The 140,837-nt window shown below is 46.8% G+C and overlaps 3 protein-coding genes across 8 annotated transcripts; 1 reads left to right on the top strand and 2 right to left on the bottom strand.

The window, feature by feature from the left end:
• Positions 1–23,168: 23,168 nt before the first annotated feature.
• On the bottom strand, positions 23,169–43,038 carry cdc26 (cell division cycle 26 homolog). Its single transcript, XM_072488171.1, has 2 exons — positions 42,857–43,038; positions 23,169–23,703 (listed from the first exon to the last, which is right to left on the bottom strand). Exons 1-2 carry the CDS (start codon positions 43,010–43,012, stop codon positions 23,530–23,532), a joined length of 330 nt encoding a protein of 109 aa, XP_072344272.1. The 5' UTR covers positions 43,013–43,038; the 3' UTR covers positions 23,169–23,529.
• A 36-nt stretch (positions 43,039–43,074) lies between these two features.
• Positions 43,075–108,992, top strand: prpf4 (pre-mRNA splicing tri-snRNP complex factor PRPF4). 6 transcript variants are annotated; one of them, XM_072488166.1, is made up of 15 exons: positions 43,187–43,205; positions 45,586–45,693; positions 47,363–47,547; positions 57,175–57,361; positions 60,097–60,181; positions 60,318–60,397; positions 62,925–63,018; positions 65,052–65,146; positions 78,887–78,945; positions 89,541–89,664; positions 94,587–94,676; positions 95,270–95,392; positions 100,297–100,404; positions 105,965–106,083; positions 108,144–108,992. In XM_072488166.1, the coding sequence occupies exons 3-15, from the start codon at positions 47,385–47,387 to the stop codon at positions 108,335–108,337; spliced, it is 1,521 nt and encodes a 506-aa protein (XP_072344267.1). In that variant the 5' UTR covers positions 43,187–43,205; positions 45,586–45,693; positions 47,363–47,384; the 3' UTR covers positions 108,338–108,992. The 6 variants fall into 6 exon arrangements, with proteins under 6 accessions (XP_072344269.1, XP_072344268.1, XP_072344267.1 ...); XM_072488165.1 differs by having other exon boundaries at positions 43,205–43,281; XM_072488164.1 differs by lacking the exon at positions 43,187–43,205 and adding an exon at positions 44,441–44,677.
• A 10,704-nt stretch (positions 108,993–119,696) lies between these two features.
• Positions 119,697–125,946, bottom strand: LOC140399067 (E3 ubiquitin-protein ligase RNF183-like). Its single transcript, XM_072488169.1, has one exon. It carries the CDS (start codon positions 125,547–125,549, stop codon positions 124,980–124,982), a length of 570 nt encoding a protein of 189 aa, XP_072344270.1. The 5' UTR covers positions 125,550–125,946; the 3' UTR covers positions 119,697–124,979.
• Between the last annotated feature and the right edge of the window lie 14,891 nt (positions 125,947–140,837).

Here is a 140,837-nt window from a genome sequence, read left to right as displayed (position 1 = left end):
CCAAGAGGTCAGCGAACCAGTCTGCAGCTGTGGGTGGTGCTGCCGATCGCCAGCCGAGCAGGATTCTCCGGCGTGCGATTAGGGAAGCGAAAACGAGGGCATTGGCCCCGTTCCCCATGTGTAACTCTGGCTGCTCCGATACCCTGAAGATTGCCACTATTGGGCATTTTTCACATCCACGTCCAGCAGTGAAATGGGTCTGTGTGATCCGCATTCTGTCAGGTCTTTATCTTTTTTGGGTATCAGTGAAATTGTGGCCTGCGCTAGCGTTGGGGGCAGGGTGCCCCTTGCCAGTGAGTCCGCAAACATGTCCCTGAGGTGTGGGGCCAGGACTAGTGCAAATTTTTTGTAGAAGTCCGCCGGGAACCCATCGGGTCCCGGTGCCTTCCCCGCCTGCATGGAGCTGATGCTCTCCATGATTTCTCCCAGGTCCAGCATGGTTTTTTGAAGGGAAAATCATGTTTAACTAATTTGCGAGAGTTCTTCAAAGATGTAACCAGCAAAGTGGATAATTGGGATCCTGTGGATGTAGTATATCTGGACTTCCGGAAGGCATTTGATAAGGTGGCGTACAGAAGGTTAATTAACATGGTTAGATCACATGGGATTTGGGGTAATTTATTAGCTTGGATAGAAGGCCGACTGACAGACAGTGTGTGGATAAATGGGTCTTTTTGGTGAGATGTAACTAGTGGGGGGCCACAGGGTTCAGTCCTTAGGGCCCCAGCTATTTACAATCTATATAAATGACTTGGATATAGGGATAGAAGGTTCTCTAGCCAAGTTTGCAGAAATACAAAAATAAGTGGGACAAAAAGAATCTTACAAAATGTGGCAGATGGAGTCTTTAAAAAAATATTTTTATTCTCCATTTTCACTTTCTTCAGAATTTACACCCCAACAAACAGTAAACGTTAACAAATACAATGTCAATCCCCCTACCAACAACAATGATCCCATCCTCCCATCCCCCAAACAACGACTCACCTGACAATATAAGCATCAAATAAGACGAAACCTCCCAAGTAGGAAAAAAAGGAATCAGGAATTGCCTCTGGTCACCATTGACATATATAGTCCACCCCCCTAATATTCAACGCCATCCAGTCCCCGAAAGAGTACCGTGAACGACCCATGAATTGTCAACCCCCCCGCCCCCCTCCCCTCCATGTCCTCTTGTAAATTCCTCCCCCCCCAGCCTCTGTACCTTCCCCCAACTTTTCACCCTGGCTAGACTAGACTCGCCAAAACCTGTTCTACCAGGCTCCGATGGCTGCAGCCCCTCCCCCCACATCACTCCCTTTCACTGGCCGGCTTAAACCGGCCACTGTGGAGGCTCCGGCCCAGGTCTCCTTCCCCCTTGCCCAGTCCCAGGAAAACCAAGAAATCCCCTTTAGCACCCAACCCCAACATACACACCCAAGCCCCAAAGAACCATCATTGCAAATAAAAGTCCCAACTCTTCCCTTGTCCAAATATACAGTGTCGACTCATTTAGTACATACACCAAGACGCAGTGAAAAAGTTACATGAGGCTACATCGGTACTGACCCGCTCTCAATCCCATTTCTCAATTCTGCCACAATCCTTCTGCCATCGCAAACTCTTCCGCTGTCCCAAAATAAAGGTCCTTGGATTGGTAGGTCACCCTCAACTTAGCTGGATATACTATGTTGCACTGCACCTTGCTGAAGGCAGCCCACCTCCTTGCCAGCTCCACCGTAAAGTCCTGGTACATGCATATACCAGCTCTAGCGGCTTTCATAGATCATAGAATTTACAGTGCAGAAGGAGGCCATTTGGCCCATCGAGTCTGCACTGGCTCTTGGAAAGAGCACCCTACCCAAGGCCAACACCTCCACCCTATCCCCATAACCCAGTAACCCCACCCAACACTAAGGGCAATTTTGGGTACTAAGGGCAATTTATCATGGCCAATCCACCTAACCTGCACATCTTTGGACTGTGGGAGGAAACCGGAGCACCCGGTGGAAACCCACGCACACACTGGGAGGACGTGCAGACTTCGCACAGACAGTGACCCAAGCCGGAATCGAACCTGGGACCCTGGAGCTGTGAAGCAATTGTGCTACCACAATGCTACCGTGCTGCCCCGCACAGGACCTTTTCCTTCACGCTATACCTACAGAAACACAGTAAGTACTCTTGGCAGCTCACGCGCCTTTGGTATAGGCCTCCACAACCGATGAGCCTGATCCAGTTTATATTGAGAGGGATTGTCCCCCTCCCCGAATAGCTTCGCCAACATAGTGGCAAAATACCCCATCGAGCAGACCCACGATCCTCAGATTCTGCCGCCTGGATCTGTTTTACAGGTTTTCCATTTTGGCTCGCAGACCCTTGTTGGTCTCTATCACCTTCCACAACTCCTTCCCCATCGAGGTGAGTTGATCACTGTGCTGCGATAATGCCTCTTCCACTTCCTTCAGTGTCTCAACCTGCTCCTGCACCTCTGCGCTTGATACTGCCGCCCTCACTGGGGCAATTGCCTCCTCCACTTTCAATACCGCCCCCATCTCCTTCTTCATCGCTTCCATGTGCTTTGAGAACTTTTTCAAGTTCCACAGCCATCACCTTGTCATTTCTTCTGCTGTGAGCAATGCGGCCTCCCCTGGTGCTCCAGCCTCTGCTTTCCTTACAGTTCCTGCACCTATTTTTCCACTCACCGGCAGACTTTCATTCCTCGTTCATGTGTCACAGAAAACTAGCATACAGGTACAGTGGATAATAAAGAAAATGAATGGAATGTTGGCATTTATAGATAAAGGAACAGAGTACAAAGGTAAGGAAGTGTTGCAACTATACAAGGCATTGGTGAGACCACACCTGGAGTTTTGTGCAGTTTTGGTCCCCTTAGTTGAGGAAAGATGTAGTTGCATTGGAGGCAGTTGAGAGGAGGTTCACTAGGTTGATTCCAGAGATGAGGGGTTTGTCGTATGAAGAGATTGAACAGTTCAGGCCAATACTCTGTAGAGTTTAGAATTGAGGGAAGATCACATTGAGGTATACAAGATCATAGAATTTACAGTGCAGAAGGAGGCCATTCGGCCCATTGAGTCTGCACCAATCCTTGGAAAGAACACAATACTTAAGCCCACGCCTCCACCCTACCCTGTAACCCCACCTAACCTTTTGGACACTAATGGGCAATTTAACATTGTCAATACACCTAACCAATGGGATGAAACCGGAGGAAACCCACGCAGACACGGGAGAAAGTGCGAACTCCACACAGACAGTCACCCGAGGCTGGAATTGAACCTGGGTCCCTGGAGCTGTGAGGCAGCAGTGCCACCCTGCCACCCACATGAAGATAAACGGTATGGATAAAGTAGACATGGAGCAGATGCTTCCTCTTGTGAGGCATTCTAGAACGAGAGGTCATAGTCTTAGGATAAGAGGTAGCAAATTTAAATTGGAGTTGAGGAGAAACTTTCTCCCAAAGGATTGTGAATCTGGAATTCACAACCCAGAGTGCAGTGGATGCTGGGGAAGTGAGTAATTTGAGGAGAGAGACAGATTTTTAATTGGTAATGGGTTAAAAGGTCATGGAGAACAGGCAGGATGGTGGAGTTAAGACCAGGATGAGATCAGTCATGATCGAATGGCAGAGCAGACTTGATGGGCCAAATGGCCTAATTCTGCTCCTATGTCTTATGAACTTATGAAAAATGGTACGGATTTCAATTGTGGGGTCAGGAGCTCCATCACGTGGTTCATAGTGGAACATCAATCTAAGTTAATACAGAAAATGCAGAATGATGGTTGGGACACACCTTACAGCTGAGGAACAGGACAGTTGGTGGATGGGTCTGTAGAAGGATAAGGAACAAAGAGGGGGGGGGGGGGGGGGGAAAGAGAGAATAATTATAACCAACCTATATTTAGACAAAGGAATGGCTGGTGGCTGCAGTTTGCAGCGACCCGGATGGGCATTTGGGGTAGGGCCACCACAATACGACGAAACACAATCACCAACCAACCACTCTTGGATTGGAGACTCTTGTGGCCATAACCCATAAATATTGGAAATTGAAGGGGAAATGGACAGACATTTAGCAAACCAAAAGAGTCAGAATAATCCGGATGGAACACGGATTTGCTGAGGAGTGGGAAAGTGAGGGGACCGTGTCACTTTACCTCGCCTGAAAGCATAGGAAATTGATCAATAAATGAAACCATTCAGGTGGCCAAACTGTAAATGAAATACAGGCTTGTGTCTCAAAGAAAATTCAGTCTGTGAAAAAGAATTTTTGCAAACTTTAAACCAAGGCCACTCAGAGCAAGTTGATAGGGAAAAGTACAGCTCCTTATGCGATTATGAAGGGAGAAGCTGCCCTCAGCATTCGATGTTATATTGGAAATGCTTAAATTAAAAATGTAACAAATGAATTTACTGTTACATTTTGAAATATGCTAGTAAAAGGTTTGTTATTGTCATGTTTAGTTCTAAAAAAATATTTGAAGTTAGTTTGGATGGAAACTAAACTTCATCTAATTTAAGGAATCTCTGTTAAATCCTTGTCTAATCCTCATGTCCTTTTTAACCCATCTTTCTGGCTGCTTTTTGTTGGCTGCTTTTTTAAAAATTACAAACTTTTGGTCTTGAACTGACCCCCCCCCCCCCCCCCCCCCCACCCCACCTCCCCTCACTGTAAAGCTGCTATTTGAACTGGCCTAGCTGGCTGGGCCCCGTGATGTTATGTTGATGGACTTGGCTAGCAGCCAATCTTCTCCTTTGAAATTCGAGGACATATCCTGCTTTCGACGGTGATTGGTGAAGCCATCGGTAGTTTCTGAAAGATTTTGAAAAAACCGAGGCAGACTCAATTTTGACTCTCAGTTCTGTGAAAACCTAGGAAGCAGTTGGAGCTGATTTAAACTCACTCCAGCCAGGCCTGTGAAGGTTTAACTCCTGATTAAATGCTGTAAACATTCTAACCAGGCAGGCCTACACAGGTTTAACTTGTGATCAAAAGGCTGCAAGCAGTTTGCAGTCATGTCTGTAAAAGCCATTGGAGTAAAAAAAAATGTTGAGATTCAGATAGGAGTTTCACAAAATATCTCTTGCACCTTTGGTTAAGTAGCAAACATTGGAAATTGAAGGGGGAACAAAAAGGAAATGAAATAGAAGCAAAGAGAGTAAAATAAGTGTTTTAGTTAGATTCTGTAGGAAAATTAACCATTTCAGCAGACAGTTGATTTGTCTGAAATCACCTGTGTGTCTATGTATTTGTCTCTTGACAAATACATGAATAGGATGGGAATAGAGGGATACGGATCCCAGAAGTGTAGAAGATTTTAGTTTAGACTGGCAGCATGGTCGGCGCAGGCTTGGAGGGCCTGTTCCTGTGCTGTACTTTTCTTTATTCTTTGTATATGTCTATGCTAATTTATATGTTTATTTGTGGATTTCTGGGAATTCAACAAGACCAGTTAAACGTGGAAATTTTAAGCATAGTCCAGAAGAATTTGGAATAAGTGTGAAAATTATATTATGTTTGTCACTTGCCCTTAGATAAGGAACAAGCATTTTTGCAGCTGGTAATTTATTTGGTCGAGCATGCGCTTGAGATTTTGAATCAACAAACGGCGATAAAATTAGGCATTGAAAATTTATCTAAAAAATGAGAAGTTCACCTAGCAGAGGAAGGAGAATTTGGAGGACCCTAGACCCAATTATGACAGGGATCGACTGCCTGGAAATGAGGCTGGAGGCTCATAGCCAGGCGATCCAGAAGGTGGAGGAGCAGCTCACCTCAATGATAGGGGTGATGCATGATAGCGGTGATGCACGATACTCAGGCTGCAGGAGAAGGTGGAGGATTTGGAGAACCGGTCCTGGAGGCAGAATCTGAGGATCATGAGCCTGTCGGAGGGGAGCGAGAGAGCGGATGCAGGCTCGTAAGTGGCTCGGATGTTTGAGACGTTGCTGGGAGAGGGGGCCTTTCGACGGCCCTTGGAAGTGGACCAGGTGCACAGGGTGCTGGTGAGGAAGCCACAGGGTAACGAACTGGGACGATGTAGAGTTCATGAAGCGGGTGTTGGGCCGATCCCGGATCTGGACTCGCACCGGTTGATAATGGGAGGGAATTTTAACACAGCTCTGGGGTCAAAGCTGGATTGGTCGAGTCCGAGGTCGGGGAGAGTATCAGTGGTGGCGAAGGAACTGAGGGGGTTTATGGAGCACATGGGGGGGGGGGGGTGGATCCGTGGTGATTTGGGAGGCCGAGGGCAAAGGAATTCTCGTTTTTTTCCCATGTGCACAGGGTCATATAGTTATAGATGTTTACAGCACGGAAACAGGCCCTTCGGCCCAGCTTGTCCATGCCACCCAGATTCTATCATTAAGCCAATCCCACTTGCCCACATTTGGTCCATATCCCTCTATACCCACCCTGCCCATGTAACTGTCTGTTTTCTAAAGGAAAAAATTGTACCCGCCTCTCCCACTGCCTCTGGCAGCTCGTTCCAGGTGCTCACCTCCTGTGTGTGAAACAATTTCCCCTCTGGTCTCTTTTGTATCTCTCCCCTCTTACCTTAAACCTATGCCCTCTAGTTCTAGGCTCCTCTACCTTTGGGAAAAGATGTTGGCTATCTACCTTATCTATGCTCCTCATTATTTTATAGACCCTGATAAGATCACCCCAAAGCCTCCTCCGCTCCAGGGAAAAAAGTCCCAGCCTATCCAGCCTCTCCTTATAACTCAGACCATCAAATCCTGGTAGCATTCTCGTAAATCTCTTCTGCACTCTTTCTGATTATAATAGGGTGACCAGAACTGAACACAGTATTCCATGTGTGGTCTTACCAATGTCTTGTACAACTTCAACAAGACGTCCCAACTCCTATTCAATATTCTGACCAATAAAACCTAGCATGCTGAATGCTTCTTCACCACGCTGTCCACCTGTGACTCCACCTTCATGGAGCTATGAACCTGTACCCCTAGATCTCTTTGATCTGTAACTCTCCTCAACTCCCTCCCATTAACTGAGTAGGTCCTGCCTGATTTGATCTACCAAAATGTATCAAGAACAAAGAACAAAGAAAATTACAGCACAGGAACAGGCCCTTCGGCCCTCCCAACCTGCGCCGATCCAGATCCTTTATCTAAACCTGTCACCTATTTTTCAAGGATCTACTTCCCTCTGTTCTCCGCCGTTCATATATCTGTCTAGATGCATCTTAAATGATTCTATTGTGCCCATCTCTACCACCTCCTCTGGCAAAGCGTTCTAGGCACCCACCACCCTCTGCGTAAAAAACTTTCAACGCACATCTCCCTTAAACTTTCCCCCTCTCACCTGGAAATCGTGACCCCTTGTAATTGACACCCCTACTCTTGGAAAAAGCTTGTTGCTATCCAACCTGTCCATACCTCTCAATTTTGTAGACCTCAATCAGGTCCCCCCTCAACCTCCGTCTTTCCAACAAAAACAATCCTAATCTACTCAACCTTTCTTCATAGCTGGCACCCTCCACACCAGGCAACATCCTAGTGAACCTCCTCTGCACCCTCTCTAAAGCATCCACAGCCTTCTGGTAATGTGGCGACCAGAACTGCAAATGTGTATTCCAAATGTGGCCTAACCAAAGTCTGTCACAACTGTAACATGACCTGCCGACTCTTGTACTCAATACACCTTCCGATGAAGGCAAGCATGCTGTATGCCTTCTTGACCACTCTATCGACCTGCGTTGCCACCTTCAGGGTACAATGGACCTGAACCCCCAGATCGCTCTGCACATCAATTTACCCCAGGACTCTTCCATTGACCGTATAGTCCGCTCTTGAATTAGATCTTCCAAAATGCATCACCTCGCATTTGCCTGGATTGAACTCCATCTGCCATTTCTCTGCCCAATTCTCCAATCTATTTATATTTTGCTGTATTCTCTGACAGTCCTCCTCGCTATCTGCAACTCCACCAATCTTAATATCATCTGCAAACTTGCTAATCAGGCCACCTATACCTTCGTCCAGATCATTTATGTATATCACAAACAACAGTGGTCCGAGCACGGATCCCTGTGGAACACCACTAGTCACCTTTCTCCATTTTGAGACACTCCCTTCCACCACTACTCTCTGTCTCCTGTTGCCCAGCCAGTTCTTTATCCATCTAGCTAGTACACCCTGAACCCCATACGACTTCACTTTTTCCATCAACCTGCCATGGGAAACTTTATTAAACGCGTTACTGACATCTCCAGCCCTTCCCTCATCAATTAACATTGTCACTTCCTCAAAGAATTCTATTAGGTTTGTAAGACATGACCTTCCCTGCACAAAACCATGCTGCCTATCACTGATAAGCCTATTTTCTTCCAAATGTGAATAGATCCTATCCCTCAGTATCTTCTCCAACAGTTTGCCTACCACTGACGTCAAGCTCACAGGTCTATAATTCCCTGGATTATCCCTGTTACCCTTCTTAAACAAAGGGACAACATTAGCAATTATCCAGTCCTCCGGGACCTCACCCGTGCTCAAGGATGCTGCAAAGATGTCTGTTAAGGCCCCAGCTATTTCTTCCCTCAGTAACCTGGGATAGATCCCATCCGGACCTGGGGACTTGTCCACCTTAATGCCTTTTAGAATACCCAAAACCTCCCCCTTCCTTATGCCGACTTGACCTAGAGTATTTAAACATCCATCCATAGCCTCAACATCCGTCATGTCCCTCTCCTTGGTGAATACCGTGCAAAGTACTCATTAAGAATCTCACCCATTTCCTCTGACTCCACGCATAAATTCCCTCTTTTGTCTTTGAGTGGGCCAATCCTTTCTCTAGTTACCCTCTTGCTCCTTATATACGAATAAAAGGCTTTGGGATTTTCCTTAACCCTGTTAGCCAAAGATATTTCATGACCCCTTTTAGCCCTCTTTATTGTGCGTTTGAGATTTGTCCAACTTTCCCGATATTCCTCCAAAGCTTCATCAGATTTAAGTCGCCTAGATCTTATGTATGCTTCCTTTTTCATCTTAGCTAGTCTCACAATTCCACCCGTCATCCATGGTTCCCTAATCTTGCCATTTCTATCCCTCATTTTCACAGGGACGTGTCTGTCCTGCACGCCAATCAGCCTTTCCTTAAAAGACTCCCACATTTCAAATGTGGATTTAACCTTAAAGAGCTGCTCCCAATCCACATTCCCTAGCTCCTGTCGAATTTTGTTATACTTAGCTTTTTCCCAATTTAGCACTCGTTCTTTAGGACCACTCTCGTCTTTGTCCATGAGTATTCTAAAACTTACGGAATTGTGATCGCTATTCCCAAAGTAATCACCGACTGAAACTTCAACCACCTGGCTGGGATCATTCCCCAATACCAGGTCCAGTATGGCCCCTTCCCGAGTTGGACTATTTACATACTGCTCTAAAAATCTCCTGGATGCTCCTTACAAATTCTGCTCCATCTACGCCTCCAACACTACATGAGTCCCATTCAATGCTGGAAGTTAAAATCTCCCATCACGACCACCCTATTGCTCCTACATTTTTCTATAATCTGTCTACATATTTGTACCTCTACTTCACGCTCGCTTTTTGGAGGCCTGTAGTAGAGTCCCAACCATGTTACTGCATCCTTCCTATTTCTTAGCTCTACCCATATTGCCTCAGTGCTCGAATCCTCCATCGTGCCCTCCTTAATCATAGCTGTGATATCATCTCTGACCAGTAATGCAACTCCTCCACCCCTTTTACCTCCCTCTCTATCCCTCCTGAAGCCTCACATTTAACCAAATTAAACTCCATCTGCCATTCATCGGCCCACTGGCCCAATTGGTCAAGATTCTGTTGCAATTTTATATAACCTTCTTCACTATCCACTATGCCACCAATCTTGGGTGTCATCTGCAAACTTACTAACCATGCCTCTGCCATGCTCACCCAAATCATTAATATATATATAACAAATAACAGTGGACCCAGCACCGATCCGAGGCACACCGAACAACCCTCCACAACCACCTTCGGAGGGTGTACTCCCGAATCGACTATTTTGTGTTGGATAGGACGTTGTTGGCGGGAGTGGTGGGTTCGGAGTACTCCTTTGCTGGATTCTGAATTTATCCCAGTCTTCAGGGCTATCACTGACTTTTTCTTCCTTCTACACTTTTTCTTTCAACTTATTACTCTCCTTAACTACCGTGGTTGGTTTATCCCTCTCTTCGGATCTTTCCCCTTGCTGGGATATATTGTTGCTGAGAGTCTTCAATTACCTCCTAAATGTCTGCCCTGATTGTTTACTGTCTTTCCTACTAATCTATCCAGCCAGTCCACTTTAGCTCCCTCTATTTTCATTTAATTGTAATTCCCTTTATTTAAGTTAAGTTTCTCACTCTCAAAACAAATATTAAATTCTATTATGTCATGATCACTACATCCGAGGGGAACTTTTATTCTAAGGTCACTTATTAAACCTCCCTCATTACCAGTCACAAGATAGCCTGTTCCCAGATTGGCTTCATGACATATTGTTCCAGGAAACTATCCCTAACACAGTCCTCTGAATTTGTTGTCATAGGTACCCTTTCCAACTTGACTAACGCAATCAACAAGAAGATTAAATTCACCCATAATTATTGCTCTATTCTTTTTACATGCTATTATTTTGTTGATTTATATCCTTTCCTAGTGGGGTTATTGTCTGGAGGTCTATACACTACTCTTTCCCTTGCTTTTTTTTAATCTCCACCCAATAGGATTCTACTTCATCAGAGTCTGTATCATCCCTCACAACTGTCCTCAGTTCATCTCTTATTAACAGTGCTACCCCACCACCTTTTCCTTCCCTCCTGTCTTTTCAAAAGGTCAAACATCCCTGAATATCAAGTTCCCAGTTTTGATCTCTTGTAACCATATTTCCGTAATGGCTATGAGATCATATCCATTTACCTCGATTTACGCCGTCAATTCATCTACCTTATTCCGAAGGCTTTGTGGATGAAGATAGAAAGCTTTGAGTTTTGCCTTTTTTAATCATCCTAACTTTTCTTTATACTGTGGTCATGTTTGCCTACCTTTTTTGTACTTTACTGTTCTTTCTTTTATTACGGCAGGGTGGCACAGTGGTCATCTCTGCTGCCTCACAGTGCCAGGAACCTGGGTTCGATTCTGGCCTTGGATGACTGTCTGTGTGGAGTTTGCATTTTCTCCCCGTGTCTGCATGGGTTTCCTCCCCCAGTCCAAAGGTGTGCAGGTTAGGTGGATTGGTCATGATCATCTCACAGGGTTGAGAGGATATGACGGGGGAGTGGGCCTAGATGGGGGGGGGGGGGGGGTCTTTTGGAGGATCAGTGCAGACTCGATGGGCCAAATGGCCTCCCTCTGCACTGTAGGGATTCTATGATACTGTCCTTGTTTCTCTTCCCCTGTCACCGTGTCTATGTTGCCACCCCCTGCCACTCTAGTTTAAACCCTTCCCAACCACAGAGAGCAAACACTTGCCCTCGAACATCAGTCCCAGTCCTGCCCAGTTTGTACCACTCCCACCTCCCCCAGAACTGATCCCAAAGTCCCAGGAATCTGAAACCCTCCCTCTTGCACCATCTTTCCAGCCACATATTCACCTGATATATCCTGCTGTTTCCACTCTGACTAGCACTTGGCACTGGTAGTAATCCTGAGATCAATACCTTTGAGGTCTTAGTTTTTCAACTTACTACCCAACTGCCTATATTCAGCCTTTAGGACTTTGTCCTTTTTTTAAAAAAAACAATGTTGTTTGTATCAATGTGTACCATGACCACTGGCTGTTCACCATCCCCCTCCACAATGTCCTGGAACTGCTCCGGGACATCCATGCCCTTAGCACCAGGGAGACAACATACCATCCTGGAGTCTTGTTTGTGGCCACAGAAACACCTATCTAGTCCCCTTACAATTGAATCCTCTACAACTATTGCATTCCCACTTTTATTCCTCTTTCTCCGCCCCCGCCCCCGGAGAGGCCATTCCCACCAACAGTATCCAAAGCGGTATATCTGTTTTGCAGGGAAATGGCCACAGGGGATTCCTGAACTGCCTGCTCAGTCCTCTTGCCTGGTGGTCACCCATTCCCTTCCTACTTGTGGAGATTGTGCCTGCAGTGTGACCATCTCTATATGTGTGTTACCCACAATACTCTCCACCTCATGGATGCTCCTATAGCCACCTGGGTTGGCCACTTCACGACTTAAAATGGAGAACCGCAAAGGCTGAAGGGAAATTTAGCCAACACAGGCAAAGACTAGCAAGTACAGAAATCATGTGTATTGAAACCTGCAAAAAACCAGACAGCACTGAAATCAGCAGCCACCTGCATAGTAATGAGCAATTCCAAGGCACAATTGCAACAGTTAAGGTGAATAAAGCCAAGCCTGACTCCCTGGCGCCAGCAGGAGTCAAGACAAAGGAAGGCCAACGGACATTTAGGGACCGCCCAGCGATCAGGGAACAACTCCAGTATTGGAGAAATCGATCCAAGTGATCGGAACGCAGTCCAATCACTTGAACCCCGGTACGGTGTCCGCCCCATAGGGCGGGAAGCCCCACGGGAGTATAAAGCAAAGCCCCCAAGTGCAAATCGTCCTTCTTGACAGGGGCACTCAGCAACGCGAAGCAACCCTTGACAGTGACCCTTACCAAGTACGCAAGTCTCCAGTCAACGCTCTCTACGAGATAGGTGCTGCTAGCTACAAGTCCATACCAGCTTTTGAATCCTGCAGACTCAGGACCTGAACAAAAGGCCATTTGTTCCCCTGACCTGGTGGGCCAATTCCGAAGCTAAGTATAGGCCTTTTAGTGATAGGAATAGTCTTTAAAGTAGAGTTTATGCATGAGTAGTGATTTACTGTGCATAATAAATGTGTTTTGATTTGAATCTTACTAATTGGTGTGTTGAGTTATTGATCATTACTTGAACTTGAACCTCGTGGTGGTATCATAAAGATACCTGGCGACTCTAGAGCAGAGGTTAAACAAACAGAGCAAATTACGAATTAAGAGCCAACCGAAAGTTAGCAACATATTACTGGCGTCATCCTGACGGGACCCGACTGAGAAGTGGCTTAACCACTCCGGGAGAACCCAAAATTTGAATTAGAAATCCAATTGGGAACAGAAAAAACCCACAAGTGTTCAAGCAGTTCTGATCAATCCTCATAATTCGGAAGAGTGTTAATGCATGCGTAACTAACAGGGCTATAAGGGAACACTGATAGATTTTTGTTGCAACAAACTGTCGGGAGTTTGTATTTCGGAAAATAGCGAAAGCCGTACCCGTAATTACAGCACCGCCTTAGTACCCCTCGTTCCAAATTTTAAGAGATATTTAGAGAGGAAAGATGGCAATGCAGGCAATGCAACGCCTCATGAACCCCAAAGAATTTGTGGTCGCAGCGACCAGCAGTAGAGTAGGTCAGTGTCCCGTTTGGGAAGAGGACATCAGAAAGTACCTCAAAGGGAAAGGATGGCCCCTTAATTCGCTCCAATGAGGAAACAGGACCCGGGAGTATAGGACATACTTGGTGGGAGAACCAGTCAGAAATTCATAAGAAAAGCTTGGGAAAAGCTCGCAATCCGATGGCAATCGTGTCATGTTTGGCACAATTGCGAGGCACAGAGGAGGTCGTTCGGACGCTCCGCAGAGAGATAGAGGAAGCACATCGAATGAGTAAGGTCGATGTGAGCGAGATAGAGAAAGAGAACGCATGGTTGAGAAGGAAGTTAGCAGCAAAGGACAGAGAGATGGATGATGCCAAGAGGGCACACCAGTCTTGTCTGGCGCATTTAAGCATCTTCCAGACACAGTACGAAAAGGCCTATCAGGACACGCAATGTGCAGTCCTGATAAGAGAGGAAACAGAGAAACAGGTAGAGGCATTGCAAGGCAGTGTAGCAACCTGAAAGCAGCATTACGAGCACTCCATGCTACCACCACGGAGCACAGACAGAGCTCACTAGATCATGCGAAGTGCAGGAAGCAGATTGCAGAACTGCACTCTTTACTTTCAGTTCAGAATGGATTCCAGAGCACCTTTGGATCCCAGTTAGATACAGAAGACGGCCCGGATTGGGAAGAATTAAATGAGACTGCGCATAGATAGGTTCAGGGAACATGTGCGCAAGGAAAGCCCCAGAAGAGAAAGCGCCCCAACCCCCCACAGAGCAGATAGTTCAGGCACCAATGAATCCAGTAACCACCCACCGCACAGTCACATCGGACGGAGATACAGAATTTCTTTATACCACCCCCTTAACCGTGACCCAATTACGGGACGAGTGCGAGAAAATCACACCGTTCCTCCCCACCTCAGACCCCCACCACTTCTTTGCCAGAGTAAAGCAGCAGGCGACCATATACGGCCTGGACGAGCATGAGCACGTGAAGCTCACAGTTTTGAGCTTAGACCCTTTGGTCGTAGCAGCCCTTCCCGACCCACAGAATGTAGGAGAAGGCACCCTTGCAGAAATGCACGCAGCGATCTTAGACGCGATCGGCTACAACAGAGGTGACCAAGTAGAAGGCCTGAATAAGTGCAGGCAGAAAAAGACGGACCACCCCACAGCGTTTGCTGGACGCATGTGGATACATTTCACAGCAGTTTTCGGTAATCTAGACTGCGCCCATTTGTCCCAAGGTATGGCCAAATGGACCCTTATCTCCCATGCCACCGAGACAAAAAGCCTGTACGAATTATGACCCCTCAGAGGAAGCCCACAATGAGAAATGGGTTTTTAAAAGATTGTCCCGCACCTGGGAGCAGTCTGTACAAAACAAACCCGCAGTTAGGAAACCCGAGGAATAGCAGGCAGAAGCAGACATCCACACAGTGAAAACGCACCAGAACCCTGCAAGGGTAAACAAAGGAACAGCCCCCCACAGAAGCCACAGGCGTGTTACAACTGTGGACATATGGGACACTTTGCACGAGAATGCAATGCCCCACAAAGGCCACAGACAGCCCAGCAGACAGACACTCTGAATAGAAACAGGACAAAGCCAGTCCATAGTGTAAGCACCAGTTCAGACCAAGCAGACCTGAACAGAACGGACTGACGGTGTTTGGGCTCCTCCAGTTGGGTCTGCGACACCCTTTGGGATAGGTCTGGCCGACCAGTAGTTGCAGCAAAGATACGGGGGCAGCCCATCGAATTTCTCTGGGACACAGGAGGGTCCCGCACCACAATCAATTCCTCCACCATATTCCAGAAAGACACGTGGCCCGCTACAGCCACCATCACCCTCAGCGGCTTCACAGGCCACTCACAGCAGGGACACATCACCGCCCCTGTACCCATTCAAATCGGCAACATCAACACCAAGCACACCATAGTCTTAGTCGATCTACCCCACACAGCAGAACATATTTTGGGAATTGACTTCATGAATTCCCACAACCTGTCCTTTGATCCAGTCAACCAATGTGTTTGGAGAATGGCAAAATCCGCAAGAGCCCCCACAACGCTCACAATAAGTGAATACGCAAACAATATTAGCACAGTCGGCGAATTTTGTTTTGACCCGGCCACAATTAGCAGACAAGCAGGTTAGGGTAGTTCTGCAGAAGCACAGGACAGCATTCGTGACCCACAAACACAACTGTGGCCAGATGACTGGTTCCGTTCAAATCACAGGACCTGACCCTAGACCCCAAAGCAATACGGATTTCCCCAAGAGGCAGAGGGAGAAATTGCAAAAGTTATCGACAGCTTATTAGAGCAGGGCGTACTCAGATCTGTAGCCTCCACTAATAAAGCCCCAATTTGGCCAGTGAGAAAGCCCGATGGATCATGGCGACTGACCATCGATTACCGGGAACTCAAGAAAGTCACCCCTGCAGCAGCACCCACGGTAGCCACAAGTCCCAAGACCATGCTCAAGCACGGACTCAACTCACAACACTTTAACGGTTTGGGACGTCAGTAATGGATTCTGGTCCATTCCATTGGCAAAAGCGTGCCAGTACAAATTTGCCTTCACTTTTAAAGGACAGCAGTACACGTGGACATGCCTTCCACAAGGATTCCACAACTCCCCCTCCATTTTCCACCGACAGCTGGCAAATGGATTATCAAAATTTTCTCGCCCCGAATGGCTGGTCCAGTATGTGGACGACCTATTACTGCAGACAGACACCAAGGCAGAGCACATCGAGCTTCAGGCCAAACTCCTGAAACTCCTACAGAAAATTGGTTGTAAAGTAAACCCCAAAAAGGCCCAGATTTTGGAAAACAAGGTGATGTATTTGGGTACAATTATCACACACAGTAAACGTGAGATCAAGCACAAAAGAATTGACTCAATTGCCAAATTGCCCCTTCCCCAGAATGTTTCAGCCCTCCGGTCGTTTTTAAGGACTGGTTGGCTACTGCCAAAACCACATTGAAGGTTTCGCCAGCAAGGCAGCACCCCTCTCGGAACTCCTAAAGAAAGGAGCCCCCTGGGAATGGCTTCCGTAGCATACGGATGCTGTGGATGCTTTGAAAAGAGCCCTCATTGCAGCCCCCGTACTACAGGTTCCAGACCCGCTTTCCCCCTACGCTATAGAGATAGCTAGCACCGATCGCACCCTTTCGACCGTGCTCCTCCAGGAACGGCACAAACAGCTAAGACCTGTGGCTTATGCCTCCAGACTTTTGGATCCTGTGGAGCAGGAATTTTCGGCCTGTGAAAGGAACCTGCTCGCAGTCTTCTGGGCAGTTCAGTATTTTTCCTACATAACCGGACTAAACCCCATCACAATCCTCACGGAACACACCCCCCCCCCCCCCCCCCCCCTCCCACCCACCCACCCAACTCCTACTGGACGGTCGACTCAAGGACAGTACAGCTAGCCAAATTAGAGCAGCTAGATGAACCCTTCTTTTGCAGGGACGGGACATCACTGTTAAAAGGACCAATACCCACACTTTCTTAGCCGATAACCTTCAGTACCCAAGCACCCCCCCACGAATGTGAAATCATCTCACCACACCACAACACAGGCCCCTTTATTGCAAAAACACCCCCCAGAAAGTTAGGTAGTTCACCAGAGAGCCCCCAGCACACAGACACATGCGAACTCTCAAGGATATATGTGGATATTCTTCCACAATATTAGACAGGAAGCGCATTACAGGATGCGGCATTTATGTTGAGGACGCACAGGGACGCGCCCTAGAAGAAATCTCCTTAAATCTACCAGGCCACTTAGGCGCACAGGCAGCAGAACTAGCAGCCGTTGCGTATATTATAGATCACCCAGATTCCTTCCCCAGCCCAGCAGACATATACTCGGACAGTCTCTATGTCTGCAATAGCCTGACAGAATTCCGACCCGTGCGGATTTGTTTCCGCAGACGGAAAACTCCTCCTTTCAGCCCCATTGCTCCGTCACATTTTAGAGAAGGCACAGAACAGGACCTTTGGTATTGTTAAAGTTGGCAGTCACCACCGTTCCTCCCCCCCCTGGAAATGTAAAGGCCGACGCACTGGCCAAAGCAGGTTCCAGGCATGGATACCTTTGGACACCCCCGAAAGCGCCCCAGTGAATGCAGTTCAGGTCTCGCAGACTAATATCGAGGATTTAGTGCAGGCCTAGAAGCAGGATAGCAATCTCCGGGAGATTTTAAAAGGACAATTTACAGCACCCCATGATAGATTTAAACATGCACTGACCACACATGATGGTGTGGTGTTAAAAGACACCCTTTATGTGGTTCCTGAACAGGACAGGAGTCAACTCATTTGTTTATTCCATGACAGTCATGGACATCAGGGAATTGATCCAACTACAGCCCACCTCAGGCTGCTCTGTTTGTGGCCAAGCTTAAAAGAAGACGTAACGCACTACGTTGAGAATTGCCTTATCTGTGCCCAGAACAATCCGGACAGACACGCAAAGAAGGCTCAGCTTAGTCACACCCACCCCGTTAACGGCCCCTGGACTAACCTCCAGATCGATTTTATAGGACAATTGCCCCCTTGCAGGAATGGTTACAAGTACGTATTAGTCGTCATAGACACTTTTACGAAATGGGTAGAGGCATTCCCATCCAGAACTAACACGGCAAAGACCACCGCAAAGATCTTAACCTACCACATCTTTATGAGATGGGGACTCCCCCGCAGCATTGAATCCGACCAGGGTTCCCATTTTACGGGATGTGTCATGAAGAACGTCCTCACGATATTTGGCATTACCCAAAAATTCCACATCGCATACCACCCCCAGTCAAGTGGTATCGTGGAGCGCATGAATCGGACCCTAAAATCAACCCTCCGAAAAATGGTCCAACAGAACAACACCACTTGGGATTCAGTCCTCCCTTTTGCGCTGATGTTTTTGAGAAATGCTATTTCAACATCCACAGGTTACACCCCACACACCCTCATGACCGGACGCCCCATGAAAGGCACAGAATTTTTATTAGGATTGGACTTGACCAGCCCCGAAGTGACGGCCCTCACACACGCAGTCAAACAGTTAGTTGAAAATGTGAAAACGGCTCAGCTAGCAGCCGCAGTAAGATTGGGCACAAGAAAGAAACAGAGCAAGGCCTGTTTTGACAAGACAGTGCATGCGACTGAGTTTGAGGGAGGACAGCAGGTCATGCTCTCAATTTACAACCCCAGCACATTCCTGTCACCGAAGTATTCGGGTCCATACTCCATTAACGGACAAAGCAAGCCACTCCATCTATAAAATTAAGTACCCCAACGTAAAGACTGCATGGTTCCATATTAACCAGCTTAAGGCATATGGCCCACAGTCCAACCACGCACACCACGTCATGCTCGACGCAGCAGACCACACCCCGCCCACACCCAACATATCCCTACCCTACCCCAACACGCCCACCACATCCACGGACTCTCCCTCGACTCCACCCCCGACCTCTAGACTCCGCCCCGGAACGCCCGCAGACAGCAGCAGCAGCGACAGCGACTATGACCCAGACTACTATCCCCATGCAACAGGACCCACACCCAGCGAATATGACCACGATTCGAGTGATCCCTTCCTCATCACATTCCTCAACAAACCCCACCGCCCTACGATGAAGATTCCGTCCCCACAGAACTAGACACCACCTTTTGGCACCGAGATAACTCATACAGGCTCGCCCGGAACAACGAGATGGACCCCAAATCGCACCATGCAGCCCTTATACATTTGAGAGTATGGCATCCGGGAGAAGATGACGACTTTGAGTCTGACTCACAACGCGAGAACCCCTTTGCGACCCTGTTCACAACTGATAACTGAGGTGTCCAGATGATGTTTTAAAAAAGGACCCGCTTGGGAGAAACAGTGTCCTTTCTGATGGAACCTGCAGCATGTTGTTCAATGTTGTTTGTTACTGTTATTGTTATGTGTTGTACGTAAGATCGGAAAAAACATTTCCACAGCCCCACGCCTTATTTGTCTGCCGAAACCTATGAGAACTTGCCAGCACGCTCATCGGCAGAAACCGCTGAGAGCTTGCCAGCCCCCGTTCATAACTGCTCTTCTGGTTCAAAGGTAGAACCAATACGGCAACCCCCAACGATGACCACATTTCTTGCCCGTTCTTGCCGGTAGCTCAGACAGTGGTGAAACGACATTGGTCTCCGCCCTGCCTGAGGACCCCCCCCCTCTGGTCAACTACGCTCGGGTAGAGCACACACGGCATTGGTCGCAGTCCTACCCGGGGATTCCATCCAATTCTTACCCGTCGCGGCCCATACGCACCTCATTTCGGCACTTTTGGTTCAAGAGGTTTAGTTTTGTTTTCAGACTGCCATCCCTATGCTATTTACATCCTTAAACATTTGGATGGTAAATCGCACAGCCTGCGAGACGGCTCGCACTGTTTCAGTATTTTTAAGTGTGTCTTGTCCTGAATATTCGGTTTAAATAAAAACAATTTTTAAATGAGGGAGTCACACATGGTGACAAATTATGAAGGGAGATTGGCACTAAAGGACAGACATACTAACAGACGAGATATTAAACCAAGATAGTAACAGACACTATGCTTCATCCCATAGAACCCCAGAAGCTCCAGGAGAAGAGACGAAACGGGAAGGAAGAGAAGAGAAAGAAGAAGACAACAATGAAGACGGCATACGTGTTTTTCATTATTGCAATTTGTACCCGGTTGCGCGCGAACGCGAACCCCCTGACCCCAATCCCCCCGGCCGTTAATGATTCACTTCCCCATAGCATCCAGAGCCCAGTAACAGGCAACACCACACCATCATGGTGTGATAAGCTCATAACTTGGTACTCCCTTTCCTACGTAGTCAAATCCCTATTAGTGTTGGCGATACTCTGCAGCATCGTGCAGACTATCCGCATGAGGAAATGGAGAAGGAGAGCCGACTGTGCTCGCACCCCCGTATACAGAATAAGATCCCCTATGTTCAGTTATCCCTAGGACACCGAACCCCTCGATCTATAATAAAGGACAGTCGTTTGCGTTCTTCTGTAAATAAAGAAATGGAAAGATTGTACAACCCTGTGCTTGACTGCCAAGCCAAGAAAAATGTAAATGCTGCTATTATTTTTGTGTTGTTTAGGAAGTTAATATGACTGAATGATTTAGTGTAGTGTATTGAGGACAGTTAGAGGTACCGTTTTTTAAATTTTGTAATGCATGTCCCTGTTTTGACATAGCGCCACTTAGAATGTTAGTGAAAAAAAATTCTTGTATAGTTATGGTCAGTGTAGAGGCCACAGAAGAGTGCTCGCCGGGTCAGGGAATGAAGACAACGCAGTTGTGTGATGCTTCACGCTTCACTTTAGGGATCACAAGGAGGGAGTGTAGCCACCTGGGTTGGCCACTTCCCGACTTAAAATGGAGAAGGCTGAAGGGAAATTCAGCCAACACAGGCAAAGGCTAGCAAGTACAGAAATCATGTGTATTGAAACCTGCAAAACAACCAGACAGCACTGAAACCAGCAGCCATCTGCATAGTAATGCAGCAGCCATCTACATAGTAATGTGCGATTCCAAGGCATAATAGCAACAATTAAGGTAAATAAAGCCAAGCCAGACTCCTCGGCACCAGCAGGAGCCAAGACAAAGGAAGGCCAACGGACACTTAGGGATCACCCAGCGATCAGGGAACCGCTCCAGCATCGGAGAAATCGATCCAAGTGATCGAAAAGTAGTTCAATCACTTGGAACCAGGTACGGGGTCCGCCCCAAAGGGCGGGAAGCCCCTGGGGACTATAAAGTAAAGCCCCCAAGTTCAAATCGTCCTTCTTTGGCAGGGTCATTCAGCAACTTGAACCAACCCTCGACAGTGACCTGCCTCGCTGCCGCCAACCAAGTAAGTCTCAAGTCAATGCACGCTACGAGATAGGTGCTGCTAGCTACAAGTCCATACTAGCTTTTGAATCCTGCAGACTCAGGACCTGTACGAAAGGCCATTTGTTCCCCTGACCTGGTGGGCCAGTCCGAAGCCAAGTATAGGCCCTTTAGTGATAGGAACAGCCTAGAAAGTAGAGTTTATGCATGAGTAGTGTATAATAAATGTGTTTTGATTTGAATCTTACGAATTGGTGTGTTGAGTTATTGATCATTACTTGAACTTGAACCTCTTGGCGGTATCATAAAGATACCTGGTGACTCTAGAGCAAAGGTTAAACAAACAGAGCAAATTACGAATTAAGAGCCAACCAAAAGTTAGCAACAAAGTCCATACCAGCTTTTGAATCCTGCAGACTCAGGACCTGAACGAAAGGCCATTTGTTCCCCCGACCTGGTGGGCCAATTCCGAAGCTAAGTATAGGCCTTTTAGTGATAGGAATAGTCTTTAAGGTAGAGTTTATGCATGAGTAGTGATTTACTGTGCATAATAAATGTATTTTGATTTGAATCTTACTAATTGGTGTGTTGAGTTATTGATTATTACTTGAACTTGAACCTCGTGGTGGTATCATAAAGATACCTGGCGACTCTAGAGCAAAGGTTAAACAAACAGAGCAAATTACGAATTAAGAGCCAACCGAAAGTTAGCAACACTCCACAATGTTCCAGTCGCTGCTCCAGTTCCAAAACCCGTGCTGCCAGGAGCTGAAGCTGGTGACGTTTCCCGCACACATGCTGGCCCAGAGTACTGGAAATGTGCCCGGCTTCCCACATGCAGAAGCAAACCACTCTTAAAGGACTCTTAAAATCAGATATCAAGTAATTTAGGGCCCTTCTTCTGTTGGATCTCATTAATGCAGAATGTAGCCCGTAAAAAACTATAAACTACAAATAGCAGACTTTACAAACTATAAGCAATAATGGTATAAATACTTTTAAAGTTTTCCCGCCGTGCTGCTCAGCTGCTGTTCACCAGAATCGCTCTCGCTCTCTGACCTCTGGTGCTCTGTACTGTAAGAGTTACTTAAAGTCCCTCTTTGCCATAATGCTCCAAATTCCCCAAGATCTTACTTTCATTTTAAAGAGAAGTACTCACCAGTCAGAGAAAACGGACTGATCATCTCCTCCCTCATTCAACAAACATGCAGGAGGAGCGAACCACTCTTAAAGGACTCTTAAAATCAGATACCAGGGGCGGCACGGTGATGCAGTGGTTAGCACTGCTGCCTACGGTGCTGAGGAACCGGGTTCGATCCCGGCCCCTGGTCAATGTCTGTGTGGAGTTTGCACACTCTCGGTGTCTGCATGGGTTTCACCCCCACAACCCAAAGATGTGCTGGTTAGGTGGATTGGCCACACTAAATTGCCCCTTAATTGGAAAAAAAATAATTGGGTACTCTAAATTTTTTATTTTTATAAACTGATATCAGCAAACTTCATCTGCACTCTGATGCATCAAGACAGCACTCAGTGCAGACCCATGACCATAACTGCAGCAATATCTCCCAAGAAAAGCAGGGGACATCGCTAGCAAAACGCATTGAGTAGAGAAAAGTTATATTATACAAACGATGTGCGTGAAATTAATCCCAGATGTTTACGGCAATGCAGCCTCCTGGTGTGACAAATGGGAAAGTTACTGAATCAACAACATTCTGGAAGGGGAGAAAAACAACCCTGGCATTTTCTGATCCTTGCTGTTATTTTAATGCAGGGAGTATCCTATATGTTAAAATAATGCTGGTCAGATACTCTAACCAAATAGACCCACACCACTCTGTAATCTCAAAATAAATTCAATTCAACTGGAGAATTTATAGACATTATCAGATGCATGTTTATTATCCTGAAATAATCCAATGTGTGCAAAATCCAGTGTTATGTGACAATCGCTTGGAGTTCATAACACATGCCATGTCTAAAAATCCAACCATCAACTTGTTAGTGCTTTTTAAGGCACTTTGTGGAAATATTTACAGAGTAGTGGCTGGATCAGTGATTTTTTACACCATTTTATCATACATTTGGCACTATCCTCAGCAGGAGAGCCAACAGTGCCCCATACTTGCCCCAGAGCACTGACGACTCCAGGTCCTTGAATTTGCAATCCACAGATACAGGGCCCGAAGCCTGACGAATCTGTACACTGTGTGTGTGTCCTTGCCACTTGGCCTTCAGTGGAGGTTCCCAAATAAAGAGAAGGGTTTGTTGATGTGAGGATTGGGTCGGTAACCAATTCGCTCGTTTATCTTCTCTCGGACTTTAGCGTCATCCCGTGCTGCATTTGCACCGTCCACGTCACTGGAGCTCACCATCACCCCTTCCTCGCGCTGCTGCTTCTTACGATTCTGCAGACAGATAAGACGAAGTTGAGAATTTAGCAACTCTTCCAAAATTCAGGTTCTTGGGCTTCGAACGCTTCAGGCAGAAACTAGAGGCATTGCTTAACTTGGGAGTCAGAGGGGCAACACACCAGAAAGCTAGCTGGTTTGGGACTGGGACACATACAAAGTTAGAACTGGTAGAAGCTCCAAGGAGCCTGAACATCCCCACAAGGAGGAAGGGCAGTGTAAACGAGCTGTAGGGAATTTCACAAATAGGGGAACAGGAAGCATCCTTTTGTACACAGGATCGCGCATCCTATATATGTTGCCCATCTCGTGCCAGGCTGAGGGACTTTGCAAACTAGTTCGAAAGGATATTAGAGAGGGAGGGGAGGGGAGGATCCAATTGTGATCCAAGTTGTGACCAATAACATAATAATCTTTGTTAGTGTCACAAGTAGGCTTACATTAACACAGCAATGAAGTTACTGTGAAAATCTCCCAGTCGCCAAACTCCGGCACCTGTTACGGTACACAGAGGCAGAATTCAGACCGTCCAAATTACCTAACAGCACGTTTTTCGGGACTTGTGGGAGGAAACTGGAGCACTCGGCGGAAACCCACGCAGACACGGGGAGAATGTGCAAACTCCGCACAGATAGTGACCCAAGCCGGGAATTGAACCTGGGACCCTGGTGCTGTGAAGCAACAATGCTAACAACTGTGCTACCGATAAGAAAGAGAAGGGTAGAGGTTTGGTTCAGGGACTATCAGGGTGAAGGAGCTAAATTAAAAACAGTACATCAAGGGTTAGAATCTCTGGAATATTAGTCAAGCATGAGCAGAATAGGGAGGTGAACATTTTTTAAAAATCTTTATTGTCACAAGTAGGCCCACATTAACACTGCAATGAAGTAATTGTGAAAAGCCCCTATTCGCCACATTCCGGCACCTGCTCGACCATACAGAGAGAATTCAGAATGTCCAAATTACCTAACCTGCATATCTTTGGACTTTGGGAGGAAACCGGAGCACCCGGTGGAAACCCATGCAGACACAGGAAGAACGTGCAGACTCCGCACAGACAGTGACCCTAGCCGGGAATCGAACCTGGGACCCAAGCACTGTAAAGCAACAGAGCTAACCACTGTGCTACCGTGCTGCCCTATGGCTGAAGGAATGCTGCTGGAATGAAAGGCTCAATTTCATGGGGCACTAGCACCAGTACTGGGTCAGGAAGGAACTGTATGGTGTTGGGCACCACCTGATCCAGGCTGGGTTAAGGAACTTGCGGAAAGGATAAACAGGGCAGTCACAGACTTTAAATTAATAAGTGCAGGGGAGGAGGGTTCAGGTGGAAACGGTAGTATCAATAATCGGTCAAAATGAAACCAAAGAGAGTAGAGCAAGTCAGAAATTGTGCTTCCGGTGCTCCGTTTAAAAGGAAAAACTAAAAGGTGCAAATTAAGCAAACCATGATAGATAAAGAAGAAATGTGTGCAAAACAGACATCAGAGAGGAGTTTTGACAAAGAGTCATCTGGACTCAAGACGTTAGCTCCGTTCTCTCTCCACAGGTGCTGTCAAATGTGATGAGGTTTTCCAGCATGTTCTGTTCTTATTTCAGATCCCCGCATCTGCAGTAAATTTGCTTTTATCAGAGAAGTTAGGGTCTAAGGTGCAAATAAACGCTTTTTGCAAACAGTATAAGGAACAAACTGAATTAAGTGCAGGTGCAAATTTGACTGGGAAGATACAACATGGTAGTCATGGCAGAGACGTGGCTTAAAGACAGTCAGGACTGGGAATTAAATGTACAAAGTTATACGGTCTACAAGGAAGTTCAGGGGAGGAATACCCATAATGATTAAGGATTTAATAACTTCGATATTAAGAGATGATATAATGCATAAAGTGGGCACTTTATGTTTAGAATTGAGAAATAGAAAGGGATTGAAGTCTGTTGTGGTAGGTGTAAATGGCCCCCCCAGGGGTAGTAGCTGTTAAGTAACATGCATAATTGCAGAGATTAGACAAGCACATAGATAATTTAACTTCCATACAGTTCAATATAAACAGATACGCTCATGTCAGAAAGACAGTGGATTCCTTGAGATTGTTCAAAACAGTTTTCAACAACATGTCCTTGAAGTATAAGGGAGAATGCCATCTTAGATTGAGCATATTAGCCAGAGTTTGTTAATAGCCTAATGGTGCCAGAATAGCTATCCAAGATTGATTATAATAACCAAGGCCTTCCCTTGGCTAGAATGTGTTTCCTTCTCTCCTTTCTTCCCTCATGCCCTCTCCAAACTCGTTGTCCACGAGACCCACCTCCTCTCCCTCGACTCAAGTCCCACAGGGAGGATTGGGAATCTAGAAACAGGGGACATAGTCTCAGGATACAGGGTAGACCATTTAGGATTGAGATTAGGAAAAATGTCTCGACTCTAGAGGGTAGTGAATCTGTGGAATTCTCTACCACAGAAGGCTTTGGAGGCCAAGTCACCAAATGTATTCAAGAAAGACCTAGATTTTAAAAAGATTTTAATGGCGTCAAGACGTACAGAGAAAAAGCAGGTAATGAAATAGAGGATCAGCCATGACTCAAAGAGCAGACTCAAAGGGCCAAATGGTCTACTCCTGCTCTAAGTTTCTTTATTTTGTAGCCACCTGGGTTGGCCACTTCCTGACTTAAAATGGAGGTCCGCAACTACGACAGGGAAATTCAGCCAACACAGGCAAAAACTAGCAAGTGCAGAAATCCTGTGTATTAGAACTTGCAGAAGCCCAGACAGCACTGAAACTACCGACCATCTGCATACTAATCAGCGATCCCCGGGTACAATGGAAACATTTAGTAAAACAAGGTCAAGCCAGACTCCTCGGCGCCAGCAGGAGCCAAGACAAAGGAAGGACAACGGACACTCAGGGACCGCCCAGCGATCAGGGAACAGCTCCAGTATTGGAGAAACCGATCCAAGTGATCGGAATGTAGTCCAATCACTTGGAACCAGATACGGGGTGCGCCCCGAACAGCGCGAAACCCCTGGGGACTATAAAGTAGAGCCCCCAAGTTCACATCGGTCTTCTTGGCAGGGTCACTCAGCAGATCGAACCAACCCTTGACAGTGAACTACCTAAGTTGATGCACCAACCAAGTAAGTCTCCAGCCAACGCACGCCACGAGATAGGCGCTCCTAGCTACTAGTCCGTACCAGCTTTAAAGCCTGCAGATTCAGAACCCCGAACAAAAGGCCATTTGTTCCCCTGACCTGGTGGGCCAGTCCAAAACTAAGTATTGGCCTATAGTATAGAGATAGTCCAGAAAGTAGAGTTTTATGCATGAGTAGTGATTGACTGTGTATAATAAATGTGTTTTGATTTGAAACTTACTAACTGGTGTATTGAGCTACTGATCAGTACTTGAACTTGAACCTCGTGGCGGTATTATAAAGATACCTGGCGGCTCTAGAGCAAAGGTTATAGAAGCAGAGCAAATTAAGCAAAGATACAACGGGCAACATTTAAGAGCCAATCAAAAGTTAGCAACATTTACTGGCGACATCCTGACGGGACCCAATTTAGAAGTGGCCTAACCACTCCGGGAGAACCCAAAATTTGAATTAATATCCAATTGGGAACAGAAAAAACCACAAGTGTTCAAGCAGTTCTGATCAATTCGCATAATTCGGAAGCGTGTTAATGCATGCGTAACTAACAGGGCTAGAAGGTAAAACTGATAGATTTTTGTTGCGAAAACTGTCGGGAGTTTGCAATCCGGAAAATAGCGAACGTCGTACCCGTGTTTACAACACCGCCTTAGTACCCCTCGATCCAAATTTTAAAAGACCATTCAGATAGAGAGAATGGCAATGAAACGGTTTATGAACCCCCAGGAATTCGAGGTCGCAGCGACCAGCAGCAGAGTAGGACAGTGTCCCGTTTGGGAAAAAGAGATCAGGAAATATCTCAAAGGGAAAGGATGGCCCCTTTGGAGTGACTTCTGTGACAATGAGGAAACAGGACCCGGGAGTATAGGACATACTTGGTGGGAGAACCTGTCAGAGATCCATAAGAGCTTGGGAAAAGCTCGCAAGCCGATGGCAATCGTGTCCTGTCTGACACAATTGCGAGGCACAGAGGAGGTCGTTCGGACGCTCCGCAAAGAGGTAGAAGAGAGACATCGAATGAGCAAGGTCGATGTTAGTGAGATTGAGAAGGAGAATATAGATTTGAGAAGGAAGTTGGCAGCAAAGGACAGAGAGGTGGATGATGTTAAGAGGGCACACCAGTCTTGTCTAGCGCATCTGAGCAGCTTCCAAACCCAGTATGATAAGGCCCCTCAGGACACGCAACATGCAGTCTTGGTAAGAGAAGAGACAGAGAAACAGGTAGCCGCATTGCAAAGGCAGTGCAGCGATTTAAAAGCAGCATTAAGAGCACTCCATACTGCCACCACGGAGCACAGACAAAGCTCATTAGATCACGCAAATTGCCGGAAGCAGATTGCGGAACTGCAGTCTTTGCTTTCAGAAGAGAATGGGTTTCAGAGCACCTTTGGATCTCAATTAGATGAGGAAGATGGCCCTGATTGGCAAGAATTAAATGAAACCACGCACAGGTATGTTCAGGGAACATGTGCGCAAGGAAAGCCCCAAAGAGAAAAGCACCCCAACCCCCCAAAGAGCAGATAGATCAGGCACCCATGAATCCAGTAACCACCCACCGCACATCGGAAGGAGACGCAGAATTCCTTGACACCACCCCCTTAACCGTGACCCAATTACGGGACGCGTGCGAAAAGATCACACCGTTCCTCCCCACCTCAGACCCCCACCACTTCTTTGCTAGAGTGAAGCAGCAGGTGACCACGTACAGCCTGGGTGTGCGTGAGCAAGTGAAGCTCACAGTTTTGAGCTTAGACCCTCCGGTTGTAGCAGCCCTTCCCGACCCACAGAATGTAGGAGGAGGCACCCTTGCAGAGATGCACACAGCGACCCTAGACGCGATCGGCTACAACAGAGGTGACCCAGTAGAAGGCCTGAATTAGTGCAGGCAGAAGAAGACAGAACACCCTGGACGCATGTGGATTCATTTTACAGCAGTTTTTGGAACCCAAGACAACATGGCCAAATGGACCCGCACCCATATCTCCCATGCCACAGAGGCAGGACAAAAAGCCTGTACCAATTATGACCCCTCGGAAGAAACGCACAACGAAAAATGGGTTTTAAAAAGATTGTCCCGCACCTGGGAGCAATCTGTCCAAAACAAACCCGCAATTAGGAAACACGAAGAACAGCAGGCAGAGGCAGATATCCAAGCAGTTAAAGCGCACCAGAACCCCGCATGGGCAAATGAAGGCCGGAACAGGCCCCCACAGAAACCACAGGAGTGTTACAACTGTGGACAATTTGGTCACTTTGCACGAGAATGCAATGCCCCACGAAAGCCACAGAGAGCCCAGCAGGCAGGCACTCTGAATAGTAACAGGACAAAGCCCATACATAGTGTAAGCACCCATCCAGACCTAAACGGAACTGACTGAGGGTGTTCGGGCTCCCCCAGTTGGGTCTGCAACACCCTTTGGGAAACGTCCGGCCGACCAGTTGTTGCAGCGAAAACACGGGGTCAGCCCATCGAATTTCTCTGGGACACAGGAGGGTCCCGCACCACAATTAATTCCTCCACCATGTTCCAAAAAGACACGTGGCCCACTACAGCCACAATCACCCTCAGCGGCTTCACAGGCCACTCACAGCAGGGACAAATCACAGCCCCTGTACCCATTCAAATTGGCAATATTACCACAAAACACCCCATAGTTTTGGTCGATCTCGACCACACAGCAGAACACATTTTGGGCATTGACTTCATGAACTCCCACCTTTCATTTGATCCAGTAAATCAACGTGTCTAGAAAATGACAAAGTCAGCAAGAGCCCCCGCAACGCTCACAGTAGGTGAGTATGCAAACAAGATGAACGCAGTCGGCGATTTTTCGTTTGACCCGACCACGATTAGTGCAGAAAAACAGGTTAGGGCAGTTCTTCAGAAAAACAGGACCGCATTTGCAAGTCAGAAACATGACTGCGGCAGAATGGCTGGTTCGGTTCAAATAATAGGACCTGACCCTAGACTCCCGGAAGCAATACGGATTTCCCCAAGAGGCAGAGGGAGAAATCTCAAAGGTTATTGACAGCTTATTAGAGCAGGGCGTACTGAGATCGGTAGCCTCTACTAATAATGCCCCGATTTGGCCACTGAGAAAGCCCAATGGATCATGGCGACTGACCATCGATTACCAGGAACTCAACAAAGTCACCCCCGCAGCAGTACCCACGGTAGCCACGAGTCCCGAGATCATGCTCAAACAGGAACTCAACTCATGATATTTTACGGTTTTGGACGTCAGTAACGGATTCTGGTCCATTCCATTGGCAAATGTGTGCCAGTATAAATTTGCCTTCACTTTTAAGGGTCAGCAGTACACGTGGACATGCCTTCCACAACTCCCCCTCCATTTTCCACCGACAGCTGGCAAATGGATTATCAAAATTTTCTCGCCCCGAATGGCTGGTCCAGTATGTGGACGACCTATTACTGCAGACAGACACCAAGGCAGAGCACGTCGAGCTTCTGGCCGAACTCGTGAAACTCCTACAGCAAATTGGATGCAAAGTCAACCCCCAAAACGCCCAAATTTTGGAAAACAAAGTGATGTATTTGGGTACGATTATCACGCATGGTAAACGCGAGATTGAGCATAAAAGAATTGACTCGATGGTCAAAATTGCCCCTTCCCCAGAATGTTTCAGGCCTCCGGTCGTTTTTAGGACTGGTTGGCTACTGCCGAAACCATATTGACGGTTTTGCCACCAAAGCAGCACCCCTCTCGGAACTCGTAAAGAAAGGAGCCCCTTGGAAATGGCTTCCGCAGCATACGGATGCTGTGGATGCTTTGAAAAGAGCCCTCATTGCAGCCCCCACACTACAGGTTCCAGACACGCTTTCCCCCTATGCTATTCGGCCGTGCTCCTCCAGGAACGGCACGAGCAGTTAAGACCCGTGGCTTACGCCTCCAGAGTTTTAGATCCTGTGGAGCAAGGATTTTCGGCCTGTGAAAGGCACCTGCTCGCAGTCTTCTGGGCAGTCCAATACTTTTCATACATCATCGGACTAAACCCCATCACAATCCTCACGGAACACACCCCCACCCAACCTTTACTAGACGGACGACTAAAGGACGGTACAGTAAGCCAGATTAGAGCAGCCAGATGGACCCTTCTTTTGCAGGGGCGGGACATCACTGTTAAAAGGACCAAGACCCACACCTTCCTAGCCGACAACCTTCAGTACCCAGGCACCCCCCACGAATGTGAAATCATCTCACCGCACCACAACACAGGCCCCTTCATCGCAAAAACACCCCCCAAAAAGATAGGTAGTTCACCCCAGAGCCCCCAGCCCACAGACACGTGCGCACCACTAAGGATTTATGTGGATGGTCCTTCCACTGTATTAGACGGGAAGCGCATTACAGGATGCAGCATTTATGTTGAGGGCGCGTCCCTAGAAATCTCCTTAAAACTACCAGGACACTTAGGCACGCAGGCGGCAGAACTAGCAGCCATTGCGTACATTATGGATCACCCAGATTCCTTCCCAGCCCAGCAGACATATACTCGAACAGCCTCTATGTCTGCAACAGCCTTACAGAATTCCTACCCCTGTGGAAAGCAAGAGGATTTGTTTCCGCAGACGGAAAACCCCTCCCTTCAGCCCCATTGCTCCGCCACATTTTAGAGAAAGCACAGGACAGGACATTTGGAATTGTTAAAGTTCAAAGTCACCACCGTTCCTCCCCACCTGGCAATGTAAAAGCTGACGCACTGGCTAAAGCAGGTTCCAGGCATGGATATTTTTGGACACCCCCCGAAAGCGCCCCAGTGAATGCAGTTCAGGTCTCACAGACTAATATCGAGGATTTAGTGCAGGCCCAGAAGCAAGATAACAATCTCAGGGAGATTTCGAAAGCAACATTTCCAGCACCTTACGTTAGATTTAAAAATGCACTAACCACACATGACGGTATGGTCCTAAAAGACACCCTTTATGTGGGTTCCTGAACAGGACAGGAATCAGCTTATTTGTTTGTTCCATGACAGTCATGGGCATCAGGGAATTGATCCCACTACAGCCCAATTCAGGCAGCTCTGTTGGTGGCCAAGTTTAAAAGAAGACGTCACGCACTACGTTGAAAATTGCATTATCTGTGCCCAGAACAATCCGGACAGATATGCAAAGGAAGCTCAGCTTAGCCACACCCGTCCCGTTAATGGCCCCTGGACTAGATTTTATGGGACCATTGCCCCCTTGCAGGAATGGTTACAAGTACGTATTAGTCGTCATAGACACTTTTACAAAATGGGTAGAGGCATTCCCATCCAGAACGAACAAGACAAAGACCACAGCCAAGATCTTAACCCACAACATCTTTACGAGATGGGGACTCCCCCGCAGCATTGAATCCAACCAAGGTTCCCATTTTACGGGACGTGTCATGAAGAACGTCCTCACGATATTTGGCATTACCAAAAATGCCACATCGCAAACCACCCCCAGTCAAGTGGTATCGTGGAGTGAATGAATCGGACCCTAAAGGCAACCCTCAGAAAAATGGTCCAACAAAACAGCACCACTTGGGATTCAGTCCTCCCTTTTGCATTAATGTTTTTATGTGACACCGTTTCAACATCCACAGGATACACCCCACACACTCTCATGACCGGACGCCCCATGAAAGGCACAGAATTTTTATTAGGACTGGAGTTGACCAGCCCCGAAGCGACGGCCCTCACACACGAGAACGCAGTCAAACAAGTAGTGGAAAATGTAAAAATGGCTCAGCTAGCAGCCGCAGTAAAATTAGGCACCAGGAAGAAACAGAGCAAGGCCTATTTCGACAAGACAGTGCATGCGACTGAGTTTGAGGTAGGACAGCAGGTCAAGCTCTCCATTTACAACCCCAGCACTTTCCTGTCACTCAAGTATTCGGGTCCGTACTCCGTTGCAGACAAAGTAAGCCCCTCCGTGTATAAAATTAAGTACCCCAACGGGAAGACTGCGTGGTTCCATATTAACCAGCTCAAGGCATATGGCTCGCAGTCTAACCACACACACCACGTCATGCTCGACGCAGCAGACCACGCCCCACCCACAGCCAACGTATCCCCACCCTCCCCCAACACGCCCACCCCATCCACGGACTCGACTCCACCCCCGAACTCTAGACTCCGCACCGGAACGCTCACAGACAGCAGCGACAGCGACTGTGACACAGGCAATAGCCACAGCACGCCTCCCTACTATCCCCATGCAACAGGACCCACACCCAGCGAATCTGAATACGATTTGAGTGATCCCTTCCTGATCACATTCCTCAACAAACTCCACCAAAGACCACCGCCCTACGATGACGACTCAGTCCCCACAGAATTAGATACAACGTTTTGGCACCGCAACAATTCATACAGGCTCGTCCGAAACGACGAGATGGACCCTAAGTCACACCATGTAGCTTTATCAACCCTCATCCATTCCAGAGTATGGCATCCAGGAGAAGTGGATGACTTTGAGTCTGACTCCCAAAACGAGAACCCCTTTGCGACCCTGTTCGCAACTGATAACTGAGGAGTCCAGATGATGTTTTAAAAAGGAACTGCTTGGGAGAAACAGTGTCCTTTCTGATGGAACCTGCAGCATGTTGTTCAATGTTTATTTGTTAGTGTTATTGTTATGTGTTGTTTGTAAACTCGGAAGTTCCACGGCCACACGCCATATTTGTCGGCAGAAACCTGTGAAAACTTGCCAGCACGCTTATCGGCAGAAACCGCTGAGAGCTTGCCAGCCCCCGTTCACAGCCAATCCGGCTGATCACGTGGAATGTGAGAGGCCTAAATGGGCCGGTTAAGAGGGCCCGAGTGTTCGCGCACCTAAAGGGACTGAAGGCAGACATGGCCATGCTTCAGGAGACACATCTGAAGGTGGCAGATCAGGTCATGTTAAGGAAGGGATGGGTGGGACAGGTGTTCCATTCAGGGCTGGATGCGAAGAATAGAGGGGTGGCAATAGCAGCCCATAATTCACCCATACCCACCATCACAGCTTCCTAAGTCAGATTGGCCTTCCTGAAAGTGAACCCTCGGAAGGCGACGGGCCCAGACGGGATCCCTGGTCGTGCACTCGGAGCCTGCGCAGACCAGCTGGCAGAGGTATTCACGGACATCTTTAACCTGTCCCTACTCCACTCCGAGGTCCCCACCTGCTTCAAGAAGACCACCATCATACCGGTACCAAAGAAGAACCAGGCAACGTGCCTCAATGACTACCGACCAGTGGCCCTGACTTCAGTCGTAATGAAGTGCTTCGAGAGGTTGATCATGAAGCACATCACCTCCATACTCCCAGAACGCCTTGATCCACTGCAATTCGCATACCGCTGCAACCGGTCCACATCAGACACCATTTCCCTGGCCCTACACTCATCCCTAGAGCATCTCGAAAACAAGGACTCCTACATTAGACTCCTATTTATTGACTACAGCTCCGCCTTCAACACCATAATCCCAGCCAAGCTCATATCAAAGCTCCAAAACCTAGGACTTGGCTCCCCACTCTGCAACTGGATCCTCGATTTTCTGATCAACAGACCACAATCAGTAAGAATGAACAACAACACCTCCTCCACAATAGTCCTCAACACCGGCACCCCGCAAGGCTGCGTACTTAGCCCCCTACTCTACTCCCTGTACACACACGACTGCGTGGCAAAACTTGGTTCCAACTCCATCTACAAGTTTGCTGACGATACGACCATAGTGGGCCGGATCTCGAATAACGATGAGTCCGAATACAGGAGGGAGATAGAGAACCTAGTGGAGTGGTGTAGCGACAACAATCTCTCCCTCAATGCCAGCAAAACTAAAGAGCTGGTAATTGACTTCAGGAAGCAAAGTACTGTACACACCCCTGTCAGCATCAACGGGGCCGAGGTGGAGATGGTTGGCAGTTTCAAATTCCTAGGGGTGCACATCTCCAAAAATCTGTCCTGGTGCACCCACGTCGACGCTACCACCAAGAAAACACAACAGCGCCTATACTTCCTCAGGAAACTAAGGAAATTCGGCATGTCCACATTGACTCTTACCAACTTTTACAGATGCACCATAGAAAGCATCCTATCGACTTCCGGGTGCGGCGATGACCAGCTGAGTCGCACGTTTCGGCAGCTCCCAGTGAAACGGACTTTTGGGCTCTTGATAGGAGCCCCAACGGCAATTTTGACGGCTAAAAACACTGTGCGGTAAACCAGAAGGGAATCCCCCTGGATACGGATGAAAAAAGGAGGAGAAAGTGGCCAGATTGCAGTGGATCCTTTAGAACAGCGGCAAGGAAGGCAAGCAAAAACCAAGATGGCGTCGGAAGGTGGCAGTTTAACATGGGGCCCTGAACAACAAGAGTTCTTGAAATGCTGTGTGGAAGAGCTCAAAAAGGAAATGAAGAAAGAGCTGTTGGCCCCGATACTATAGGCGATCGAAGGGCTAAAGGAGGAACAAAAGACCCAGGAGCGGGAGCTTCGGGTCGTGAAGGCAAAGGCAGCCGAGAATGAGGACGACATACAGGGCCTGGTGGTGAAGACGGAGATGCATGAGGCACATCAGAAACGATGTGTGGAAAGGCTGGAGGCACTGGAGAACAACGCAAGGAGGAACAACCTGAGGATTCTTGGTCTTCCTGAAGGTGCGGAGGGAGCGGACGTCGGGGCATATGTGAGCACGATGCTGCACTCGTTAATGGGAGCGGAGGCCCCGGCGGGTCCGTTAGAGGTGGAGGGAGCATACCGAGTGATGGCGCGAGGACCGAGAGCAGGAGAAATTCCCAGACCCATAGTGGTGAGATTCCTCCGTTTTAAGGATAGAGAAATGGTCCTTAGATGGGCAAAGAAAACTCGGAGCAGTAAATGGGAAAACGCAGTGATCCGCGTTTATCAAGACTGGAGTGCGGAGGTGGCGAGAAGGAGGGCGAGCTTTAATCGGGCCAAGGCGGTGCTTCATAAAAAGATAAAATTTGGAATGCTGCAACCGGCAAGACTGTGGGTCACATATCGAGGGAGGCACCACTACTTTGAGACGGCGGGTGAAGCGTGGACTTTTATTGTGGAAGAAAAATTGGAATGAGCGGGTTATTAAAAAGAACGTTTGAACAAAGTGGTGGGGCGAATGTGGGGGGCGAAGAGGGGGGTTAAAAAGGGGGGAAAGAGGAGTTTTATGTACTAATCATGCGATGTGGTAACTTTTCTCTCTTCCACAGGTGGTGATGGGGGGAGGGGGGGAGGTGGAGGAGATGGGGCGTTGGCCATTGGGGGCGGGGCCAAGGGAGAAGCGCGGGCTTGGTTCCCGCGCTATGATAATCATGGCGGGAATAGAGAAGCAGGAAGGAGGGGGCGTCGCACGGTGCGAGCCGAGGTCACGGGGGGAAGCCGAGGTCGGCCAGAGTTTGCTGACTTCTGGGAGCAACATGGGGGGAGTAATTACGCTAGCGGGGGATCTAGCGGGGGGGGGGTGGGAGGGGGGAATTACTGGGTTGCTGCTGCTGGGGAGAGGGGGGAGCTGGTATGGGAGGGGATGGGCGGGGGGGCACCGCCTGGGGGAGATACAGCTGCGTGGGAACCGGGTGAGGAGCTGGAAAAAGGGGATGGCTAATCGACATGGGGGGGGGGGTAGGAAGCCCCCCAACCCGGCTGATCACGTGGAACGTGAGAGAGCTGAACGGGCCGATAAAGAGGGCACGGGTACTCGCACACCTTAAGAAACTTAAGGCAGATGTGGTTATGTTACAGGAAACGCACCTGAAACTGATAGACCAGATTAGGCTACGCAAAGGATGGGTGGGGCAGGTGTTCCATTCGGGGCTAGATGCGAAAAACAGGGGGGTGGTTATATTAGTGGGGAAGCGGGTAATGTTCGAGGCAAAGACTATAGTGGCGGATAACGGGGGCAGATACGTGATGGTGAGTGGCAAACTACAGGGGGAGACGGTGGTTTTGGTAAACGTATATGCCCCGAACTGGGATGATGCCAATTTTATGAGGCGGATGCTAGGACGCATTCCGGACCTAGAGATGGGAAAGCTGATAATGGGGGGAGATTTTAATACGGTGTTGGAACCAGGGCTGGATAGGTCGAAGTCCAGGACTGGAAGGAGGCCGGCAGCAGCCAAGGTACTTAAAGATTTTATGGAGGTGTAGACCCGTGGAGATTTAGCAGACCTAGGAGTAAGGAGTTCTCGTTTTTCTCCTATGTCCATAAAGTCTACTCGCGAATAGACTTTTTTGTGCTGGGAAGGGCGTTGATCCCGAAGGTGAGGGCAACGGAGTATACGGCTATAGCCATTTCGGATCACGCTCCACACTGGGTAGACTTGGAGATAGGGGAGGAAACAGGAGGGCGCCCACCCTGGAGAATGGACATGGGACTAATGGCAGATGAGGGGGTGTGTCTAAGGGTGAGGGGGTGTATTGAAAAGTACTTGGAACTCAATGATAATGGGGAGGTCCAGGTGGGGGTGGTCTGGGAGGCACTGAAGGCGGTGGCTAGAGGGGAGCTGATATCAATAAGGGCACATAAAGGGAAAGCAGGAGAGTAAGGAACGGGAGCGGTTGCTGCAAGAACTTTTGAGGGTGGACAGACAATATGCGGAAGCACCGGAGGAGGGACTGTACAGGGAAAGGCAAAGGCTACATGTAGAATTTGACTTGCTGACTACGGGCACTGCAGAGGCACAATGGAGGAAGGCACAGGGTGTACAGTACGAATATGGGGAGAAGGCGAGCAGGTTGCTGGCACACCAATCGAGGAAAAGGGGAGCAGCGAGGGAAATAGGGAGAGTGAGGGATGAGGAAGGAGAGATGGAGCGGAGAGAGTGAATGGAGTGTTCAAGACATTTTATAAAAAATTATATGAAGCTCAACCCCCGGATGGGAGGGAGAGAATGATGGGCTTTTTGGATCGGCTGGAATTTCCCAAGGTGGAAGAGCAGGAAAGGGTGGGACTGGGAGCACAGATCGAGGTAGAAGAAGTGGTGAAAGGAATTAGGAGCATGCAGGCGGGAAAGGCCCCGGGACCGGATGGATTCCCAGTCGAATTCTATAGAAAATATGTGGACTTGCTCGCCCCGGTATTGACGAGGACCTTTAATGAGGCAAAGGAAAGGGGACAACTGCCCCCGACTATGTCTGAAGCAACGATATCACTTCTCTTAAAGAAGGAAAAGGACCCGCTACAATGCGGGTCCTATAGACCTATTTCCCTCCTAAATGTAGATGCCAAGATCCTGGCCAAGGTAATGGCAATGAGAATAGAGGAATGTGTCCCGGGGGTGGTCCACGAGGACCAAACTAGGTTTGTGAAGGGGAGACAGCTGAACACGAATATACGGAGGCTGTTAGGGGTAATGATGATGCCCCCACCAGAGGGCGAAACGGAGATAGTAGTGGCGATGGATGCCGAGAAAGCATTTGATAGAGTGGAGTGGGATTATTTGTGGGAGGTGTTGAGGAGATTTGGTTTTGGAGAGGGGTATGTTAGATGGGTGCAGCTGTTGTATAGGGCCCCGATGGCGAGCGTGGTCACGAATGGACGGGGATCTGCATATTTTCGGCTCCATAGAGGGACAAGGCTGGGATGCCCTCTGTCCCCATTATTGTTTGCACTGGCGATTGAGCCCCTGGCGATAGCGTTGAGGGGTTCCAAGAAGTGGAGGGGAGTACTTAGATGAGAAGAAGAACACCGGGTATCTTTGTATGCGGACGATTTGTTACTATATGTGGCAGACCCAGCGGAGGGGATGCCAGAAATAATGCGGATACTTGGGGATTTTTCAGGGTATAAATTGAACATGGGGAAAAGTGAGTTGTTTGTGGTGCATCCAGGGGAGCAGAGTAGAGAAATAGAGGACCTACCGTTGAGGAAGGTAACAAGGGACTTTCGTTACCTGGGGATCCAGATAGCCAAGAATTGGGGCACATTGCATAGGTTAAATTTAACGCGGTTGGTGGAACAAATGGAGGAGGATTTCAAGAGATGGGATATGGTATCCCTGTCACTGGCAGGGAGGGTGCAGGCGGTTAAGGTGGTGGTCCTCCCGAGATTCCTCTTTGTGTTTCAGTGCCTCCCGGTGGTGATCACAAAGGTTTTTTTAAAAAGGATTGAAAAGAGCATCATGGGTTTTGTGTGGGCCGGGAAGACCCCGAGAGTGAGGAAGGGATTCTTACAGCGTAGCAGGGATAGGGGGGGGCTGGCACTACCGAGCCTAAGTGAGTATTATTGGGCCGCTAATATTTCAATGGTGAGTAAGTGGATGGGAGAGGAGGAGGGAGCGGCGTGGAAGAGATTAGAGAGGGCGTCCTGTAGGGGGACTAGCCTACAGGCTATGGTGACAGCCCCATTGCCGTTCTCACCGAGGAACTACACCACAAGCCCAGTGGTGGTGGCTACACTGAAGATTTGGGGACAGTGGAGACGGCATAGGGGAAAGTCTGGAGCCTTGGGGGGGTCCCCGATAAGAAACAACCATAGGTTTGCCCCGGGGGGAATGGATGGGGGATATGGAATGTGGCAAAGAGCAGGAATAACGCAACTGAAAGATCTGTTTGTGGATGGGAAGTTTGCGAGTCTGGGAGCGCTGACCGAGAAATATGGGTTGCCCCAAGGGAATGCATTCAGGTATATGCAACTGAGGGCTTTTGCGAGGCAACAGGTGAGGGAATTCCCGCAGCTCCCGACACAAGAGGTGCAGGACAGAGTGATTTCAAAGACATGGGTGGGGGATGGTAAGGTGTCAGATATATATAGGGAAATGAGGGACGAAGGGGAGACTATGGTAGATGAACTAAAAGGGAAATGGGAAGAAGAGCTGGGGGAGGAGATCGAGGAGGGGCTGTGGGCAGATGCCCTAAGCAGGGTAAACTCGTCGTCCTCGTGTGCAAGGCTAAGCCTGATTCAGTTTAAGGTATTACACAGGGCGCGTATGACTGGAGCACGGCTCAGTAAATTTTTTGGGGTGGAGGATAGGTGTGCGAGGTGCTCGAGAAGCCCAGCGAATCATACCCATATGTTTTGGTCATGCCCGGCACTACAGGGGTTTTGGATGGGGGTGACAAAGGTGCTTTCAAAAGTAGTGGGGGTCCAGGTCGAACCAAGCTGGAGGTTGGCTATATTTGGGGTTGCACAAGAGCCGGGAGTGCAGGAGGCAAGAGAGGCCGATGTTTTGGCCTTTGCGTCCCTAGTAGCCCGGCGCAGGATATTGCTAATGTGGAAAGAAGCCAAGCCCCCGGGGGTGGAGACCTGGATAAATGACATGGCAGGGTTTATAAAGCTAGAGCGGTTTAAGTTCGTTCTAAGGGGGTCGGCTCAAGGGTTCACAAGGCGGTGGCAACTGTTCGTCGAATACCTCGCAGAAAGATAGATGGAATGGAAAAAAGGCAGCAGCAGCAGCCCAGGATCGGGGGGGGGGGGGGGGGGGGAGGAGGGGGAGGAACCAGAAGGACTCTCAGGGTTGTTAATATATACTGTATAATATGTATAGGTCGTTGCTACAGATAATTATATATTGGACTGTTAAATTATATTTTTGGAGAGTGTTACTTGTGATAAGGCAGTTGCCAAATAGGGTTAGTTTTCATTTTTGTTATTTATTACTTATTCATTTTCTGTTTATAAAATAGGTCATTGTTATTTGTGTTGTTATAATATTGTGTAAAGGATGCACAATGTACTGTGTTGGTTGACCAAAAATTTTCAATAAAATATTTTTTTAAAAAAAGAAAGCATCCTATCAGGCTGCATCGCAGCCTGGTATGGCAACTGCTCGGCCCAGGACCGCAAGAAACTTCAGAGAGTCGTGAACACCGCCCAGTCCATCACACGAACCTGCCTCCCATCCATTGACTCCATCTACACCTCCCGCTGCCTGGGGAAAGCGGGCAGTGTAATCAAAGATCCCTCCCACCCGGCTTACTCACTCTTCCAACTTCTTCCATCGGGTAGGAGATACAGAAGTCTGAGAACACGCACGAACAGACTCAAAAACAGCTTCTTCCCCACTGTCACCAGACTCCTAAATGACCCTCTTATGGACTGATTTCATTAACACTACACCCTGTATGCTTCATCCGATGCCAGTGCTTTTGTAGTTACATTGTGTATGTTGTGTTGCCCTATTATGTATTTTCTTTTATTCCCTTTTCTTCTCATGTACTTAATGATCTGTTGAGCTGCTCGCAGAAAAATACTTTTCACTGTACCTCGGTACACGTGACAATAAACAAATCCAATCCAATCCAATACTGCTGGGAAAGCGGGTGTCATTTGAGCCCAAGAACATAGTAGCGGACAAGGGAGGCTGTTACGTGATGGTGAGTGGTAGGTTGCAGGGGACGGAGGTGGTACTGGTGAATGTATATGCCCCAAACTGGGACGATGCTGGATTCATGAAACGGATGTTGGGGCGTATTCCGGACCTGGAGGTACGGAGTTTGATAATGGGTGGGGATTTTAACACAGTGCTGGACCCAGCATTAGATCGTTCCAGATCTAGGACGGGGAGGAGGCCGGCTGCGGCCAAGGTGCTTAGGGGGTTTATGGATCAGATTGGGGGGGGGGGGGGGGGGGCGGGAGGAGTAGATCCGTGGAGATTTGGCCAGAGAATTTTCTTTTTTCTCCCACGTACATAAGGCCTACAGAATGCTGCAGTGCAGAGGTACATGATTCACAAAAAGACAGCATGCAGATACAGTAAGCAATTCTGAAGGCAATTGGAATGTTGCCATTATTGCAGGGGATCGGTCCATTAAAGTCAGGAACTCTTGCTACAATGTACAGGGTAAGACCACACCAGTGTACCTGCAGTTTTGGTCTCCTTATTTAAAGAAAATCTTATTTGCATTGGAGGCAGTTCAGAGAAGGTTCATGAGGCTAATTACTGGGATGAGGAAAGGGTGAGCAAGTTGGGCCTATATTCATTGGAGTTCAGTAGATGGAAAATTATCTTATTGAAACATATAAAGATTCTAAATCGACTTGACAGGGTGAATGCAGAGAAGATGTTTCCCCGCATGGTGGAATCTGGAACTAGGAGGCACTGCATCAAACTAAGGGACTTCTAGTTTCTCTCAGAGGGCCAACAGTATTTGGAATTCTCTTCCCCAAAGAGGAATAGAAGTCGGACCTTTAGATACCTTCAAAGTTGCATTCGGTCGATTCTTGAAAGTCAAGGATTACGGGGAGGTAGATAGGAAACTGGAATTGGGGCCACAATCAGATCATCCATGATCTTAGCGAATGACAGAACGAGCATCTCATGGTGTTCTTTAAGCCACAAATGAATGCCAAGAATTCAGAATCATAGAGTGCCTACAGTCGGAAGGAGGCCATTTGGTTCATTGAGTCTGCACTGACCCTCCAAAAGAGCAGGCCCACCACCCACTCTATTCCCATTACCTCACCTAACCTTTGGACACTAAGGGACACTTTAACAAGGTTAATCAACCTAGCCTGCACATCTTTGGACTGTGGAGGAAACCAGAGCACCCGGTGGAAACCCACGCAGACACAGGGAGAACACGCAAACGCCACACAATCACCCAAGGCCGGAATCCAACTCAGGTCCCTGGCGCTGTGAAGCAGCAGTGTTAACCACCATTTCGCCCCAGAGGGGAGGTATGGCTGCAGGTTTTGAAACATAGGGAGGGATACATTAAAGATTTGGGGAAAGGGTTCCAAAGTGTGCGTGCTGCACACAGGTCGTTCAGCCCATCATGTCCAAGCCGGTGATTGCCTCCTCCTGGTCTATTGCCATTATCATTCCTCCTGCTAATTCTGAAAGTGATATCCAAATCTCTTTGGCTCTGTTTTGGTAACAAGAGATCCCCATATATGCAAGGTTCCAGTGTGCTGACACCAGCCTCTGCCACAGGCGGTGCTGGGGTAGACGGTGAGGAGCTTGGGGAAGAAGCGGTGCCAGAGGCTGGGGGAACCTGGAGCCCGAGTGCTGGGGAGCTGAAAGCCACAAGCGGCTGGAATAAAACCTGGACCTAACCGGTCTCCGGCACCCACCTCCAGCTCCTTTTTCATACTCTCAAACTCCTCGATGTCGTCCAGTTTCAGTTCGAGCCGGGTGGGCTTCCTCCGCAGCATCCTACCACCAGCAACACACACACACTCGGCGCCCAGGCTCCAGATCCACCAGGCCGCAGCCCCGCGAGAGCGCATGCGCCGCCGAACTGCACATCGGGACATTTAGTGACGCGGACGGGAACGACAACTCCCAGCGTGCCATGCGCCACCGAGCCGCCCGCCGGAAGATGTCTCCACAGGGGAGAACTACAACTCCCAGCGGCCCGCGCGTCGTCTCCCGCTCTCTGCTCCGGATGCGGTCGCCGTATTAGCGACGGTGGTGTGCGAGGTAAGAGGCCCTGCTCAGACTGCTTCATATCCAGCCCGGAGTTTCCGCGATTCCAGCCGGTGGGAGAGAGAGCAAGGTCCGAGACCAGATGATGCTGTTCATTACCCCTCCTCATGCACCGAGCCTGGCACCTCCTGGGTTGCTGGGCCTGGGGTGAGACCACAGGCTGTTCCTTGGCCCTGAGTGAGCATTTGGAGGAGGCCAGCTACACAGCAGGATGGCAGCAGAGGGTGTCAATAAGTAACATACAATCCTGCCTTAAAGTTCCACATTCCCGCGAGGAGTCGTGGCAGAGTGAAGAAGCTGATTGAAAATTCTCCGTAGCCTAATGGATTTTGCAGTAGATTCAGCATTTACCAATTTGGGATCATTTTAGTCCCACCATTTGAAATAGAGCAGGAGAGCACTCAGGACTTCCGGCCTGCTCTGTTCTTTATTACGGTCATGATAGACTCAATTTCGCCTTTTTTATTCTTTCACAGCATGTGGGTGTCGCAGACCAGACCCGCATTTATTGCCCATTCCTAACTGCCCTTGAGATGGTGGTGGTAAGCTGCTTTCTTGAACTGCTGCATGCAGCCCATGTGGTGTAGATATTCCCACAGTGCTGTAAGGCAATTCCAGGATTTTGACGCAGGAACAATGAAGGAACGGCGATACATTTCTAAGTCGGGATGGTGTGTGGTTTGGAGGAAAATTTGCAGATGGTGGTGTTCCCATGCATCTGCTGCCTTTGTACTTTGAGATGGTAGTGGTTGTGGGTTTGATAGGTGTCTTGGTGAGTTCTTGCAGTGCACTGTAGATGGTACACACGGCTGCCGCTGTGAATCGGTGGTGGAGGGAGTGAATGTTTGTGGACAAGGTGTCAGTCAAGTGAGCTGCATTGTTCTGGATCATGTTGAGTTTCTTGAGTGTTGGAGCTGCACTCATCAAGGCAAGTGGAGAAAATTCCATTACATTCCTGACTTGTGGTTTGCAGAAGGTGAACAGGGTTTGCAGAGTCTTGAGGTGAGTTACTCACCGCAAAATTCCCACCCACTAACCTCTTGTAGCCACAGTATTTATGTGGTTAGTCCTGTTCAGTTTCTGGTCATTGGTAACCTCCAGGATATTGGTATTCAGCAGTGATAATGCCATTGAATGTGATATTGATTCTCTCTTGTTAGAGGTGTTCATTGATAGTCATGTATGTGGTATGATGTTCCCTTATGCTTATCAGCCCAAGCCTGGATATTATCCAAGTCTTGGTACAGGTGGCCATGGACTGCTTCAACATCCGAAGAGCAGGATGGTGCTGAACATTTGTGCAATCATCAGCAAATGTCTCCACTTCTGATATTATGATGGAGGTATTTGATGAAGCAGCTGAAGATCATTGGGCCTAGGACACTACCTTGAGGAACCCCTGCAGTGATATTCTGGAAGTGGGATGATTGACTTCCAATAGCCACAACTATCTTCCTTTGTGCCAGGTATGACTCCAACCAGTGGAGAGTTTCCCTCCTTGGTTCCCATTGACTCCAGTTTTGCTAGGGCTCCTTAATGCCACACTTGGTCAAATGCTGCCACTTTCGGGGCAGTCACTCTGACCTCAACTTTGGAGTTTAGCTCTTTTGTTCACATTTGGACCAAGGCTATAATGAGGTCAAGAGCTGAGTGGCTCTATCAGAACCCAACATGGGTGTCAGTAAGCAGATTATTGATGAGTAAATGCCACTCGGTAAAACTGTCAATCTTTCATCACTGCTGATGATTGTGAGGAGTTAACATTTCTGGTCGAGATGACCTTCCATCACAAAGGATAATTGGCTGGATTGGAATGGTCCTGTTTTTTATGTACAAGACATACCTGGGCAATTTTCCACGTTGTTGGGTAGATGCTAGTGTTGTGGCTGTGCTGGAACAACTTGGCTAGGGGCACGGCAAGTTATGGAGCACAAGTGTTCAAAACTATTGCTGGAATGTTGTCTAGGCCCATAGCCTTTGCTTCAGTGGCTTCAGCCGTTTCCTCAAGTAAAGTGATTCGCGTTTGCTGAAGACTGGGGTCTGTGATCCCAAGGGAAGACCTAGATTGATCTACTGCTCACCATTTCTGGTTGAAGATGGGTGCAAATGCTTCAGCCACTTCTGGCCCATATCCCTCTATACCTACCTTGCCCATGTAACTGTCTTAACGTTTTAAAAGGAAAAAATTGTACCTGCCTCTACCACTTCCTCTGCCAGCTTGTTCCAGATGCTCACCGTCCTCTGTGTGAAAAGATTTCCCCTCTGGTCTGTTGTATCTCTCCCCTTAAACCTATGCCCTCTAGTTCTAGAATTGTCTACCTTTGGTCAAAGATGTTGACTATCTACCTTAACTATGCTCCTCATTGTTTTATAGACCTTTATAAGATCATCCCTAAGCCTCCTACGCTCCAGGGAAAAAAGTCCCAGCCTCTCTTTATAATTCAGACCATCAAGATCTGGAGTTACATGTAGGCCAGACCAGGTAAGCCTGGTAGATTTTCTTCCCTAAAGGATGTTGGTGAACTAGATGGGTTGTTTGGATAATTGTTGTTTATTGGATGGTACCATTACTGAGATTGGCTTTCAATTCCAGACTTTTAGTCCTTATTTGAATTTAATTTGTGCAATTTGCCCTCCTGTCCCCAGAGCATTGTCCTTGGCCTCGGGATTATTAGGCAAGTGACATTATCGCTATGTGACCAACTCCGCTTATTCTTCTTTCCATCTGATTCCCATATTCCTTAATGCCCAAAAATCTATTGAGAATATATTAATTGACTGAGCATTCACAGACCTCCTGGATAGATAATTTCTCATGAGTGAAGAAAATTCTCATCATCTTAGTCCTAAATTGTGGATCTCTTATTCTGTGACTGTGTTCCTGGTTTGGATTCTCCTGCCAGGAGAAACTTCTCATCATCTACGCTGTCAAACCTCTCAGAATTGTATGCTACAATGCGATTGTGTCTCGTTCTTCTAAACTCCAAAAAATAAACGTCCCAGTTTACTCAGCCTCTCACCAGAGGACAACTTATCCATCCCAGGAATCAAGCTAAACAACCTTTGTTGCCTCTCTAAAGGCAACTATATCTGTGGGTGCAGAATCCAAAACCGTACACTGTAGTCCAAGTCTGAACTTAATAAAGCCCGAACTTCATTCTATGGAGAATCAAAGACAGCTGTAGAATCTCTGTTTCTTGCAGTTGAAGTTCAAATTGCAGAACCGTTACACGTTCCTCTTGCTTCCTTGTGTTGCACTCGTGAGAGGGTCCCCTGTTCTAACTTGTTTTCCAGGGCATAAAAAGACTACAATTCCTTCAGGGTGTCTTTCTAGACCCTTACCAGTACCGGGATTGTAGAACACAATGATTCTCCTAACTTCTATTTGCAGTGTGCGGCCTGCTTGTTGCACTGCTCAATCCCTTTCTGATTGACACACCTCTTAAAGGGAACACTGCTTGTGCACAGCTCATTTGTTCACTGCTTGGCACACTACCGAATGTTGCGTGGCTGTGCGCACCCGAGCAGGTTGGAGGGAACGTTGCTGGAACTTGTGGGTCCTCCCAGCCTCTCTGCCTTGTCTTGTATTTGTCACCTTGTTCCTTTTCAACCTCTGCCCTGTTACGGCCATAAGGACACTTTTTTTAAAAGGCTAAAATATATTCAAATCATTTTTGTTCAATATCTCAATTTCATTTGACCGAGACTCAGCAGCCTTTTGGCAGTGAGAGTTCTAGAATTCCGCAGCCCTGTGTTCAGAAAAGTGCTTCCCAGTTTCACTCCTTGAATGGTCTAATTCTAATGTTAAGATTAGGCTTCATTGATCTGGAGAGTAGCCATAACATAACATGAGAATTGCATTAACACATTGGGGCAAATAAGGGGAGATTTACCCTGCATCTAACCTATTGTTACACAAGGGAGTGTATGGACCATATCAGAACGCAGTTCCTCTGCACCTTACACCTGCTATACCAGAGACAATACTAAGGCTAAGTGAAAAAAAGTGGGGAAATATATTTTTCTGGATTGATTCATTCTAGCCTGCAGATGCACCAGCACACAGATATAGATTTAGAACTAGAGTCTTTTTCATGTTTCATCGCTGGTCATAATAGTTGGTTAATTTTGTGTGTCTTCTCCACCCACAGTTTTCTTTCTCAAATCGCAAAAATGTCTGATGACGACGATATTCCGTTGCCTAGGAGATCTCGGATTTACTATGGAAGCCTTGAAGAGAAGGAGAGAGAGAGGATTTCCAGAGGAGATGGAGGATACCTGGGAAGAGATGCAGTGAAAGCCGGGATAGAAGCCGGGCACATTAACATATCTAGTAGTAAGTTATAATAATTGTGTGTCTTTCACCTCTGTCATTGGGCATTTATTGCATTTGATTAAGTTACAAAATGTGGAACCATTGAAAGATTGCAGAAATCCAGCTGTGACCAGCAGCGATACGTAACTGAGCTATATTTTAGAAATATTTTGCCTCCTAACTTTAATTTCTATGCCCACTGGGATCAAAGTCGATTGAAGAGACTTTAGTGACTCAGAACATTGCAAGGCTTGGTTATAGTTCGATAGGAAACATTTTTTTAAAAAAAACTGTTTAGCCCAAGGTCTGAATGATGCCACAGCGTGTCATCACAGTGCTGTGCCGTGGAGTGACAGGTCACATATTCATCTCCAGAAAACCTCACGCGTTGAATTACTGATCTCTGCCTTGCTGCTAGGGATGTAACAGCTGCTTGGAGAGCGAGAGAGAGAGAGCGCAAGTAGGTATCAGTCTCTGTCTCCCAGTTCACACACCCATTCCTATGAGTAACATTAAGAGAGACCTGGGAATCAGTATCTGCTTTTCTGCTTAGCCAGAGTGTGGAGAGGCCATAAAACATGAAGAAAGACTGCAGCTATGTTGACAAAGGGTCCATTGTGTGGTGAATATAGAAATTGTTATATATGTTATATATCTGTTGCAGTAAGGTTATTAAAGCCTGGTTAAAGTATATATTTGTTGCGGTAATGTTATTAAAGAACCTAGGTTAAAGTATCTGCTAAATCTGTAATTAAGTTGAAAGAAGTGAGATAACCATGCTTTTGCTTTCTAACCATTTACTTATTTACATACAGAGGGCTAACAGAACCTTATTGTGATTGCTGGAGATGCCCCAGATAAATAATTTATGAGGGGTTGTATTTAGTCCTACCTAAGCAGGTCATGTGACATCTTAGTGGCATATAGATGGTGATTAACGGGAGGAGCCAGGTCTCGCTGTAGTTTTGCAGTTTGCCATAGGATTTGAGTCTGACGAGCCAGAAGGATTTTAAGTTGAACACGGGGTTTGCCAAATGCTGCTAGGCTGAGCAGAAGTGTACTGGTTCTGCTCTTGAAAGGGTCTCTTTCTCAACAGTCTCTACACAGCTAAGCGAGAAATCTGTTTGGTAACCTTATTTATAAGTGGCATTTGAACTGTATTGGGTTGCTTAACTGGAGTTAGTAGCAGATAATCAGTTCAAGTTTTTCCCTTTTATTTAAGAACTGTTTAACTGTAAACCTATTCCTTTAACGCTAATGTGGTTATTTCTGTGTTTAAATGTAAAGTCTGTTTTAACATAAAAGATATCTATTGGGTGGCACGGTAGCACAGTGGTTAGACCTGTCTGTATGGAGTCTGCATGTTCTCCCTGTGTCTGCATGGGTTTCCTCCAGGTGCTCTGGTTTCCTCCCACAAGTCCTAAAACAGGCGCTGTTAGGTGAATTGGACATTCTGAATTCTCCCTCTGTACCCGAACAGGTGCCGGACTGTGGCGACTAGGGGTTTTTCATAGTAACTTCATTGCGGTGTTAACGTAAGCCTACTTGTGACAATAAAGATTATTATTATTCGCAGTAGTAGTCCGAATCCCTCAGTTTTATAAATTGAAAAATTGATTGGGTTCTCGTCCGCTATCCTAACAAATGTTGGGGTCTGCTCTGGTAGCCCAACAATTGAAATATTTAAGATCTGAGGATGTGGAGAAATTGGCCTCTGGTGAAGTTCAATCTTAATGGAGAGCAAAGGAATATGGATTCCATTTGAGACAGGAAGATGAGAATGCACAGGTAAAATGTCACTTCTTCCCCCAGTGTGTGGAAAAGCCTATTCTGGGAGACAGTAGAAGCAAAGGATGTTACAAATTTCAAGAAGATAATGGATAGTGTTTTGGCGGCTCTTAAAAGTTCAGGTCGAGCAGCTGATGAATTGGTCTTTGCTGGCGCTCCAAGGCCTTGTGTACATTCCAAAGAACAGTGAGAAGAAGAATTGTAACTCCCCAGCTCAAGCATCGGTGACTCCAAATCAGAAAACACCCTTGGTTTCTCTTTGCTCACTGCTCCTGGTTCCAGCTGCTTTACAACTTCTGGCTGTCTCAGTGTCTCTCTGCCTGTCTCATAGTTGCTCCCAGGCCGGCTGCCTGTTTCTGTGAAAAATCACATTCAACCCCAAACCAAAAGCAAACCTGTCATCTATCCCTGCAGCAACCTGGCACACCTGGGATGACCCAGAACAATTTAAACTAATTATCCTCACCACCTCTTTGTTTTGGCAAACCATATGAATGATTTAAACCTCTTATTGAGACAACTGCGGACACCCCGCGTCCACTAAGAAGCTCCGAAAGGGCAGCACGGCGGCACAGTGGTTAGCACTGCTCCCTCATGGCGCCAAGGATTCGGGTTCAATCCCGGCCCCGGGTCACTGTCCGTGTGCCATTTGCACATTCTCCCTGTGTCTGCGTGGATTTCACCCCCACAATCCAAAAGATGTGCAGGTTAGGTGGATTGCCCTAAATTGCCCCATAATTGGAGAAAAAAATGAATTGGCTACTCTAAATATATATATTTTTTAAATAAGAAGCTCGGAGAAGCAGCCTATTGTTTAGTTTCTAATACCACTCTTTGGTAATTCTCAAACCAGATGTTGTAATCTTTTGTTTTAAAAACCTTTTAATTTCCAAACCAGAATTTATACTCTTAAAAGCCACACATTCTGGCTTTGGGTGATGTCTGTGTGGAGTTTGCACATTCGCCCCGTGTCTTCGTTGGTTTCCTCCAGGTGCTCTGGTTTCCTCCCACGGAAGTTCAGGTTAGGTGGGGTTACAGGGATAGAGTGGGTGAGTGGGCCTAGAGAAGGTGTTCTTTCAGAGAGTTGGGGCAGACTAGATGGGCCGAATGGCCTCTTTCTGCACTAAGGATTTTAAATTACGAAATTTCATATTCGTGACACTATATCTAAAAGCCTGACTCCCAATTCTATCTTCATCTTATTCATATCTCAAATTCCACAGTATGAAATCATCAGCATGTATCATGTGACGATGCCTGAAAGGTTTTCTTTATGATACCAATCAAACATTGAGGATTTGCTTTTAATTGAATGCGACCTATTTTCAATAAAGTAGTTCACACTGAAAAACACCCCACCATGAAGATATCATTCCGGCCACATCGCACTTGTTTAGATTCCATACTTTTCCTGCTACATCTGCTGCCTCTATGGGAAATTTTGAAAAAACATCTCTCTGTAAAGTATCACCCTGCGGAAATGCAGCTTTTACATTGATTGTGATCTATACTCCCATCTGCCAAAAAAGTAAACATTTTTAATATTGGTTTTCTAGCTGTGGGAGAATCCTTGAGACACCTTGATGTAATTCAGCAATTTAAACGGTAGTACAAGAATCCCAAGTTCAATTTTGGCAATATTTCACGCAATCTGTTAAAGTCCATGATATATTCCTCCCTGGAATGACCATGTGTTTTTCGAAATCTGACTCTGGTGTGTAGGTATCAAACAGACCATCTTTCTTGTAGATGTCAACTAATAAATCCAATAGAAGGGTCAAACCTTTATCAGTATCCACCTGACTGACCCTCAGAAAATACTTCTGATTTTAATTCCTGTAGGAAGTGAGGCCAAGATCATACCTTGTTTTCTCTCTTGTTAGAGAGGTAATTTGTGTCCACGTAGCCATTGATTCTCCTACTGGCCATATGGTTCATGTAGTTTCCACAATGACCACAATTTATATAATTTTTACCAGCAACCAATTAGAAAACCAATTGGTGTCGGAGGCAGGTCCCGAGCTTCCCTCGCCTCCCACTAAGGGGGCTACAGGTTAAGGTGAAGTCAAAAACAGGAGTTGGGGAGGGGAGGGTCTCGGAAATATACAAGGAACTGAAGGAGTGGGGAGGGATTCCAATTGGGGAGGTGAAGAGGAAGTGGGAAGGAGAGCTGTGAGGGGAGTTGGAAGTGGTTATGGGAGATGGCCCTGAGGAGAGTCAACGCAGCCTCGACATGTACCAGGCTTATCCTGATCCAGTTCAAGGTGGTACCAGGGCTCATATGACTGTGGCCCGGATGAGTAGGTTTTTTGAGGAGGTTGTTATGTGCCAGGGTTTAGAAAACTCCAAAGTATATCATGGAGTTCACATGACCTACAACTGTTTATTAAGTTTGGTTACGAGGAGCACAGGGGCCTACGTTTCAGGTGTTATTCAACAGAGGCCGTAAGCACTGTTAATCAAAAGCGAAGTTTATTCTACGAATTCCGTTAACATTTCTATAAACACATATGATAAGCATTTATTAACTACAAACAGAAATACCCCACACAGCTACAGTACTATATATATATATATATATATATATATATTTATATATAAACCCATAATAACTTCCTTTTCAACTGTTTCAATTTGATAACAACATCCACTAAACCAGGAAAACCCTGTTACCAAAAACAGTAGGATTGAATTCTTTCCAGAAAACAGTTATCACTTTTAAATTATCAAGTGATCTGGATACCTTTTAACATGCAGAGAGAGACACCAAAGAAACCTTCTTTGTCTGAATCCAGCTTCCAACAATGTAAAACATAAAGTAAAACTCAGAGCCACAGCCAGCTCCCAGCTCAAAACGAAAGTAAAAACCAGAGCCACAGCCCAGCTCCACCCACACAATGATATCACTGCAGCCGTTTGAGAAGACCAAGCATTTCTTAAAGGGACACTCCCATGACAAAGTGGAGGACTGGTGCAGGGGAAGTCCTGTGAACCATGTTCATATGTTTTGGGCATGTCTAAGGCTTGGGGGATTTTGGCAGGGATTTTCGGACTTCATGTCAGAGGTCCTGGAAGGGAGGGTGACTCCGAGTTCAGAGATGGCAGTATTTGGAGTGTCGGAAGATCTGGGGGGCGGGTGGAGAGAGGCCGATGTTCTGGTCTTTGCCTCCCTGGTGACCCGGAGACTGATTTTGTTGGGATGGAGGGACTCGGAGCCTCCAAAGTCGTGTGTTTGGGTCAGTGACATGGCAGGGTTTCTTAGGCTAGAGAAAATTAAATTCGCCTTAAGGGGTTCATTACAGGGGTTCGCTCGGAGGTGGCTGCCGTTCATCGACTTCTTCAAGGAGAATTGACCGTCAGCAGGAGAGAGGATGTGGCGGGGGGCATGGAAGTGACGAATAAGGGCAGGGAATCTAATATATGGGTAGTTATGGTTTAGAGCTGGGGGGAGTTGGATATGTTATTGTGGGGTTTTTGCGTGTGTTGGATTTTTTTGTTGTTTAAAATGTTAAGATTATAAATGCCTCAATAACATAATTTTTTGTGAAAGATAGACCTGGAGCCAATCCATGCACACTTTTAGAAGCATTTATTTTGAGTTTGGAAAAAAAATTGGTCCAGGGCGGCACGGTGGAGCAGTGGTTAGCACTGCTGCTTCATGGCGCCGAGGACCGGGTTTGGTCCCAGGTCACTGTCCATGTGGTGTTTTCACGTTCTCCCTGTGTCTGGATGGGTCTCACTCCCACAACCCAAAAAGATGTGTCGGGTAGATGAATTGGCCATGCTAATTTGCCCCTTTATTGGAAAAGAAATAACTGGATACTTTAAAAAAATGTTTTAATTGGTTCAGTGGATGTCGGTGTCACTGTCTGGGTCAGCATTTGTTGTCCATCCCTAATTGCCCTTGCACTGAATGGTTGGCTAGCCTGTTTCAGAGGGCATTTAAGAGTCCACCACATCGCTGTGATACTGGAGTCACATATCGGCCAGGAAAGGGTATTAATGAATGATACTAATGTTTTTTTTAAAAACACTTGACGATGGTTTTATGGTCATCATTGGACTTTTAATTCCAGATTTTTGTTGAATTGAAATTTCAGCATCTGCCATGATAGGATTCGAACTCCGCTCCCCAGAGTATTACCTCGGGTCTCTGGATTACTGGTCCAGTGACAATATCACAGTGCCACCATCTCCCCTTAAACAAGTTTTACATCACAAGCATAATCCCCCTAATCCAACAGCTGCTATTTCAGTCTGTTACAATTTATAACAGAGCAGTTAATGTCCACATACTTCATCCAATTAAACAGAATAAATATACAATTAACACCCCACTTTTCTTTGAATAGGACCGTGGGACCTTTTACATCCATTTTAAGCAGATTGGGGGGGGCTTTGGTTTAATGCCTCAACCAAAGGACAACAGCCCTGATGGTGCAACACTGTCATTGAGAGATTTTGGGTTCTTGATGGTAGCACAAGTGGCTAGCACTATGGCTTCACAGCGCCAGGGTCCCAGGATCGATTCCCTGCTGGGTCACTGTCTGTGGGGAGTCTGCACGTTCTCCCCATGTCTGCGTGGGTTTCCTCCGCGTGCTCCGGTTTCCTCCCACAGTCCAAATACGTGCAGGTTAGGTGGATTGGCCATGATAAATTGCCCTTAGTGACCAAAAAAAGGTTAGGAGGGGTTATTGGGTTACGGGGATAGGGTGGAAGTGAGGGCTTAAGACTCGATGGGCCGAATGGCTTCCTGCTGCACTCTATGTTCTAAACCTGACTCAGCACGAGTGCTACCAGCTGAATGGGATGAAACTGAATGATATGAAAGAGCAGAGGGATTTGGAGTTCAGGTTCAGAAAGCTTTTACAAAAAAATCTCGACTTCCAATGGCGGCCATGAGCTGAGCAGTCACCCGAAAGGTGGCACCCATCTGGAAACTTTGACCTGATGAACGGGCACCAAACCTGGAAGAAAACGCACGTATTTGACCCTCGTCAATAACTCAACTGGTTTGGGATGCCAACAACCCACCAGACAGGATGCAAGGGGAGCAAAAGTAGGCCGAGCAAAACCCCAGCATTGGGGTCAGTGGGCCCACGTGGCGACATGAATCTGAACATGGTGGACCCAGCTGAGACGCCAGCGCCATCCAAGTCTTCGGCGAGGCTGATGGAGTTAATCTCAATAGAACTCCAAAAGCATAGGGAAGTAATAAATGAGGACCTAATGTCTGTGATGGAGACAGCAGTTGAGGCTGCGCTGGCCCCCATACATGGATCGATGATCAGGGGTGGAGTGATGTCTGGAGGCTCAAGGAGCGATGATCCAAGAAGTGGAGAAGGTGGTCACTGAACCAGTCAAATGAATCGCCACGCTTGAGGCTGAAATAATGAGGTTGGTGGTGACCCAAAAGACTCAAGGCCAAAATAGATGACCAGGAGAAAGGGTCTTGGCGTGAGGACCTCCGGATTGTCGAACTACCAGAGGGCATTGAAGGTAGGAGCGCAATAGCGTACATATCAAAGACCCTCGGGAAGCTGATCGGGGAGGTGGGCTTCAATAAACTCCCAGAGGTAGATGGGGCCCACAGGTCGCTCCACCAGAAGTCGCAACCTGGGGAATCACTGCGGGCGGTAATCATCAGGCTTCACCGGTACCAAGAAGAGGGGCGTATCCTGAATTGGGCAAAGAACACATGGATTTGCTATTGGGAAGGACATGCGATCTGTGGCTTCTAGAACATTGGGGGCGACCTGGCTAGAAGGCAGGCAGAGTTCAATCGGACACTTTTCAAAACCAAGTGCGATTTGGCATGCTGCACCCGGCGAAACTCTGGGTCACGTACAAGGACTTTTTTTAACACGCCAGAGGAGGCAAACAAATTTGTGCAAAGGAACGGACTGGGCAAGAACTGAGTGGGACGGCACAAGGTCATGGACCTTTTATGTACGGTGGGGAGTATATGATTGCTTATGTGGGTTTTTATTTCTTGTTTCGTCTTTTCTCTTTCTCTTTTGCGGTTTTTGTCCTGTTTTGTGGTCAATCTTGCTATGTCTCCTACAGATGCCTGGAACTACCACGTGTATCTGCACCATGAGTTATCTTACAGATCTAGTGGAATACTGTGGGTTGTGATTATAGGGTGGGACCCTGCACATTGCAGGGCCATGCCAACTGGGTGAGGAGGGGTCTGGCACCCCCCCCTTTGACGTCAAGGCCGATCCTCTGCCAGCTCCAAACAGGGCAACACTGAATAAAGAAAGTAAAGATTCAGGGCTGCGGATGATCAGACGGCTCTGGGGTTATTGGACTTCTAAAGGGGAGAAAGCAGACGATAAAGATGAATGTCCTACCAAGGTTCCTATTTGTGTTTTGATCGCTCCCAATTTTCTTCCCCAAATTATTTTTCACCAGAGTAGACAAACTGGTCTCTGCTTACAAGTGGGTGGGGAAGAACCCTGGGGCGGGGAGCGTTAACATAATTAACACAAACTGTTTGCACTACATCCGTTGTACGGATACTCACAATCTGTATGGTTGTTGTGTTGTTTTGCAATGTTTTGAATAAAAATATATTTTTTAAAAAATCATTTGGGAAAGGGTGTAAAATAGCTAATGGAATACTGGAAAATTGAGACATCACAATGAAAACCTTGGCAAAAGCAGAGCGGTGGGAGCAGTTTTTGTCAGCCCAACTACAGAGAGGCAATTGCAATAGCGTGAATAAAGGACAAATTCACTTGGCAAAGAGAGCACAAGAAACGGGGCTGTTTTGGTTAGAATAGAGACAAATAAGATAATATTTAATCAAGGTCTTAAATTATGATGGGATGGGTCTCGGTAGATTGAGGTGTCCGGGGACAAGGGGACCGAGAGAGACTAAACCCTTTTGACAAGAGATTGAGAAGCCTTACAATGCACTACCGGAATCGAGCAGTGATCAAGTCACCATATAAGAATAAACTGGATGTGATTGAATGAAAGGGGAGAGAAAGCGTTATGGGATAAGGTTAGGCATTAGATTAGGACTTCTGCTCATGAGGAGTGCAAACACCATCATGGCCAGGTTTGGAGTGAATAGCCTATTTCCGTATTGTAATCCAGCAATGAATCTTAGAATCCCTACAGTGCAGAAGGAGGCCATTTGGCCCATCGGGTCTACAGCAACCCTTTGAAAGAGCACCCTACCTAACACGCCAGAGGAGGCAAACAAATTTGTGCAAAGGAACGGACTGGGCAGGAACTGAGTGGGACGGCACGAGGTCATGGACCTTTTATGTATGGTGGGGAGTATATGATTGCTTGTGTGGGTTTTTATTTCTTGTTTCGTCCTTTCTCTTTTGCGTTTTTTGTCCCGTTTTGTGGTCAATCCTGCTATGTCTCCTACAGATGCCTGGAACTACCACATGTATCTGCACCATGAGTTATCTTACAGATCTAGTGGAATACTGTGGGTTGTGATTATAGGGTGGGACCCTGCACATTGCAGGGCCATGCCAACAGGGTGAGGAGGGGTCTGGCACTTCCTCCTTTGACGTCAAGGCCAACTCCCTCACCTTATCCCACAACTCCACCTAACCGTTGGATACTAAAGGGCAATTTAGCGTCGCCAATCCACCTAACCTGCACATCTTTGGACTATGGAAGGAAACCGGAGCACCTGGAGGAAACCCATGCAGACAAATTGCACACACACACGCAAGGGTCGAATTGAACCCAGGTCCCTGGCGCTGCGAGGCAGCAGTGCTAACCACTGCGCCTCCATGGTGCTTCCCCCCCCCCCCAATCAGAATTTGTGAGGGTGAATATCCAAGTTGGGAATCAGTGTTGTGCTTAATTGTGACCTCTTTTGTCCAGGTGAGTTCTATGATGTGGAAGATCATGTCAGTGAGAGGCAGGCTGAGGTTCTGGCAGAGTTTGAACGCAGAAAACGAGCACGGCAGATTAACGTTTCTACAGATGACGCGGAAGTGAAGGCCTGCCTGCGAGCGCTTGGGGAGCCAATCACACTGTTTGGTGAAGGACCAGCAGAACGACGAGAGAGGTAAAAGAGGGGTTAACTCTGATAGGATTTGGGCAGTCTGGTTGATTGGCTGAGAGGGATGATGCGGTGAGGATTTATGTGAGGAGGGATTGAGTGGTGGTTTGGGTGGGGTCAACTTAGATTGTTGTAAAAGTCATTTATAAACCATGTCCATTATTATTTCATCAAGTAGCCACCTTTGATATTGGGCATTGAGGATTTCTGTGAGGAGGGATTGAATGGTGATTTGGGTGGGGTGAACTGAGGAAAGGTAGCCTGGTGATTATGGATGGCCTGATGGGTTGGTTGTGAGGATGGATAATCAGGGGCCGTTTGCTATGAGGAGAGATGGTCTCTGGTAGGAGTGACTTTGAGGATTGGTGGTCTGACGATGATGGATATTCTCCTGAAATTGGCTGAATGTTCACTTCTATCACACTCTAATGATTACTTACAAGTATTGTGTGATGTGATGACCCAGGTCTCATTAGTGACATGAATCTGATTGCTGTAGCTGCATGGTGTCCATTCCCTGCAATACAGAGAAAGGATTCCGGCTGGGCTGAAGCTAAGGGCACAGGCTCTGGTTGTGGCACAGACGTTTTGAAAATGTTTAATTTTGGAGCAGGAAATGTAACTGTTTATATATAGTTTAACTTTCGCCTTTACGCAAAGCACAGTGTGTGCTGTTTAAACTGTAGATCACTTAGATTGTGTGTAAAGGTCATTTATGAACAATAACTAACTTATTGAATACAGGAGTTGGGACATGTTGTTGAAGTTGTACAAGACATTGGTACGGCCACACTTGGAATACTGTGTGCAGTTCTGGTCACCCTATTATAGAAAGGATATTATTAAACTAGAAAGAGTGCAGAAAAGATTTACTAGGATGTTACCGGGACTTGATGGTTTGAGTTATAAGGAGAGGCTGGATAGACTGGGACTTTTTTCCCTGGAGCGTAGGAGGCTTAGGGGTGATCTTATAGAGGTCTATAAAATAATGAGGGGCATAGATAAGGTTGATAGTCAACATCTTTTCCCAAAGGTAGGGGAGTCTAAAACTAGAGGGCATAGGTTTAAGGTGAGAGGGGAGAGATTCAGAAGGGCCCAGAGGGGCAATTTCTTCACTCAGGGTAGTGAGTGCCTGGAATGTGCTGCCAGAGGTAGTAGTAGAGGCGGGTACAATTGTGTATTTTAAAAAGCATTTAGATAGTTACATGGGTAAGATGGGTATAGAGGGTTATGGGCCAAGTGCGGGCAACTGGGACTAGCTTAATGGTAAAAACTGGGCGGCATGGACTGGTTGGGCCGAAGGGCCTGTTTCCATGCTGTAAACTTCTATGATTCTAACTTTGAGGTTGTGAAGAATGGAGCCCAGGCTAAGTGTTGGAATTTACGTTGAAGATGTGTTGCTCTGGAATGAGCCTCCACCCACTCCTCGCAGGCCAGCCCGTGATCCACATCATTCTTTGAGTTCTGAGCATGCTGCCTTGCAAGCCATCCCTTCCCTGCTTACGTCCAGTCTGTCTGTTTAAACACCCACAACCCAATTGTCACAGACCATAACCCTAACCCCCCCCCCCCCCCAGTTATTGACTCAATATGGTGCATGAGTGGCAGTCTCTGTATCTGCACCATGGTTTCACATACGCATTTGCCAGCCTGTTCATCTCCCAGGTGATTAATAATAATAACCTTTTATTGTCACAAGTATGAAGTCACTGTGAAAAGCCCCTAGTCGCCACATTCCAGCACCTGTTCGGGTAAGCTGGTACGGAAATTGAACCTGCGCTGCTAGCCTTGTTCTGCATCACAAACCAGCTGCCTAGCCCACTGAGCTAAACCAACACCAGGATTTAACTTCCCTGTCTCCTTACTCTGACTGTGTTGGTTTAATAAACTAAGAAATTGAAGGTTGAGCACAAGAGGGAGCTGTTTGCCTAAAATCTGAATAGAAAAATAAGCACATGCAGTTGAGCAAAAGAATTGTTCTGTTTAAAATCGCTTCCCCCTGGGTCACTGCCGTGTGGAGTTTGCACATTCTCCCCCTGTCTGCGTGGGTTTCACCGCCACAATTAAAAGATGTGCAGGTTAGGTGGATTGGCCATGCTAAATTGCCGCTTAATTGGAAAAAAAAATAATTGGGTACTCTAAATCTATTTTAAATAAATCGCTTCCACCATGTTCCATTTCCAAATGGAACTCATTTTATTTGAAAAACTGATTTAAGGTGAGGTTTATCTGATTTTGCACTGAGGCACATTCTCTGTCCTCCCCAGCATGAATCTGGGATAAATATTCAATCCTATGTTCGCTAATCTTTTTAGTGTAGATGAGTGACCTGTATTTGCAGGCCTGTTTCTATTTCCGATTTCAGCATGCGTAGTTTTCTTTAGTCCTAATTACTTGTTCAGTCTGCTGGATCCTCAGGCCCTTCCTGTTTTTCCCCTTCTGCTCGGTGTCCTCTCACTGCCTCCCACCTGTAAATTGCACCCATACACGTATTGATCACAATATAAAGGCGAGCTGTCGCTCCAACTCTGCAGTCGGCTCGCACACCCGGGTTTAGTTAGTGGATACTTTCAGAGTTCTGGACTCATTTGGAGCTTTCCTTATTTTCCTATGTTGAGACTTTCGGAGCCGACCAACATTGGGCCCAACCCAGAGATTGAAGTGTCGCTGGTCATGTGATTATCATGTTCGAGATGTGCTGTCTGCCGGCAGACTCCTGAATTTGTTATGCCTTTTTCCAGGTTGCGCAATATCCTGTCTGTGGTGGGTGCTGATGCCTTAAAGAAGACAGAGAAGACAGAAGATGCAAAGAAAATCCGACAGGAGGTGTGACATATGAAATTGATCTAATGTGTTAGTAATACGTTGCTGATGACGTTGCTGATTTCCCCAGGTGCGAAATCATGGCTGCTCTACTTGACTGAAATACATCAGTAACTCAATGATGTTTCTTTGTGTTTAGCATCAGCAAACCTGGTATCATGAGGGCCCCAGCACCCTGAAGACTGCTCGTATCTCCATTGCACGCTTTTCTCTGCCAAGGTGAGTCTCATAACAAAAAGTTGCTGCTTTGAGATTGCACGTGCAAATCGAGGATCTCGGATTTATTTTTCAAGTGAGTTCTTAAGAATTGAGCATCACTGATTTGGGTAATTTCAAATGGCGTGTGGACTAAGATAAATTGTACTTCTGTATCAGTAAGACAAAATAATCTTCGAAATGTTCAGATTTTAAATTATGTCTGTAAATCGAGCACAGATTTTTAATGGTGGGAGTGATGGTGTGAGAACTGTGGCAGACTTTCACATTTCAAAGTAGCAAGTCAGCGTTGAGAGGCAAAGGAATGAATCCCAGAAAGTATAGTGTAATATAGAGATGGTGCTAATAAGCATTGTAGAAATGTTCTTCCCTGTAGACTAGATCCATTGGGCCTCACTAAGCTTTGTTCATGGTGAAATAGACGCTGGACAAATCTTTTTAAAGCTAGCACCCACTGCACCCCCTCCCCCGGGCTCCATATAATGAAGGGAAAATTTAGCAGAACCTGAATTCCGGAAGGGATTTCCCAGATAAGTGCAACTGGGGTTAGAATCGGGTGGATTGTGACAGTGGGATTAGCAATGGTCGGCATATCTTTTGTATGATGAGTTTTATCCTACTTTTGTGTGATTATGTGCTTGGATTTGTGAATGTATTTTTACAATATGGAAATTAATGTGTCTAAAACAAGTGTACAGCACTGACAGCATCGTACTAACCCAGTGTGTCTAAAACACTGTACAGCACTGACACCATCGTACTTTTGAAAAAAATCATTTTTACGGGATGTGGATTTCGCTGGCGAGGCCAGCATTTGTTGCCCATCCCTAATTGCCCTTGAGAAGGTGGTGGTGAGCTGCCTTCTTGAACAGCTGCAGTCTATGTTGTATAGGTACACCCACAGTACTATTAGGGAGGGAGTTCCAGGGTTTTGACAGGGAAGGAACGGTGATATATTTCCAAGTCACGATGGTGAGTGACTTGGAGGGGAACGTCAAAGTGATAATGTTCCCAGGTATCTACTGGCTGTGTCCTTCTAGATGGTCGTGGTCATGGGTTTGGAAGCTGCTGTCTAAGGAGCCTTGGTGAGTTCCTGCAGTACATCTTGTAGATAGTACACCCTGCTGTTACTGTGCGTCGGCGGTGGGGGAGGGGAGGAAAGAGAGTGAATGTTTGCAGAAGGGGTGCCAATCAAGCGGGCTGCTTTGTCCTAAATGGTGTTGAGCTTCTTGAGTGCTGGAGCTGCACTCATCCAGGCAAGTGGAGAATATTCCATCATACTCCTGACTGCCTTCTAGGTGGTGGGTAGGCTTTGTGGAGTCAGGAGGTGCTACAGAATTCCTAGCCTCTAACCTGCTCCTGTAGCCACAGTATTTATATAGCTAGTCCAGTTCAGTTTCTGGTCAATGGTAATCCCCAGGATGTTGATAGTGGGAGATTCAGTGATGGCAATGCCATTGAATGTCAAGAGGAATTGGTTTGATTCTGTCTTATTGGAGATGCTCCTTGCCTGGCACTTGTGTTACTTGCAAGAATGTTACTTGCCTTTTGTGAACCCAAGACTGTATATTGTCCAGGTCGTACTGCATTTGTACTGAGGACTGCGTCAGTGTCTGAGGAGTAACGGGTGGCGCTCTATATCCCCACGTATGACCTTATGTTGGAAGGAAGGTCATTGATGAAGTAGCTGAAGATTGTTGCACCTCCCCGGTCTGCGTGGGTCTCACCCCCACAACTCAAAAATGTGCAGGGTAGGTGGATTGGCCATGCTAAATTGCCCTTACTTGAAAAAAAATGAAATAGAAAATAAAAGATGGTTGGACCTCGGACACTACCCTGAAGAACTCCTGCAGTGATGTCCCAGGACTGAGATGACTGACCACCAACAACCAACCATCTTCCTTTCTGCCAGGTATGACTCCAACCAGTGGAGGGTTTATCCCCAGATTCCCATTGACTCCAGTTTCGCTAGGGCTCCTTGATGCTACACTCGATTAAATGTTACCTTGATGTCAAGGGCAGTCACTCTCACCTCACTGTTGGAATTTCAGCTCTTTTGTCCATATTTGAACTAAGGCTGTAATGAGGTCACGAGCTGAGTGACCCTGGCGGAACCTAAACTGAGCGTCTGTGAGCAGGTTATTGTTGAGTAAGTGCTGCTTGATAGCACTGTTGGTGACCCCTTCCATCATTTTACTGATGATTGAGAGTAGACTGATAGGGCAGTAATTGGCCAGGTTGGATTTGTCCTGCTTTTTCTGTACGGGACATACCTGGGCAACTTTCACATTGCCGGTTAGATGTCAGTGTTGTAGCAGTACTGAAACGGCTTGGCTCGGGACGGGTACAGCAACACCAAACTCAGTCAGTATGTCTAAAACACTGTGTACAGCACTAACACCATCATACTGATTCCGTGTTTAAGGCAATACGAATAGCACTAACCATCTTACTGGGTCAGTGTCTAGAACACCTTGTGTTTATCAACCTGCTACCCCTGAATTTTGTAATCTTTTACAATGTTTCTCAGAGCTGTGAAGAGATTGGAGGAAGCCCGGGCTAACAAAGAAATTCCGGAAGCTTCACGAACAGCACGACAGCAAGAGCTGCACAAGAGTTTACGGGTTAGTACAAATGGAGGGTATCCACTTTGGATAGATTGAGATTGTGGAGTTAAATATATGTCTGAACTGAGCAGTGCATTGCAACCATTTATGTGATTTTTTTTAATTGTCTAATACAAGGAGCTTTATTTGCAACTAACTTGTGTTGCTCTTGTTATGGGGATACATGAAGTGCTAATCTAGGGGGGAGTTTTACTCAATCCTCCACCCAGCCTGGTGTTCAGAATAATATAAATAGACTTGCTCTGCAGCTAACCCATGTCATACCTGATGGGGCACTGCAGAGGGAGCTTTGCTCTTTATTTAACTTTGGCAGTGTTTGATGGGACTGTAGAGCAGTGAGTGTTTCAATTAAGTCCTGTTGAAGGACCATTGTCCAGAATGTTGCAGGATGCTGCATCTTGGAAGGATTAAATGAGAGTCTGCAGCTGCATTTCCCTCCCAGTGGGAGACCCTTGCATTCACATCGCCACCTCTGCATCATAGCGACACCCAGCACTTATCCAAATGAATTCCTTTGCAAAGGGATATTACAATGGCGATTTACTTGCCCTGCAATTCTGGGAGAGCCCTCGTTCCAAATAGCATTCCTCTGCCTACACTTTCTGGACAGTGAGGAAAGTTGCACTGACACCCAACTAACTCGGCACATCACAGCTGAAAGATCACAAATGGAAGCCGAGGGGCATACGAAGCAGTGGGTGGCACGGTAGCAGAGTGGGTGGGTGGCACGGTAGCACAGTGGGTGCACTGTTGCTTCACAACTCCAGGGTCTCGCGTTCGATTCCCGGCTTGGGTCATTGTCTGTGCGGAGTCCACACGTTCTCCCCGTGTCTGCGTGGGTTTCCTCCGGGTGCTCCGGTTTCCTCCAACAAGTACCGAAAGACGTGCGTTAGGTGATTTGGACGTTCTGAATTCTCCCTCTGTGTACCCGGAAGAGGTGCCGGAGTGTGGCGATTAGTGGCTTTTCACAGTAACTGCATTGCAGTGTAAATGTAAGCCTATTTGTGACACAAATAAAGATTATTATTATTAATGCTGTGGTGGAATGAATATGAAAAGGTGATGGGTTGCAGATGGTTCAGAATAATACATAATGAGTGCATCGGATAAGAGAAGCATGACGCCCACTTTACCCTCTGTGGGGTCAGTTCAGAGGAAACTATCTAACCTGTGCTGTACCTGCAGAATGTTTCATGGGACAATGTAGAGGGATTTTTATACTGTACATAATTCGTATCTCTGGCAATATTTTGTGAGTATTTAAAAATAAAAGAAAATGTTTGCCTTTTCGCAGCTCTGACATCTGTTTCCCCTGCAAACAGTTGTAGAAAAATGAACAGTCTCTGTGTATTTGATTAAACTTTCAATAAAATTGTCATCTTGCATTTATCAAGGTGACCGATGTCAGTGTTAGGGATGGGCACCAGACGACCTCTGTCACTTATACCACTGCCAAGCTCTCCCATGTCAGGTGTAGAGCTATCATATCCACACGCCAGATACAACGTAATGCTTCCTCTACTCTCTGTCTCTTAAATTCTGGCCAAGCGGAGCTCCTTTTACATTTAAGTTTACTATGTTCTCTTCCAATGTGATTGCCATTTTGTGTTGAGAGCATTTTAATGCTGCCGGCTTCTCCTCTGAGCTCTTGGAGGTACAAGAAACTGAAGACTTTCATTCTATTGACCCGAATTAGGATTAGACTGAAGCTTCAGTAGTAACGGTAAAAATGTTACCAGTAACAGTATCTGATCTTTGGAATGGCCATAATTAAGTTTGTGCTTTCAATTGACATTTCTGTTTGGGCGTCTGATGAAATCCAGTGTTGGACTTTGTGCATCACCGTTAATTGCTGCTGTATTTCCCCTTGTGTGTTTATACTGCCTCATTGTATTGTAAACATAGTACAGTTTAAGAGAAAATTTTGTTTGTTTTCTCAAGCGGACCATCCACACACGTGTGCGTACAAACACAAACACACACATACATCCCATAACTCTCACCCTGTTCTCTCTCTCTTCACATTGTAGGCTCTAAACAACTTCTGCAGCCAAATTGGTGATGACCGGCCCATCTCCTACTGCCAGTTCAGCCCCAACTCCAAGCTCCTGGTTACAGCTTCCTGGTAAGATCCAAAGGCATCAATTTCCATTCATAGTGTTCAGTGGGGCTGGTAAGTGGGTCAGCGGATTGCCTGGCCTGGTACTGAGCCATACAGCTGGTGGATGTCCCTGTTGTTAGCTTTGGTCTGCACTGAATTAGTTGATTTCAGTCGGATCATAGCAGAGACCCTGGAACTTTCCCAAACAGAAAATGCATCATGTTCTCTTTGATGTTGGTCTTGGGCATGAGGCAGAAAGTCAATGATTTCAGTCCTACTCCTCCAGAACCTCAAGCACGTTATCCAGACTGACAGTTCTGAGGGTGTGTTGCATTGTAGGAGATGCAGTCTTTTTGATGAGGCATTTAACGGAAGCTCTTTATGTCTCTCAGGTGAATGTAAAATATTCCACAATAATATTCAGAGAATAGCAATGGACTTTCTCCCCCCCCCCCCACCCCCCCCAGCAAACTGTATTTATCTCCAAATAACATCAGCATAACTGATCATCTGTTTTTGCTGTGTGCTATTTGGCAGCCATGTTTTTTTAAATTCCAACAATGACTGCATTTTAAATTGCTGCTGCATTGGCCAAAGGGGAGCTGGGGGTAGGAGAGGTAGTCGCCGCCTGGGGGACTGGAGGGTGCGGGAGGCGCGGGCACGTGGCTGGCCTAGAAAAGGAGATGGCTAGTCGGCGGGCGGGCGGGGAAGACAGGGAGCCCCCCGATCCGGCTGATAACTTGGAATGTGAGGGGCATGAACGGGCCAGTCAAGAGGGCCCGGGTGTTCTGAAGAAGGACTGAAGGCAGACGTGGTTATGCTCCAGGAGACACGTCTGAAGGTGGCAGATCAGGTTAGGCTGAGAAAGGGATGGGTAAGGCAGGTCTTTCATTCAGGGCTGGATGCGAAGAACAGAGGGGGTTGCAATACTGGTGGGGAAGCGGGTGTCGTTCGAGGCACTGAATATTGTAGCGGATAATAGAGGTTGATATGTGATGGTAAGTGGCAGGTTGCAGGAGGTGCTGGTGAACGTATATGCCCCGAATTGGGATGATGGCGGATTTATGAAACTCATGCTGGGTCGGATTCCAGATCTGGAGGGAGGAAGCTTAATAATGGGGGGGGGACTTCAACACGGTGCTGGACCCAACATTGGACCGTTCTAGGTCCAGGATGGGTAAGAGGCCGGCTGCGGCCAAGGTGCTCAGGGGGTTTATGGACCAGATGGGGGGAGTGGATCCATAGAGGTTTGTCAGGCTGCTGGCCAGGGAATTTTCCTCCTTTTCCCACGTCCATAGAGCCTACTCCCGGATAGACTTTTTCATTTTGAGTAGGGCGCTAATCCCGAAAGTGGAGGGAACGGAATATTCGGCCATTGCCATCTCGGACCACGCCCCGCATTGGGTGGAGTTGGGGGAGGAGAGGGACCAGTGCCCGCTGTGGCGCCTCGATGTGGGACTGTTGGCGGATGAGGGGATATGCGGGCGGGTGCGGGGGTGTATTGAAAGATACTTGGAGGCCAACGACAATGGGGAGGTGCAGGTGGGGGTAGTCTGGGAGGCGTTGAAGGCGGTGGTCAGGGGAGAGCTAATCTCCATTAGGGCCCACAGGGAGAAGAGAGAGAGGAGGGAGAGGTTGGTGGGGGAGATTTTAAGGGTGGACAGGAGGTATGCAGAGACCCCCGAAGTGGGGCTACTTAGGGATGCGACGGAACCTCCAGACGGAGTTCGACCTGTTGACCACGGGGAAAGCAGAGGCACAGTGGAGGAAAGCGCAGGGGGCGACGTATGAGTATGGGGAGAAGGCGAGTCGGATGCTGGCATATCAGCTTCGTAAGAGGGAGGCAGCGAGGGAGATTGGTGGAGTCAAGGATAGAGGGGGGAATCCGGTGCGGAGTGCGGTGAGTGTAAACGAGATATTTAGGGACTTCTATGGGGATCTGTACAGGTCTGAGCCCCCAGCGCGGCAGGAGGGGATGCGACGATTCCTGGATCAGCTGAGGTTCCCGAGGGTGGAGGAGGTGGCTGGTTTGGGGGTGCCGATTGGGCTGGAGGAGCTGGGGAGCATGCAGGCGGGGAAGACCCCGGGGCCGGATGGGTTCCCGGTTGAATTTTACAGGAAATACGTGGACCTGCTGGGCCCGTTGCTAGTGAGGACTTTTAATAAGGCGAGGGAATGGGGGACCTTGCCCCCGACAATGTCCAGGGCGCTGATTTCTTTGATCTTGAAGCGGGACAAGGATCCATTGCAATGTGGGTCGTATCGACCGATCTCGCTCCTCAATGTTGACACTAAGTTGCTGGCGAAGGTGCTGGCTACGAGAATTGAGGACTGTGTCCCGGGGGTGATTCATGAGGACCAGACGGGATTTGTGAAGGGTAGGCAGAAAATACAAATGTGTGGAGGCTCCTCAATGTGATTATGATGCCCTCGGTGGAGGGGGAAGCGGAGGTAGTGGCAGCTATGGACGCGGAGAAGGCCTTTGATCGGGTGGAGTGTGAGTACCTTTGGGAAGTGTTGCGGAGGTTTGGGTTCGGGGAGGGGTTCATCAGTTGGGTCAGGCTACTATATCGAGCCCCGGTGGCGAGTGTGGCCACGAACCGGCGGAGGCCGGAGTACTTTCGGCTGTACCGGGGGACGAGGCAGGGGTGCCCCTTATCCCCCTTGTTGTTTGCACTGGCAATTGAGCCGCTGGCCATGGCACTGAGGGAGTCCAGGAAATGGAGGGGATTGGTCCGGGCGGAGAGAGAGTGGGGGGGGGGGGGGGGGGGGGGGGAACACCGGGTGTCGTTGTATGCCGACAACCTGTTGTTGTATGTGGCGGGTCCAGTGGAGGGGATGGCGGAGGTCATGCGGAGTTTGGGGACTTTTCGGGGTATAAACTCAACGTAGGGAAGAGTGAGCTCTTTGTGGTGCATTCAGGGGACCAGGGAAGGGGGATAGACGAGCTATCGCTGAAGAGGGCAGAAAGGAGCTTTCGGTACCTGGGGATCCAAGTAGCTAGGATTTGGGGGGCCCTACACAAGCTCAATTTGACGCAGTTGGTGGAGCAGATGGAGGAGAATTTTAAAAGATGGGATATGCTGCCACTCTCACTAGCGGGTAGGGTGCAGTCGGTCAAAATGACAGTCCTCCCGAGGTTTCTCTTTGTGTTCCAGTGCCTTCCCATTTTGATCCCCAAAGCCTTTTTCAAACGGGTAAGCAGGAGCATCATGGGATTTGTGTGGGCGAATAAGACCCCGAGGGTGAAAAGAGTGTTTCTGGAGCGTAGCAGGGACAGGGGGAGGGGCTGGCGCTGCCGAATTTGTGTGGCTATTATTGGGCTGCCACTGTGGCGATGATCCGTAAATGGGTAATGGAGGGAGAGGGGGCGGTGTGGAAGAGGCTAGAGATGGCGTCCTGTGTGGGCACGAGCCTGAGGGCGCTGGTGACGGCAGCGTTGCCGCTCTCACCGACAAGGTACACCACGAGTCCGGTGGTGGTGGCGATGCTGAGGATCTGGGGGCAGTAGCGGCGACACAGGGGCGAAGTGGGAGCCTCGGTTTGGTTACCGATTCGGGAGAATCAACGGTCCATCCCGGGAAGGATGGATGGGGGGTTTCGGAGCTGGCATCGGGCAGGGATTAGAAGAATGGGGGACCTGTTCATCGATGGGACGTTTGCGAGCCTAGGGGCGCTGGAGGAGAAGTTTGGTCTTCCCCCGGGAAACGCTTTCAGGTACATGCAAGTGAGGGCGTTTGTGAGGCGGCAGGTGAGGGAATTCCCGCTGCTTCCGGCACGTGGGTTTCAGGACAGGATGATTTCGGGTGTATGGGTTGGAGAAGGCAAGGTTTTGGCGATTTACCAGGAGCTGAAGGAAGAGGAGGAGGCCTCGGTGGAGGAGTTAAAGGGAAAGTGAGAGGAGGAGCTTGGGGAGGAGATAGATGAGGGTCTAGGCTGATGCCCTGAGTAGAGTTAATTCTTCCTCCTCTTGCGCCAGGCTCAGCCTAATACAGTTCAAAGTTACTCACCGAGCGCATATGACGGGGGCGAGGCTGAGTAGGTTCTTTGGGGTGGAGGACAGATGTGGGAGGTGCTAGGGGAGCCCGGCAAACCACGTCCATATGTTCTGGTCGTGTCCGGCGCGGGATGGGTTTTGGAGGGGTTTTGCGAGGACTATGTCCAAGGTGGTGAATGCCCTGGTCAAGCCGAGCTGGGGACTGGCATTATTTGGGGTATCGGACGAGCCGGGAGTGCAGGAGGCGAAAGAGGCCGGTATTCTGGCCTTTGCGGCCCTGGTAGCCCGGCGGAGGATTTTGCTACTATGGAAAGATGCGAAGCCCCCGAGTGTGGAAGCTTGGATCAATGACATGGCAGGGTTCATCAAGCTGGAGAGGATAAAGTTTGCCTTGCGAGGGTCTGTGCAAGGGTTCTCCAGGCGGTGGCAACCGTTCCTAGACTATCTCGCGGAGCGTTAGGAGGAGGTCAGCAGCAGCAGCCCGGGGGGGGGGGGGGGGGGGGGCCTTTTGGGGTGGCATTTGGGTGAAAGTGGTTTTTTTCCCCCTATTTGTGCTTTTAAATGTTATATGGGGGGTTATTTTATATGGGGGAAATCCAATGTATAATTTCTGATTGTTTTTGTTTCTTTTTTCTTGTTGAAAATTTGTTGAAAATTTGAATACATATACATATATTTTTTTAAATGACTGCGTTTTAAAAGTATATCATTGGATGTAAACATTGGAGATATCTTTGAGTTTGTGAAAAGTGCTGTAACATTCATGTATTTCTGCGTCATAAGTCTTGGGAATTCTGGAAGCGACTGAATGTACATCATACCCTACTGCAGGCAACCTTGTGGAGCACTGTTTTATCTTATCCTGCAGTTGATGCAATCATTGCTGCTGGCTTGGGAATTACTTGCATATTATAGGCATTATTTGTAATTAATGAGGTGCCCGGTTTGTTTCTCCCTCAAAGTAAAACAAATCTCTAGTATACAAAGTAAAAGGGGGCCAGTAACAGTTTGGAGAACCCATGAAGCTGAGAGCTGGTAGAGATCTGCAGTTACTTATGAGAGAAAGAACAGCACCACTCAACGTATAACGGTTTTCGGGTCCTCAATGATACCTCATCACACTGTTGTAACTTGCTGTTGGAGGTGGAGTTAGTGACTGTAGTTCGAGGATGCACACCTGGTGCCTGTCCAGATCAGTCCTCGCAATGAGTGGCACTGATTTGCAGCATGTGGCAAACTCACATGAAGGTATGGGCGATAGCATAGGGTGACACAGTCTGTATTGATCTCCAAACAGAGAGGTTCCTCTCCTCCTTTGATCTCTCCACAGAGAGAAGAATGTCGAGCTTGGGCCATTGCATTGTAGTTATGTTACTGAACTGGTAATCCAACTACCTGGACTTCTGATCCAGAGAGGTGTGTTAAAATGCCATCACAGCAGTTGGAGGAGTTCTTTTAGTAAGATAAAGCTGGTAGTAAAGTAAAAGTAAAGTCGTTGTAGTCCCAGATGACCATAGGCTGCTTTGTCCTTTTGAGGGGGAGAGCTGACTGGTGTTGATTTAACCTGAGAATCATTACACCTCGGGCGAGGGGTAAAGTTGAGATTGCGGGGCCTTCATGAATAACCTCAACCTTGCTCTGCATCATAAACCAGCTGTTCAGCCAACTGAGCTAAACCGGTATCAGGAAAGGAACTACCGGATTGTTGTAAAAATCTAACTGGTTCACTATTGTCGTTCAGAGAAGGAAATCTGCTGCCTTACCCAGCCAATCCGATGTGTCCTTGACACTGAAATGACCAAGCAAGCCACTCAGTGGTATTAAAACCGCTATGAATTATAATCAATTCACAATGATTTAAACAATTCCAGACGGCAGCTCACCAGCACCTTCTCGAGGCCAATTGGGTACAGCAAATATAGGAATCTGGAGAGCTAGGTTTCCAGTGGTGGTCAGCAATGAAAAAACTAAAAGAGGGAAGATTTTCTAGTTTAAAATAATTTTTGAAAAATGGAACTCCTGTTCCTTTGTGTTGCTAGTATTGTAATGTTCTGCTGTTTGCTTGGACAGTCGTCGCCTTTGTGACATTGTGGAGATAAGCTGCAGCATATTGCAACTCTGTTTATCTGTTAAAAATCTATTGATTTACATATGCTTCTGCCAACTTGGCACATTGTAGATGTTTACACCACATTTATAATGGAAACTCTCTATGCAAATTTATCATGCTGTAACTGGAGCATAGATAAAGATTCCACTACACTAGGTGAAACATTAACCCCAGCTGAGTTTAAAGTCAGGTAGAAAAATCCTTGCCTATCCCACAATGAGATTAAAAATCTGGTTCTTTGGCTAAAAATGACAGGTTGCCTTTGTCATGATTTATACACCCAGATCCATTTAAACTCCTCCCTGAATATTGACCCAGTATTAACATGGGCTGTGCAAGCTCCAACTTTCCTCTGCCCCGCTGTCCTCATGCCCTACACTGAGTGTTTGTTGCTCCCAACTCATTTCAGCCTACTGGCTGAGTCTGCCTTCCTTTCTGTGCAAGTATCTTCAGGGCCTGAGATTGTTCTTTGTCCTTTTTAACCCTTTCTGCTGAAATAGTCCCTCGTTCAAAGGGACCCGGCATCAAGAGGAAGGCCCACTGAGAGCCCACCCCCTACCTTTGCTGCTGCAAACCTCCACCCCATGAAACCCCGTTGGTCATGATTTACCTCTGGCCTGGGTCACTCCTCAATCCTGGGCTGTCATTCCACCAGCAGGCCCCACCACCCATTGACGCTGGTGAGCAAAGGAGCTGCTGGCCTGTGATTGGCAAGCAGTTGTTTCAAGTGGAAATTCTGACCCCAAGGGCCTTGATCCAAGGGAAGGCTTGCTGAGAGGCACTTAATACTGACAGGCCGTCCTGAGGAGGCAACGTCAGACTCCTGCTGGCTCTCTAGCCGGCAGGCGAGACCCAGACGCCTCCATAAAATCCCCTTCTACTTGTCTGCTTCACAACATGTTGCAATATTTGCTGCTTACAAATGAAATAAAGAATAAGTACATATAATGGAGCTGGGTCTGTGATTTCTTTTAATAATTAAAAAAAAAAAAATTTTTATTAAAGGTTTTCATAAAATATAATAACATGAGAAAAAAAAGGAACCCAACAGGGTTAAGTACAAAACACAATCTAGAAAAGCAACCTCCCAACACCCCCCCCCCCCCCCCCCCTCCGGTACATAAATAATAAATTAACATTAACACCCCGACTTAACACAACAGGTGTATACACCCCCTCAGACAGTGTAAATAACAAAAACAATAATAAGTAACCGCCCCCCCCCCCCCGAGATGCTGCTGCCATTGACCAATGTCTATCGTTCTGCCAGGAAGTCTAAGAACGGTTGCCACCGCCTAAAGAACCCTTGTACCGACCCTCTCAAGGCGAATTTCACCCTCTCCAATTTAATGAAGCCTGCCATATCACTGATCCAGGATTCCACGCTTGGGGGCCTCACATCTTTCCACTGAAGGAGAATCCTTCGCCGGGCTACCAGGGACGCAAAGGCCAGAATTCCGGCCTCTTTCGCCTCCTGCACTCCCGGCTCCTCTGCCACCCCAAATATTACGAGCCCCCAGCCTGGCTTGACCCTGGATCCTATCACCCTCGACACCGTCCTCGCTACGCCCTTCCAAAATTCCTCCAGCGCTGGGCATGCCCAGAACATATGGGTGTGATTTGCCAGGTTCCCTAAGCACCGAACACACCTGTCCTCACCTCCAAAAAACCAGCCCATCCTTGTCCCGGTCATGTGTGCCCTGTGCAGCACCTTAAACTGTATGAGGCTGAGCCTCGCGCACGATGAGGAAGAGTTCACCCTCCCCAGGGCATCTGCCCACGTCCCTTCCTCAATTTCCTCTCCCAACTCCTCCTCCCACTTACCTTTTACCTCCACCACCGAGGCCTCCTCCTCCTGCATCACCTGGTAAGTTTCCGAGATCTTCCCCACTCCCACCCACCCCCCTGAGAGCACCCTGTCCTGTACTGTGTGTGGCACTAGCCGCGGGAATTCCACCACCTGCCGTCTGGCAAACGCCCTTACCTGTAAGTACCTGAATGTGTTCCCCCGGGGGGGACCCGTACTTCTCCTCCAGCTCACACAGGCTCGTGAACTTCCCGTCCACAAACAGGTCCCCCAACTTTCGTGTCCCTGCCCTGTGCCACCCCAAAAACCCTCCACCTGTTGTTCCTGGGGCGAACCGGTGGTTCCCCCGTAATGGGGTCCACGCCGAGGCCCCAACTTCCTCCCTGTGCCGCCTCCACTGCCCCCAAATTTTGAGGGCAGCCACCACCACCGGGCTCGTGGTTTACCTCCTTGGAGGGAGCGGCAGCGGCGCCGTTGCCAGCGCCCCCAGACTCGTACCCACACAAGACGCCGACTCCAGCCTCTTCCATGCAGCCCCCTCCCCCTCCATCACCCACTTGCGCACCATCGTCGCATTGGCGGCCCAGTAGTACCCACAGAGGTTGGGCAGCGCCAGTCCCCCCCCTATCTCTACTCCGCTCCAGGAACACCCTTCTCACCCTCGGAGTCCCTCGCACCCACACAAACCCCATTATACTCCTGTTAACCCGCCTGAAAAAAGCCTTCGGGATAAACACGGGGAGGCACTGGAACAGGAACAAAAACCTTGGGAGCACCGTCATTTTGATTGACTGCACCCTACCCGCCAAGGACAGTGGCAACGCGTCCCACCTCTTGAACTCCTCCTCCATTTGCTCCAGCAGCCTTGTAAAATTAAGCCTGTGCAGGGCCCCCCAGCTCCTGGCCACCTAGACCCCCAAATACCTGAAGCTCCTCGCCGCCTTTTTTAATGGGAGCTCGCCATTCCCCCTCTCCTGGTCCCCTGGATGAACTACGAACAGCTCGCTCTTCCCCATGTTGAGCTTGTACCCCGAAAAGTCCCCGAATTCCCTAAGAATCCTCATTACCTCCGGCATTCCTCCCACCGGGTCCGCCACATACAGCAGCAGGTCGTCCGCATAAAGTGACACCCTATGCTCCTCCCCACCATGCACCAACCCCCTCCAGTTCCTTGACCCCCTCAGTGCCATAGCCAGGGGTTCAATCGCCAGTGCGAAGAGCAGGGGGGGACAAGGGACACCCCTGTCTCGTCCCTCGGTGCAACCAAAAGTACTCGGATCTCCTCCTGTTTGTGGCCACACTCGCCATCGGGACCTCATACAACAGCCTAACTCACCTGACAAACCCCTCCCCAAACCCGAACCTCTTCAGCACCTCCCACAGGTACCCCCCACTCTACCCTATCGAAGGCTTTCTCAGCGTCCATCGCCACCACTATCTCCGCCTCCCCCTCCCTCGCCGGCATCATGATAACGTTCAAAAGCGTCCGCACATTCGTGTTCAAATGTCTCCCCTTCACAAACCCCGTCTGGTCTTCATGGATGATCTGCGGCACACAATCCTCAATCCTCGTGGCTAAGACCTTCGCCAGCACCTTGGCATCTACATTTAGCAAGGAAATCGGTCTGTAAGACCCACATTGCAGGGGATCCTTGTCCTGCTTCAGGATCAAGGAGATCAGTGCCCGGGACATTGTCGGGGGCAAAGCCCCCCCCCTCCCTTGCCTCATTAAAGGTCCTGACTAACAGCGGGCCCAACAGGTCCATATATTTTTTATGGAATTCGTCCGACCCCGGTGCCTTCCCCGCCTGCATGCTTCCTATCCCTTTGATCAGCTCCTCCAGCCCAACCCTCAATCCCGCCACCAGTCCCTCTTCCACCTTTGGAAACCTCAATTGGTCCAGGAAGCGGCCCATCCCTCCCTCCTCCCGTGGGGGCTCGGATCGGTACAATTCCTCGTAAAAGTCCCTGAAGACCCCATTGATGCCAACCCCACTCCGCACCACGCCCCCTCCCCTGTCCTTAACTCCCCCGATCTCCCGAGCTGCATCCCGCTTCCGAAGCTGATGCGCCAGCATCCGGCTTGCCTTTACCCGATACTCGTAAATCGCCCCCTGGGCCTTCCTCCACTGCACCTCCGCCTTCCTGGTGGTCACCAGGTCGAATTCGGCCTGGAGGCTACGCTTCTTCCTCAACAATCCTTCCTCGGGCTCCTCCGCATACCTCCTGTCTACCCTCACCATCTCCCCCACCAGCCTCTCCTCGCCCCCCGCTCCCTCCGTTCCTTGTGGGCCCTAATGGAGATCAGCTCTGCCCTCACCATCGCCTTCAGTGCCTCCCATACCATCCCCACTCGGACCTCCCCGTTGTCGTTGGTCTCCAAGTACCTCTCTATACTTCCTCGGACCCGCTCACTCACCTCCTCGTCCGCCAGCAGCCCTACCTCCAAGCGCCACAGCGGGCGCTGATCCCTCCTCCCCCATCTCCAAGTCCACCCAATGCGGGGCGTGGTCCGAAGTGGCTATTGCCGAATACTCCGTATCCTCTACTCTTGCTATCAGCGCCCTACTCAAAATAAAAAAGTCGATTCAGGAATAAGCCTTGTGGACAATGTGAGAGAAATGAAAATTCCCTAGCCCCCGGCCTTGCAAATCTCCAAGGGTCCACCCCTCCCATCTGGTCCATAAACCCCCTCAGCACTCTAGCCGCCGCCGGCTTCCTACCCATCCTTGACCTGGAGCGATCCAGTGCCGGATCCAGCACCGTGTTAAAGTCTCCCCCCATTATCAGGCCACCCACTTCCAAGTCTGGGATCCGACCCAACATACGCCGCATAAAACCCGCATCGTCCCGGTTCGGGGCGTACACATTGACCAGTACCACCCTCTCTCCCTGCAGCTTACCACTTACCGTTATGCACCTACCGCCATTATCTGCCACAATGCTCGCGCCTCGAACGACACCTTCTTTCCCACCAAGATTGCCACCCCTCGATTTTTGGCATCCAGCCCCAAGTGAAACACCTGACCTACCCACCCTTTCCTCAATCTTACCTGGTGTGCCACCTTCAGGTGTGTCTCCTGAAGCATAACCACATCCGCCTTGAGCCCCTTCAGGTGTGCGAACAGGGGGGCCCGCTTGACCATTCAGTCCCCTTACATTCCAGAATATCAGCCGGATCAGGGGGCTACCCGCCCCCCTCCCCCGCCGACTAGCCATGACCCCTCCTCGGCCAGCCACGCTCCCGCACCCCACACCCGGCCCGTTCCCCGCAGCGGCATACCCCCGTCTCGACCCCCACCCCCCCCCACTCGTTCCAGCTCCTCCTTGACCATAGCAGCAGCAACTCTATCCCCCCCCCCCCCCGGGCTAGGACCTATACTAGCTGATTTGCTCCCCCCATTGCACTTCCACAAGTCACTGACTCCTGCTGACCTCGGCCGCTCCCACCTCTCCTTCGACTCCTCCCATTGTGTGGCACACCCTCCTCTCGCTACTGGTGCCTGATAGAGCAACCGCACCCAGTCAATAAAGCCCTCACCAAACCCAAACCTTCCCAGCTCCTCTCACAGGTAATTCCACTCCACCCGATCAAAAGCCTTCTCCGCATCCATCGCTAACACTACCTCTGCCTCCTCTCCTTCTGAGGGCATCATAATAACATTTAGAACCCTTCGAACATTGGCCTTCAGTTGCCTGCCCTTAACAAATTCCATCTGGTCTTCCCCTATCATCCCCCAGGACACAGTCCTCTATCCTTGTGGCCAGTATCGTAGCCAGCAGTTTGGCGTCAACATTCAGTAGAGAAATCGGCCTGTATGACCCGCATTGCTCCGGATCCTTCTCTCGTTTCAGGATCAATGAAATCGAGGCCTGCGACATTGTTGGGAGGAGGACTCCCTTCTCTCTTGCTTCATTAAATGTCCTCAACAGCAGTGGGCTCAATATCTCTGAAAACCTCTTATAGAATTTCACCGGGTAGCCGTCAGGCCCCGGGGCCTTGCCCGACTGCATGCCCTACAGCCCCTTGATTATTTCCTCACTCTATCCAATTCCAGGGGCCGAGGGCTGGGTCAGTGATTTCTGTAAGCTGCATGGATAGCTACGCAGCAATCAATAATGCACGGTGCAGCAAACAACAGGCTGGGCACAACAAATATTCCATTAAGGTTCACGCTTGCACAGCTGCAATGCAATTATTACGACACCCTGGGCGTGTGTGCAGTCAATTCCAGCCCAAAAGTCCCTCAACATAAGTGAATTCACCAATAATTTGTGTATTTTCCTGAGCTCTTTGACACTTGACTGCTCCAATGAATTACAGGCACCAGATTTGAAATAAAACATTAAAGAAACAGTTTATAATAAGAGAAAAGATAAACATGTAATGGAAACGATAGAACGATGGTCTACCAGTCTAACTATTCCCCAAATCACATCCTGCCCTCCATCCAGTCTCACACAAGATAGACACGTGGTGGGCTGGAAGGAAAGGTTAAAAAATAACGGGTTAAAGGGGCTGGGATGAATCTTTGCTCCTGAGGTGGTAGTCTTTGTGGTCGCCGATCTAAAAATCATTGGTTGGTTTGGATCTTTTAGAATCTGCCTTCCATTAGAACATGCAGGCTGTAAAATTCTCTCTGGGGAGTCACTTTCAGTTGTACCTGCCTCCACAAGACTGGCTCTCTACCTGGGTGGTGCAGTGGTTTGCACAGCTGACTCACAGAGCCTAGGACCCGGGTTCGATCCTAGCCCCAGGCCACTATCCGGGTGGAGTTTGCACATCCTCCCTGTGTCGGCTTGGGTCTCACCCCCCACGAGCCAAAGATGTGCAGGGTAAGTGGATTGGCCACACTAAATTGCCCCTCAATTGGGAAATTTTTAAAAAAATAATTCACTACCTGAGAAGTTAAAAGAAATTTGTTCATCCACTCCACTTATCGGTCGCTTGCCTGCCGTTTCTGCAGTTTAGATTAACTGTAGTAAAGAGAAAGTAAAAGGCCCTTTTCCAGACCTCGAGTGATCTCAGGGGCAAGCTACTAGCACTGTGCCTTCCTCAACCTTCCAAACAGAGGTTAGGCTTTTACAGATCTGGCTGAAGACTGCAGCCTTTTGATTAGAAGTTACTTCCACAGGCTTCAGCCTTTTAAACAGTCATGCAGAGAGTTGAGATATCTGCTTAAACTTCCAGTGGAACTTCCACAGGCCAACTGGAACTCTTTTATATCGCTAGAGCGAGAATAGAGTGACTCGACCTGCGATGTGCTGCCTTTCAGGTCTGAGCAGAAAAGTGAAAGCCAAGATGGAAGTTTGCCTTTCTGTTCCAGAAGTTTCTGAATGACTCCAACAATTCCAATCGAAAATAGAAGATGTCCTGGAATTTCAGGGGAGGGGATTGACTGCTAGCTAAGTCCATCAAAATGACATCACGAGCTATGCCACAAATCTGTGGTTTTTAAAAACTGCAGCCAGCAAAAACCACCAGCAAAAACCACCAGCAAAAACCACCAGCAAAAAGCAGCCAGCAAGACAGATTAAAAAGGACACCGGGATTAGACAAGGAGTTACAAGAGGATCCTTACATAGTGTTAAAGTGGACTTGCAGTGTGACAAATGGAGTGCTCACAGTAAGATGAATTCAAGGGAACATTGGTCTGAGTGTCTTAAACCCTTCCCAGCCCAATGCTGGCTCACTGTAAGGCGACATGTTTTGCTGAATCTGTGTGCTGTGCCCTGGGAGATCAGTCAGTATTTACAGAAGGATTTGTAAGTGTTCGTGTTCTTGGATTTCCTGCCATGTTTGGTTAAGTTGTACTGACAGCAGTTTGTACTTGTCTCATTTGTCAACAGGAGTGGGCTCTGTAAGCTGTGGGGTGTTCCTGACTGCAGCCTCATCCGCACACTGAGAGGTAAGGCACTCTCACACCATGATTCATGTTCCACAAAATCACAAGATAGTTAATGGGTGGGAAAGGTCTGTTGGTAAATCTTAATTCCTGAAGCTGAAGACATCTCCCATCCCCACCCCCAACATTGTATCATCCACTTGTTTTTGGATGATTCCAGAACTTTCAGCCCTTTCATTTTCCCAGGAGGACATGCTGGGTTACTCCGAATAGAGAAGAAATACTGTCATAAAATCATGAAATGGATCAGAAAGAAGCCACTCGACCAATCATACCTGTGCTCTCTCTTTGGTAGAGCAACCCAAGTAATCCCAGTCACCTGTTTCTCATCGTTGTGCAAAGCTTTTCCTTTTAAGTAGTTATCCAGTGCTCACTGGCATCTAATCCAAATTTCCATTTACAACAATAACGTACATGTATGACGCCTATAACATAATGAAATGTTCCATGGCGCTTCACAAGAACATTATAAAACAAAGTATGACACCAAGCCGCGTAAGAAGCTTTAAGGTTAGATAACCAAAGCAATCGGAGAATCTTAAAGGAAAGTGAAGTAGAAAGGGCAGAGACATTTAGGGAGGTAATTCCAGAGCTCGAGGCCCAGGCAACTGATGGCACGGCCGCCAATAGTAGCGCAATTATAACTAGGGGTGTGTAGATGTTTTTTTAAAACATTTTTTATTCTCCTTTTTCACTTTCTCCCAAATTTACACCCAACAATAAACAATAATCAGTGACGAATGTAATGTCAATCCCCATATCAATAACAACGATCCCATCCTCCCACCAAACCCTAGACATTAGCCCGCATGTTAACATAAACAAATGACAAAAAGGAATCAGGAATCACCCATAGTCACCACGGTAGGCTACTGCAGAAAATACGGAAAAGCATGGGATTCAGGGAGATTTAGCAGTTTGGATCAGAAATTGGCTAGCTGGAAGAAGACAAAGGGCGGTGGTTGATGGGAAGTGTTCAGACTGGAGTCCAGTTACTAGTGGCGCACCACAAGGATCTGTTTTGGGGCCACTGCTGTTTGTCATTTTTGTAAATGACCTGGAGGAGGGCGTAGAAGGATGGGTGAGTAAATTTGCAGATGACACTAAAGTCGGTGGAGTTGTGGACAGTGCAGAAGGATGTTACAGGTTACAGAGGGACATAGATAAACTGCAGCGCTGGGCTGAGAGGTGGCAAATAGAGTTTAATGCAGAAAAGTGTGAGGTGATTCATTTTGGAAGGAATAACAGGAAGACAGAGTACTGGGCTAATGGTAAGATTCTTAGCAGTGTGGATGAGCAGAGAGATCTCGGTGTCCATGTACATAGATCCCTGAAAGTTGCCACTCTGGTTGAGAGGGTTGTTAAGAAGGCGTACGGTGTGTTAGCTTTTATTGGTAGAGGGATTGAGTTTTGGAGCCATGAGGTCATGTTGCAGCTGTACAAAACTCTGGTGCGGCCGCATTTGGAGTATTGCGTGCAATTCTAGTCGCTGCATTATAGGAAGGATGTGGAAGCATTGGAAAGGGTGCAGAGGAGATTTACCAGAATGTTGCCTGGTATGGAGGGAAGATCTTGTGAGGAAAGGTTGAGGGACTTGAGGCTGTTTTCGTTAGAGAGAAGAAGGTTAAGAGGTGACTTAATTGAGGCATACAAGATGATCAGAGGATTGGATAGTGAGAGCCTTCTTCCTCTGATGGTGATGTCTAGCACGAGGGGACATAGCTTTAAATTGAGGGGAAATAGATATAGGACAGATGTCAGAGGTAGGTTCTTTACTCAGAGAGTAGTAAGGGCGTGGAATGCCCTGCCTGCAACAGTAGTGGACTCGCCAACACTAAAGGCATTCAAATGGTCATTGGATAGACATATGGACGATAAAGGAATAGTGTAGATGGACTTTAGAGTGGTTTCGCAGGTTGGCGCAACATCGAGGACCGAAGGGCCTGTACTGCACTGTTATGTTCTATTAACACATACAGTCCCTCTCCCAGGTGTGTAGGTGTTTGAAGGAGATTACAGATATCGGGAGTGGCGAACCCATGGAGCGATTTGAAAACGAAGATGAGAATTTATAAGTCCAATGTTACTTGACTGGGAGCCAGTGTAAGACACGGGTGAGAGTGGAACAGGACTTGCTGCACATTAAGACGTTGTAGCAGATTTTGGCTATTTCAAACTTAGTTGCTAGAATAAAAATATCACGTATTCTCCCTTTCCACTGCAGTGTTAATGTAAGCCTACTTGTGACAATAATAAAGATTATTATTATCCTATATGTTTACTTGAGTCTCCATTTAAAACCCATTTTATCAGGTTTACCCAGCTCATTCAGTTGTTTCTGATCTTCCCCTTCTCATTCCCTTGCCCCTCCTAGATTGGTATCAATGGTAAATAGCCCATGTTGCGTTTCTGAATCCAGGTCATTTATCTAACCACTTAGTACCTCCCCACCCAACCTGAGATAATTCATCTAATTGTACACAGTTTTTTGCCCTTTAAGTGGTTAGTCTTTCCTGTTGAATTTTGCCAATGACATTTTAAAGTCTGGGATGCATCACATTCTAGGGCTGACCATAGTCCACTTGAACTCTCTGCCGGAGGAGGTGGTGGAAGCAGGGACGATAGTGACGTTTAAGGGACATCTTAACAAATACATGAATAGGATGGGAATAGAGGGATACGGACCCCGGAAGTGCAGAAGATTTTAGTTTGGACAGGCAGCATGGTCGGCACAGGCTTGGAGGGCCAAAGGGCCTATTTCTGTGCTGTACTTTTTTTTTTAAATAGATGATGTTGGAACAGAGTCTTTCTCTTCTGAATCTATTTTAGCTGCTGTTACTTAGGTTATTATTGTACAAATAAAACCATGGGTTCTCCTGATCAATTCCAGTATCTTAACACTGGGTGAAAATAAGACTAATAGGTGGCTGCCTATCGATGTAGTTGCTTATAGGGGGGTTGGTTAGCTGAGTTGGCTGGATGGCTGATTTGTGATGCGGAGCGATGCCAACAGCATGGGTTCAATTTCTATACCGGTTGAGGTTATCCATGAAGGCCCCGCTTTCTCAACCTTGCCCCTCATCTGAGATGTGCTGACCCTCAGGTTAAACCACCACCAGTCAGCTTTCTCTCAAAGGGGAGAGCAGCCTATGGCCTGCTGGAACTAAGGCAACTTTCATCTAAGTTCAGTTACTTGTATCTCTTTTGTTATCTTTCAGGAGGAGCCCTGTGCAACAAATGTGCTTTATACTCTCCTCAGCACCAATAAGTGGGCAGAACTGTGTTCCACCCGTTCAATCATACCCTACCCTAACCATTCCAATCCCATCCAACAGTAGATTGGGATAGAGTTACACTTTTATGGCTATTTTTGCAGCCTTGTTGGCTTCATTGGCAGAAGTAACATAGTTCAGCCATTCTTGATGCTGCTTTTAATTCATCCGTTTAGCAGCACACACACAGTTGTGAACAGTCCCCTTTTGATTTGGTTCCCTTTGGGTTCTTTATTTACAAACTGGGTAACCCTCCTAGCCACTAGTTCAGGAACAAATGAGCAATTGCTTTAGATTCAGCATTTTCCATCCATTTTGTCCATTCTTGACATCAATGGCTCTGTCTGTGTTAGGATACCGGACCGGACCCCAACTTTTGTTGGGATACTGGACGAGAACCCCAAACAAGTGTTTTAAATTTGTAAAATTATGAGAAAGGATACTTCACCCCAGGAGAAATGACTCTGATCAATAGGTATCTTTTATGTTAAAACAAACTTTAATTTCAACACAGAATTAACCACATTAACACAAAAGAAATAGCTTTACAATTATCAGTTAAACCGTTCTTAAATAAAAGGGAAAAGCTTGAACTTTTTATCTGCATCTGCTTCTAATTCCAGTTAAGCAACCCAATACAGTTCAAATACCACTTATAAACAAAGTTAACAAAACAAATTACTTGCTTAGCTGTGTAGACCTTTAGAGGGACCTTTAGAGCAGATCCAGTACGCCTTTGCTCAAGCGAACACCAACAAGGGGCTGGTTTAGCACAGTGGGCTAAGACAGCTGGCTTGTAATGCAGAACAAGACCAGCAGCACCGGTTCAATTCCCGTTCCAGCCTCCCCGAACAGGCGCTGGAATGTGGTGACTAGGGGCTTTTCACAGTAACTTCATTGAAGCCTACTTGTGACAATAAGTGATTATTATTCTATTATTATTTGGCAAAACTGCTGTTTAACTTTAAATCTTATAACAGACTGCAAAATGACAGACAGACATGGTTCCTTCCATTGTTACATCATCTGTATCCAATAAAGTTCCATGACCTGCTTAGCAAGGACGAAATACAACTCACTCATAAATTATCTACACTCCAGGGAATCTCCAGTAATCAAAACACTATTCCATTAGCCCTTTATCTGTAGCCAATTAAGTGGTTGGAATGAATTATTACCTTCCCTTTTATGTCCCTTTAATTACAGCTTTAGAAGACTCCCTGTCTGTATTTATTTTAAACAACAGTTTTTAATAACATTACTACCTCAAATATGAAGTATAATATATAACAATTTCTATATTCATCACAGTGTGGGACACAGTGGCCCTCTTCTTTTATTTTAAATTTGTTTTTATTCAAAAATTTTCAATAACTTTTACAAACCACTACAAAAAGCAAAACAACAAAAAGAAAACGTAGCAATAAAACAGAAAACAACTTAACCATTTAACAATTTAACAAAACAAGATGGTGTATCTGCCCTTTACAAACGCAACCCATCTACCACCGAAACCACCCTCCCACTCCCCTCTCTCTTCCCTCCCCCCTTCTGGTTTGCTGCTGCTGCCCTCCACCTAACGTTCCGCGAGAAAGTCAAGGAACGGTTGCCACCGCCCCTGGAGAACCCCTGCAAGGACCCTCGCAAGGCAAACTTTATCCTCTCCAACCTGAGAAATCCCGCCATGTCACTGACCCAAGCCTCTACGCTTGGGGGTTTTGCGTCCCTCCACATTAACAAGAGCCTTCTCCGGGCTACCAAGGAGGCAAAGGCCAGAATTCCGGCCTCTTTCGACTCCTGCACTCCCGGATCGTCTGATACCCCAAATATCGCTATCCCCCAGCTCGGTTTTACCCGAGTACCCAAGACCTTGGACATAGCCTTTGCGAAGCCTTTCCAAAATCCTGTAAGTGCCGGTCATGCCCAGAACATATGGACATGATTTGCTGGGCTCCCTGAGCACCTCACACACCTGTTCTCCACCCCAAAGAACTTACTCATTCTCGCCACTGTCCTATGCGCCCGGTGTACCACCTTAAACTGAATCAGGCTAAGCCTAGCGCAAGATGAGGAGGAATTGACCCTGCTCAGGGCGTCAGCCCACAGGCCCTCATCCAGCTCCTCACCCAGCTCCTCCTCCCATTTGCCCTTCAACTTCTCCATCGAGGCCTTCTCAGCCTCCTGCAGCTCCTGATATATTTCCGATATCTTGCCATTCCCTACCCACACGCCCGAGACCACCCTGTCCTGTATCCTCCGGAAAGGCAGCAGCGGGAATTCCCCCACCTGCTTTTTCACGAACGTCCGAACCTGCATGTACCTAAAGGTCTTCCCCAGGGGTAGCCCAAATTTCTCCTCCAGCGCCCTCAGACTAGCAAAAGTCCCATCAATGAACAAATCCCCCATCCTTTTGATACCCACCGTGTGCCAACTTAGGAACCCCCCGTCTATTCTACTCTGAACAAACCTGTGATTGTTCCGTATCGGGGCCCTGACTGAAGCCCTTGCCTCCCCCCTGTGCCGTCTCCACTGCCCCCAGATCCACAATGTCGCCGCCACCCGCGTCAGCTAAAGCGGCAATGGTGCCGTTATCAGTGCCCCCAAGCTAGTATCTTTACAAGACCCCGCTTCCAACCGTTTCCATGCCGCCCCCTCTCCCTCCATTACCCATTTCCGAATCATGGATATATTCGCTGCCCAGTAATGGCTGCAAAAGTTTGGCAGCGCCACCCCCCCCCCCCCCCCCCCCCCCCTTCCGACTGCGCTCCAAGAACAGTCTCTTAACACGCGGGGTCCTGTTTGCCCACACAAATCCCGAAATAATCCTATTTACCCGCTTGAAAACGGACTTGGGGATTAGAATGGGAAGGCATTGGAAGACGAACAAGAACCTGGGAAGGACCGTCATCTTTACGGGCTGCACCCTGCCCGCCAGGGAAAGCGGCAGCATGCCCCATCTCTTAAAAGTCCTCCTCCATCTGATCCACCAGCCGCGCTAAATTGAGCTTGTGCAGGACCCCCCCAGCTCTTAACCACCTGAATTCCCAAGTAGCGAAAGCTCCTCTCCACCATCTTAAGCGGTAGCTCTCCCAGTCTTTTTTCCTGGCCCCTCGCATGTATCACAAAAAGCTCGCTTTTTCTCCAACATTCAGTTTATCCCCTGAAAAGTCTCCAAAATCCCAAAGAATCTGCATGACCTCCCCCATCCCCTCCACCGGATCCGGAATGTACAGGAGCAGGTCATCCGCATACAGTGAAACACGATGCTCCCCCCGAACCAACCCCCTCCAGTTTCTGGACTCCCTCAACGCCATGGCCAGCGGCTCGATCGCCAGGGCAAACAGCAGGGGGCATCCCTGCCTCGTCCCTCGATGTAATCTAAAGTACCCCGACCGCAGCCGGTTCGTCAACACACTCGCTACCGGGGCCTGATACAACAATTTGACCCACCCTATAAATTCCTCTCCAATCCCAAATCTGCCTAACACTTCCCACAGGTACTCTCACTCCACCCGATCGAAGGTCTTCTCCGCGTCCATTGCCGCTACCACTTCTGCATCCCCCCCCCTTCCGAGGGCATCATGATCACATTCAGGAGCCTCTGCACATTCGTATTCAACTGCCTGCCTCTCTCAAACCCCATCTGATCCTGATTGATCACTCCCGGGACACAGTCCTCAATCCTAGTCGCCAAAATCTTGGCCAACAGCTTGGCATCCACATTAAGGAGCGAAATCGGCCTATAGGAGCCACATTGCAACTGGTCCTTATCTCGCTTGAGGATATCGTCGAGGGAAGGGTTCCCTTTTCCTTAGCCTCATTAAAAGTCCTCAACAACAGCGGACCCAGCAGCTCCGAGAATTTCCTATAAAACTCTATGGGATACCCATCCGGTCCCGGAGCCTTGCCCGCCTACTTACCCCCTAACCCCTTAACAAGTTCCTCCATCTCAATGGGGGCCCCCAATCCCTCTACTGGCCCCTCCTCCACCTGTGGAAACCTCAGTTGGTCCAGGAACTGCCTCATCCTCCACCCCCCCCGCTCCCCCCCTTCCGGGGGTTCTGACTCGTACAATTTGCCATAAAAGTCCTTGAAGACCTCGTTAATCCTTGCCGAGCTCAGCACCGTGTTAGCCCCCCTATCTCTAATTCCCCCAATCTCCCCGGCCGCCTCTCTCTTCCGCAGCTGATGCGCCAGCATCCTACTTGCCTTCTCCCCATACTTGTACACTGCTCCCTGTACCTTCCTCAACTAAACCTCAGCCTTCCCCGTGGTAAGCAAGTCAAACTCCGCCTGCAGGCTCCAGCGCTCCTTCAACAACCCTTCCTCGGGGGATTCCGCATACCTCCTGTCCACCCTAAGTATCTCCCCCACCAATCTCTCCCTCTCCATCCTATCCCTCTTCTCTCTGTGGGCCCTGACTGAAATTAACTCCCCTCTGACAACTACCTTCAGCGCCTCCCAGACCACACTCACCGAAACCTCCCCATTATCATTGGTCTCCACATAGCTTTGGATACACCTCCGAACCCGCCCACAGAAAAAATCAATCCGCGAGTACGCCTTGTGCACATGGGAGAAGAAGGAAAACTCCTTCGCCCTTGGCCTGGCAAATCTCCACGGATCCACCCCCCCCCCCACAATCTGGTCCATGAACCCCCTCAGAACCTTGGCCGCTGACGGCCTCTTACCCAATCTCGACCTACACCGATCCAGGGCCGGGCCCAGGGCTGTGTTAAAGTCGTCGTTTCCCCCCCCCATTACCAAACTGCATGACTCCAGATCCGGAATCCTACTCAACATCCGCTTCATGAACCCTGCATCGTCCCAGTTCGGAGCATACACATTCACTAACACCAGCCGGGCTCCCTACAACCTGCCACTCACCATGACATATCGACCCCCTTTACCCACCACAATACCCGCCGCCTCAAATGCTACCCGCTTGCTCACCAAAATTGCCCCCCCCCCCCCAGTTCTACGCATCCATACCCGAGTGGAAAACCTGCCCCACCCATCCTTCCCTCAGCCTGGTTTGATCCGCGGGCGATCTTCAGGTGTGTTTCTTGTAGCATGGCTACACCTGCCTTTAGCCCCTTTAAGTGCAAAAACACATGGGTCCTCTTGACCGGCCCATTCAGGCCTCTCGCGTTCCACGTGATCAGCCTGGTCGGGTGGCTACCCTCCGCCGACTAGCCATCTCCCTTTTTAGGCCAGCCACGTGCCCGCGCCTCCCGCACCCTCCAGCCCCCCCAGGCGGAGGCTCCCCACCCCGACTCTCCCCATTAACATTGATTTCCCCGCAGTCAGCACAGCAGCATCCCAGCCCCCCCCCTCCCCCCCCGTCAAGCATCCGCTTAACCCCCCTATCCCTCTCCCCCCCCCCCCCCCCCCCATTGCACTCCCGTAAGTCAGCTGACTCATGCTGACCCCAGCCGCTCCCGCCTCCAACCCCCTGAGGGTTCCGCTTAAAAATCTCTCTTCCCCTTCCCCCCCCCCCCCCCCCAAGTGAGGTAGAGAGAATCTCTCTCTTTCTCTCCCCCCCCCCCCCCCCCCACACACACCCTGTGTGAACAGAGAAAGAAAAACAAAACAAAGTACCGTATACTCAAACCCCCAGCTTCAGGTGCCACCCCCACCATTTCACGGGTAAACACGCGCTCCCTGTCTGGGCCGACCCCACCTCCTGTGACGCAGCTCTTCCAAAGCCTCGAGGGCCCAGGGCAAAAGGGCCACAAAAACACAAGAAACCACAGGGGAAACCCCAACATAACACCGCCCCCCCCCCCCCCCCCCCCCCCCCACCCCAACCAACAACCCCCACAACATACTGCAGTCCATTAACTCGAGTCCAGTTTCTCATTCTTGATGAAAGTCCCGCCTCGTCCGGCGTGTCGAAATAGTGGTGCCGGTCCTGATATGTAACCCCCAGCCTCGCTGGTTGTAACAGCCTGAACTTCACCCCCTTTCCGTGGAGGGCCGCCTTGGCCCGGTTGAATGCCGCACGCTTCTTGGCCAGCTCTGCACTCCAGTCCTGATAAATACGGATCTCGGTGTTTTCCCACCTGCTGCTCCGCTCCTTCTTCGCCCATCGCAGGACACACTCCTTGTTGTTGAAGCGGTGGCACCTTACCACTATAGCTCTCGTCGGCTCGTTCGCCCTCGGCCTCCTTGCCAGGACTCTGTGCACCCCATCTAGCTCCAGGGGCCGCGGGAAAGCCCCCGCGCCCATCAGCGTACGTACCCAGCATCCAACGACTCCACGCCTTCAGGGAGATCCAGAATCCGCAGGTTCTGCCTCCTTGACCTATTCTCCAGCTGCTCCTGCCATTTTTTGTGCAGCGCCTCGTGCGCCTCCACTCTAACCGCCAGGCCCAGAATCTCATCCCCATTATCAGAGGCCTTCTGCTGCACCTCCTTGATCACCGTCCCCTGCCTCTTCTGGGTCTCCACCAACCTTTCAATCGACGTCTTCATAGGGGCCAGCATCTCCGCCTTTAAATCCGCAAAGCAGTTTCTTAAAAACTCCTGCTGCTCCCGTGACCACTGGGCCCACGCTGCCTGATCCCCGCCATCCGCCATCTTGCTTTTTTGTGCCCGTTCTCCTCTCTTCTCCAAAGCCGCTTTTTTGACCGACCCACTCCTGGTCCATTCCACACAGCGCTGGAGGACCCTCACTGTTTCCTTCCCACACCGGGAATCATCGTCAAAGTGCCTCTGGAGCACCTTAAAAGGGCCCAAAAGTCCGTTATTAGTGGGAGCTGCCGACCGTGCAACCTACCTAGGCATAGCCGCAACCGGAAGTCCACAGTGGCCCTCTTCTACCTCAGTGGTCACACTTGCCCTGTGAGTAGGGAAAGTATGTTTTGCCAGCTGTTTGGCAATGGAGGGCATCATGTCGAAGCTCTGATTCTGTCTACAGCCCATAGTCTCTGACACACTTTCCAGTTGAGGTTGCTGTGCAGTAGCCAGGAGTATAATTATTGTTTGGTCTGTTTACCCATGGTTAGGAATGGTTAGGGTGTGATGGAATGGGTGGAGTACAATTCTTCTGCCCACTTATTAGTGCTAAGGAGGCTATAAAACATATTCATTGCATAGGGTTCCTGAAGGGTAACAAAAGTTACTGAGTCAAGCTCAGAGAACCTATGAACTCTGCTGTAGGTAAATGGAGCTGGTCCTGATCCAGAGAGCTAAGGACTGGATGGGTACAACTGGGCCACGACTAGGTACTCTAAACTATTCTCTGACTAGACAGTGCTTGCTCAGGTGCTTCAAGAAACCTGGAGTTAAGGCAATTGCTAACTGTGTTTTCTGTTTCGTCAGGTCACAGTACAAATGTGGGTGCCATTGTATTTCATCCCCAGGCCACCATCTCGCTCGATGAGAAGGACTGCAACATGGCATCATGTGCAGCTGACGGCTCGGTGAAGCTCTGGAACCTGGAAAGGTTTGTAAAGATTGTAGGGGAAAACCTGCATTGAGAGTTGTGGTGAGGAGTAATGGGGTCTGGGGCAAGTGTGGTGAATTTGAAATGCCCTTTGAAGCACAAAGCGCAGTTCACAACCTGTTGAATTTAAAACGTTCCTCCTCATCTTAGTCCTAAATCATAGATTATCATAGAATTTACAGTGCAGAAGGCCAACCCTTTGTTCTGAGACTGTGACCCTGTGGTCTAGATTTCCCACCCAGAGGGAACACGTACTCCATCAAGCCCCTAAAGAAAGGGAAATTGTGTTTGACAAATTTGTTTGGACCTTTTTGAAGATGTAACTAATAAGATGGATGAAGGGTATCTACTGGCTGTAGTCTAATTGGATTTTTTTAAAAACATTTCATAAAGAGTCTATTATACAAAATTAAAACTCCAGGAATTGGGAAGGGTATCTTAGCATGGATTAGGATTGGTTAATGAACAGTGAACAGGTATAAATGGGATATTTCCAGTTGACAGGCTATAACTAGCAGGGTACTGCATGGATCAAGTACTTTGGCCTCAGCTATTTACAACCTACCATATATCAATTCGGTAGCTGAGAGGACTTGGGAGTGTACAATATCCAAGTTTGCTGACAACACAAAGTAAGGTTGAAAGGTAACTAGTGAGGAGGATACCAAGTGACTGCAGAGGGATAGAGACTTGTTGGATGAGTGGGGAAGAACTTGACAGATGGAATACAATGCAGCAAAGTATGAGTTTATTCACTTTGATAGAATTTGTTTATTAAAAATGGGGTACTTTTTGAATGGTGAGAGACTGGAAAATGTTTGCAATCAGAGAAACCGAGGTGTTCTTGTATATGAATCACAGAAAATTAACATGCAGGTACAACAACACAGGTTGTTCTCCCACAAGTCCCGAAAGACTTGCTGTTAGGTAATTTGGACATTCTGAATTCTCCCTCCGTATACCCAAACAGGTGCCAGAATGTGGCGGCTAAGGGCTTTTCACAGTAACTTCATTGCAGTGTTAATGTAAGCCTACTTGTGACAATACAAATTATTATTAGTATTAACAAGCAAGTGATGAGTTTTTCCATTTTCTGTCTAAGTACTGAATTTAAAAATTATACTGCATCAATTCTTAAAGGTCCCAAATAAATCAATGAAGCAATTAGTAAATCAATAAACCTGTAATCTATCAGCCTCCTTACCTGAGGAAGGAAATACTTGCCCTAGACAGAATGCAATGTAGGTTTACTAGACTGGGATAAGGGGATTGGCCTATTGGAGAGATTGAGTAGACTAGGCATATATTCCCTGGAGTTTAGAAGAATAAGCAGTGATCCAGTTGAAATTGACATTGTGTATTTATGTATGTCCTATGTTTTTTTTAATGTTTGGAATGATCTGTCTGGACTGGATGCAGAACAATACTTTTCACTGTACTCGGTACACATGACGATAAGACAAATCCAATCCAAATATATAACATTCTTAAGGGGCTTGACAGTGTTTTCTCTGACTGGGGAATCTAGAACATGGGGTCATAATCTTGGAACAAAAGGGTCGGCCATTTGGGGCTAAGACGAGGAGAAACTTTCTTTCACAGGGTTGTGAATCTTTAGGATTCTCCACCCCAGCAAGCTGTAGATGTTGTCATTAAGTATATTGTGGACAGAATCAATGTCCCCAGAGGTTTGGCCTAGGCCTCTGGATTACTAGTCCAGTGACATTACCATTATGCTACCATCTTCCCGTTTGGATAGTTCAAACTATGCTATCATTTCCCTTATGGGGAAATCTTATGCTAAAGTTAATTTTTGGGTCCCTACGTTTTGTGATAGGAAATAGCAGCTGTTTAGTCTAGTCTCTAAACTGGTTACTGGATCTGATCAGGACTCAATGTCTCTGGGTACACAAACACACCCAATTGGAATTGAGTACAACACAAATTCTGCTGCTTGTCTGTCATAACAGCCTAATTCAGGTGAAAGCCATATTAATGAACACTATTTTATAAATGTCATTTTTTGAAACAACATCTGTAACACAGCTAATACTCAAGGTTAAATGTTGAGATTTTTTTTTTAAATTCCAGCATTTTGTTACTGATCCCTAAATGCCCTTGAAATGTTTCAGAGGGCATTTAAAAGTCAACCATATTGCTATGGATCTGGAGACTCGAGTATATTGGCCAGGCGAGCCATAACTGATAAGGAATACAGATTTCCTTCCCATAACAGACATCAGTTAACCAGATGGTTTTTACAGCCGTCCATGATAGCTTCATAGTCACCATCACTGAGATTAGCTTTTAATTCCAGAAACAAGAACAGAGGACGCTGGAAAAAAACTCAGCCTTGCTATCAGGAGTGGAATGGAGAGTTTTCCCAGCATCCTCTGTTCTTGTTTCAAATTCCAGCATCCGCAGTATTTTGCTTATTTTAATTTCAGATTTTCTGTTATTGAATTCAAATTCCACTAGCTGCCATGGTGGGATTCAAACTAATGTCTGCAAGGGCATAACTAACCCGGTGACATTACCATTACTCCACTATCTCCCATTCTGTCTTCATTCTGTATTCCTGCTGACTTGAGTCTAGGACTTCAGTCCAGTGTCTCAGCCTCCCCTGAGTTTTGCCTAATGACAGTATTTGTGAGCTATGATCAGTGTGAAACACCACTGTGTGGCTTGGCAGTTCACAATTTGCATACAATATGACATTGACGTTTCACTTTTCCTCTGCATTGGGCTGCAGAGAACCCCCCTCCTTGGGATGCTCAACATTACATATCCCTCCCCCACCTTCTCTAATTCGTTCAGCTTCCTTCCCCCACCCAGGATGCTCAGCCAGCACCCCCTCCCCCTCAGTGCTCACTTTCTCCCTCTGGGAGTGCCTGTGTTGAGTAGCAATTGGTCTTTGCTACCTTATTTCTTCAGTCGTAGTCAACTTGTCCGAGTTTAACTAAGCTTGCAATTACATGATTTATCATCTCCATTAAGTTACTCTTGTTTCCCTGTGTTCGCAGACTAAGCTATCAGCTCCACTTGTGGCGCACTTTAACGGTTTTGCTTCTTTTCCGTCAAACCTTTAACATTTTTTTCCCTCCAATGTTTACTTTTGCTAATCTCCCTGCTTTTTGTAAACTTTTTAGTTTATTTTTGAAAAAATGTTTAGAGTTACCCAATTATTTTTTTCCAATTAAGGGCCAATTTAGCGTGGCCAATTCATCTATTTTGCACATCTTTTGGGTTGTGGGGATGAGACCCACGCAGACACGGGGAGAATGTGCAAAATCCATATGGATAGTGACCCGGGGTCAGGATCGAACCTGAGTCCTCGGCGCCGTGAGGCAGCAGTGCTAACCACTATGCCACCTTTGCTTTTTGTAGAATTGATTTTTAACGGCCTGTCCTTTCCAAAAGCACTTGCTTGTGAACTTCCATATCTTCGTGGAAACAAATTGGGACCGGCAAAGAATTATGTATAGTAGATAAATTTGTATTAATTTTCACGAAGGAAAACCTATTAATGGAACCAAAAGATTGGTGACACGATCAATTCTTTGACATATGGAATCATTCCAAGGTGCCAGTCAGCTCCACATGAGTTTGGAAATATAATTACATGATATCTGCTAAGCCGGTGTGAAGGTTCTGGCACCAGCTGGTTCACAGTGCTTCCGGGTCCCATTGCACATTACTGAGTTTCTGGTCCACAAACCTGAAAAACCATGCTCAGACCCAGCCCAGCGGTCACTATCTCTGGTGATTGTTGGGGACACCAAGGTGTACAGGTCCTCTGTCTGTGTTTCAGTTTTGCACATGTGGCGAGTGAGCTCTGTACGTTTCAGAATGCTTGCAGTGTGGTTTGGAAGGCCAGCTTTCCTTTGAAAATCTGGACAGCTTTGTGATTTAGGAAGGGGGGGAGGTGGGGTTGTAATATCTCAAGCCCCCATTGTTTGTGTCTCATTTCCCACAGTCACTTGGACTCCATTTGTTTAGCTATTGTATATAATCACTTGATAAATGGGTTAAAGTGATTGAGGGCCTTGCTGCAAAACTAAGATATAAACCATCTGTTGGTGCTTCCTTTGACAGACTCAATATAGCATACAACATTATCCCCTCCCCATCGGCTGCAGTTAAATTAAAGCTATGTTTAATATTGCAATGGCGGCAGTCTGAAGTGCTCAAGAATGGTGCTGGTGAACTGATATTCAGTGAAGACATGTATAGGAAACTGTCAGACTGTGGGTCAGTTATTGTAAATTATATTATGACATTGTACTGTCAGAGCTGGGTAACACTTCACTCTTGAATCTGACATTGGAGTCAAAGAGCTCCCATTACATTTGAATTTGTTGATTCCAGCTTTGTGGAATGCAGGACTTTGTTGAGGGTTTCTGGTCCCCAAGCAGATTGATCTGTTTACACAAAGCACATACCATTGACAAGCCTTGGCTCAGTGGTAGCACTCACTCGCCTCATGAATCTGAAGGCTGCAGACCAGAAAATTGATCACATAATACAGGCTGACTCTCCGGTATATCCTGGGGGCTATTATACCGACAGAGATGTTTTCTTCCAGATTACACATTCAACTGAGCCCTTGTCTGCCCTCTTGAGTGAGTGTCAATAACCCACGGCATATTTTAAAGAAGAGGAAGCACGTTCTCCCAGTGTCCTGGCCAATTTTTATTTCTCAACCAACAACTAAAACAGATTATCTAGTCAGTTATTTCATTTCTGTTTGTGTGCAAATTTTCTACCTTGTTTCCACATTACAACAGTGACTACACTTCAAATTGACTGTAACATGCCTAGAGGCATCCTGAGGTCACAAAATGTGCTATGTAAGAATATAATTCTTTATTTGAAGTGCACACCCTATGTTTCTGAGCTGTCAATGCATTGATCTTTTGCAGTGATGAACCAGTCGCTGACATTGAAGGGCACACAATGCGAGTTGCTCGAGTGGCATGGCATCCATCAGGCAGATTTCTGGGCACCACATGGTAAATTATGGCAATTGTAAATGTTTCTCGAGTTAATGAGAAATATAACTGTTACATTAAATTTGAATAAGTAAAAATAAAATTTGTTTTCTGACGTGCTGTGGTTGCAAAAATTCAAATACATAGTGTTCGGCTTTTGTCACGTACAGTACATCTCCAAGTTGCTCTCTTCTCACTGTTTTGTTTCATACACTCACTGATGGTGTGAACACTCCAAGTGTGTCTCGTACTCTACTATGTCTCAAACATTCACTGGAAATGTGTACACTCTGCAGTGTTCTTTCATTAGTATTTCTCCCCTCTCCCCTTTCTACAAATGTATGCACTTTGTGTCCGTGTATCTGCACCCTGCTGTGCCACGTGAACGCTTTTTCTAGTTCCTGTGTTGACATAATTAAAGGTAAGATGTAGTTTTTGTGGCAACGTGACTGGAGGTAAGACGTAGTTTACAGATGAGTAACATTCACCTTGGTTACAGATGGTTGCAGATAAAATTCAATTTCTATGATAACAGTTTGTCACTGGGAAGATACAATTTCCATTGTAAAAGATGTTTCTATGGTGACATTTCGACTGCTGTTTCTGCTCTTTAGTTATGACCACTCCTGGCGACTGTGGGATCTGGAAGCTCAAGAAGAAATCCTCCATCAGGAAGGCCATAGCAAGGGTGTTTACGACATTGCCTTCCATCGTGATGGCTCTCTGGTGGGAACTGGGTGAGTCTGGACACATTTTGTGTATATTCAGGAATGAATCTCTCAAATCAGCAGCAACTGAAAATCCAAAATAATCTCTCTACAGTTGCTCTGTTAAATTCTATTAACGACAGGACCGGAGCTGCAAGTTCTCATCGTGTGCACGTTTTATGCATTGGCAACATTTTGCAGCAATAAAGCCCAGGTGTATCACTCATTCCTTCAACTACTATGTGGAAGAAATTATTTTGCTTGCAGATATGGAAAGGCACACTGCAAATTCAGTCTGGAACTGTCCGTTTGAAAACCATTGGCTCTTTCTCGGAGCTGTATTGATCAGATGATCCTCCCCACGACGGATATATGTAGGAGGTTCATTGTGTACTATGCCTCAGCATCTCACTATCCGTTTCCACTGGCCAGCAAGTTCAACCTCACTCTTGGAATCGATTATTTGCACAATTTAAAATCTCAATCTTTTAGATTGATCAACATAAAGTTTCAGTATCTGGTGTCTAATTCAGTAATAAAAATTAAAAAATCTTGACAATACTCAGCAGGTTGGTCAGCATCTTTCAAGAGGTAAACAGTAGGTTAGTATACAGACAGTAAAATTATCTCGCACCTTTATGTCTACATTGAAAAGGTTGGCCAGTGTTTTCTTTCTATTACCGCTGATGGTCATATTGTGCATCTCCAGCTTCATCTCTTTCTTGATCTCTATAATTTCACCCCGGCTGTCCTTCAGCCTGGATACTGCCTGTGCGGTCGGCTGGCAAAGTGCTTTCCTCAAGATCCTGTCTGCTTGATTTGTTTTGTGACTTTGGTGGATGCTGGCACTGGTTTCAACTTCTCCATATGATATTAAAATGTGTCTTTTTGACGTCACGTTAAGTTGGGGGGGGGGGCTGGCCTTGTTCCAAGATTAAAAGCAGGGAGCCATGAATGTGCTGAAAGATACGAGGTTAGGATGGTGTCCCTCGTTCCATTGTTTTTAAAAAAATTGCCACTTTTCAGTTTGTTCGAACATTTGGAGAAAGACTCAAGTATCTGTTATGGTGATGTTCCCTCTTAATTTTTTTTTGGTTCAGTACAGCCAATCCATTTAAGTGTGTGTATGCTTTAATTGTTTTTGTGCAGCTGTGCACAAGCAATAACTTTGAGGTAACATTGGTACAGATATTCCAATCTCCTAAAGGGAGATTCTACCCAAGTTGAACGTCCTGAAAGAAGATGGTTATCCATATAATGTCATAATGTGGTGCAATCCATGGATTTCAGGATGGTTCCAGTTACAGTGAGGGAGGTTTAATTCACCTGTCTAATTCACCTCACCTTAATTTGTATATTGACGAGGCTCTTAAAAATTCCCCATTCCAGTTGTTTCTTCAGCTCCACTACTCTTCCTAGAAATTTCTTCCATATGTTAAAGATGAAAAGAATTGCATTTATATAGCAAAAGCAAATTACTGCGGTTGCTGGAATCTGAAACAAAACCGGAAAATGCTGGACAATCTCGGCAGATCTGACAGCATCTGTGGAGAAAACAGAGCTAACGTTTCGAGTCTGGATGACTCTTGTCAGTATTTTGACAAAGCAACTTGCTCAGTTGCTTTGACAAAGAGTCAACTAACAAAGACTTGACAAAGACTCTAATCGTTGGCTCTGTATTCTCTCCACAGATGCTGGCAGACCTGCCAAGGTTGTCCTGCATTTTCTGTTTGTGTTGTATTGATATAGTGTCTTTCATGTTAATCAGGTGTCTTTACAGCTAATTTAATACTTTTGAAATGAGATGACACTTATATTGTTGGAACTGCGGCAGCCAATTTACTCACCGCTCTGACAAACAGCGTTGTGATCATGACTAGATAACCTATTTGAGTGATTGAGGCACACAAAATTAGGAGGGGTCTTGACAGAGTGGCTAGGAAAGACCTATTTTTCCCTTAGCAGATAAGTCAATACCAGCAGGCATAGATTTGAAATAAGTAGTTGGAAGATTAGAGGGGTTGAGGGGAGTTCTTTTTCACCATGAGGATGGTGGGGGTCTGGAACTCACTGTTGAAAGCCTCGCCCCTGTTGACCTGAGCAAGTGAGTTGTTTCCTTGGACTACTGTCAGTCGTATGACATAGCAACTTGCTCAGTTGCTTCAAAAAGTTGTAAACGATCAACCACTGGTCGGACATATTAGGGAAAAAATAGCGGTTTTAGCAAACCAGTGTTCTAAAGAGTGAAGGGTATAGTAGCAGACCAAAGGAGGACATAGAGAGGTCGGTAATATGGACAGATACATGACAGCATGATTAAATTTAATGCAGAGAAGTGTGAAATGATGCATTTTTGGGAGGAAAGACTGGAGAGGCAAGATAAACTAAATGGTATAATTATATATAGGATGCAAGAGCAGGAACCGGAGAAGGTTCACATACACAACCTTAAAACGTAGCAGGACAAATTCTAAAACTGTTAAAAGCATACCAGATAAAAGCATACTTTATAAGCTGCAGTTTTGATTCAAATGCAAGGAAATTGTGCTAAAAGCTTTAAAAATCGCAGGTTAGGTCGCAACTGGAGTGTTGTGTCCAATTCTAAACACTACCCCTCTGGGAAGTTTGTAAGGCTCATGGGAGGGTACAGAGAGAAAGCACCAGGATGATATAGCTAGGTTAATAGAAGAAACTATTGATCATCCAGGGGCTGGTTTTGCACAGGGCTAAAGAGCTGGCTTTTAAAGCAGACCTAGGCAGGCCAGCAGCGCGGGTTCAATTCCCGTAACAGCCTCCCTGAACAGGGATTGCTGGAATTGGCGACTAGGGGCTTTTCACAGTAACTTCATTTGAAGCCTACTTGTGACAAGCGATTTTCACTTTTTTTTCATCTATCTGCACCAGCGAGAGGGTGGGTAACCATGAAATGCAGATTTAAGATCGGGAAATAATAATTTAATTTACCACCGTGAATTGTTATGATCGGCAACATACTGCCTGAAAGGGTTGGGTAAGAAAATAGCTTTCAAAAGACATTTTTATTTTACATCACCATTTTTATTGTTAGGATACTGGACCAGACCCCTATTTATTTATTTATTTATTTTTAAAACTCATTTTATTCAAACTTGTATCAAAAGTAGGTTACAGCAAATAAACACCCAGGGAAACATTCTTCCCAACAATCAACTATACAGTTTGTACAGATTTTTCTCCTCCCCCCCCCCCCCCCCCCCCCTGCGATGAACAGCTCCTCAAACACGGTCACAAACACCCATCACCTTTTCTCAAACTCCCCTGCTGTGCCCCTTAACTCATACTTTATCCTCTCTAACCGCAAGAAGTCATACAGGTCACCCAACCATGCTGCTACCCCCTGGTGGCAAAGCCGACCCAGACCCCAATTTATGTTAGGAAACCGGGTGGGAAACCCCAACAATTTGTAAATTGTAAAACTGTGAGGAAAGGATACTTCACCCCAGGAGTGATCCACTAACAAATAGGGATCTTTTAGAATCAATCAAACATTATTTTTTACAAAGCATTAACCACATTAACGTGACAGAAAATGTTCTACAATTAAAAGTTAAACAGTTCTTATCTGCCTCAAGAGTGCTGAGGACCCGGCTTCGATCCTGGCCCCGGGTCACTGTCTGTGCGGAGTTTGCACATTCTCTCCATGTCTGCGTGGGTCTCACCCCCACAATCCAAAGGTGTGGAGGGTAGGGCATTGTCCCTTAATTGGAAAAATAAAATAAAAAGAACAGTTCTTGAAGAAAAGGAAAAACTTTAACTTATGCCCGACAATATTCCAACCAAGCAACCCCAGTATAGTTCAAATGTCACTTATAAATAAAGTAAACAAAACTGGTCTACTTTACGGTCCTCTATGTAGAGACTTGGAGAAGGACCCTTTAAAGAGCAGATCCAGTACACTTCTGTCTTGTCAGACCCTTCTGCTCAACCTAACAGCATTTGGCAAAACTGCAAACTACAGACAGAGCTGGCTCCTCCCATTAATTACATCATATGTGCCCCAGTAAGTTCCATGGCCTGCTTAGCTAGGACTAAATACAATCCCTCTGATTATCTATTACCCAGAGATCCATCCAAATGATAAACACTATTCCATTAGCCCTTCATCTGTAACCAAGTAAATGGTTGGAATGAATGATTAGCCTGCCCTTACAACACCTTAATTACAGCTTTAGCAGACACACAGTCTGGGTACTGGTACTTTAACCTAGGTTCTTTAATCATATACATGTGGAAGGCAGTGGCATAGTGGTATTTCCACGCGACTAGAAATCCAGAGACCCATGAGTCATTCTCTGGGGATCTCGGTTTGAATCCCGCCATGGCAGATGGTGAAATTTGGATTCAAGAAAAAAATATGGAATTAAAAGTCTAAAGGTGACCATGAAACCATTGCTGTAACAACCCATCTGGTTTACTAATGTCCTTTAGGGAAGGAAATCTGTCATCCTTACCTGGTCTGGCCTACATGTGACTCCAAATCACCGTATGGCCAAGGGGAAAGATCAAGACTACATTGAAGAAATTGGTCTGTTTGGGGGAATTAAGGAATTATCAAAGCAACCTGATAACTAACAGCAGTGCGAAAGTGTTCAATTTCTAACATGTAGACTCAAATCCCACTTCCAGCCTAAATAGATACCTTGGATACCATTGGGAGAATTCCAGCAGTATTAACAATGTTGATGTCCCATCTCCTGAGCTTAGAGAAGGGAAGATGAGGTGTCATCATTGATGATCGGACTAAGCAGAATAAGCAGTCTCAAGACCAACCTCAGAAGGACAATGATGGAAAAATTAAGGAGATGACTGAATTTGGTTGGCCTTGCTCGAGTTGACCTAATCTTTGAACTTTTTTTTTCCTGTGTCTAATGCTGATTGTTTCTCCCCCTGACCAGTGGCCTGGATGCCTTTGGGCGGCTGTGGGATTTACGGACTGGTCGATGCATCATGTTCCTGGAGGGACACTTGAAGGAGATCTATGGGGTCTGCTTCTCTCCCAATGGGTAAGACAAGTGTATATGAAGTTTACGAAAGCCTTTGACAAGGTATTGCATGGGAGATGACTGGAGAAGAATGTGGTTATGGAACTAGGGGAAGAGTAGCAAACTTGATTAAAACTCTGGCTATACTGGTGAAAGCAAAGAGTTAAGGGCAGTTTTTCCAGATTGATTGCTGGTGTCTGTTAGACGTTTTAGTTGCTGTGAAATGAGGAGTCTAAAGTTCTTGTTCCTTTTCACCAAACAACATTTATTTCACTTCCACAGCCTCTGCACAAAACTCTTAACAACACACCACCCCCCAGAGGCCACCTGAAGCCCCTTTACATATCAGTGTCAATTAATGGATACTTAACATAAATGAGACAACTAATTGCAATGTCTCTTAACCCATTACTTAACAGTCTCCCCTTCCTTTGAGAAAAATAATAATAATTAGGTGAAAACAAAATTTCAAGAAACTGTTTTTTTGTTTTTTGTTTGGACGAGAAAAAAAAAGTCACCGAAACAAGCGCCCTTCATTAACAATATCCAAAAGTTTCTGTGAACAGTCTGACAGTTGATAGCTCCTGTCGACCCATTTAATTTTTGTTATTTCCCCTCTGTCCAACTTGCTTCTGCTTCAAACTTGCGATGTCTATCCGTAACCTCTTTTCATTGACACTTTTGTCGAGTGCACATTTTCCCACAGGGATTTATTGTCCATGTGACAGTCAATAGGTTTATTACCCAAATCCCCTAATCCCAAAATTTCTGTCAATATCATACTTGTATAAAAAGCCATATCCACCGCCTCTACAAGGCTTAAGGTCTCAGCAGCCAAAGTGCTTTTTACCACTCTCCTTATTTTCTTTGTTTCCCACACAAGTGGGCAACATTTACCATTGTTCCCCAAAAGGAAAATTATAAAACCTGCGCTTGAAACCCCATCACATAAATTTGCGTAGGACGCATCACTATAAACTGAGTTTCAAGTGCTTACGGTCACCTAAAACCAGGAACTTCAAAACATACTCCTGCATTTTTAGTTTGGCCAACACTTTATTTGCTCTTATTATGTCTTCCACTTTGGGATCATTCATTTTTGTACTCCACTCTAAGACATCAAAACTCACGTCCGGTCTAGTCTGTCTACCTAACCAGTTCAGTTGCCCACTTAAACTTCGCAGTTGCTCTTTTTCTATCTTTGAAACCATTGCGTCTTTTTGTGAAACTCGGCCACGACTAATTGCTATTGGGGTGATGCTTTCCAAATAAGATTGCTGACGTAAAGTTGCCCCTAACTTAGTCTGTCCAATTTCTAGTCCAATATATTTAAATGCACCGGAAGCCTGACTTCCAACCCTTAATTCTTTCCTCAAACCAGAGATTACAATAGCTTCAAAATCACGAGTCCCACCCCACAAAAATTCACCGACATGCATCATAAAAATGCCAGAAAGATTTCCTTTATAGTGCCAGTAAAACATTGCAGGATCTGCTTTCAACTGGCAACAGCCTAACTTTAACAAAACTGACCTTACCGAAAAATACCAGACTCTAGATGCATCATTTAATCCATATACACATTTGTTCAACTTCCAGAGTACCCCTTCTGTGTTAGCTGCTTCTTTAGGAGGACGGAGAAAAATGTCTCTCTGGAGCTGATGCCCCTGCAAAAAGGCAGCTTTTATATCTATAGATTTGCATTCCCATGCTTTTGTGGCTAATAGAGCCAAGAAGATCTTTAAAATAACCTTTCCTGCTGTAGGTGAATCTACCCTTAAATCCTGATCTTCTAAGTTTTCTTCAAATCCCCTTGCCACGAGCCTGGCCTTTGCCTTATAAGTTCCATCCGGAAGAACCTTTTCCGTGCAAATCCATCTGTGGGATAGTGCTTTTGTCCCCTATCCGGTACTTCCGTGTATACCCCAAATTCACTCCAACTATGCAATTCTTGCTGTTTAGCTTCTTTAATAACTTTTTCATCTAATTTATTTGAAGCCACAAAAATTTCACATGCATGTGGGCTTCTACTCCTATTAGTATTCATAGTCTTACTCATGTTCCGAGATCTTGATAAACTACGTCCCCTCTCCCGCCTGGTATCTCGTTCTGTACTGCTACTGCTTGATCTTTCCCTTCTGCTGTGGGATGTCCTTTCAATAGTTTAGGGATATGTGTGAAAACATGAATATCAGAGTTATGAATACGGCTGCAGAAAGCCCATTTAGTGATGGTGTCTGTGAAAGAAATCACGCTGTCATCGATGACATGCTTCGGAAAATTTTGGCAGATCAACCAAATTGTAGGCTAAATTCAGCATTCAAAGAGTCCAGGTAACATTTTAACCAGTCAATTCCACACACAGTAGATGTGCAGCCACTGTCCAATACAGCACAGTTGAAGGATTCTGCAACCAACACCCTCATTACCGGCGTAAAACTGCTTGTCAATAGGACAATGCCTTCTTTCTGGTCACTATCTTTTTCCTCTTCTGGCTCTTCCGTGTCATGTGTCACTTCAAACGCTCTATTATAACGAGTTGGACAGTTGAAAGCATAATAGTATTGAGAGTCACATCGATTTATCATGCCCTGTGCATTTCTGGGGTTCATCTTCCTATTGTATGTTCTAACTGGGTTTCTGTCTTCATAATTTCCTTGTCTCGGCCTCCGTCTATAGTCTTGAGCCCTGTTCGTAGCCATACGATTTCGCCATCCTGTTACTAGTGTATCTTCCATATTCTGCCTTATTGCAGGCTGACCTATTTGGGTCATCAGAGCCATCGGAATCGAATGTTTCCCCAGAAACTTTTGTAAAGCTTTTGTCATCTGTTCGAATAAGGTATCCTTATCAGTAAACTGAGCTCCTGTCAAAACTAGGAGCCTATCCATGTTGCTCACTCTAGCACAGTCAAGTAATTTAAAGGCCAACACAGACTGTGGAAATTCCAAATTGTGTTTCTGCAGCCTTTTATATAGTCTGCCAAATTCCATTATATAGTCTTCCATGGAGATATCCTCCATTTTCCGGAACTTATCAAAATCTGACCATGCTTCATACGCACTTAACAAGTCATCTTTCTTATAAATCTTATCCATATAATGTAATAAAGTCTCCAGACCGTCTTCTGAGTCTAACTCTTCCAATTCCAGCTCAGAAAGCACTTTGTTTCGGATTTCACTGCCATATGGTAAAGAAAGAGCCAATGCCATACCTTGTTTTCTCTTTCCCAAAGCAGTTACTTTAGTCCACATAACTACTGCACTTCTCCATTGGTCGTACGATTCCCTTTCAGAAAATAAGGGGGGATAGTCATATCCAGCCATCTTTATCCTGGGTTCAGCCATGTATCTTTTTTTTTCTTTCTGACTCCTTGGTTTGATCAGGAAAAGTTGTATCTTTCAAACTTTCACATTTGCACAGCACCCATCCTCTGCTACCATTGTTAAGACGTTTTAGTTGCTGTGAAACGAAGAGTCTAAAGTTCTTGTTCCTTTTAACCAAACACCATTTATTTCACTTCCACAGCCTCTGCACAAAACTCTTAACAACACACCACCTCCCAGAGGCCACCTGAAGCCCCTTTACATATCAGTGTCAATTAATGGATACTTAACATAAATGAGACAACTAATTGCAATGTCTCTTAACCCATTACTTAACAGTGTCCCTTAGGATTCAGCTCTGAGATCACTTGTTTTTATTGCACAATAGTGATTTGTATTGAGATATGATGCTGAAATGTTCAGATCATACCAAATTAGAAGGTGTAGTTAGTCCACATGCCAACCAGTCTTTTTCCCAGCAGTATAAATTGTTGCTCCCTTTGAAATTTGACATTCCTGTGTCTGATTTGATGAGTGCAAGATGAAAAGATTCAACAGCATGTCTTTTTTTTTGTTGAAACAATACTGTAGTTAATTCCTTAAAAGGCAAAAGGGATTTTGATGAGATTGGGGGAAATGGGCTAAAGAGTGATAGCTGGAATTCTGTGTTGTTAAGTGTGAAATTATGCATTCTAGTTAATATTCTGAATGGGAATAGGCTGAATGCTGAGGAAGAACAGAAGTATTTGGGGAACAGACCCACAGGGCATTAAAGGCAGCATCTCGGATTGATAATGCTGTGAAAACAAAACAAAAGGAATTCTAGATATTCAACAGGAAAGAGAATAGATAATAATGGTCCAGTATAAAATCTTAATTAATTCTCAGACTACTATGTGCAACATTGGACTTCACACAAGAGGAAGGCTATTGAGGCCTTAAAAGGGGTCGAGTGCAGATTAGTAGGATTTTGTAGCAGTGAATACAAATACCAAGAAAGACTTAAAAAAGGGGGAGTCTTTTCTTAGATCAATGCAGGCTGTAGATTGTTATGGTAGAAATGTTTGAAGTTATAAAAGGATCAGGGTGGTGCAGTGATTAGCACTGCTGCCTATGGCGCTGAGGACCCGGGTTCAATCCCGGCATGGTTCACGGTCAGTATTTAATATAGAGATGATTCACAGACAATGAAAGACACAGTGGCAAATTGTGACAAATTTTGTAACCATGGATGAGTGTGTGTAAATTCCATGGTGCTCAGTAAATCACAGGTCCTGCTGTTCTCCCTATGACGTGGACCAGCTTTGCTATTCATGTAATGTTTATACTGGACTCTGCTGGTTGCAATGAACTTTGTACAAACTGTTCTTTATTCAGCAAAATGGTTGGGTGCAGCTGATGCCCCTAATCTATATTGTGTTCTGACCCCCCCTCTCCTCCCATGTCCCGACCTGCATTATTAGTTCCTCCCGTAATTGGTGTGGACTCCATCAGTCCTCCCGTAATGGGTGCAAGGTTCGATCGGACCAGCCATAACCAGTGCAGACTCCATTGTTCCCCCTGTAATGGGCACTGGCTCCATCAGTTCTCCCCGAAATGGAAGCGCAGATGCTGTCGCACAATGGACCCTCTCCAACCCCCGAACGGCAGCATGGTGGCACGGTGGTTAGCACTGCTGCCTCACAGCTCCAGGGGCCCAGGCTTGACTCCAACCAAGGGTAATTGTCCGATTGCAGACAATGGAGTTTGTACGTTCTCCCCGTGTTTGTGCGGGTTCCCTCCACATGCTCCGGTTACCTCCCACAGTCCAAAGATGTGCAGATTACGTGAATTGGCCATGATAAAATGCCCCTTAGTGTCCAATGATTAGATGGGGTTACAGGGTTAGGGCAGGGGATTGAGTCTAAGTTGGGTGCTCTTTCGGAGGGTTGGAGCAGACTCGATGGGCCGAGTGGCCTCTTTCATCACTAGTAGTGATTCTACAGACCCTCCTGTAAAAGTGTACAGTTTTTGATAAGTCTCCCTTTATCATGAAGTGATACTGAACTTGCTGTCATCTTTTAATATTCTGCCATCTCCTTGATATGCTCCTTTTGTGTCCAGTGCTGCAACCTGCACAACGTTGTGCACATGGTCAGTGAGAGTCATGTGACACGAGATCCACCAGCTTGAGTAATGACATCTCTTCATGAAAGCAACAAGGAGCTGATTGTCAGTTTCTCACTGTCGAGCCTCACGTTTTGTTTTGTTTTTAGATACCATGCAGCAACTGGAAGTGGCGATAATACCTGCAAGGTTTGGGACCTTCGACAGCGAAAATGCATCTACACCATTCCAGCGCACCAGAACCTCCTATCAGCAGTCAGGTTTCAGCGTAAGTACCACACAGAGCAAGTCAACAGTAACACAATTTCCTGATAGTTCTCCTTAGAATAGAACTAGTTAAAGGGAGATTTAAAAGAGGTGTTCAAAATTATGAAGGGTTTTGTTAGGGGAAGTGTTGTTCAGGCGCAAGGGTCAGGAGTTGGAGAACACAGATTTTAAGTAATTGACCAAAGGACCAGACGCGAAATGAGAATAATTTTACACATTAAAATTGTGATCTGGAACGTGCTGCCTGAAAAGGGGTGGAAGCAGAATCAGTAGTAACTTTCTAAAAGGAATTGGGTAAACACTTGACAAGGGAAGGTTTACAGAGCAATGAGTAAAGAGCTGGAGGGTGGTGCTAATTGGATAATTCTTCAAAGAGCCAGAACAGACATGGTGGGCTGAATGAGCTTCTGTGCTGTACAATTCTATAAATTGACTGACCTGGAACAAGGATTACTCACAGCAAGTTGTCCAGATTCTCAATAGTGAGACAGTTTACCTGGAGAATCCGAGGCAATGTTTTGGGTTATTTGCGCTGTTCAGCTTGTGCCTGACATGTTGTCTTAACATCAAACTGGTGAAATGCTGAGCAGTGATGGAAATGGAGCAGCAATCAAACCTGATTCAGACACAGTCTGAGACGCAGTCTGAGACGAGAGGCGAAATTCTCCGGAAACGGCGCGATGTCCGCCGACTGGCGCCCAAAACGGCGCAAATCAGACAGGCATCGCACCACCCCAAAGGTGCGGAATCCTCTGCATCTTTGGGGGCTGAGCCCCAACCTTGAGGGGCTAGGTCGGCGCCGGACGAATTTCCGCCCCGCCAGCTGGCGGGAATGGCTTTGGTGCCCCGCCAGTTGGCGCGGAAATGACATCTCCGGGCGGCGCATGCGCGGGAGCGTGAGCGGCCGCTGACGGCATTCCCGTGCATGCGCATTGGAGGGAGTCTCTTCTGCCTCCGCCATGATGGAGACCGTGGCGGAGGCGGAAGGGAAAGAGTGCCCCCACGGCACAGGCCCGCCCGCGGATCGGTGGGCCCCGATCGCGGGGCAGGCCACCGTGGGGGCACCCCCCGTGGCCAGATCACCCCGCGCCCCCCCCCCGGACCCCGTAGCCCGCCCGCGCCGACTTGTCCCGCCGGTAAGGTAGGTGGTTTAATTTACGCCGGCGGGACAGGCGTTTTAGCGGCGGGACTTTGGCCCATGCGGGCCGGAGAATCGAGCAGGGGGCCCGCCAACCGGCGCGCCGTGATTCCCGCCCCCGCCGAATATCCGGTGCCGGAGACTTCGGCAGCCGGCAGGGGCGGGATTCACGCCAGCCCCCGGCGATTCTCCGACCCGGCGGGGGGTCGGAGAATCTCGCCCAAGGTCTCTGATTTACTCCACAGGCTCTCCTCCTTGATGGAGGAGGGTAGACGGGTTCATTTTCAGTACTAGAAATTGTGCTCCGATGATCATCAGATTGTGTGTGACGGTCTGTGGAGCTCTTACAGAGGGTCCAGTCCCAGTGGCAAGGCTGTACAGTTCCTTCTGACTGTGTCGAACACAACTATTCCAATCATATTGGGAGACATTTGCAGGTTACCTGGGGTCTGGTCAGCTCATGAAGCACTAGCCCGTCCCATTTATTTTCTGGCGTGTTGGAAATTTTGACTGACCAAAATGATGCAGTCTGTTCAGAAGAGTGCCTACTCTAAATTTGACATGAAACTTCCACCCCCCCCCCTCCTCACCATCACCCAGTCCTCACCCCCATCACCCCCTCCATGGAACCTCAATACAAGACCTACTACAGCATCATAGCAACACTGGCAATTTTATACCATCCACTCATTATGTCTCTTGTTTTGTGTTGTGCAATTGAGTTCCTGATGTGAAATGTCCAATCCCACTTTATGTAAACATCATAGGCAGCAAGGAAATGAAATATTTGTTCCATTAGTTTAGTGCTGCAAGTAAGAAGGTGACGCCGTGACCAGTTTCTATCCCACATGTCTCTGAAATTATGTTCATTATTAGTCTCCAAACCTCCCACTGCATAACAGCCGATTTATTTCTCCCCACAGCCACAGATGGACATTACCTGCTGACCGGTGCTTATGACAACACAGCAAAGATTTGGACACACCCTGGGTGGTCACCTCTCAAAACAATGGCCGGGCATGAGGGCAAGGTAATGGGGTTGGACATCTCTCCGAATGGACAGCTGATTGCCACATGTTCGTACGACAGGACCTTCAAACTTTGGACATCGGAGTGAAAAGAATGGAACAGAGTGCTGACTACAGGCCACTCCTAACCTGTAGCGGGAGAGACAGAGATGCCACCTACACTACCAAACTACTGGCAACTGGCCACCAGGTTCAACAATTCCAAACAGACATATATCCAGTTGTAGAGCATGGGTTGCCATGGCGGCCGATTTGGTCATCTTATAATTTGTTTGTCTTGGGACTGACAGGACTGTTGAGAATTGTTTAGTTTCTGGGCCTTCCCAATTCGTCATAAAGCCCGAGCTGATTGTTAACAGTTTAAAAATTGACCTGGCCCGGCTCTGCAGGAGCAGCTTAACCCTGATATGGAGCAGACATTGACAAGATCTTCTCTGGTTGCAAAATTAAACCATTGAGACAATTGAGTTCTTCATATTCCTTGCTGTCTTCTCATTTCCATCAGCAACTTCAAAGAAACTAGACCAGCCGATGCAGTGATTTTAAACCCGGCACATCTACAGTCAAAGCTGGACCCAGCAGCACTTTGCAAACCTTCAATCAGCTTTATGTGGCTCAGTGTAACAACACTGAGCCTAACTGTCAATGATGATCCTGGAATTTGTTTGTGTGTGTGTGTTCAGGAATGTATAAGCCACACAGAGGATTAGGCTCTGATGCTTTTGTAATAAATATTTTGGTAGATGAGTGTTTCTGTAATTTTGTATCGGACTGAATAATCATCATCCAATAAGTCACAACAGCAGATTACACATAGATTTCAGTCTGCAACTCATTTCTGGGCATCTATTATTCTAACCATTTAAACCCCTCAATTAGATTCCAATCTCTAATCAACTCCAGGTATTACTCGATAGATGAGTCCATCAAGCCAATATTTTTATTGGTTCTCTCTTCAGGTTCAGTCCCTCTGTCCTTCAAATCTACTGTCATTACCCCTCTTAAACAGACCAATCCTTGATCCCCAGCTTCCTTGCAAACTAGCTGCCCCATCTCCAACCTTCCTTTCCACTCCAAAGTCCTTGGACATGATGCCACCAAGCAAATCCATGTCAATCTCCTGTTTGAATCCCATTCACCTTCCATTCTTATGTGGTCAATCGTAGCCAGAGAGTTGCCTCCAATGGCTTCTCTTCCTGCTCATGTACCATTGGCAATTCTGTTCCCCAAGAGTTTTTCCTTGACTCCCTCCTATTTCACATCTACACGCTGACCCTAGGCAATGTTATTCGAAAACACATTAGATTTCACATGTATGCTGACAACACCTCCAATGTCTAAATTATCATGACTACTCTGACATGTAGTACTGGATGAACAGAAATTTCCTCCATTAAAATATTGGGAAAGCCCAAATTATTTGTCTTCAGTCCCTGCCAAAACGCTCCCCTAGTCACCGACTCAATCCCTCTCATTGATAACTGAAGCCGAACTAGATTGCTTGCAAAGCTTGTCATATTTGGCTGTAAGAAGAGTTTCTGCACCATCACTAAGTTTGCCTTTTTCCACCTGTCAGTCTGACTGCCCTCACTCATATCTTTCTCACCTCTAGATTTAACCACTTATCTCACCTCTGTAACTTGAGGTCATCCAAAACTCTGGTCCCATCACCTAACATCTAGTCCTGATCACCCATCATCCCTCTGATTTCTGACCGACATTGGTTCCTGGTTGAGCAATGCCTTCATTTTGAAATTCTCATCCTTATCTCTTTAATCACAACAACCCTCTGGGATATCTGTGCTCATCTAAGTCTGGAGCGCTCTCAATTTTAATTGCTCCTCCATTGTTGGTTGTGCCACCAATTCAGTTCCACAACATTTTTGCTTCTCTTCCCCTCTCTACTCTTTTAGACATTCCTTAACACTCACCTCTTTGGCCAAGCCGTGATATCAATAACTCTTTCAGGTCAGTCCGTTTTTCCTTGGAAGTTAACTCAACAATTTATCCCAATTTTTGGAACATCCTCGTTTTCCAATTTAATTTGAGGTATGTCAAATTCACAGTCATCTGGATTTGAGTTAGTCACTTTGAGTTAGAATCATTAAACCTCCTTTTTCTCGCCTTCCCTTTCAAAGTACCTTTTAAGCATATTCACATGACACTCTTGGTGAGTCTTCCTTCTATCTGGTGTTTTTACCACATAATTCACCTCACTTAATTCCTTTCAGTCTGATAAGGTCCACAAAACCTAGCTTTTAAAGGCTCACCTTCCATTGGTAACAACAATAAAACTTTATCTCCACTGGCAAAACTACGAACTTGGATTTCTTGTCCACGACCTGTTTCATCACATTTTGTGCAACTTTCAAATGTTGTCTCTATTTAATCGTTCCCTAAAATTTGACACGTAATCCAATAATGTTATTTCCAATTTCTTACACACCAATTTTTCCTGAATCAATTTAAGTGTTCCTCTTACCTCATGACCAAAATTAGTTCAAAAGGACTGAATTTGGTTGACTCATTAGGTGCATCCCTGATTGCAAACAGTACCAATGGAATTCCTTTATCCCAATCCTCTGGATAATCTTGACAATAAGCCCTCAACATTGTCTTTAATGTCTGATGCCACCTTTCTAACGCTCCCTGTGATTCTGAATGGTACGCAGTTGATTTAAATTGTTTTATTCCGAAGCTATCCATAACTTCTTTGAATAACCTTCAGGTAAAATTTGATCCTTGATCCGATTGTATTTCTGTGGGTAGTCCATATCTAGTAAAGAATATATCTAGTAAAGAATTTAAGGAACTCCTCCACAATCTTTTTAGCTGTAATATTACGTACTGGAATAGCCTCTGGAAACCTAGTAGACACATCCATTATAGTCAAAAGATATTGATTCCCACTTTTTGTTTTAGGAAGCGGTCCTATGCAATCAATTAGGACCCTTGTAAAAGGTTCCTCAAATGCTGGAATGGGTATTAAGGGTACTGGTTTTATCACTGCTTGAGGTTTCCCTATCACTTGACATGTGTGACATGATCAACAAAATTTAACTACATCTTTATGTAGTCCAAGCCAATAAAAATGTTTCTGGATTTTACCTTGAGTTTTCCTTATTCCCAAATGACATCTCACTGGTACCTTATGTGCAACCCGCAACACCTCCTTTCTATACCCTACCGGCAATACTACTTGATGAACTTCTGCCCACTTTTCAACCGCCTGCATATCGATAACAACGACCCATCCTCCCACCAAACCCAAAACATTCACCCACATGTTCACATAAACAACTGACAAAAAGGAATCAGGAATCACCCATGGCCACTATTAACACCCATCCCCCCCCCAACCCTCCCACCCACTCCCCAACTAATGTTCAATGTTATCCAGTTCTTGAAAGTGCATAATGAATAATGCCCATGAATTGTAGAACCCCTCCATCCTTCCCCTCAGTTCAAACTTAACCTTCTCAAGAGTCAAGAATTCCAACAGATCCCCAGGGCACTGGGTGGAGAGGATGCCCTTCAACCCACCAGGATCCGCCTTCGGGCGATCAACGAGGCAAAAGCTACAACACCTGCCTCCGCACCCGTTTCCAACCCTGACACCCCGAATATGGCCTCCGAGGGGCCCGGGTCCAGTTTCACGTGCACCACTTTAGAAATTATCCTAAAAACCTCCTTCCAGTAATCCTCTAGCTTTGGACAGGACCAAAACATATGAACGTGGTTAGCCCCCCCCCCCCCCCCCCCCGCTCCGCAATGTTCACACACATCTTCTACTCCTTCATAGAATTGGCTCATCCTCGCCCTCGTGAGGTGTGCTCTGTATACCACCTTCAGCTGTATCAGCCCCAATGTCGCGCACGAGGTGGAGGCATTCACTCTCCGGAGCACCTCACACCAGAAGCCCTCCTCCATATCCTCTCCCAACTCTGCCTCCCACTTTGCTTTGATCCCTTCCAGCAGTGCCTTCTCCAAAATAGCTCCGTAGACCACTGACACTACCTCCTTCTCCAGTGCCCCTGTCGTCAGCACCTCCTCCAGCAATGTGGAGGCCGGCTCCTCCAGGAAGTTCTGTATCTCCTTTCTAGCAAAATCTCGAACCTGCATGTATCTAAACATTTCTCCCTGCTCCAGCCCATATTTCGCTTCCAGCTCCTTCAATCCTGCAAACCGACCCCTAAGAAACAAATCCTTCAGTGTCGTGTATGCTGTCTGATACACCCGTTTTATTTCGACATCTTTTTGTTGTAACTCCGCCAATTTTCCTGAACTAAAAAATCCACCTCATCCTCCACCTGTTCTTTTTCAACCATCTGATCAAAAATTGTTTCTGATAATTGCACTTCAACTTCATCTTCACTCTCTGATTTCTCCTCCTGTCTTAACCTGTGACTTTGCGACCTTGTTACGACACAATCCGGAAAAATCCCAGGATATTCATCTTCAACACTTCAGTTGTTTGATTTTCCACTGGCTTATCAACCACAGTAGGCATCATTCCCACCTGCGATCCAGCTATATCATTACCCAAGATAAACTGTATCCTGGACAAGATAGTTTCTCTATTACTCCTACTACCACTTCACCACTCTTCACTGGACTTTCCAACCTTACCGTATATGATTGAACACTACTCCTCTCACCCTGAATTCCACAGATCATCACCTTTTCTGGCAACATTCTTCCCAAACTACATAGCTCCTCATCTCTTACCATTAACGATTGACTAGCTCCCGTATCTCTTAAAATTGAGACATCTATACCGGCTCCTCCTGATACACATAGTAAACTTTACCCACACAAGTAAATTCTTCAAAGAGATCTGGCACCTTCTTATCAATCACCTCTTGATCAGGCTGTACAACCTTTTGCACCTCCTTCGCTTCACTTGGGCTTTCCTTTACCACTTTAACAAACCCCACTGTCTTATCCTGTTTTACCACATCAGCCTTCCCAGTGCTTTTCTTCAACCACCAACACTGACTTTACATGGCCTAGTTTATTACAGTGAAAACATCTGAAATTTTCATTTCTTTTCCACCCTCCTGGATTTCTTTTTTAATCTGAGATACACTCTCCTTGTTATCTCCCATCAGGTCACCTTTACCACTTGAGTATTTCTCATGTCCCCAGTTTCTATCCCTCACAGGCTGAAACTGATGTCGGAAACCAAGCTTTGATTTATGAACTAATTCATAATATCTGCCATTTCTTCTGCTAATCTCACAGTTTTAACCCTCTGCTCTTCCATATGAGTTCTCACTACATCAGGAATTGAATTTTTAAACTCCTCCAAAAGAATATTTTCTCTGAGAGCTTCATACGTTTGGCCTATTTTCAAAGCCCTTATCCTCCTATCAAAATTACTCTGTTTGATCCTTTCAAACTCCATGCATGTTTGACCAAATTCTTTCCTTAAATTTCTAAACCTTTGTCTGTAGGCTCCAGGCACTGGTTCATATGCACCTAAGATGGATTTTTTCACCTCATACGTCTCGGATACATCCTCCGGTAGTGATGCAAACTCTTCACTAGCCCTACCTATCAGCTTTGTTTGAATCAGTAATACCCACATGTCCTGTGGCCATTTCATTTGTTTAGCTACCGTCTCAAATGAAATGAAAAAGACTTCCACTTCCTTCTCGTCAAACCTTGCCAATGCTTGGACATATTTAAATAAATCCCCACCAAGCCTTCCACTATGACGCTCTTTCTCACTATCCTCATCACTATCATCCAACTGTACGTTTCCCTTTATGCCTGCCAATTTTAACTGACTGTCATGTTTCATGGCCATTTTCTGAAGTTCAAACTCTCTCTTTATCTTTTTCCCTGATCTGTATCTCCCTTTCTCTTTCCTTTTCCTCTCTATCTCTTTCGTAGTCAAGCTGCTTTAATTCTTTCTCATGTTCCATTTGTTTAATTTGCAATTGAATTTTTGCCATTTCCAATGAGTCAAACTGTATCTCAGGCAACTTTTAATGCTTAGCCACCGCCATAATTGCCTCATCTTTTTGCATATTGTCAGGTAATGTTAACTGCAATGTTTTTGCCAAATCTAACAGTCTGCTTTTAGTCTCAGACTGTAAGGTACTGCGTGTGACAGTCTCCACCCCAAAACCTTCAGAGCCTCTGAAAGAGCCATTGTCCACAACACACTCCCTACTTAAACTAAAATACCACACCTGAAAAGCACCCACAATGTGCTCACCCCTCACTATCTTTAAGTTCACTAAGCCAATCCAATAGATAGACTTTTATCCCCCTCGAGCCCCCAATTTGTTATGGACCAGGATTTAGAGAACCCCAAAGTGTATCATGGAGTTCACCTGACCCACAACTTTTAATAGATTGTGGTATGGGGAGCACACGGCCCACTCTACAGGTGTGGTACTGCAGAAATGGAAAAGTAATTTTTAAAAGCAAAACAATGTTTCTTCTATGAACTCAAGTTAACCTTTTTAAAACATATAGTGAACAACATAGCAACCAGCAAATCAAATACAACCCCCAAAGAATACAACACTAAGTAATCCTTTATGCTTTCCTTTTAACATCCATACGACTTAAAAACAAAACCTTTAATAGAAGCACATCAGGTTAAAGTCACTACTGAAAACATTTCTAATTCTGAATTCACCCAAATGATCAAGACATAGTCTTTTGATGGCAGAGAGAACAGCAGTACACCTGCTTGGTCTGGCTACCAACACTGAAAACGAAACTAAAACACACCCTGCAGCAAACAGCCTAAAACAAAAGTAAAAAGCTGACAGACAGCCCAGCTCCACCCACTCTCTGACATCACTGCAGTAATAAACACCCATTTCTTAAAGGTACTCTCAATACAGATTGATATACACACCCATTTATAAACACCCATTTCTTAAAGGTACTCTCACATGACACTTTGTATATCATATCTTTATGTGGCTCAGAGTTTGGTTTGTCAAATTCATGTGAAATGTGTTATTTTTTTTTAAAATATTTTTATTCTCCTTTTTCACATTTTCTCCCACATTTACACCCATCAACAATAAACAATAATCAGCAAGATATGTCAATCCCTATAATAAACAATCCCATCCGCCCACCAACCCCCAAACCTCAGCCCACATGTTTACATAAATGACAAAAAGGAATCAGGGATTACCCATAGTCACCCTTAATGTACACAGCCCCCCCCCCCAACTAATGTTCGATGTTATCCAGTTCTTGAAAGTGCATAATAAATAGTGCCCATGACTTGTAGAACCCCTCCGAGCTTCCCCTCAGTTTGAACTTAACCTTCTCAAGGGTCAAGTATTCCAACAGGTTCCCCCTCCACGCCAGGGTCCGCCTTCGGGCGATCAACGAGGCGAAGGCTATGATATCTGCCTCCGCTCCCGTTTCCAGCCCTGGCTGGTCCGACACCCCGAATATGGCCTCCTGGGGACCCGGGTCCAGTTTCACACGCACCACCTTGGAAATTACCCGAAACAACACCTTCCAGTACTCCCCTAGCTTTGGACAGGACCAAAACATACGAACGTGATTCGCAGCACCCCCCCCCCCCCCCCCCCCCGCAACGCTCACACACATCCTCTACTCCTTCAAAAATTGGGTCATCCTCGTCCTCGTGAGGTGCGCTCTATATACCACCTTCAGCTGTATCAGCCCCAACCTCGCACATGAGGTGGAGGCATTCACTCTCCGGAGCACCTCACACCAGACCCCCTCCTCTATAACCTCTCCCAGCTCTTCCTCCCACTTTGCTTTGATCCCTTCCAGTGGTGCCTTATCCTCTTCCAGAATAGCTCCGTACACCGCTGACACTGCCCCCTTCTCCAATCCCCTTGTCGTCAACACCACCTCCAGCAATGTGGAGGCCGGTTCCTCTGGGAAGCTCTGTATCTCCTTCCTGGCAAAATCCCAAACCTGCATGTACCTAAACCCTTCTCCCTGCTCTAGCCCATACTTCGCTTCCAGCTCCCTCAATCCTGCAAACCAACCCCGAAGAAACAAATCTTTTAGCGTCTTAATCCCCTTCTCTTCCCATTTCTGAAGTGAAATGTGTTATTTAAGGCATTATATAAATACATCCCCTTCTCCTCCGATTTCCGAAGTGAAATGTGTTATTTAAGGCATTATGTAAATACATCCCCTTCTCTTCCCATTTCCGAAGTGAAATGTGTTATTTAAGGCATTATATAAATACATCCCCTTCTCTTCCCATTTCCGAAGTGAAATGTGTTATTTAAGGCATTATATAAATACATCCCCTTCTCTTCCCATTTCCGAAGTGAGATGTGTTGTTTAAGGCATTATTATAGATACAAGTTGTTGCTGCAAACCACTTGAACCCCTGGATTAAATTGCAGTGCATAATTCAGTCTCTGATATTCCTTATTCTATATTAAAAACTACCCAATCCCCTAAATTAGATTCCTCTCAACTCCTGGGTACTTTTAACAAATATTAAGTTGTTATAATTGCTATTTCTTAAAACTCTTGTCCTGTGCCTGATTTTAAGAGACACGTGTATTTTGTTAAACTTGCTGTTCGGTTTGGTGTGGTTTACTAGTCACAGTCTAAATATAAACTCCATATAAACAGATTTGCAGGTAATCTGCAAAGTGGCACTGCATATGTGAGCTACGGCCAAGTCTTCGGTAAATCAAAGTCAGTAACTTAGAGACAATCGGGCCATAGTGCAGTTCAATCCTCATTTTAAAGTGGTACATTCTGACCGTTATACTTAGATTTTATATATCACTTGAAGCAAGAGTGAGGACAAAAGCTATCATTTGGGAAGTAAAGGAGAACTGTTGGAGTTTAGGAGTTCCTGTGCAGGCTAAGGCTACATTGATGCCACTGATGGGACATGTTAATTAACGTTCTCGAGCACGGTGGTTAGCACTGTTGCTTCACAGCGCCTGGGACCCAGTCTGTGCGGAGTCTGGATGGGTTTCCTCCGGGTGCTCCAGTTTCCTCCCACAAGTCCCAAAAGACATGCTGTTAGGTAATTTGGACATTCTGAATTCTCCCTCTGTATACCCGAACAGGCGCTGGAATGTGGCGACTAGGGGCGTTTCACAGTAACTTCATTGCAGTGTTAATGTAAGCCTACCTGTGACAAAGATTATTATAGTTAAGTGAGACAAGATTAAGTAAGGGTTTGTAAACAAGAAGCCAGTGTAATTTTAGATAATTTTATATATAATGTGTAACTTTAAAACATCCAGTCATTGATTCCAGTCTATATCTCTGGGTTGCGTATCCATTATTGTGTGGACAGTGAAGTTTCATCGTTTGTGGGGGTTACATTCTTGGAAAACAGAACAAACAGCTTCTCTGGCTTGGCCAACATTTATTACCCACCCCCAATTGTCTCTGAGTCTATCTAATATTGTAACTCATTGTCGTTTACTACTTGGTTCAGATTCTCTCCATTTTAATAATGGTCCCTTAAAGATTGCCCAGGTACTGTACTGTAGACACAAATGAAATCATAACAGCAATGAACACCCACGTGCAAACACTTTCAGTAAGCAACATTGCCGACGGTGCATGCCCAATGCACATCTTCTAGTCCAGGAAGGATGTCATGGAAACCTATATTGTATTTTTGTAAATATTCATTTTTTGTTCAGATAAGCGAATTTGCTATTGCCAAGGATGTGAATTGGGGGGGGGGAGGGAGAGACTTTATGCATCTAAACCCCTGAATTAAATTTCACCCTACAGCTCAGCTATATAGAGCCATTAAATTCCAAGTTTGATCCCTCACTCTGCTGGTATTGGGAAGGGAACTCTGGCGAGCAGCTCCCACTGATTGCTATGACACATGTTGGAAAGTGTGTCGGGCACCAAGGACAGAATTGAATGCCTAACTCACCTGCAGTCACTGTCAAGACTCTTAGATTAATAATGTTGGCCAAGTTTCCAGGCTTTATAAATAGCCAGTATTCATGGCTATTCATGAAGGCCCACCGTCTCAACCTTGGCCCCTGCCTGAGGTGTCGTGATCCTCAGGTTAAATCACCACCAGCGGGCCGTCAAAGGGGAAAGCTTTCATCTGGGACTATGGCGACTTTACCTTTTACGTTTACTGTGGCTGCACAAGCGCCTTCCTAACCTGTGACCGTTACTATTTAAAAGGACAAGGGCACCAGGTGCATGGGAATACCAGCACCAGCAAGTTCCCCGCCAAGGCTCACACCATCTTGACTTGGAACTATATCACTGTATCTTCATCGTTGTTGAGTCAAAATCCTAGAACTCCCTCCCTAACAGCACTGTGGCAGTACCTTCACCACTTTAAAGCTGTTTGTTCTTTATTCATTTATGGGATGTGGGCGTCACTGGCTAAGCCAGCATTTATTAGTCATAGAGTTTTACAGCATGTCGTGTTCTGCGCCAGCCATCAAACACCTATTGCCCTAGAGGTGGTGGTGGTGAGATGCCTGTGCATGTGGTGCTGGTACACCCACAGTGCTGTTTAGGAAGAAGGCCCACTATTGCTATTTCAAGGGCAACTAGGGCTAGACAATAAGTTCCAACATTGCGAGTGCTATCTAAAATCCCAAGAATTAATTAAAACATTTGATTAACCTTGACCTTCAATGACTGTCAGATAAACTTGCAGCTCTGAAGGAGGCCTCTCAGCCCAATGTGCCTGTGCTGCCTCAGAAAGTATTATTGATTTAGTTCCACAGGCCTTTCCACGCCCCGCCCCCTCCCCCCATAAGCCTGAAAATTAGCCGTCTTCAAGTACCTGTCCAATTTCCTTTTGAATTTACTAGGATCTTAACAATCCTTTTAAGACATTTCTAATTTCCCCTCTTGCTTGTCTGCCAATTAAAAAAAAATCTATGACCTATGCTTACTGATTAACTTGCCAGAGGAAAGTGTTTCCGTACCTGCTCTATTAAACCCCTTATAGTTTTGAATATCTCCATTAAGTTTCCCCTTGAACTTCTTCTCCAAGAACAGTTCCTGCTTCTCCAATCTTTCCACAAAGCCACCGTCTCTGAGTCCTTATCAAGGCCATGACATTCTTTTTGAAATGTCCTGCCCAGAATTGTACACAATACTCCAGCTGAGGCCCAGCCAGTAAAGGTTTAGCATGACTTCCTTGTTTTTGTATGCAACACCCTTATTTACAAAGCTATGAATCCAATATACTTTCCTAACAGCCTTATCGACCTGCTCTATCACCTTCAAATATGTGAAAATGTGCACACTTGGGTGCCTCTGCTCCTCTCGAAATAGAACCGTTTAACTTGTACTGCCTCTCCATACTTGGGGATCTGTCTCAAACTTACCATTTTATGTGAAACCTTAGTGGGCTGGCTTTGACGCATTGGTCCCAGAGAAAAATGTTTTACTTTGTGTCAAATTTCAAACCAATGATTATGTATATTTCATTTTGTTCATCTACCAACACCAATATGAGTCATTTACAATATTTTTAATTAACGTATCATTGACTTTTACAGAGGTTTAAAACAGAGGGGATGATATCACAGTCCTTATACCTGCACAAATGTGCAGTGTAAGAAATAATTAGAAAAAATAGAGAGGCCTTCATCAAGCAGCCTTTACAAGCAGGAACTGTCTTGGGAGCAGTCCCTAATCCCCTTTCAGCAGGTAATGGGTAATATTCCTTGTGTACATTCCATATGTCTCTGGATATGTTCTATCTGTGTCCGGGTTTGTTCCCCGTATGTTGGGGTATGTATCATGTCTGTGTGTTATTTGTGTGTCTGGATATAATCCGTGTCTCTGGGTATGTTTTGTGTGCTGGAGTATGTTCCATGTCTTTCATAAAGTCCTGCGTCTGTTCCTCTAACATTGAATTCTCCTCTCCCTTTCTATATGCCAACCCCTGCAAATACCATTGTGTGAATACAGGCCTCTCCGATTTTGCACATTTCAATTTGCAAGATAAATTGATTTTAATATATCTCACCCATTCTTCTACTTCAAACTGATGTTTAATCTTCTAAACCACTCTCAGAGGTTACCCTGTTGTCCCTGACAGTGTTTATGAGGCGTGAATTTGCTAAATACACAAGTTGTATGTTGTCGACTGGGTTTGTGCAATAGTCCATGGTCACTGCCAATTTCTCCTTCCCACAGCTGAGTCTTCCGTCACTAAAATAAATGATGGGACTCACCTGTTATCATCTGGAGTTCAACAACTTAAGTGACAGGCGAACTCCAATTGAAAGGACCACCAGTTCCTTTGTTGTGTGTCAAAGTCAGTCATGAGCGTGGGCGGCACAGTGATTAGCACTGCTGCCTCACAACGCTAGGGATCCGGGTTCAATTACGGCCTTGGTTGACTGTGTGGAGTTTGCGCCTCATCTGTGTCTGGGTACTCCGGTTTCCTCCTCCCACAGTCCAAAGATGTGCAGATTAGGTGGATTGGCTATGCAAAATTGCCCCTTAGTGTCCAAAGACATGCAGGTTAAGTGGGATTGCGGGGATAGGGTTGGGGAGTCGGCCTAGATAGGGTGCTCTTTCAGAGGGTCGGTGCAGACTTGCTGTGCCGAGTGGCCTCCTTCTGCACTGGATTCTATATTTATGAGCCCACTGAGTGATTCAAACACCAACTGGATCCTTTCTTATGAGGCAGCCTAGAAGAAGAAATTTGGTTCTTTGGACACCATGGGGGGGTGGGGGCCGGGGGGGGTGCTCTGTAGGTTGTGATGATGAGGATATTTTTAACACATGCATCCAAACAGGGTCCTTCCAGGTGTCAGCTCCAAATGATAAAGAAATAGGAATGGGAGTAGGCCATTCAGCCTCGCAAATCTTTTTCAAAATTTAGTACATGATGAGTTATCTCTATCTCAACCCCATTCTGCAGTTGCTGCATATCCTTTGATATTTTTGCTTAACAAAAATATATCCACCTCAATCCTGAAAGTTTGAATTGTCCCACCCTTTGGGGAAAAGATTTCCAGATTTTTACTAACCTTTGTGTAGAAAAGTGCTTCCTGGCTTCACTCTTAAGTGGCCTAACTCTAATTTTATGATTATGCCCCCTCAGTCTTGACTCCCCGTCTATGGTAACTGTTTCTCTGTGTCTCCCAAATCAAATTGTTTAATCATTTTAAACACCTTGATTACATTCCCCCTCAATAACCAAGTCTATGCAATCTGTCCCTTAGTTTAATCCATTAAAGCAGGTATCATTCTGATGAATTTGTGCTGTACACCATCCCAGGATAAATATAGTTCCAACGGTTCTGTTCCCGAACCTAAATGCAGCTCCATAATGGACTGCAGCGGTTCAAGAAGGCAGCTCACCACCACTACCTTCTATGCAATAAATGATGGCCTAGCCAGTGATGTTAACATTTCAAGAATGGATAAAAAAATAAATTACAAGTAGGTCTGACCCCAAAAAATTCCTTTCATGGGATGCTGTCTTCGCCAGCTGGGCCAGTATTTGTTGCCCATCCCTAATTGCCCTCGAACTGAGTGGCTTGTTAGGCCAATTCAGAGGGCAGTTAAGAATCAACCACATTACTGGTTTAGTAATGTAAACGGACTGGTTTAGTAAAGGGGCTGGTTTAGCACAGGGCTAAATCGCTGGCTTTTAAAGCAGACCAAGACAGGCCAGCAGCACGGTTCAATTCCCATACCAGTCTCCCCGAACTGGCGCCAGAATGTGGCGACTAGGGGCTTTTCACAGTAACTTCATTTGAAGCCTACTTGTGACAATAAGTGATTTTCATTTCATACTGTGGGTCTGGAGTCACAGGCCCGATAAGGTGAGCAAAGCAGATTTCTTCCCCTAGAGGACATTCGTGAAGCAAATGGAATTTTCTGGCATTACACACACACATATATAATATGTAGACATGTACATATTTGTCTATATATTATGTATAGTGAAAAGCTTATTTTGGCTCCCACAATTATAATTTGTTTCAGCTATAAACCTGTAAATATTAGACTAAGTCCCAAGCAGTCATGCGTACATGACCATTCCTGAGGCTCTCTAATATCTTTCATTAAGGATATGACTGGTCCTGATTCATCCAGTACCTGAAACACCACAATCCTACTGACCGATTGCAGCCTTGGCATTAGTTGGATTTTTATCGACACAAATGCCAGTTAGGTACCATCTGTTAACTAAGGAAGGGTTTTTGTCACCTAATATTACCCAATATCCCAGATACATCCAGTCCAATATCCCTCAACATCACCAAAATGAATTTGCTGCTCATTATCACATTGCTGTTTTTGGTATCTTGCTGTGTGAAAATTAGTCTGCGACATTTCATAGACTTCAAAAGTACTTTGTTGGCCATAAAATACCTTGGAATGTCCGTAGACCATTGAAGGCACTTTATCAAAACAAGTCTTCCTTTCTTTAATGATGATCTGCAAGATGAAGTTGACGTTTTCTGTGAATTAATAACAATCCTGGTCTCTGACGAAAAGGCAGTGAATCCAATGTGCCTAAAGCTGGAGTTGCTGATCTTTTAGATATGGCATGGAGACCTTGGCGTAAAGACTTGATATATCTCCCTGGCAGCCAAAGGCTGGTGGCAGTATCTCTCTAGCAACCAAAGAGTGATGGTGATAACCAAAGGCTAAAGAGAAAATGTGTGTTTCTCAACATAATTCTCCACGGATGTGCTAAAGTTCGGAAGTTCAATGATGAAAGACTGTCTTCCAGCAGAAACTACTTGGGCTCCCTATTCAGTGTCTGTTTTTCCACCTCACACACTACAAAAAATGTAAGGGTCTTCAGTCTCTTAAACTGCAACTTATTTGTCTAAAATGCTTTTCCTCAGTATTCACTTTGTAAAACATCTGTTCAGTCACCTGTTGCACTGAGAGGGGGTGTGCTGTGCGCACACCCTGCACTCTGGTTAAGAATAACTTCAGCTCAACATTGGAAAAGTTTGGAAGTATTGTCCACCTGAATGGGAGCTAGTTTACCAGACCCTCACCTGACTGGGAGTTAAGTGCACCAGACCTTCGCCTGGATGCCAGCTAATATACAACATCCTCACCTGACAGGGAGTTAGTGTGCCAGACTCTCAACTGGATGAGTTAGTGTACCAGACCCTCAGCTGCATGTGAGTGTACCAGACCCTCGCCTGACTGGGATTTAGTGTACCGGACCCTCACCTGACTGGGATTTAGTGATCAGACCCTCACCTGGATGGGAGTTAGTTACCAAACCCTTACCTGAATGGGAGCTAGTGTACCAAACACGCGCCTGAATGGGAACTAGTGTACCAAACCCTCACCTTAATGGGAGCTAGTGTACCAGACTCTCACCTGGATAGGAGCAAGTGTACCAGACCCTCATCTGACTGGGGGTTAGTGTGCCACACCCTCACCTAGATGGGAGAGTGTACCAGACCCTCATATGACTGGGGGTTAGTGTGCCAGACTCTCAACTGGATGAGAGTTAGTGTACCAGACCCTCAGCTGCATGGGAGAGTGTACCAGACCCTCATCTGACTGGGATTTAGTGTACCAGACCCTCATCTGGATGGGAGTTAGTGTACCAAACCCTTACCTGAATGGGAGCTAGTATACCAAACCCTCACCTGAATGGGAGCTATTGTACCAAACCCTCACCTGAATGGGAGTTAGTGCACCAGACTCTCACCTGGATAGAGCTAGTGGACCAGACCCTCATCTGGATAGGAGCTAGTGTACCAGACCCTCATCTGGATAGGAGCTAGTGTACCAGACCCTCATTTGACTGGGAGTTAGTATATCAGACCCTGACTCGACTGTGAGTTAGTGCATCAGACTCTCACCTGACTGTGAGTTAGTATACCAGACCCTCACTTGGAGGGGGGGGGATATCTTGTTATATACTGAGCAGATACAGATACATTGTTCCTCACTCTCATGGCAGTTTGTTGTAGTGACAAGATGCCATTGTGACTCCATGTGTCTATTTTGGACAGTGAGGTCAGCGGGGAACTGAAGCATTTTCACTGCATAAGGACAAAGTAATTTACTAATGATTTTGCAAAGTATTTTCCTGCATCCTTATGATGCTACAGTAAGAACATGTGAAACCCAAAGAGCCTGCAAGACATTGAGCAGCTTTACTGTGGCACTGGGCCCGAGGACTGTCTGCGTGAAGTGGTTATGATGCGTTTCTAAAAACAAGCAGAGGACTAGACCAGATTTCCTACGGCCGGTGCTCCCAATAGAAGATGATATTGTCCACCTGCCATGAGGCACCGCTGAAGAGTTCCTCCTTCAGACGCTGCTCCTGTTCCTCAGGGGTCTCAGCCTTATCTCAGTTGGGAGTGCATTAGTACCTGCGGTAGAAGGTCGCGGGTTCAATTCGAACTCCAGAGACTTAACACAAAACCTAGGCTGGCTCACCAGTGCGGTACTCAGGGAGTGCTGAGCTTTCAGAGGTGCTGACTTAGAGTTAAAGTGAGTCCCAATCTGCCCTCTCGGGTATATATCGCACAGTGTCATCAGGAGAAAGGCGGGGAGGGGTGTTTTCCCCTGTATACTGGCCAATATTTATCCCTTAACCAAAATGATTAAAACAGATTATCTGCTCATTTGTCACATTGCTGCCACTGCTGTGGGCAAATTGGCTGCTGTGGTTCCTACATCACAACAGCGACTACACTTGAAGAGAAAGTACTTCATGGGCTGTAAAAGACTCTAGGATGTCCCGTGGACTTGACAGGTGCTCAATGTGGGCAGGGTGCTTCTTTTTCAGCCCAGGTCCCACAGTATTTTCTTAGTCCAGAAGAGCGAAATGACGAGAATGATGGTGATGCCGAAGGTCGCGATCATGATGTAGGTGACGGTTCTGCAGGGCGGGCTCTGGCAGCACTTCCACAGGGTGTTCTGGGGCAGTCGGTCCTCCAGCGCCGGCGCGGCTTGGGTGCGCAGGGGCGGTGCGCCCTCCCGCTCCACGTCCAGGCTGAGCGTGTAGACGGTGGGCCGCCGCAGGAGGAAGCTCGCCTTGCCCGGCCCCTTGTAGAAGAGGCGGCCGCGGTCCAGGTAGACGTGCAGCGGCTGCAGCCGCAGGCGCCCCAGGATATCGGCGTTGGTGCGCAGGCCCGTCACCAGCTGCCCGGCGCCCAGCGGCGTCGGGTGGCGGCAGAGGGGGCAGGACACGCCGGGCCCCGGCTCCATCTCCGAGGCCAGGCTCATGCGGGCCAGGCACTCGAGGCAGAAGGTGTGCTTGCACTCCAGGATCTTGGGCGTGCGGAAGGCGTTGTCGTAGGCGTTCCAGCAGATGGCACATTCGCCCTCGGAGCCGTTGCTCTCGGGCGTCATGGCGACTCTCGGACCTCGCGCCGGCGTGGGGCTCGCACCATCGGGGGAGCTCGAGCTTCCCGCCAAGCGGGCGGGCGGGAGGCTGGCTTCCCCCTCCACCTCGCGCCTCCCTCAACCGTCCTCCACGCTCCCAGGGCGCCGTTCACCCGGCGGGGAAATAGCCCTCACTTGGCCCCAGCTCCTCCGGGCCTCGAACCTGTGCGCCTTCTCCGCGGCTCTCCTCCCTGCCCTCACGGTGGAACTCACAGGTACCTCTCGCCGCCTTCGCTCTGGGTGGTGGGGGGAGTCAGAACGATTCAGTCAGGGATTCGGAAAAGCTGATGGCGAATTCACACCTCTCCGCGCTCCCTCTCACATTTGGGTCGGTTAGCCGGTTCTCCCAGTTTGCTCCCCATTCCCTCCTGGGACTGTCGCCTCTGTGACCTGACGGGGACTGTTGGTGTGTGTGTGTGTGTGTGTGTGGAGGGGCTGGGTGAGGAGCCGGTGGAACAGGTTCTCCTGGTTTCAACTTGAAGACTCTTTCCTCTTGAGGCCGCTGCCCCTCCTTAGGCTGACTTGTTTGCTGTAAAGTGCCTTTGCTTCCCCCTCGGGAAGCTGGGGCTTCGCGGGTCGGCAGCCATGAGCCCCGCCCGAGGGGAGCTGGAAGCACAACCTGAGCAATTCCTGAGCTTTCACGGTTGCCGGGGAATTGCTTCATCGAGCCGCCGCCCCCCCGAATAAAAGCTGACAGGACAGATCGAGGCACTGACAGGAATGTTTTGGCTGTGAGGAGTGCCCCCCCCCCCCCCATACCGACAGTCCTGCCCAAATTCAAATTAGAACAAAACCATGGTGGGGGGGGGGGGGGCACGGTGGTTAACATTGTTGCATCAGAGCTCCAGGGTCCTAGGTTCGATTCCCGGCTTGGGTCACTGTCTGTGCGGAGTCTGCACGTTTCCCCCGTGTCTGCGTGGGTTTCCTCCGGGTGCCCCGGTTTCCTCCCACAGTCCAAAGATGTGCAAGTTAGGTGCATTGGCCATGCTAAATTGCCCTTCGTGTCCAAAAAGGTTGGGAGGTGTTACTGGATTATGGGAATAGGGTTGCGGTGTGGGCTTGGGTAGGGTGCTCTTTCCAAGGTCCGATGCAGACTCAATGGGCCGAATAGCCTCCTGCACTGTAAATTCTATGAAAACCCAACATTAAATGGAGCTGGAGAGCCAAGGCTGGTGTGGGGGGATCCTTAGCTGACCAGAACTTTTAATGAACCCAATTGTTAATCTGCAAATCACACACATTTTCTGAGAGAGCGAACAGCTACGTGTATGTGGGTGACTGCCACACATGTGGTTGATATACCTACAGGCGTGTGGGTGTCACAGCTACAAGTGTGTCACAGCTACAAGTGCATCGGTGACACAGCTGCATGTGTGTAGATGACGACAACCCATGAGGCAGACGCAGCTACATGAATGGATGAGGTGGTTAGCATGTGTGAGCGACACATGGGGGTGCCAAACTGCTGGGATTCGTGCATGAGCCGTTGGGCGAGCGCATATCCCGAGTGAGACACAGTCAGAGTGAGTGAGTATATTTGGGAATTTGGAGCAAAGTGGGAATTCTGTGCAGCGGGGAAAAAGGTGCCCTTTTGCTTTTTAACTTTTTCATCTTCAGAGAGTGGTCTTGCTCAGCTGCAGGAGTAGAGACTACAAGGGAGGGAGCTGATTGGTAGGTAGTGGGTAGGTTGTTTTTCTCCACTTTAAAGCTACATTAAGGAAAGATAAGAGCTTTAGCTTTTTGAAAAAGTAACTTACTTTAAGGTAAGTTAAGTTCTTTTAACTAAAAGTCTGACTGGGGAGCTTAGTCCTGTGTTTTGCACAGTGTTACGACACCCTGGGCTAGTGTGCGGTCAATTCCAGCCCCACTTAACCCAGAGTCGCAACACAAATGAATTAACCATTAATTCTTAGAAAAATACCCAAAAGTCTTTGGCCCTTGACTGCCCAATAATTACAGTCACCAGGTTTGTAAGTTTAAACACAATTACTTTTTATTAATAACAAGAACTATAATGAAATAGGCAGCAAATACAACTGGTTAACTACCATCTAATTCCTTTTTTTAAATAAAGCACTCTGGGGCTTTCCTGACTACCTGCCTGCCCCTTCTTCTGATGGTCACCCATTCCCACTCTGACTGTACTTCCTTAAGCTGTGGGGTTACCATGTCTAGAAACGTGTTATCCACAAATTCCTCAAGCTTACAGATGCACCGCGATGTCTCCAACCAATGCTCAAGCTCCGAAACCCATCTCTCAAGCTGGTCAAGCCGGTGGCACCTGCAGTTGTGACCATCCAGACTGCATGGAGCGTCTATCAATTCCCACATGCTGCAGTCTATTGGAAGGATCCTTCCTGGATATTCCCTTATTTCCCCTTTTATTTTGTGATCATTTTTGATCCACGGATAACTAATGGACATGTATCTTTAAATCAAGCAGCAAAGAGGGGTGAGGAATTCAGAGGTTACAGGAGAGAACACTTTGCTAGTCTGAACAGGGAGTTTCATCCTTTTGGCACCAGAGAGAGAGATGGGTGGGACTCGGTTTGATTGATGAGCTGGGGGCCAATGAATTGGTCCAAACAGCTGTACTCTGCCCAGTTGCAGGTGGTGATTGGCTCCTGTCCCAGTGGAATGATTTTCAGAGTCCTGGAATCACAGGGAAATGGGCTCACTCTCCTCTGGCTTTTCTCAAGAAAGGCTGTGCTTTATTTTTTGAACTGCAGAAAACCTGAAATGAATTAATCTACAGGAAAACCATTACCGGCTGCAAACAAAGACCAGGACCCATACTCTTTGAGTGCGCTGTATTTTTTAAATAATCTTTATTAGTGTCACAAGTAGGATTACATTAACATTGCAATGAAATTACTGTGAAAATCCCCAGTTGCCACACTACGGCGTCTGTTCAGGTACACTGAGGGAGAATTCAGAATGTCCAATTCACCTAACAGCACGCCTTTCGGGACTTGTGGGAGGAAACCGGAGCACGCGGAGGAAACGTGCAGAATCCGTACAGACAGTGACCCAAGCCGGGAATCGAACATGGGACTCTGGTGCTGTGAAGAAACAGTGCTAACCACTGTGCCGCCCCTAAATATATTGGTTGAATGCTTGAATCTGTTAGAAATACAGGAGAGCCCAAGAGCAAGTAGTCCAAGTTGTGTCGCATCAAAGATATTTTCTGGTGGGAAAATTGAGCTGGAAAGAATTTGGTTGCAGTTCAAGCATGAGAGAGAATGAAAAAGAAATGGTAATTCAGCAAAAGGAAAGAACATTTCAAATGGAAATTGAAATGAGGGGGTTGGCGTTAGAGAGAGAGGAAAAAACAAAAGAGAGAGAGTTCTGGAGAACGCTGCAAATTAAAAGGGAGTTGCCAGGAGCCAGAGGGGAGCTTAATTCTAGAATGGAAGCAGTGGCAATATGTTTCATGTTCATACAAAATTTGAAGTAAAGGAAGTAGAAACATTTTTAAGGGCATTTGAGAAAACAGCAACCAAAATGGAGACACCAAAAGAAAACTGGACATTACCCATGCAAAGTAAATTGATGGGGCAGGCAGAGGAAGTTTATTCTTCTCTGTCAAATAATAATCTTAACGATTATGGTGAGGTTAAAAAAAAAAAGGCTATTCTGAGTACATTGAATTAGTTCCTGAGGCTTAAAGGCGAGGAAGGTTCAGAATTTAGGAGACAGCCGGAACAGTCTTGTGCTGAATTTGAAAGGATTAGGGAGAACAATTTTAATAGGTGGGTACATGCATTGGGAGTTTAAACTACCTAAGAGGCGCAGAGAGGTAATTCTCTTAGAAGAATGTAAGAATTCACTACCATCTATGATAATAACCCATGTTGAAGACCTCTTGGACAAGAATTCACTACCTTTTATGATGATAACCCATATTGAAGACCTCTGGACAAGCTGCAATAATGGCTTATGATTATGAGCTGATCCACAAATTCAAACCTTTGTTCTGTCACCCCCACAATTTTGAAAAGGATAGAAAGTGGGAGCGTGACAGAAAATGTTGTTTGTGAATTATCAGACACTTTGTCCAATTTATTAGCAAAATGTTTTACCCAGGTGCCTTCACTTATGAGACGAACGAAGGACAAAAATGGGTTCACAGTTTAACCCAATTTTATTCACTGTTCTCTCACACAAAATATGACTCAGACTCCCAGCTGAGCTCGAGGTATTAACCGCACATGGGGAAGGAAACAGGCTGGCTACAATCACTCGATGTGGATATCTTCTCTGGACTCAGAACCCAGGGTCCCTTCTTGCGATGTGGATATCTTCTCTGGACTCTGAACCCAGGGTCCCTTCTTGCAATTGTGCCTGGGGCACTCCCTGGCACCCACCAGCAGAACCCCTTGATGTCCAATTGCGGTGCCCAACATTCCACCGACAATAGACTTCCCCCACCCACCCATCCATCAAGCACACAGCTCACAAAGCCCTTTCTTTGTCCCTGCAGGAGAAGATAGCCCATAACATGTGGGAAATGGCCAAGATGGGGGTGGAGTACAGAGATATGAGTCCTCGCGCCCCCCCCCCCGCCCCATGAGGAACGGGCACTGGAGACCACAGATTCACCGGGAAGAGAGCAGTCACTGCCAGTGAGATTGCCCTGCGCCGCAGAGGTCAGGATCCATTAGAGGGGTATGGTAGCGCAGTAGTTAGCACAGTTGCTTCACAGCTCCAGGGTCATAGGTTCAGTTCTGGCCTTGGGACTGTCTGTGTGGAGTTTGCACTTCCCATGTCTGCGTGGGTTTCCTCCGAGTGCTCCGTGTTTCCTCCCATTGTCCAAAGACGTGCAGGTTAGGTGGATTGGCCATGCTAAATTGCCCCTTAGTGTCCAAAAAATTAGGTGGTGTTACTGGTTACGGGGATAGGGTGGGGGCGTGGACTTGGGTAGGCTGTTCTTTCCCAGGGCCGGTGCAGGTTCGACGGGCCGAATGGCCTCCTTCTGCATTGTAAATTCTATGAATAACCAGGGGCCTTGATTTAAGGTAGGGAGCAGAAGATTGAGAGGATTTCAGGAAAAATATTTTTCCCCAGAGGGTGGTGGGAATCACTGCCTGAAAGGGTGGTAGAGACAGGAACTCTCACAACAAGCATTTGGATGAGCACTTGAAATACCATAGCATTCATGGCTATGAACCAAGTACTGATAAATGGGATTAGAATAAAAACATAGAAAATAGGAGCAGGAGGAGACCATTCCTAATCCAACCTTTCCCCCATATCCATTGATCCTCTTCGCCCCAAGTGCTATATCTTGAAAACATACAATGATTTGGCCTCCACTACATCCTGTGGTAAAGAATTCCACAGGCTCACCACTCTCTGGGTGAAGACATCTCTCCTCATCTCAGTCCCAAATGGTCTGAACCGTATCCTCAGACTGTGACCCCTGATTCTGACCCCAGCCACACCATCAGGAACATCCTTCTTGCATCTACCCTGTCTAGTCCTGTTAGAATTTTATAGCTTTCAATGAGATCCCACCTCATTCTTCTGATTTCCAGCGGATACAATCCTAACCGACTCAATCTCTTCTCATAAGTCCATCCTACCATCCCAGAAATCAGTCTGGTAAACCTTCGCTACACTCACTCTAGAGCAACAACATCCTTCCTCAGATAAGGGGACCACAACTGCACAAAATGGGTGGGATTCTCCGGCTGTGCCCGCCCAGCGACCGGAAATTCCCGCACGATGTAAATGATTCTTTACATGGTCCTCGGCCCACCCATGGCGGGCGGGGTGAAGGATCCAGCCCAATATTCCAGGTGTGGCCTCACCAAATCCCTGCATAATTGCAGTAAGACATCTCTGCTCCTGTCTTCTTGCCAGGAAGTCCAACATACCATTTGCCTTCTTTACCTTTGCCTTCTTTACCACCTGCTGCACCGTTATGCTTACCTGCATGGGGCAGCATGGTAACACAGTGGTTCACACTTGCTTCACAGCGCCAGGGTCCCAGGTTCGATTCCCGGCATGGGTCACTGTCTGTGTGGAGTCTGCACGTTCTCCCTGTGACTGCATGTGTTTCCTCCTGGTGCTCCGGTTTCCTCCCACAAATCCCGAAAGACATGCTGTTAGGTGAATTGGACATTCTGAATTCTCCCTCTGTGCACCCGAACAGGCACCGGAATGTGGGGATTTTCACAGTAACTTCATTGCAGTGTTAATGTAAACCTACTTGTGACAATAAAGATTATTATTATTATCTTCAATGACTGATATGCAAGGTCTTGTTGCACATTCCCCTTTCCTAATTTATGGCCATTCAGATAATAGTCTGCCTTCCCATTTTTGCAACCAAAGTGGATAACCTCACATTTATTCAAATAATACTGCATCTACCATTCATTGGTCCGCTCACTCAACTTGTCCAAATCACACTGAAGGATTTCTGCATCCTCCTCACAGCTCACCTCCCACTCAACATTGTGTCATCTGCAAATTTGGAGATATTACGTTTTGTTCTCTCATCTAAATCATTAATATATATATATATATTGTGAATAGCTGGGGTCCAGCACTGATCCCTTCAGTACCCCACTAGTCAGTGCCTGCCATTTGGAAAAAGATCCGTTAATTCCTACTCTTTGTTTCCTGTCTGCCAACCGTTTTCTATCCACTACCCCTAATCCCATGCGCTTTAATTTTACATGCTAATCTCTTATGTGGGACTTTGTCAAAAGCCTTCTGAAAGTCCAAATAAACCACATCCACACTCCCCCTTATCAACTCTAGTTACATCCTCGAAGAATTCCAGTTGTTTTGTCAAACATGATTTGCCCTTCATAAATCCATGTTGACTCTATCCTATCCTGCCACTGTTTTCTAAGTGCTCTGCTATAAAATCTTTGATAATTGATTGTAGAATTTCCCCACGACCAACATCAGGCTTACTGGCCGAGGATTCCCTGTTTTCTCTCTACTTCCCCTTTTAAATAGTGGCGTTTAGGTACCCTCAAATCTGTAGGAACTGTTCCTGAGTCTACAGAATCTTGGAAGATGACCACCAATGCATCCACTTTCTAGAGTCACTTCCTTAAGTACTCTGGGATGTAGATTATCGGGACCTGGGGATTTATCAACCTTCTATCCCATCAATTTCCCCAACACTATTTCTGTACTAAGTTCCTCCCTTTCACTAAACCGTGCAGGCCCCAACAGTTTTGGTGTCTTATTTGTGTACTCCTTTGTAAAGACAGAATCAATCAAAATGTGTATTTAGTTGGTCAGCCATTTTTTTGTCCCCCGTTGTAAATTACCATTTCTCACTAAGGGACCTACATTTGTCTTCACAAGTCTTTTTCTCTTCATGTACCTGTGGAAACCTTTACAGTCAGGTTTTATGTTCCCTGCAATCTTAATCTCATACTCTATTTTCCCTTTCTTAATCAATCCCTTGGTCCTCCTTTGCTGAATTCTAAACTGCTCCCTAGATAGACGCTTGATGCCTGGCACAGACACTCTAGGCCAAAGGGCCTCCTTCTGCACAGGAAAGCTTTATGACTCTGTGACTATGACACTTGAGCATTGAAGCTTAATCTCCCAGGTGCATGCAGTTATTAAAAGAAAATGATATTTCATTACTGTTTATTAGTGATCGAACAATTGGCAAAGATGAGAAAACAGTGTAAATTGTAGAGAAGGAACCAGGCAACTAAAGCCTTGATGCAAACCCAAGCAAAAGGGCCTGTTGGGTGCAGTACGGATTCTGAGAGCCTGTATGGCGCAGCCATATGAATAGAGATTGAATAGACTTAGATGGTTCTTGAGGAGACTGAAGAATGGACTTGAGGAGACTGAAGGGGGACATGATTGAGATGTATAAAATTATGAGGGACACAGATAGTGTAGACAGGAAGAAACATTTCCCCTAGGTGAAGGGATCAATTAGTCAGTTTTCAGTGTGTACCTCAGTGTGTGTATCTCAATGTTCAGTGTGTGTGTCAGTGTTCAGTGTGTGTTTCAGTGTGTGTGTCAGTGTTCAGTGTGTGTATCTCAGTGTTCATTGTGTGTATCTCAGTGTTCAATGTGTGTGTCAATGTTCAGTGTGTGTGCCTCAGTCTTCAGCATGTATCTGTGTGTGTGTGTCCGTGTCCAGTGTGTGCATCAGTGTTTAGTGTGTGTATCTCAGTGTTTAGTGTTGTGAAAGTGTACAAACTCAGCAATAGCATGATGGGAAAAATAGCCAACTTATGTAACCAAGTGTAAGACAGCTGTGTCAGCTAAGTGCCAAGATCAGACCCTGACAAACTAGACAAAGCTAAGAATCCACATAATTATATCATACAAGGCCAGAAGAGGGAAAATAGTGCCTGACCTTAGTAAAACCTGATAACAAAGCCACGATCTAGGAATGTCCTAATAACACAACCTCCTCATGACCTAGGTCCATCTGCGTCAAGGCATCATGAGGGCAGAGGTGAAAAACAAAATAGGACCACGTCTTAAATCCTCTAAAGACAAAATACTGCAAATAAGCCGAGTCAGGGTCTTTCCATGACAACATGGTTGGTCAGAAGTTATGACTGTATTGACATTTTTGAACAAGGTCTATTTTTGTAAAATGATACAGCTTTTGTATAAATATTGAACGTTTTCTCCATGTCTTTGCGAGCTTGAGAAAGAATGAGCAGGTTTACCTTAACAGCTCTCTCTCTCTCTAACCTGTAGCCATCTGCATGCAGACTTTGGTCAATAAAGACAAAGTTATTTATTTCGAAACAGAGTTGTAAAGTTGTTTTCTTCACAGTCTTGAAGTAGGAAAAATTTTAAAAGACGACAGTGGCGCTGCGAGCCCTCACCAATACCCTGAGTGGCTTCCGTGGGGGACCGAACAAGTGATCGAGCAAGAACCCGGAGAGCGGAGACGGACGGCGCAACAAGGTAAGCTTTAACCTTGGTCTCTCTCTCTCTCTCGGATCGGTGCTGTGACCCCTCGTCCCTGACGGATAACGCTGACAGGTGACGGTGTTCGAATCTAAATTTGACTGTGAGTAATGTTCTTAGGGTCTGGGACCCGGTTGTCGTTCAAAGCCTAAGGTCATGGATCCCCTGCTCTTGTTTTTTTTTCCCAGGACAGGGATACATAGGCTTGGCTAGGTCAGGGACCAGATTTGGATTTTTGACTTTTAAATTTACAAGGCAGTTTTTCCCCATTTTTTTTCTCTTCTCTCTCTCTTTTAATTTTTTTTTCCACTCCTTAAAAGTCATGGGCCAGAGCCTGGACAAAACGGAGGACAATTCTCCCTTGCTTTTTATGTGCACCATGTTCCCTGATAAGGAACGCAATTTACGCCTCTTGTCTTCAGCTTTAAATAAGAAATCCGGATCTGCAATTTGGCCACTAGGTGGTACCTGGAATTTAGAAAACTGCACCGCGGCAGAGACAGCCATTTGGTCTCGGAATGCCGGAGCCAAATGGAAGAAATTAATTACCAAATGGCAAAAAGAATCAGACACAAACTGTCCTTGTTAATGAGTTGGAGGGACAATGCACATAGGAGTGGGATTGCTGATTATAAAGACGGAGAACCAAAGACTGGGAAACGTTGAAATTCGAATGTGAACTGTGGGACAGGAAAGATCCTAAGAATCAAGGGGGGGATAATACTGCATCGGGTGGTAAGCAGGTCGGAATAGCCCATCAGATTAAAAATCAGGAGGATCCTCCCACTACCTCTGGCATGCCGTTGTTTCCCTATTTGATTGATACAGAGGAGGAGGAATTAAATCCCACGATGCCCCCATGGCCACCTCTTCCCAGCTCCACGGTGCGGCAGCCCCGTTCTCACCCTTTCCCTTGTAACAACCTTGCTGCCGATAATCTCCCTGCTCCTATTACTCCCATTGCAACACGCACTCGCTCAAAAGCACCAACCACCTTCCTCGATCAGCCCGTTACCTCTGTTAATCAGGCTTTCCAAGAATTAACTATCCGTACAGCACCGGTAGAGGAGCCTTTTCCACCACCGCCTCCCCCTGCAAATTTTCCAATCCGACGTCTTGTTAACCCTCGAGCGACTGATGACGACGACCAATTTATTGAGACATGGCAGGCTTTTAAACCTCAGGAGCTCTGTTTGATCATGGATCACTGTCCGTCACATAAAACGGACCCAGAGGGCTTTACTGAATATCTGAGGAGAACTGCGATTGTGTATGGTGCTACCCCTAGGGATCAGTATTCCCTTATTTTTTCATCCCTTCCCCCAGATTTAGGTGAGAAATGGAAACGAGAATTAGGGGATCATGGAACCACATGGGATGCATTTAAAACCAACAATCCATCAGATGAGGCTCAACTCGCTTTAATGTTCCCAGCACTTAAGCGTGCTCTCCGTAAACCTGTAGATATCTCCAAAATTCTTGATTGTACACCCACTCCTAAGGAGGAGGGTCCTGAATTTTTTGACCGCTTTTGTGGAATTTACACTCTTTATTCCGGTGATGAGACTTTTAATGCGGGCTTGAAATCTCCCCAGTTCAATGCGCTGCTTATGCAGGTCGTGCCTGATCGCATAGCAACCAGTATTAAAACTAATAATATGGATTGGTCTGATAGCTCCAAATCCCACATGCGACGTGCTATCTCTTATTACTGGAGCAATGGCCGTGACAGAGAAGCTTTCGGAAGGGACCCTCCTACACCCAAAATAAAGTCGGAGTTTGTCCAGCGACCCCCTCCCAGGAACCCCCCACCCTATGAACGTCACCATGGCCCTCCCCGGCCTTGTCCTCCAACCCGAGACAGTGTCACTTGCTTTAATTGCAGACGGACGGGTCACTACGCTAGGGATTGCCTTGCATCACGCAGAGACAGGGCACCCTCTCCACGGCGGTATGCACCCTTCACTGACTCCCACCCCTATTGACTGGCCCGCTCCAATTTCCCGGTTCTCTCTGGCGACCACTCTGAGGAACCCACAGCTACAATTCACATTGAGGGTATTCCCGTCCCCTTCCTCATTGATACAGGGGCAACTGCTTCTACGTTGAATTGACGTTAGTTAAACAGTATTGTTTTCCTCTCTCAGACGAATATGTGGAACTTTCTGGTTTTATGGGTGAGGGGGCTACATACCAACTCACGAAACCCCTTCTGGTTCAATTTAATGACCGTCAATGTTGTATTCCCTTCACTGTCACGCGTACCCTCGGTGTTAATCTTGCTGGCCGTGATCTGTTATGTCCCTTATAAGTTGAGATTGTTTGCCTTGACGACGGCGTCACGATCTCCACGGCTCCACAAGTCCAGCCTCGAAATTTACCCCCTTTTTTTCACTCCCCAGTGGTGGTCCGTTGATTTTGATCCCTCCAATTTTTCACCTCCCTTGCATGTTCCTCATCCACACGTGACCCTTTGCTATGACCACACGGGGTGCTCGCCCGATTTGGAGACCATCTACCGGGACTCCCTCGGGTCCACGGTGGCGGTTACTTTCATCGCTCATGCTGAGGGCAAAGAGGGCTCTGCATTTCTTGTTGAAGTGCCCCTCGTATTCTGGAAACAGTCTGGACTAGTGGCACCTCACGTTACCCTCACTGTCAATGCAGGCTACAGTGCCAGGTCACTGGGCTACCCTCCAAGGAAAATGTGATCCTTTTTATACTGGACGACAGACCTTCCCTGAAGGCACGTTACAGTATTTTTCACAGCCCTTTTGTGTTGATGGTACATTGAACCACCATCGGTCCAACCGTTCCCCATCCCCAGAGATTCCTGCAGACTTATGGGCTGCGTCCAAACACGAAGTTGGTCTTACTAATGTGCCTCCACTTCTCATTAAGGTTAAGTCCGGTGTGCCCCTGCCCTCCATTTCTCAGTACCCTATTCACCCTGACGCTGAGGAAGGAATCTCCAGCATGATACAGTCCTTCCTTCAACAGGGAATTTTGGTTCCGTGCCAATCGCCCTGTAACACCCCTATTCTTCCGGTTCCTAAGGTTGGGCGGCCGTCTGAATGGCGTTTGGTCCAGGACCTCCGCCGTATCAATCAGATCGTTGAACCCTTGCATCCCCTGGTCCCTAACCCGGCTACAATCCTCAGTAATATCCCGCCTGAGGCAGCTGTCTTTACCCTTGTGGACTTACAACACGCCTTTTTTGTGATACCCCTTGCCGCTTGCCGCTGAATCCCAGTATTTGTTTGCCTTCACATTCAAAGGGCAACAGTACACTTGGACTAGGCTACCGCAAGGTTTCATTCATTCACTCTTCTCACAGGCACTGCACTCCCAATTAGCTACTTTGACACCCCCGGGGGGATCTACTATTATACAGTATGTCGATGACTTACTCCTTGCTAGCCCTGACTTTGCTTCTAACGAACGCGACTCCATTTATCTGCTCACCCGTCTCCATTCCTGGGGATATGTAATACCGCCTAATAAAGTACACAAAGGACAGAGGCAGGTTAAATTTCTGGGCGTTCTGATAAGCGCTACTGAACGTTCGCTTACGCAGGATCGTATTAGTCCCATTTTGCAAACCGCACTTCCTACCTCGCCAAAGCAGATGAGAGCCTTTTTAGGTTTAGTGAACTTTTGCAGACAATGGATTCCGAATGTTACTGCTCATACTAAGGAGCTTACTCCTTATTCCTCCCAGAATTCACCCCTTAAGTTTGAACTACCCGATTTAGCACAGCAATCTTTTGTTACTCTCAAGAACGCGCTGGCTTCCGCCCCGGCTCTAGGACGACCTCTTTATGACAGGCCCTTCCAGTTGTATGTTAATGTCCTTGACCTATGTGCCACGGGTGTCTTGACACAGGAACATGGTGACCAACCATGTCCGGTTGCCTATTATTCTACTAAATTGGATCCAGTAGCTTGTGGTTTGCCCCTTGCACTCAAATTCTCACTGCTGTACATGTGTTAGCTCAGGCAGCCTCTAATCTGACCCTTCATCAGCCCGTGCATGTGTATACCTCACACTCTGTTGTGGCTCTCCTTACATCTCAGCAGACCCAGCATCTGACACAGGCCCGCTTGAGCCGATATGAGGTCTCACTATTACAGAACCCATATCTGTCTTTCCATTACTGTTCCACTATAAATCCCGCAGCATTCCTCGAACATCCCCCTGATGTACTTGTTGATCCACCACATGATTGTTTGCTTAGGAATCGCTTCCTTACCGCACCTCGTCCCGATTTAACTGACCACCCTCTTGATAATCCTGATCTCACTTTTTATGTTGATGGCAGTTCTTCTATTTCCCAAATGGGTGTCCCGCAATCGGGATATGCCATTGTTACAGACACTGACATTCTGGAAGCAGCTGCTTTCCAGATTCCAGTCTCAGCGCAGAAAGCTGAGCTATTCGCCCTTACTAGAGCTTGTGTTCTGGCCAAAGACCAAAGTGCGAATGTGTACACAGACTCTAGGTACGCTTTTGGTGTCACCCACGATTTTGGCCGCCTCTGGCAGCAACGTGGATTCCTTACCTCTGCAGGCTCTCCCATTCTAAATGCTCTTTGGGTTAAAAATCTCCTCTTTGCTATTCAACTTCCTCGTCAACTGGCTATCATTAAATGTGCTGCGCACACTTCCGGGGACACTCCTGTGCAATTAGGAAACGCCAGTGCTGATTCAGCCGCTAAGGCAGCGTCTGCATCAGCCTCTATGATTGTTCCTGCAGGGGGTACACAGGCTTTAAATCAGCTACCTATTCTAGCAACAAAGGGCATGCCAGAGTTAGCTGAAATTCAAAGGTTACAGAGGGACGCCTCTGATTCTGAGCGCACACTATGGAAGTCAATGGGGTGTTCGCACTCGTTGACACAAAACCTCTGGCTTACCCCAGTAGGTCAAGTTTGTGTTCCAGATTCGTTATTGCCGATACTTATTGATTATTTGCATTCTTGTACACATCTTGGCAAGGAGGGAATGGTACAGCTACTTTTGAAAACTTGGTGGCACCCAGATCTGAATACAGCAGCACAAATGCGGCTGGATCGATGTCTTATTTGCATGAAAAATAATAAGGGTAAAGGCATTAAATGCCCTCCCGGAACAACCCCATTGCCAGATGGTCCTTTTGCCTGCATACAGCTTGATTTTATTGAATTACCTAAAGTACAATGCTATAAATATTGTTTAGTGATCATTGATGTATTTAGTAAATGGATTGAAGCCTTCCCCACCACCAACTGTACTGCACATACGGTGGTAAAATTACTATTGACAGAAATTATTCCCCGATTTGGGATTCCCAGAATGATGAGCTCAGACAATGGAACACATTTTGTGGCTCGAATCAATTCTGAATTATGCGAAGCACTCAAAATTAAACAACAACTGCACTGCGCGTATCATCCACAGGCAGCAGGAATTGTAGAAAGAGCAAATGGGACCTTAAAAGAAAAATTAACTAAATTGACCGAAGAAACTGGATTAAATTGGCTAAAGATATTGCCTTTGGCACTGTTTCACATGAGGGTTACTCCACATTTGCGGTCCGGACTGTCAGCTGCAGAGATAGTCTACGGTTGGCCAGTGAGGACTCCCTGGGATGCCCATGAAGAACCCCTAGAGGGAGTAGACCTCCACGTTATGGGAGATAAAATGCTGAGTTATTTGAAGCAATTAACATTTTCTTTGAAGTTTCTCCACTCGCAGGTAAAACAGGCCCATCTCCCAGCAACATCCGGAACAAAGATCCCCCGATATCCAGTAGTCAAACCAGGAGACTACGTGCTGATAAAGAATTGGGACAGAGAGAAGTTAGGGCAACGCTGGAGGGGCCCTTTTCAAGTGTTGCTGACTACACCGACTGCCGTTAAACTCGAAGGACGTTCGAGTTGGGTACACCTATCGGATTGTAAGAAGATTGGTTCCAGCCCCAATGAGGACGCAGAATGAGGATCTTCATTATCACATTTGGACTATTTGGACTAATTGGTCTTAATGGCCATTCGACAGTAGGCAAACAAACTGACAAAGAGCTGCGTGCTGATAGCTTTCTATATATGTCATATATTTATGCTGACAGATTGAATGTAAGTAACTGTTGGGTTTGTACCCGTATCCCCATCCATTCCAAGGAGGGGCTACCTCTCCAATCACTCCCATTCCACTTAGCAGAAACAGTTGAGTGGATACTGCGTCAAAACCGAACACAGGGGTTCGGTGGAGATATGAAAATTTGGAGATTGGCTGGCTATGGGATGACTAGACTTTCAGCCTGGTATCAACCTGGATATCCCCATGTCTCGA

This window comes from Scyliorhinus torazame, chromosome 22 (assembly GCF_047496885.1).
Source record: "Scyliorhinus torazame isolate Kashiwa2021f chromosome 22, sScyTor2.1, whole genome shotgun sequence".
Lineage (NCBI taxonomy): Eukaryota > Metazoa > Chordata > Chondrichthyes > Carcharhiniformes > Scyliorhinidae > Scyliorhinus > Scyliorhinus torazame.
Note: the sequence above shows the minus strand (reverse complement) of the source record. Positions and strands in the feature narration are given on the sequence as shown.

Coding starts and splice junctions, on each gene's coding strand:
- cdc26 (XM_072488171.1), bottom strand. CDS start 43,012: ATGCGCTCTCGCGGGGCTGCGGCCTGGTGGATCTGGAGCCTGGGCGCC. Junction 23,704..42,856: donor GTATGAAAAAGGAGCTGGAG/GTGGGTGCCGGA, acceptor ATCTGTCTGCAG/AATCGTAAGAAGCAGCAGCG.
- LOC140399067 (XM_072488169.1), bottom strand. CDS start 125,549: ATGACGCCCGAGAGCAACGGCTCCGAGGGCGAATGTGCCATCTGCTGG.
- prpf4 (XM_072488163.1), top strand. CDS start 43,294: ATGATGCTGTTCATTACCCCTCCTCATGCACCGAGCCTGGCACCTCCT. Junction 57,362..60,096: donor CCAGCAGAACGACGAGAGAG/GTAAAAGAGGGG, acceptor GCCTTTTTCCAG/GTTGCGCAATATCCTGTCTG. Junction 100,405..105,964: donor GTCTGCTTCTCTCCCAATGG/GTAAGACAAGTG, acceptor TTTTGTTTTTAG/ATACCATGCAGCAACTGGAA.